General features: G+C 43.1%; 4 protein-coding genes across 5 annotated transcripts in view; 3 read left to right on the top strand and 1 right to left on the bottom strand.

The window, feature by feature from the left end:
* Positions 1 to 7,660: 7,660 nt before the first annotated feature.
* On the top strand, positions 7,661 to 27,797 carry jcada (junctional cadherin 5 associated a). Of its 2 annotated transcripts, none has more exons than XM_076761380.1 (5): positions 7,661 to 7,842; positions 16,572 to 17,110; positions 19,429 to 20,376; positions 21,034 to 24,632; positions 25,511 to 27,797. In XM_076761380.1, exons 2-5 carry the CDS (start codon positions 16,737 to 16,739, stop codon positions 25,543 to 25,545), a joined length of 4,956 nt encoding a protein of 1,651 aa, XP_076617495.1. In that variant the 5' UTR covers positions 7,661 to 7,842; positions 16,572 to 16,736; the 3' UTR covers positions 25,546 to 27,797. The 2 variants fall into 2 exon arrangements, with proteins under 2 accessions (XP_076617495.1, XP_076617496.1); XM_076761381.1 differs by having other exon boundaries at positions 7,800 to 8,177.
* A 5,985-nt stretch (positions 27,798 to 33,782) lies between these two features.
* aoc1 (amine oxidase copper containing 1) lies at positions 33,783 to 38,636 on the bottom strand. The gene is made up of 4 exons (XM_076721457.1): positions 37,100 to 38,636; positions 35,948 to 36,236; positions 35,155 to 35,287; positions 33,783 to 34,052 (listed from the first exon to the last, which is right to left on the bottom strand). Exons 1-4 carry the CDS (start codon positions 38,634 to 38,636, stop codon positions 33,783 to 33,785), a joined length of 2,229 nt encoding a protein of 742 aa, XP_076577572.1.
* A 4,237-nt stretch (positions 38,637 to 42,873) lies between these two features.
* sspo (SCO-spondin) lies at positions 42,874 to 113,851 on the top strand. Its single transcript, XM_076761450.1, has 117 exons — positions 42,874 to 42,926; positions 43,289 to 43,498; positions 44,150 to 44,232; positions 44,666 to 44,836; positions 45,076 to 45,299; positions 45,516 to 45,618; positions 46,019 to 46,177; positions 46,392 to 46,477; positions 46,773 to 46,898; positions 47,596 to 47,752; positions 48,018 to 48,270; positions 48,385 to 48,526; positions 48,629 to 48,770; positions 49,161 to 49,333; positions 49,523 to 49,741; positions 49,850 to 50,015; positions 50,395 to 50,644; positions 52,258 to 52,471; positions 54,119 to 54,213; positions 54,293 to 54,549; positions 54,675 to 54,809; positions 55,017 to 55,219; positions 55,365 to 55,492; positions 56,216 to 56,325; positions 56,469 to 56,618; positions 57,114 to 57,207; positions 57,316 to 57,525; positions 58,087 to 58,292; positions 58,388 to 58,502; positions 58,796 to 58,917; positions 59,058 to 59,220; positions 59,300 to 59,547; positions 59,690 to 59,812; positions 60,097 to 60,194; positions 60,671 to 60,902; positions 61,009 to 61,161; positions 61,977 to 62,117; positions 62,211 to 62,393; positions 63,052 to 63,202; positions 63,381 to 63,540; positions 63,816 to 63,864; positions 64,120 to 64,224; positions 64,366 to 64,493; positions 65,299 to 65,419; positions 65,565 to 65,692; positions 65,797 to 65,938; positions 66,146 to 66,277; positions 66,487 to 66,667; positions 66,884 to 66,959; positions 67,379 to 67,400; positions 67,532 to 67,652; positions 67,810 to 68,023; positions 68,227 to 68,368; positions 68,560 to 68,736; positions 68,837 to 69,031; positions 69,157 to 69,234; positions 69,344 to 69,499; positions 69,706 to 69,864; positions 69,944 to 70,108; positions 70,206 to 70,397; positions 70,563 to 70,685; positions 71,006 to 71,135; positions 71,599 to 71,724; positions 72,060 to 72,151; positions 72,276 to 72,473; positions 72,599 to 72,769; positions 72,956 to 73,211; positions 73,376 to 73,422; positions 73,569 to 73,739; positions 73,896 to 74,030; positions 74,476 to 74,612; positions 74,684 to 74,778; positions 74,888 to 74,937; positions 75,309 to 75,479; positions 75,642 to 75,812; positions 75,914 to 75,993; positions 76,120 to 76,289; positions 76,390 to 76,436; positions 76,672 to 76,872; positions 77,207 to 77,377; positions 78,249 to 78,449; positions 78,540 to 78,651; positions 78,803 to 79,023; positions 79,240 to 79,392; positions 79,542 to 79,708; positions 79,867 to 80,012; positions 80,145 to 80,365; positions 80,665 to 80,700; positions 80,951 to 81,115; positions 82,890 to 83,102; positions 83,944 to 84,111; positions 84,358 to 84,492; positions 85,652 to 85,889; positions 86,050 to 86,202; positions 86,332 to 86,378; positions 86,505 to 86,675; positions 86,844 to 87,020; positions 88,077 to 88,232; positions 88,423 to 88,547; positions 89,992 to 90,131; positions 90,320 to 90,366; positions 90,458 to 90,700; positions 92,705 to 92,866; positions 93,069 to 93,185; positions 93,295 to 93,433; positions 93,700 to 93,896; positions 94,017 to 94,187; positions 94,341 to 94,468; positions 94,583 to 94,737; positions 96,863 to 96,909; positions 98,061 to 98,225; positions 101,149 to 101,357; positions 102,537 to 102,632; positions 107,260 to 107,320; positions 107,989 to 108,119; positions 111,035 to 111,185; positions 113,327 to 113,851. The coding sequence occupies exons 1-117, from the start codon at positions 42,874 to 42,876 to the stop codon at positions 113,347 to 113,349; spliced, it is 17,220 nt and encodes a 5,739-aa protein (XP_076617565.1). The 3' UTR covers positions 113,350 to 113,851.
* Positions 113,852 to 116,738: 2,887 nt separating this feature from the next.
* Positions 116,739 to 144,179, top strand: part of kcnh2b (potassium voltage-gated channel, subfamily H (eag-related), member 2b) — a 232,308-nt gene continuing 204,867 nt past the window's right edge. Inside the window, exon 1 of the mRNA XM_076761316.1 lies at positions 116,739 to 117,467. Coding sequence (XP_076617431.1) covers positions 117,392 to 117,467 — 76 coding nt within the window. The 5' untranslated portion in view covers positions 116,739 to 117,391. The remainder of the gene's footprint in view (positions 117,468 to 144,179) is intronic.

Consider the following 144,179-nt stretch of genomic DNA (forward strand, 5'->3'; position numbering starts at 1 on the left):
CATCAACTTTACAGCAGTTGGTTGGTCTTTTGTTTTCTTCTGATTTTACCTCATCTTGCAAAGATGTTTTGTTAAGTAATATCAGAAAAAAACTGATTCATGCAGTGGTATTTGTAATAATGCACATGATTAAAAATTCGGCCCTCGAACATAGCCTTGCTGAACACCACACAACTCAGTATGTCATGTGGTTGCAGCTTACCAGCCTTTGCCAAAGAGTTTCTCCCCACAAGCCAGAAGATCTAGGGGTTAGATGTTACCAGCTATACAGAGATGAGTTAAGTGGTCTTGGCTTGTCCTGACATGCCACCAATAGCAGGACAGAGAGGGCCAAACAGTGTAGATGCTTTTAGATATAACAGATGAGACTTGCAAAAGTTGGATAAGATTAGAAGAGAGGATATGTGGATATCACGGACATGGTAGAAACCAACAGTCATGATGATATAGACTCCACGCTACGTCAGTAAAACTGAATTGGAGCTAATGCTCATCTATTAATCATCCTTCAAACTTTACTAAAATCATGAAGGGTTCAATTTTTCTTCATGCAAGTGCTACATTAGGCAATATAGTGGTAAACCCCAGGAACATGCTTAAGTTTTTCCGAAAGACAGAAGAAAGAAAACCTTCAACACATGGTGTTAGCATCAGCTAGCCTGGGTGACATCAGGAGTTTAGCTGTCTAAATAAAAAGTGAAAGGAATTTGGTTTGTAGTGCTTAAAGCATGGAAATTTTACATTAAAAAAAATTCCAAAAAAATGTCTCGGTTAATCTGGAACACACACACAAACTTTCTGTGGTAGATAATGGTAATACAAACTGCTGACAATGTGGTCAGTGAATAAATCCAGAGTGGCAGTCTCTGGAAAGACACATTGCTCTTGACTGTGCTAAACAACAATAATACAAAATAACAAAACAAATGTTATCTGCGTGTCAAGATACAACAAGAGTTAAGTGAAATAATTACGGGGATTTTTTGTAATGTGGGTGAACAAACCATTTAAATACTCTACACTCACCTTTGTGTCATTCACCACTTAGCCCTGAAACGATGCACTTTCCCTGCATTGTCAGACGGGTAATTAGGCTAGCAGTGGTGTAATTACACATTACTGCAAACTTGCAAAAACTTTTTGCAGATTGGAAACACTGGGCTGTCTACACGATAAGCCTGTATTTTCCCTCTGGCACTCTTCCATCCTTCTTCCCTCACTTTTCCATGTCTGGCTCACTGGGGCTGTCTGAGTGTCTGCTGCACTCCAGTCAGATCCCACGAGAAATCGGGGACAGCCTGTATTGCTCTGACTGTGTGTGTGTGTGTGTGTGTGTGTGTGTGTGTGTGTGCGCGTGTGTGTGTGTTACTGGGATTGTGTGTTTTGCCATGTAACAGCCCAGTGATACTGAGAAGAGCAAGGAGGAGTGCAAACAACACACTGGGATGGCAAAATACACACAGTGATTCACCGAGATGTCTGGTGAGCATTTTCCAAAAGAGTGATCCATTCAAGTGCACGTACTCTATCATCCAAATGATACGTGTGGTAAAATGAATTAAACATAATGATTTATGAAGGACTGTTTTGTGCAGGGGGATTCGGAATCCTGGCTGCAAATGGTATATGTGAATTGAATCACCATGACTCTGCTATTACCCCCTTATATTTCATCTTTAAAAGCACAGAGGATGACAGCCATCAGTCACACCAACTTTCTCATGTGGCGTCCCTCTGCGAAGTGTACTGATGTCATCTCTGGCATTAGCAGCCCTGATGTGGACATATCAAATTAGCCATGATGTCTGCATGAAAGCACTTATCATGACTTATGTACCAGACAGGGGTCAAATGTCTCCCCCACACACACCTCATGTCCTGGCTTCACAAAACATCCATATCTTATCTAATTCATTCTTTTGCGTTCAAACAGTGTGACATGTCACAGAGAGAACAGCAGGCTAGTGCCCTGTGCTTTATCAGGTCTCTGTAGATTACAAGTTAGATCTCATTCTATTGTGCCTTTCAGTGAAAACACCAAATTGCTGATCACCCTGAGCCTCAGATGAGACGTTTTCTCCAGGTGGGGTCCTGTGACCTTCCAGGCTCCTTAAGGAGATCTCAGGCTCGCAACAGCAGAATGAGGGGTGGATTAATTCCATTTAACAATTAGGGCGAAGAGAGAATGGGTGTATCATTACTTCACTGGTTACACTCCCACCAATTACTTCACCACTTTTAAACAAGCAGCTTAAACCAGATTAAATGAAATTTTAGTAAAGCAGGGAGGAGAGGCTGATGAGGTCCACAGCCAGATGGCTCACTATTTTGCAGTGCTTGGCTAAATATCTGAGATCCACTGAAACAAGCAATTAACTACAAGGATTGTATTGATGCAAACTGCTTCCTTAGCGCACTGCAGTCTCTTTTCCCAAGCCATTCTCAAAGGTCCGTCCATTAACAGTAAGCTGCTTGATTGAGTTTCTTCAAACTATACATTGTAACACATGTTAAAATCAGCTTTGGTGATATACTTTACCTGCATTCTTAACATAACACTATCTCCTCCAACAGAAGCGGAAATTTGACCATGGTGCAATATGGCTGCAGACCATGCTACATTCACTTTTTTTTTTTTTTTTTTCCAGATAGAAAATACTTCACTTTACTGTAAATGGAAAATGTATATATCTCTTCTTTAGAGCAGTGGTCCCCAAACTTTTTTGTCTGGTGTACTCCCACAAATACTTCTCCAGTGATGCCATCTGTCATGTTACAAATGCATTCTCTTGACTTCATTTAAAACTGGATGTTATATGAAACTATTAATTGTACACATAAAAGTGGAGATTGTTACAAGTGTTTCTTCATTCAAGGTATAGTGATCCAGCAGTTCTTCGAGTTTAGGCTTGATACTACTGCACCTTGGAAGTACAGACGCTGTGCATTTCAGCCATTAGTCCATTACCTTTAAATCTCTACTTCAGCTTCTCTACTCACAATCTACTGTAACTAGTTTTCATACAGACACTCAAATGCAGCACGAGGTGTTGAGGTGTTGGTTAGAGGTGTGTCCTTTGCAGTTAGCCTATTGTAGCTTATTTGATTTACTGATTTGTACACACTAAAAATCAAAGACAGATATTTTAGTTGATAACATGCTTGACTTGGTGCATATTCATAAAAAAAAAAAACAATTTAATTAACTTATAACCAACTAAGTTAAGGAAGACTGTGGTCTCAGCAGGGGCCCATACCTCACTTCTTGCCCCATGGCCCTGCAGCGGGTTTATTCAGCCCTGGAGGAAAAATATTTCTCTGAGGCAGGTTGGTAGGTACATAATAAACACAGGTAGATGAACATGCAATTTCCAAAATCAACTCCGCTACACAATATGAACACAGTTGTCTTCATGATACCGGATCAAGGTGGATCAAAGTGAATCTCTGCATCAACACGAGGCAGCTGTTCACACCATGGGTTCAGAGGTGAGGGGGCTTTACATGATCCTCATGTGTTGAGAGTGGCCTGCGTGCCCTCCTCCCCACAGATCTTTTACCTTATAACAATAACCACAATCCATGGCTGGACCAAAACACAGAAAAACCCTCCCTGGTCGGTCCCTCAGATCTCCTGAGCAGATGCCTGTGGGTGGTGTGATACCACTAGGGAGGCTCAGACCTCTTACAGTCAGGCCCCTCCACATCTGTCCTGAGTTATGGTAGGCACTTTACGCCGGCAAAACCCAGCTGTTTAGGGATTTGCTTTGTTGGTGTAGAGCTGGTTTTATCACGTCTGTGTTACGTGGGAAGAGGCCTTCAAATCATATTTGAGAAGATTCACTGCTTCTGTGTGTGTGTGAGCATGGGACTGCATGTGTTTGCTAATGCCTTGAATATCAGTGCTTTCCCCCCAAATTTTTTCTCTGCTGTTTCAGCTAGTTGCTGACCAGTTGTTGTGGGATTACGTCCTAAAAAAATAAAAGCTTTCCGCAGGAAGAAACTGAGCTGATTAGATAACCAGTGTTGGGATATGATGTAATGACCTCACTCCTCAACGTATTTGAAAAGTAATCGTGTCATAGCATGTGAATAACGCGTTTTGTCTTCAAATGAGATTCGCATTCAGACATTTTGTTTCAGACAGACAACAGTGAACAGGGAGCACATGTTCATAATCACTGCCCCACAATTCTCCAGAAGTTGACAATGGTTTCCTGCTGTTGATTCACAGTTTCATTCGAGGCGGTGGTGACAGATAGAAGAATGTAACACAGAATCAGTTTTGTGTTTACGTTACACTGTGGTCCAATTGTTTGGGTTCAGGGCAGCTCCCGCGGCTCTGTGAGATAGATTCAGATGATGCAGTGACCACTGGATACTCTGGCGTTCCTAAAATAATCCTAATTATAGGTCTGCAGATGGATTCTGATGGGAAATGGACAATTTCGGTCCACAAGGCCCACAAATGTGCAGTTATTATAGCAGAGCCAAGTTTAGCACATTCTTTCTGTACGAAAAAGCATCCAGCTTTTGAAATCAGCTCGATAGAGTAGAAGCAGCATAAAATCATTCTTTGGCATTCTCTTTGAGAGAGAGCCATCAAGGTGATGTTAAATAAAATCCATCTGGAAATTGTTTCACAACCCCTGAATCTTTCAAATGACCTGGCAAGTCTTTTTGTTGCTGTTGTCAAGAAGAAAATTCAAATCATCATCAGTTATTTGTCAGAAGAGAACTCAAAACAAATGCTGAGACAAGAGCCTGCAAGCCAGCTCCTTAGTGACCGGTAGCCGTAAATTAGACCGATCACAGAGAGGATCGTGTTTGCCAGATGGCACCGCAGCACCCTGACGGTAATCTGTCTGGCCCATGCCAAGCTCTAAAAGGTGGCCACTCGCTACATTAGGCTTGCTACAATTACAGCTTTCCAAAGCCCATTACGTGCTGATCTATTTAAAGCTACTGTAGCAAACCTCTTTCCATAGCCACCTTTGATGTGAGCCTCACCTCAGTAGGGATAACCTACACAATACACACTGACAGGACATTATGATAGAGGGATGTAGTTTTCTCAAACATGGCTGTCGTTGCAGTTGAGGACTTCAGGTTCTCTCTTTTCCTTTTTATCTGGGAATTTTAGCTACCTGCAGTTTGAGTTTACATTCTAAAATTCTGCTTTTAAAGGTTCCCTCCAGTATTTTTTATACTCAATGTCTCAAGTTCTGAAGCGCTTAAGTTCCCTACCATGGAGTAGGCAATACAATATAGAGACAATATAATATTAGAGCTGAATTAAGTTTAATGCACACAAAATCTAAATGAACTGAATATTTTTCAAGTATCAACACAATCCTGGCTTCTGACAATAAACTGATTATGTAAATCTGTCAACTAAAGAGTAGTTCGACATTTTTGGAAATGCTCTCAATTGCTTACTTGCCAGGAGTTGAGAATGATTGAGAAGATTGCTACTAGCTAAGCTAAATAGGAAACTGAATCTTGGGCATGGTTCACTGACTTTGGCATAATGACTGGAAAAAGCTAGCCTGCCTCTGTCTGAAGGGAACAAAATTTAACACTAATTAGCACCTTTAACACTAATTAATATGCTGCCTGGACAAAAAAAAAAAGTGTTCACCTCTTGCATTTGAACAGGGTAACTAGTAATACGTAGCCTGCTATGTTTCAAAAGGAACCTTCCCGACTCTGGCTGTTAGATGGAGTTTTTTACCTTCGGACTGAGCCGGGCTAGCTGCTTCCCTGTCTCCAGGCTGTATGCTAAACTATACTAACTGTCTACTGGCTGTGGCTTCAGATTTAACAGACAGATACCAGAGTGGTAGCAGTCCTCTCATCTAACTTTCAGGAAGAAAGCAAATAAGTGTATTTCCCCAAAAGTATTCCTTTTAATGTGTACCAATCACAAAGGAGGATATATACTTAAACTAATGCAGAGGAGTTACATGATGATTTTCAAGCTTTGAAACAATTTAGATGCGGTTTGTGCAAAATGGATGGCAACTCTATCAAGATGTTCCAGATATTTTAGTTTCCATGCATTCAAAATGTAGCTAAATATAAAAATTGCCCTAGTTCAGCTTCTGTAATTTACTTCTTTCTTAGGATAGTATATAGTTTCACTCTTAAAATTCATGAATTCATGTTAGAGACTTTTCCCAGGTTGGTATTGCTCACTAACTAAAGGAGCAGGGAGATATCCACATAAACCCCCCACACCTACAGAGTCGAGACGTTAGACCAGAGTTCTGGGGAGCGGCAACAGCAGCAGCCCACAGCGGGCAGTGCTGCTCACCAAGCTCACAAACGCTCAAACTCAAAACCACAACTGGCAAATGGAGCGGTGACATCAGCCTCTCTGCACCACATTTCAGTGCATTGCATATGAGCTGCATATGTACGGCACAATTGAAACCAGATACAGTCAGATTGCTGGGTGCAGTGCAGCACAGGCAGCGTGCACTCTATGAACACAGGGAGCAGCAGAAGTGTCGACCCTCAGTGATACTGAGCAGATGCCCGTGAGTCACAGGTCACATTAAATGATAGACCTTCTCCAAACTACCGTAACTCAGCAGTTGCAGTATCTCATATCACTCCCATTGTTCTTGTCAGTTTTTTTTCCTCTCATTTCTCTCAGTTTCTCCTTTCGTTTGTCTAAATGCTTCATTCCGTAGGACAAGCGCCTCAGGGAACTACAACACCACCACCTCTTTGACTCTATTAAGCCATTATGGATGTTTTTATCCAGAAACTAGTGGCCACAGGATATGTAAAGTCAACAGCTGGAACAATGGCTAGCTTTACAGGAAAGGAGATAATGATCGAGTAGGAAATTCAAAGTTAAGCTGACTTAATGTAAACATGATCATTATTGTTCCAGCTACAGCCATGGGGACACATTAACAGCCGTAATCAGGCAAAGTGGACAGACCAAGCAGCTGTTACAAATGAATTATGGGATGTATTTCAATTGTCAGATACTGCAGCCCACTGAAGAGATTTCCACTGAGGGCTGACAGAAGCCTGCCAGCCTCCCAGCCTCCCTTAGCTTCAGGGGAATTCAGTTATATGCAACATCTGTGTCAATATTATGGAGGTTTCAGAGTCCTCTGTTCTTTTTAAAAGGTGGGAAGGATGTACAACTTTCAGCTCTGAAGGGCTGGAGCCAGACAGGCATAAATATGGTATCGGCAAACTTAACAGGTTAACCAAAAAAAATGAAAAAAAAACCCCAAACAAAACAGTGGACCAAAGTTTGATCAACCTCTGTAAATAACATTTTCTAATTACAATGTTATTTCAAAAAGTCATTTTTAGAAGATACATGTGTAGAGTTCGTTTTCCACTTTCATCATTTCATTAATGTACTGATTATTTTTTTCCAATTAAAATTGTTTGCTCAATAAAACATCAGAAAACAGAGAATATGGATCATGTATATTCTTCTAGGCAAAGAGCACAGCCTGCACACAGGCTGTGCCATACAGTACACTAGGTGAAGACACATATAATTAGGAATGTATAGTGGCCAGCTTACACACTTTTTTTATTTGCATCCTTCATAGCTGACATCAATCATTCTGATCAGTATAGTGATTACAGTGTGTTAATGATGGAAGAATTCCATCTGTGTGTGAAGTGACCTTATCGCTGAGCGGCATCCAGCTGCCTCCCCGCTGGAGAAGAGGGATGTTTCCTCAGCGCCGTGCTGTAGTGTAGAGGGGCTGTTCCCTCAGCAGATCCCAGCTCAGTCCGTCCAGAGCAGCGGCGGGGATGAGCGCAGGGGACTCGGCGGTAACGCGACGACGCATTTCACAGGTAAGAGCGGCTCCGCGTGCAGCGACACACCGCCTGTCAAGCCGGGCATTCGGCGGAGTTCTGTTTTTTTGTTTTTTTTTTTTTTTTTGGTTTTGGTTTGTTCACATTTCACGACACATGCGGGCGGCAGAGGAGGCTGAGAGCAGCTGCCGTGAGGAGCAGACAGAGGTGGAGAGGCGCATCTGCTCTGCGTTCAACATTTCCAGCGGTCCCTCAACTTGCAGCCAAGCCAGCAGCTACCTCGGCGCTCTCCTGTCCGGCTGTCCCTGCTTCCTCTGCCGGGATTAGAGGATTTAGGACAGCACCGTGGCACTTTCAGGAGCAGGCACTAGAAGGTGAAGGAGTGGGAGGATGGCGGTCCTTGTTTGTTCTTTTTTCTTTTTTTCTAACTTGAAGCATGTGCGGTGGCGACTGCCACTATTTGCGGACGCGCTCCCATCAGCTGAAGGTTAAAGATTGCTGATGGAGCTAGCCGGGCTAGCGTTAGCCCCGTTATGTATCCGTCTGGGCTGTGGAAGAGAGGCCAAACTCCGGCCAAATTACGCAGTTTTCTGTGTCCTAGCTTACGAGCAGAGATTTATATCGAGAGGAACACTAATTAAGGACTTAAGCGAAATACTGAGGCCATGGATTGTATTCGGTAGGCAGTCTGTGTCACCCCAAACTGCTATTACTTATATACAATTTTAAGTTGGAGAATTGCTTTGCCTTCTGTTTCCTCAGTGGTATCCCATCCACAATGTCCACTGATAGGTGATAGTTGCAGCTGGAGTTAAAAAACAGACATATCATGTGAATACAGTCTGTACTGTGGGTCATCCATCCGCCGAATTTAACCAAGGACCTCGACCGATCCGTTTAATGTCTTAAATCTTCAGTCAGGTATGCATCTGTTCCTTACTCTGACGAAACCTTAAACAGACAGATGTTTGAACGGAATTTGGCGTGCTTTCTCCTTGTGTCTGTGAACTGCGCGCATTGGGGCTAGGCTAGTATGCTACGGCAGCAACCTGCAACGGAACCAGCGGGGCTAGCATCATGCCAAGCCTGTCAATCATTTCATAACGACATGGTGACAACACGGGGGTCCAGTGCTGTGCAGCTCTCGGTCCCGGTCGGATGCTCAGGAACACCAAATGGCGATAGAAATGAGCTGCAAATAGTCCTTGGCAAATGGTATGCCAAGTTTAGGCTGCTTTGATGTTTGCATGCTGTCACTTTGTCACACCTGCTGGTTGCATGATGATGGCTGCTGCTTGACCTCGCTTCTCCTTCCCCAGTGCAGCCTCCTGCACGCACTGACTCGTAACCTTGCATGACGATCCTGTCTCAGCAGCCATCCTGCTGTCAGTCTGCCGAAACTGGTGAATAATGTTATGTGCTTAAGATTTATGTTATAATATTGGACGCTGGACTTTGAAAGCTTTTACAGCGTAGTAATTTTTAATAGCATGCAAGACTGGCTTGATAAAACACTGCTGCTCTGCTCTTTACTCACACCTCTAATTATGTCACAGTGTTAGCAGTTGCCTAATGGCTTTAATTTTAGAAGGTCTTGCACATAAATTGTCACTGTCACTTAGGGACCTCTAGAGGCCAAATTGCCAAAGCCAAGACTTCACCTGATCTGTGAAAGTTCAAGATTATGCTGTCACTTATCATATATTATTAGGGTTATCACAATGTTGCTGCAGTGAACAAATGGGAGCACCATCATCTCAGCTGTGGGTGCTTGTGCAGTTTTTTTTATCCCACAAGATTTGATCAGCGTAGTCTTATTTGGACTGGTCTGTCATACCCTCAGGCCTGATTATTTTACTGGCATTGCTTATTATGGAAGTATTATTAACGTTGCCCAGGAGTGATCTGTTCCATCTCACCAAGACCTTTCATAGCTCAGTGTGCCTGCATGTGAAGCCGTTAGTAAATGTCAGTTAAGAAGCATTTTCTTGACAGTGTGCAGTGGATTTGTAGATAAGAGACGAGTCAAAATACTGAAATACTGCAAAAACATAGCCTAGACCAGCACCAGCTACTGTGCATTTCACAGGAAAAGGTAAGAAGAATCCTAAGTGTGTATGCGTGGGCGCATGTGTGTTCTGTGGTAGGTCTTTCACACATCCTTGAGACTGGGATGGTGTGTGAACGCAAGGCCCTGCTAGATGCCCTGAGGGGGGGTTGAGGAATGGTGGGACGGGGAGCGTATTAAGAAGGGAAGCAGCTCATTAATTCCTTCCAGCAGCGGAGGAAAGGGTTGGTCAGCGAAACTGGAGGGGCCCTCCATGGCCATGAGATGAGTCATAGCAGTTCAACTTTCAGGAGCGGTCCAAGCAGCCAGCGATAAGTGTGGGCTGGGATGGCTTCCTGGTGTTGCAGGCAGTCTGGTTATCCCAGGGCTAGACTTTCCCTTTCCAGTAATCGCCTGTGTGCACTAGTTATTTTAGCATGCCTTCCTCTGTGTGTCCACTGTCTGTCTTCAGCCTCATTTCTAGGCCATGTGCATCAAGAAAGAGAGTTTTCCTGCCATTGGGTAGCTTTAGCCGAAGCCTTTGAAAGTCATCTGATGTTTGCCCGGCTACAGGGATCCCCTCGGAGGTCTTGCCTGATGTCACATGTGATGTCAGAGCAGAGGTGACGCAGGCAGGAGGAAGGAGGCTGGTGGATGAAGCCAGCCAGAAACGTGTGAAAGCTACTGACATCTGCCAGTGTGCCTCTCATAGCAAGAAGCCAGGGCAGTGAATCTGAGGCCTGGAATGCATGTCTGTCTTATATATTGTTGGATCCTAGCTGGATGCTAGCCGGTGGACGCTCATATGTGTGGTAGATGCTTGGGCCGCCTGCTTTGTGATTTCTGTGTGTCACTTCATGCCAGTGCTCTGATGAAGCTCTTGAGATAACCCATTTTCATGTGTTTACATAGCAGTTTTTTACAGATTCATCAGCCATCCATCATGACAACACTCAAGTTACATTGTGTGGGAGAGCCTTTTTATCCCACCTGTAATCTGCATCACAATCATCTGTCACAATAATTCTGATGTTGCCACATCCTGTCAGCTGTCTTCTATCATATCTCTGTTCTATATTTGATGTGCTCAAGCTTTCTTGATGAGGCATAGTCTTGGATTTTGTCTTGGTATGTTAATGTTGGATTGTACCTTTCCTTCTGTAATGCTGTGCAAGAGGCATGCAGAGTCCATCTGATTAGCAGGAAGCCAGAGCGTGCTAACCCTTTGATCACTGTGTTTCTGGCTGATAAACCATGCCACTGTCATCTCTAGCAAACCCTGGACCTTGACAGACACTAATTACCATGAAGCCAGTTTGGCGTGCTCAGAAACAGCATGGGTTGAGAGTAGTTCAGTGCAGGTGAAGCCCACTGTGTTTCAGAACAGTGCCTCAGTGGATTAGCGTGCCTAATAACCTCTCCTTTATGTTTTCCTTTCCTCATACGAAATGATAATTTTCAAATGCTGGCACGAGATGTGGTGTTTCGGAGCAAATGCGGTGCCCTGAATCTTCCTCCATGCGAGTTGGATGCATTCAGTTGAAGGAAATCACATGACGTCAAATCGCTACATTTCAGATGAACTGAGCTAAGCCTGCTATACAATGGAAAATGAGTCCACTGATATAATTACCCTCACATCGTCAGTGTCTTACTGGTTGCTGCACAGCTTTGCCTTGTGCATTAATGAGCTATACCATTCTTGTGCGTAAGCCAGCTGTTACTGAGAATTTTCTTTGGATTGAAACACTGATACTGCATTGGACAAATGTTTGGCTGGACTACTTTTTGACAGTCTGAAATGAATCAGAACCAGACCATACTGTTTCAGACTGTGATGTGTTGGAATACGGAGGAATAAAAACAACCCCCCAACCACCACCACCACCACCAACCCCCACCCTCCCACCCCTCATCCCATCCTGCCTTTGATTTTGCTGCCAGTGGAGTCTGACTGTAATAAGTTTTGGACTGAGGCAATGCAGTGGGAATATCTTAGCAGCCCACATGCTATTGTCTGTGAGCTGCCATTCACAAAAGCAAAACAACTGTTGCCATGGGATATGCTCAACAAAATAACGTAAGTGGGTGTTTTTTGGCTAAACCTTTCCGAATGAGCTAATTGACTCACAATGCATGGGCCCTGCCTGTTGCTAGTCTCTCTACCAGGAGGGCGTGGATGCTGGAGAAAACACATGGTTTGCAACGTGGTGATGAGCTCTCTTTTGTAATGGTCAGTGAAATCTTTTTATTCCTCACTCGATAGTTTACAAACTTGAGTTCAAGACTTAATTTTTCACTGTTGAACTACGTCACGATAGCCTTTAATCATAGGTGCATGGCTCCTGAGTCCAGTGGGATTTTTCTGATGGATGGCAAGTGTCAAGAGGGCAGATAGCTCCCCAGAGAATATGCCTACACTTTATGTTGCTGACTTACAGTCTACCTGAAGTGGAGAACATTGTGCTTTCTAGAGGTCAGTGTGCGGTAAAATACGGCCTGAGGTTGTTTGGCTGTTTATTCCTCTGGCCCCAGTCAAGAACAGGCCTCCAACTTCTTTCCCCGGGACAAACAGGAGCCTGCAGAGGGCCTGATTGGAAACATTTGCGACACCGTCGGCTCTCCTCTGTCCCCACAACGACGCACTTCCTCAGGAAGAGAGACGGCCCCTGTGCTGGACACGGTGATGTCACATAGATAAACAATCTGCGGACTGTTGCTGTTTGCTGAATGTGATGGGCTGTCATCCCTGAGAAACCCCTGTGCGTGCACTGTCCTAACAGATGCAGGCCATAGACTAGCCAAGTGCACGCCCACTCGGGTCAGTTGTTACAGATCCAAGGAGACTGGGAACAATGTGGTGGAGAGGTGTGGCTCTTATGGAATATTTTAGGAAGCAGGCTAATCGTCTCTTTGGTTCCAGGCTCTGGTGTATGAGATTTCTTTTGTTGTGGTGGTTTTATGCTGCAGCCAGTTAAATCCAGATTTGTTTTTGTCTTCACTTTTAGGAGGGATGTGCTATTTTAACACATCTCTGTGTCTTCTTCAAGACAACATTAATTACTGTTACTCAGTTTGTTTGACCACAGGGCAGAAAATCTGTTTTTCTACTTTATGCTTATTATACAGTATATTTTCATAGATGTAATAGACTTTCATGACTGCTCACTATCTATAAAAATGTATTGACTGCAATCCATGCCTGCAATCTGGGCTATTTACTAGGAGAGACACTCTTAAACTCTGCAGTTCTGTCCTCCCCGAGGCCTGATCTAGGTCTCTGTCCTGCATTGTCTGCCACCCATTCTGTCCCTCTGCTTCCCTTTCTCCCCACCTCCCCACTATGCCCTCATCTCAGTTGGGCCATGAATAAGGAGATGACACCAAACTGTCAACCTGCAAGCCGTCATGCCCCTGCAGCCTGCCGCTGGTGTAGCCACCAGTGAGGACGCAGGCCCCCCTCATACAGCTAAAAAAATGCTTGTGTCTGTTTTTAATAAACAAGCCTTGACAAAAGTTCACTTGACCTCAAAAGTGGCGGCCTTGCATGTTTCACAGCATAGTAAATGTAAATGCTCTTACAGTAGTAGTGTACAGTGACTGATTAGAGAAAACGTGGAGGCTGGTGTGAGGGTCGTCTGTAGGGAAATGCCAGCCCTCATGGGGTTCTATTTATTTTTAGCTTACTTTGCAGCATATGTTATCCATAAACTCTATCATTAATTTTTCTCTTTGAGTGAGCTGTGCCATTAAAATGCAGCAGATCTGCACTTTTTTTCTCCACTTGCCAAATTCAAGAGTCTGTAATGCCAGTCTTTTTCACACAAGAAGGCATTGTACTGAAACACAATGTTGTTGTGTTTAGGGGGATGAAAGCCGGCCATTGTTGCATACCGTTGCTTGAATCCAAGGTTTTATTTGATATAAAATGGGTAATTCCATTGCATAACAGCATTAGCAGTATTTAAACCAAGCTTGTCATGGGAAGGAAGGAGTGGGGGTGGGGTATTGTTGGGGGACTCAATGAGGGCAGGTCACTTCACAGGAGGAAATCCTCACTTTTACTGATGATGAAGATAATCCTCATTTAGTGATGACACCAAGAGCAATTGCCTGAGATTAAGGGTTTAGCTAGATAAGACAGCAGCATATGGATGTGCAGTTAAGACAGGTTAATGTGCAGTATCATAACAAAAGTGAATTATCATATTAATAAACAAAGCCCTTGACCTTAGGCTCACTTAATTAAGCCTTTGCCTGGCTGGAGGGAGAGGCTTCATCTGCAGGAAGGGAAGGGTAGTGATACCAATCTGACTCTGATCTTGAATCTGATACGGCTCTCTCTCCAGCACTGTAGTGAGACCTGATGTTGGTTCTTAATTTAAAGTACAGAACAAAAATGTTTACATTTTAGAGAAAAATCTGAATAATCTGTCATGATGGCCACAAATGTGACAGTACTGTACTCCATTTTGCTGGTATTTACAGTATTTCAGAGACACTCTGTGACATATTTAACATAGTCACTGGCCTGCTGCCCAGCACAGGTTCAAGTACAGTTCACGAACAGTCATTGAAAAATTGTGTATGTTCCAGGTCCACATGCTCATCTGGAAGCAAATGAAGCAAACCAAAATCCACTTTTTGCATCGATGTTTGTCAGAAGACGCTCCCTACCAAACTCACAACTAGCCTCTCCTTGAGGAGATTACTCAAAACGCAAATGGAAACAGTTAAACTCAACAAAAGTATTAACTGGGTAAGCGCCAAGAGTCAATCCTCCAAAACTAACAGGTTTAAGGTTTTAAATGAAAAAGATAATCGTATTAGAGAGCCAGACATACAAAGAGAGCGGCATTTCACAGTCTTGGATCCTGTTAATCACCTAGTAGGCTATCCTAGGGTTCAGGTACAAGGAGGAGGGAGGACGGGAGGGAGCAGGAGGAAGTAGAGTGGAGTAGTGATTCTGCCCTCTGAGTCAGGCCTCCTTTCATACAGGGATTTTTTTTCATCTCTATGGGACTATCATGGCTAAACAAATGCTAAGAAGCAAAACAAATGCTAATCTGTTTGCTGCTGAATACATTTTGGTGAAGCTGTGTCGGCCGTCTGTTTTTTAGAACCGAAAACAAGCAATTTGGCTCTGCCATTAAACAATCATAGTGTGATTGGCTTTTAAACTGTCTGAACACTATTTGATTCTGGCAATGAGTCCCACACTGCTGTTCCTGAATGCCATTTCTTATTAAGGACAGCCAGGTTGTTGGCAGTCTGTTCCAGTGGAGAGTATTGAATGAGTGGGCTGCAGCAGCATCTGTCCTGTTGACAAGGCAGCAAGCATGACTTCATCAAGGGCATTACATCATGAGCAGTTGCACCCGGGGTATCATCAATTCGATTCCTCATCAGTCCTTGATGCTGATAGTCATTCGTTATTTTTGGGACAGAAAGTAAAAGTCTTAATGCTATGCTACCTTTAAAATCTCTCTGTCCAATACAGGGTTGGCTCAGTGTTATTGCAATGTCAATTGCAGCAATTATTTCTTTCTCAAGCTTAGTTAAAACACTTGCAGCACTGGTGCTTGCTAGGAAAACACATATAGGGCTGCAACTGATTATTATTTTAATTATCAATTAGTTTGTCACTTGTTTTCTTGATTAATTGAATAAGTGTGTAGTCTATAAAATGTGAGATTTGTTACCCAGAGCCCAAAGTGACTTCTATACATTGCATGTTTTGTCCAACCAACAGTCAAAGCCAAAATATATGCAATTTACCATTGTAGAGGACTAAGGAAATCCACAGTTCAGGAGCACAAACAACAGAAATTTTGACCAATTCATTTTCTGCTAATTGATTAATTAGCTAATCATTGTGTGGAGGAGCCACAGCTCTGCTAATCAGCTTTACACACAGACACACCATTAACTATTAGTTCAGTTGCTTTTGATTCTGATATTCTATACGTTTTATATTGATTCCAATTCTATGATTCTCTCAATGAAAAAATAAAGGAAGAAATTTTGCAATACACAAACCCTTATTCAAGGCTGATTTTTTTAGGGCATATAACTGAAAAAATCTTATCATACTTATTGACTATAACCAGAAAATACTGATGAAATGAGGGAAAGCAACATCTTTCCCTCATCTGAGAGAGAATGTGGAGGTGAGCAGGGAGGAATACAATCCCCCAGCCTCATTGATGCAAAATATGAGCAATAGCTGGCTGCTAACAGCTACCTTACAGCCACTGTATGGAAGTCTGCAGGGAGCCCACTGTAAACAGTGTCATTTCACTGCAGCACCAGCAGCTTTCTGAAACTCTTGTCACCACTGATCATCATGCTATTGAGGGTTGTTTTTTCAGGGTGTTTTGTTTACCTCCCGTCCTCCTCAGTTCTGGTCATGGACGGGTTTGGTGTGGGTGATATCCGAGTGAGATGGAAAGAGGGTTGTTGCTAGGAGGACTGGAAAAGAGAGGAGGGAGGGACAGGCTGCTGGGAAGGCGGGTGATCTCGGTTTTGTCGTGGCGGCTTAGAATTTGGGTTCGGGGGGTGTTTTTTTTTTTTGTTTCGTCCTCTCAACTATTTATATGGGTTGGGACCCTTGACAAAAACTGGACACGGGTAGCGGGGATAATGGTTTTACCATCACCTCCTTTTCTCTGTCTCTCTTCTTGTCTCTTCATGTCGTCCCCTCTTCCCTTTTTTTTACCAGTGATGGCCTCAGCTGCGCAGCTGTGCCGGTGATCCTGCCGCTGCACGTTGGGAAGAAGCAGAGACGCCTTGACAACCGACCTACCTTCCTCTCTCTCTCCAAAAAAAAAAAAAGATAGGCAGAGAAAGGAAAAAAGAAAACACACCAGCATAAACAAATGCGACCATGTACAGCGTGGAGGACCTCCTCATCTCTCATGGATACAAGCTGCCCAAGCATACCACCTCCTCCTCCACCCCTACCCCAGCCCCTGCATCCTCGTCCCGCCAGGCTCCCTCGTCCTCACCGCCGTCCTACAGCAAACACCATGAAATCCTGGAGAACATGCCCGGTCCTAGGACAGTGAACGGCTATGAAAGAGGGCCTGGGGTGCCCTATGGGAACGGTGGTGGAACCAGACAGCCCCAAGCGTATGGCAGCGGCTGTCCCAACAACAACAACAATGAACCCAGGGACAGGGGCCCGTCCAGGCGGGAGGGTGAGAGCCGTAGCCAAATTGACACCCACTCGTTGGGAGAGTCACTGACCTCAGACAGCGGGTAAGACATATTCTGTGCTGTACCTTTAGACCAGTGACCAGTGCTCCATCCTGATTATGCTAGTCCTCACCCTTAATTGATAAATGACACAATCATTCATTGTGCTTGTGCTTTGATGGAGCAGATTCATGAAATTAAATAACTCATCAAGGAGTTTTGCGATGGGATTTTGCATTGCATTTTAAATGGAACTACCAAACACTGCTGCTCAGTCCCTCTTGTCATCTCTCTCTTTCCCTTGTGTATAACCTCCTCTCATTTCATTGCTATATCCCTCTATCCTGCTCTTCCCAATCAAGCCTTGGGTAAGGGAGGAGGGATAATGTGTGCTGGAGTCTTAATCTGCCACATGGGACCTTGGACTTGTAATCAAAACAGTTTTTTAGCAAACCGATGTGCCCCATTTGAGCATGCCCAGTCTTACACACACAGGTTGCCAGGTTTGTCAGGATTCCCCCGTCAGCCCTAACTGGATTCCACTGTTTCACAAGCATTATACCTACTTATATAATGCATAGCCCATCAATAATACACGATTCATATAGGGTTTATTTAAATATGTATATGGAGGATAGGCTATATTTAGCCTAGTCTCCAGTTACGCAATTGAAACCCTCTCGGGTACGGATTGTTAGAACACATGATATTTTCAGAGATATTGCCAGGCAGCAACCAATCTGATTTTTCCCCAAAAATAGGATTGTTTAGTTTGCTTATTTGCACCAGTTCAGGGGGTTAGTGTGCTGTAACTGAGACAAAGTCAATACAGCTGTTCCGTTGTCCACACAATTAGGCAGGCTTGTCAGATTTTTTTCTCCCTTTTTCCTTACATTTTGTTTGGCTGACTTTCTTTTTTTTTTCTCCTAATCCCTTTTGCCACCAGCCACTGACAGAGCATCTGAAAATAGTCAAATGACCTTGAATAATGTCACTGGTTGTGTTAGTGTTTTTTCACTTTTCGGTTTTATTCTTTGAGACCAGTAATCCGCATTTTCATGTCGCTGCTCTGCCAGTGCTATCAGAGCATTCTGTTGGGAATGTGGGAATTGCTAAGACATATGTTCTGCGATTTCAGTCTGTTGTTTGTTCATCCCTCTTTTTTTCCTCTCATCCAAATCCTTTTTGCCTGGCAGCTTTGGTTTAGATAAGGAACAGGCCTATCTTGGCACTCCCATTAGACAGTGCTACTTAGACCCAATTAGACTAATGATGGTAACTCATCTTACATGAGATGCCCTCAAATTTAACAGATTGGCATGGCTAGCCCCCCTTCCCCCAGCAAACATCTCTGGCCAGTGATGATCATGGATGGAAATGTCAAGGACAATCAGTGGCCTCGGCCTTGAGGGGGTGTGCACATGTGCATGCGTCTTGTTTGTGTTGTCAGTCAGTCAGTCAGTCACTCCACAAATAGTCTAAAATGATCAGGCTGAATGCAGAGACCCATTGCATCTTGTTGTAGCCCATCAGGTCTGCCATCACATATCTTTTCTGAGATATAGACAAGCTTTCTTTGCTCTGGTTTAGTGAAATTCTGCTCATTTTCTCAGATTAGAAGCTCAAGAACGGGGCAAAAGAGAGACTGTCAATGAAATGTCCTCTAAATAGAAGATCTGTCTTGAAGGACATCCGGGACTAACAGCCACAGTGTGTCATTGTGTAATGTGTTCATTATGTCCCATAGAAAATCACAATTACCAGACATAGCACTGCTATTCATGGTCATCTGTCTCCATCTAGTGGGAGATGCTTTCCTTTTATTTAATCAGCCCACATTGTAGACTGTCAGTGATTATTTTGCCTATTATCCTTTGGATGCTTCCTATTGTCAGCATTTAATGGGCCGTGGTATTTCAGTGTTTTGATGCTTTAATGTTTCAAAGTACTTAGCTATATGTTGTATCTTACCACAGTGCATTGGCTCGTCATTAAATCTGCAAAAAAACATAGAATTTTAAAGGTAGAGTTATGATCAAAGCAAACTACTTTGTACAAAACATAGTCTGACCATGTCTGCGGGCAAAAGTATTTACACGGCTATACTACATTTTGGGGAGGTTTTCATAGAATGAATTCATTGTGCTGAATACAAAGATGGACAGACATAACAGAATTTTAAAAAGCAACCTCTGCACACTGGGTCAGTCTCTGTATAAAAAGGGCTTGCTTATCAGATTGTCCGCTTTGGACAGGTACGAAAACCTAGTTCTGATGTCAGAAAGGTGTAGGGGAAGGGAGTTTTACACCCAATTTGACCATTCAACAAGCACATCAATTCAAGCATACCGATGCCTTTATTTGTTTGCGTTTCCCTCCAGGTTCTGTGATGGAACCAGAGGTCCCCAGTCCAAGGACGTGTCCTACTGGAGGAGGAGAGGCCAGGACTTCACTGTGCTGCTGGACTATGCTGACCTCAGAGAGCCCCATGGAGGAGGGCAGGGAGGTTATGGCAGGCTGGAGGGGTCTCAACAAGCAAGAGGCCAAGAGTTGTCTGCAGAGGAACGTCAGAGGGCAGCTCAGGAGAGGCAGCGCTGGGCAGCCCAGGCCCAGGCTCAGGTGCAGGCTCAAGCCCAGGCTCAAGCCCAGGTCCAGGCACAGGCACGTTCTAGAGAGAGAGAAGCTGCTCTGCATCAATGGAGGATGGTGACTGAGAGGAAGTGCCAGAGCCTGGGGACAGATGAGTGGCGTCCAGCTGTGAGCTTTGGCCGCCAGCTGTCGCAGAATGAGGGTGAGCGCTGGGCACAGGAGCAGCAGCGGCTACATGCCAGGACACCAGAGGGCATGGTAGTCCACCCCAGGACCAAAGCCAAATCCCAGTCCCTGCCCAGGATGCTGCAGCCTGAGAGCCTCCAATATGTGGACATAGCCTTGTCCGGTCAGGAACTGTACAGGCGGGTCAATGGCCACCCACTGTCACACCATGACCTTTATAGGGCACCCCGCTGGCCGGAAAATGGCAGGCCGGCGAGTGCCAATCAACTCTCAATGACACCAAAGCCCCGCTTCACCCGACCCCCCAGACCTCCCTCCTATGAGATGCACCAGCAGATCAGGGGAAGCTGTGAGGTTTTGTCTGGGAGAGAGTCAGTGATTCCCCAGGCCAGGGACAGGACGCCACTTCCCATATCAAGGACAGGTGACCCCCAACTGGACTTTTTTGCACAGGACTCTGGACCTCCAGGATACATCCCTCCTCCATCATATAAAAGAGCTCCTATAATGGGAGGGGGACGCCGGGGATATGGTGAAATTGCTGTTGACTACAGGTAAATTGCTGTTTTTTCTTTTTCTCAAATTAATAATGTCAAGACAGTAACATTAACTTCAGTACTGAGTGTGTAAGCCAAACCTTTATTTAAAAAATGAAAAAGAAATGTATAGGTCAGGGAGTTGCAAAGAACACTGATCATCCACATATACTGAAGATGTCTGGACATTTTTAGAAAATTACTTGTCAGAATTGAAAGAAATATGTGAGAGTGTGAGCATTCAAATTATATTTTACTTGCAGGCAAGTTCATGAAGCACAACTTGAGATTACCAACTCTATCTCTTTTATGTGTAAGGCCAAAGCCAGATTGTAATAGATCCTTCCAAATGGATTTTATATTATAAAGTAACACTAGAGATGCTCCAGTCATCTAAAGATCATTTTCTGTTCTATGTTCTCTTAAGATGTTTGTTGATATTTATAAACATGTCTGTCACGTGCAATGAAGGTATACTCTATGTTACATTCTGAAATTGAGTTCCATTTCACTGGAGTCGACATTTGCAAAGTAGTTCTTATCTCGCTAAACAGGTACTGGAATAGAGCAATATAATTTTGTTGGCTACCATCACTTTATTGTTTTAAGCCCTCACCCTGTGTTGTCTTGTTGAAGTCATTGTTGCTTAGTTAAAGTGCAACTGTGTTGTTGTAGGTACAGAGGGGATGTGTACCAGCAGATACAAGTGACTCCAGATGGATCTCACTGGTTCACCAGACATCCAGTTGGCTCCTGGCCTGATCCCCAGAGAGAAAGGAGCATGTCTAGCCAGAAACATCTTTACCCTGTGTATACAACCCAGGAGCGCCCCGGTGGAGGGATCCAATATATCCCCTTTAATGACCCACGCATCCGCCATATTTCCTCAGCCCTGGGTGGCAACTCTTTGACGGACGCTGACAAGATCCGCCACATCCGCAACGAGCTTCCCAGCGTCACCGTGTCGGAACCTGCATCCGACGACAGTGCCTTTTTGCCCCCGCCATTGGGGCCTTTCATCGCTGCCAAACTGGCCGATGATGCTAACCAGACGTCTTCTAGCGACTTCGACAATGACAATAGCAGGTGGCACAGTGATTTGCACAAAGAGACTGTCGATAACTTCCCAGCAACTGACCAAAACTGCAACAACAGATATCCCAAAAACCAACGTCCACCTCCATCTCCCTCTTCAGCCTTCCAGGCCCCATTAACAAGGACTTCTTCTCACCAGGGGTCCAGCACAGATCAGGTTTTTGCAGAAACCATCACTCAAGTGAAGAAAATTGCCCCAGATTCAGGGCTAGAGAACAACAGGAACACCAAGAGAAGAGTGAGTGAGACCATCTTCTGCCTTGTGTCTGTCCCTGTTCACACACCAACTAACATTAACAAAGACTTAGCGGCAGATCAGAACAATAATGAGACAATACCAAACCTGACTGTCACCAACACAGACACTTTCGCTGTGGGCCTCAAAGAGAGCCTGAATGTGCGGAGCAAGTCAGTGAATGAGATGCCCATCACACCTCACTACTCTCACTTTCACACCAGCAGCACATCCTCAATGAAGAACTACAAGAGGGCTCCTCTAAGGAAGGAGATAATAGATGCCTGGGCACTTCAAGCCAATGAAGACAAAGAGTTGTGTTATGCTGGATCCTGGCCTGGAAACCAGTACCGGAACCAGGAAACCCAGACTGGCTCACCTTTGACAGTGGTGAAAAGTCCTGAACCCCAGAGTCCTCCTGGGGGAAAAGAGCCTGTTCAGTCTGTCTCAGACACAACCACAGACAGCGGTCTGGGGACAGACAGTAGCTCCTCATATGGTTACCCCATGGCAGGCCAGAAAAACCTTCATCTCTCTAGCAACAGCGCCTTCTCCCGTCTCAGCCTCAGCCCAACTCAGCTGTCATCAGTTCAACCCTCACAACAAGACTCATCATCCCCATCAAAAACCTGGGATCAGGGTTACCAGCAGCCATTGTCTCCCAGGAAGAGCAACTCCAGTCCCCCAGACAGTGCAGAACAAGTGGCCTTTGGTCAGTTTCTGTTAAAGCCAGTGAACCGACGACCCTGTGATGCCATTGGTGAACTGGAGAGCATTAATAAGGAGATGGAAGACACGATCAGCAAGAGACCCAATGTTGGTCAGTACACTGACGATCTAGATGAGGTGAATAAGAGATTACGCCAGTTTAAATCAGGAGCACATTTCACTGCTGGTCCAGAACCAGGCAGGGAAGCAATCAGTCTTCCTCCAATGCATGTTGAAAAGCCCACCAATATAAAAGTCAGATCAAAGTCCTTGGCTTCGACTGCTGATCTAGACTCCATGGACATGAAGAGTACTTTCTTCAGGCCACAGGAAAACAATACACCACCAACAAATGAGCTATCCATACTCCTCAAGCCAGGCCCCAGAGGCAGTTGCCTCCTGCCCTCACTACCCCCAAACAATGAGTCAAACCGGCTCTACAGACAGGATATCCCAGTCCCTCAAGAGTCCTTGCTGAGGGATGTGGGGTTAACAGTCTACACAGAGACTCCTGGTGGTCTTGGGGAGCCAATGCATCGCTCGCTCTCAGTCCCATCTCCACTCGATCATAAGGAGCCTAGTCAGTCGGTGCAGCTGTTGTGGGAGAGCAGGACAGCACTCGTTAGAAATAGTGGTAGCCCTGAGCACAATTCAAATAAGGAGCTTCAAGCTGAGATAGAGACCGAGAGAAAGGCTAGATCAGCCAATGTTCCACCATTCAGGGGTGAGGTGAATTTAAGCATCTGTAGAAGCAGGAGTGAAAGCTGCAGATCACCTCAGAAGGAAGGTTCAGCACATATCACTAGGTTGACCAGGGAGGCCTCTTTTGTGTTTGAGAATGATGATGGTAATGAGAGGTACGCCATCTCTGATTCTCTGACCTATAAGAATGAATCAACCATAGCAGATAAGCACCTGGAAAACTTATTGATTCAGGAGAAAGCCAATTCTTTACCTGCAGAGGACCTCAGCAACCTGTATGAGGTCAAATGTGCAAAAGGTATCCCTGAAAATGAGTCCATTGAGCAGAGGGCTGCCAGAATCCTTGGAATATCCGTCCCAGTGGAAGCCCTGGGTGTGGCTGACAAACAGCCAGAGGACAACCATGATGATAAGGACACCACGTCAAGTGAGAAACTACAAAATCAAGGCGAAGAGACACAGCAGGTGAGAGGAGAGCATGAGCAAGTCAAAGAAGAGACCCTGATTGTTCAGGGAGCAGAGACAGAGGAGGTCAAGGAGACAGGATCAGGAGTGGACCACGAAGAAGGGGCCAGACAAAAGCACAGCAGCAACCACAGTGATGGTGAAGACAATGAGGATACTGAGAGTCAGTCCCTGGCAGTACTGGACCTGCCCGAGTTCCCACCCAGTAAGCTTCCCCTATCCCTGCCTGTCACCCCTGATGAGAAGCTAGCACTTAGCATGTGCAGTGTGGAGAAGAGGGGGCGAGGTGGAGCAAGCAAACTGATTGAATCCCTGCAAGATAAGTTAAACTCTACCGCTTCTTCATCTGTCACATCTATGGGCAGGTCAACCACAGACAGAATGGCCCGTCTGAAAGAGCTGGACTCAGTGTCTCGAATAAGACACCTCAGTCTCAAAGGTTTAGAGTCTGAGGAGTGGGGTGGAGACAGAGATGAGTCTGAAGTTCAGGAAGAGACAAAGCAAGAAGTTGTAGAGCAACAAGAACAGGAAGAGGATGATAAACTAGAGAAAAAAGGAGGGAAGGAGGAAGAAAACCCAGATGAATGTGAGAATGCACATAAAACACACAACCAGTTGGGAGATGCTGATGAAGCTTGTAAACTTCAACAAGAACCAAATGAAGAGATACGTGAAGAAGAGCAAAGAGACGAAGAGGAGGTAGACGAGATGAATGCTGAGATTGCACTAAAAGCAGAAAATGAAGGGAGTAAAGAAGTAGATGTTGAATTAAAAACAGAAGAGCCAGAAGGAGAGGTGGAGCTGAAAATTGTGGAGCATGACAAAGAAAAGCCTGTGGAGAAGGTGAGAGATGGACAGAATGCAGCAGAGGCCGGTAGAGCTGAGGCAACACAAGGCACTGAGGAAGAAACCTTGCCCAAACCAAAGCGGCGCACAAGGCTCCAGAAGCCTCCTCTGCTTCCTAAACCTCGCAGTGTTCCTAAGAGAGAAATAACGTTGCCACTCAGCTTCAGCACTGGGACCTGTGGCCCCTCAAACATGGAGGATGAGGAGATGCTCTCTGTCTCAGGTGGGTATGAAGGGAGCCATCATTTTTGCTTCTTTCTGAGTGTGAGTTGACAAAATTGATATCAGTGTCATGTTTGTGCATTAGTGCTAAACTTGAGTGGGTCAATGGTTTGTCTAGCTGTGCATGAACAGAGTATAAAAAAGACAGTTAGTGGGTTTAGGTTGGTAATGTGCTGGCACTATTCCTTAACATACTTGTGCAGCACCCCTGGCTTTATCATTGGTATTCAGATTTGATTGATTGGCACAGATTTTGTCTCTGCCAGTGGTACCAAACCTGTGAATCTCACGATGACAACTTTTGTTGAATGCTGAGACGTAGTTCCAGCGCATAACTCCTAAAACCACAAACTGCAGTTTTTCATATTTCTGTGTATATTCTCCACCTGTTAAAAAACAGGCTCCTTGGTAAAGTTTGGAGGTTTTTAGTCAGTTGCACTTCAGACTGAGCTGTTTCCCCCTGCTTCCCCGCTAAGCTAGACTAACCATTTCCTGACTCCAGCTCAGTACGTATTGCACAGACATAGGTTTGATATCAATCCTCTCATCTCTTTCTCAAAGAATTTGAAAAAAAAAACAAAAAAAAAACAACAACAAATTAGCCTACTTCCCAAAATGTTCATCTATTCCTGGAGCCCTGTGGAGTTTCTTGTAAACAAAGTTACTGTTAACATTCAGTGTTACTCACCAACAGGTATTGTGTGAATGCTTGATGTACAACAAACGTTTCCTTCCTCATGAAACATTTGCATTGCCAATATTATATTAATATATGCCACAGGTCACCTTAAATTTCCACCTTTTAAGGGCAAATTAATATTGTTCTGACTTGTTATTAATTGTGTTGTCTCATCTTTTCTCTCTCGCTTTTCTCATCAGACTCCTATGACCCCAGTCGAGTGGAGAGAGTGTAACATCTGACACTGCCTTCACCACTGTGGAAATCTGTCTTTCTCAAGTTAACAGCTTTTTCCAACAACAAAAGCTTTCATCTCACCTCACGGCCCAGTCAGCTGTGACCCCCTCCAATATTGCTACACATCACTTCTCTCAGAACTGACTGTCCTGGTGCTGCGAGAGCATTTTACAGCCAAATAAAGGCGCCGCTGGTGCCAATTCTCCAGGCCTTTTCAACCTCGGCATCCTTGACCTTCCATTCTCTCCACCTCTCAAAAAGTTAATTTGCTAAAGCAAGCGGACTTCCTCCTTTTGAAGTTGTCTCATTTTGCTTTTGGAAAAATGCATGTCATTATTCCTGTCTACACTTGGGCTTCTTCTCGGGCTTGGGTGTTGAAATATGAATGTAAAAGTGCTTCTGCTCAACAAACAAAAGAAATGTAACAGAAAAAAAAAAAAAAAAAAACAAGAAGGCAACAGTATTGCATTACAATCAGTATTAACCTACACCAAATGTAAATAAGAAAGAGTTATAAGATTTTATTAAGAATATAAAAAATCAATTTAAGACAATTAATTGCTGAAGAAATGTATATTTTCTTATCTATGTTAAGAAAAGACTAGATTTTTGGAAGTGTAGTCTTTGGGTGTATTACTAATGAAACCCTGTGCTCTTTATTCTTATACTTGTGTGATAGAGAATGTACTCAGAGAGCCTGGATTGCAATGAGAAACACTGTGGTCCTTGAATAGTTTCACTCAAGAGCAATATAGTCGTCGTATACGAGATGTTTGTGACATGATTTGAGTAGTAATTCTCCATTTAAAGGAGCTGATCACATTTAAACGTCTGCTTTAAAGCTCTACCTTTTGGTACAAGTGTTAGATTTGCACTGCTGAGATTATTGGCTTTATGTTACCAGTGAGCACCTGATAATCTCTTCAAATACTCAGAGATTACTGTAGGAGGAATTCGTATTCGCGTCCTCCCTGTTCTCCGGTGCCGTCAGTCTTAGCATCAGCGTCTAATTTAAGTGTTATTTTGTTAATCCTCATACTGTTAAAGAGGAAAATCTATATTTTGTGGCATTAACAGAAGTCTATATTTAACTGTGGAGTTTTTCTTTGTTCACATCTTAGTTTATGTGTGATTTCAGAAGTGCTTTTTTGCAGGAGATGATAGATGTAGCTATACTGATCGCAGTGTGCCTTGTACACACTGTTTCTGTGGAGAACTTCATTTCCGTGTAACACATCCAGTATTGTCGGTTTACGTATCCTGATTTAAACTGGACATCAATAATTCATTTTATTTTGATGAAAACAGAAACATTTGGAGTTGTTTTGGCAATAACAATAAAGTTTAGCTTGAAGAAGCTTACTATTGATGCTGTACAGAACATTGCCGTTGAGATACTAAAAGCAGTATCTGAACCTGTTCAATAATTTAATGTTGACATATCAGTGCTTTATAAGTTGTTGGCATAACTGGCAATTGGTTTACACTCACTGCACGTATGGGGTAGCAATACAAGAAATTAAAAAACATACCAAACCAAACTTTATGCTATGCATTGGACATCTACATTTACTGGGTTTAGTACCAAAATTCAAAGCTAAAACTGTAACTTCTGGTTTGCTTGTTTGACCCTGTCACTCTTTGATCCAGCTGTATTTGATGTTGACCCTGTTGGATCTGGTTGGAGACTTGCATGGAAGTGGCTCTGACTGAAGTTCATCAGTGGAGGCTCGGTGCGAGGTTTTGTCTTTGTCCTGTTACCAGCCCAGTATCCATACCTCTGTGTTCCAGGTAATGTGTTATCTGGTCATTCTCGTAGGTCTTTTTGTACTGCAAGTTCTTTGTAACATGATATAGACTATTGGTGCACATCTTGCTTTGATATTTTCTATTTTCATACAGAAGTATGTACAGCTTCTTTTGTATGCGCGGCATCTTTTTTTTCTCATTTTTTTGTGCATGAAATGCGTAAGAAGTCACAGAGAGAAGGTGTATTTGCATATAATTGCATTTGGTACTATATAGTCTATCCAGTTATATTTCATATAATGTATATTTTATTTTCAAAAAGTTATGCTACATATTTAAAACAGAACAAGGTATTTTTAGATTATTGTGAAAAGGGAACTGTTTGTGAAGGCACAATATTTGTCTATATTTGAAGTGATCATTAAGAATGATCAGAAATAGAGACAAGTGTGTGTTATTGTACAGTACTGCAGAGTATTCATAAATAAAAGTCTTTGCATGAATTATTTTTTCTCTAAGTTTGTTACATCCATAAATATTCTATAGTATTTGATGGAAAGAGAACGTTTTGACACTTATGCATACATATATTTCATAATAATAACTGAAAACTAAGGTTCTACATGCTGTATTTGATTTTTGTTCATGCCACATTTACATGCCGAGGGTCCCAGGCAATGTTGGGCCACACCTACCACAGTTTGTGCACTGAATACCCTGTTGCCTCCAAGTACAATTCACACAGAAGACCACTTGTCGCAGTTTCATTCCTTCTATATAAAACCAGAGGTCTATGAAAACTCCTGTGCTCGAGTAATACTACCTCGCTCCAAGGTTACTGTGAGAGATGACTTCATTTAAGATTATCCACTATGTGAGCACAATTCACACACACACACACACACACACACACACACACACACAAAGAGAGGTCCATTTGAACTTGAAAGTTCATTCTTGACCTCAGCAACAGAGGTTTGACAAAAACATTTTCTTGACCCTTAAAGCAGCTAGAATCATTTTTTTTTTAACTCTTGTAAGTGAGTTTCAGCCAGCTGTCAGGGAAGAAAACTCTAAAAACCCACTGTACACTACCTGCTCAGCAGCAAACAGACACAGAGGCTGGCTGGTGAACGTAGTGGATCATTTACTGCCAGGGAACCAGATATTTCCCTCAGGAGTTGGTAGACACCCAAAACAGAGCTCAAAGAGAGTGAATATTGGACTGACATTCAGCAGACGAACAGAAATATGACTCCAAACAAATGCTAATGTTGCTCTGTGTCCTCTGGATGTGCAAATAAGCAAATAATAATAAAGGACCCACTTCTGTGGATATTGTACAGTATTTAAGTGGTTTAAAATTCCCTGATGCTAAATGTACTGCAATTGAATTACCACAGCATTTTGAGGCCCCTGTGGTACTGGGCCCCAGGGGCATTTACCCAGTTTGTTTGGCTGGTAATGCGGTCATGCCTGTGACTAGTGCCAATAGCAGATAAAAAAAGTGAACAGGTGTTCAAACTGTGAGCAGCCCTGTGTTAAAAATGATGCTGCTGCCTTGTCTTTCTCTGTCTCAGGTCAGTTTTAGAACTGCTTTATCTGGCCGGTGTATTAGCCGTGTTTCAAACAGAAGCTGAGCAGGTTGTTTGCAGTCAGGTGACGTTAAATTCAGACGGAGGGCCAGAAGTGAAAACTGCAATGGATGAGATGAAGGGAAGTTCTTACTGGACTAGTTTAGATGAAATTATGAGAGAAAGGTACAAACAGAAAATCAGAACACATGTTGGATGTGACCCTTACGTTATGAAGAAGAGAGATTTGTCAATTTGACTGAAAGAACTGCTGCTGCTCAGTAGCAGCAGATATAACCAACTACCCGCTCATTCAGATGTTCCACTCTAGAAAACAAATGAAGCATATGGAGGCAAACAACTTTCTTGTAGGGGCTGGGTCCACGGCCTCTGTACCAAGGTACTTATGTGAAACCGATGACGCTGATTAAACAAGTGCTAGTTGTGTTGCTTATTATATTATAGTGTTTCCCATGCAGAAACTCACTTCCGGCCCTCCATCTGCAGTTCATGCCACAACAAACCAGTGACGTGACGTCATCTGCAAACAGGAGTTCTTCTGCCTCCTAGTGACCGGAAATCAATGAATGCAGCTTTAACCGATTTATTTATCTATGTGTCTTTTTCACATGTACTATTTCATGATATTTTCATCGAACATTAAATTGTCATGAGATAACACATTATAGGACTCTACGCCTGGTAGTAACTTTGTCATGTCAGCACCATTTGTTACCTTGTAGTTGTGACACATAAATACCTACTGCTATCCTGTGCAGTCTTTCTGGTGTCTAGTTAGCATTTAAATACATTTATCAGTTCCTTACACTGGATTTTCGGTGTCATTTCGTTGAGTTTTGTATATGTGTCTTTTATGTATGTTTTCTTTTATGTGTCACCTGCTTTAAGGGAAGTTACATTGAGATTTGAACTCAAATTATTGGATTCAAAGTTCAGAGTATGAACCATTACACAATGGAACCGCTACACAACTATAATAAATATGATGATATGACCATGCATGTTATACAGACCATATGACAGAGCTAGTATACAACCAGTGATACACTCGCTTATTTTATGACACAGGTAAATGGAACTAGTTACTTAACATTTTCTGAGTGTGTAGCCTGGAGGGGGCTACATTTGCATTTCATTGTGCAAGAAAAAACCTTTAAAATCTTCATTTGATGCTAAATGACAGTGCATAAAAAAATACTATACTTCACCTTACTGCTATCATGCAAACACACACTGTAACTTGTCCTGTTAAACTTAGATTATGAGACAAAAAGATTTTACTTTACAATGACACACAATACCACCATGTAACAAGGAAACATGAAAAATGTAGCTGTAACACTGATCATTTTCAGGACAGTAAACTGACGTCTGGAGCCACTCGTCCTCACTGAAAATGGACGGACGGACAAGGTGCAATAACAGTTGCTAACCTCATCAACCCAACAAATGGAGTATTCAGCAATATATGAACTCTGATACCAGCATGACATAAATGTATATTTGCCTTTTTAAATGAGTGGTTTCACAGTGCATGCTGGATCATTGTGTCTCCACTTGTCTGGACAAATGACAGATAAGAGTGAATAACAGTTACTAATTTCATCAAAACTGTGTCAAAAGAAGAACTATTGATCAGTACAGAAATTCTGCAATATATATTTACCATTTTTGAGAAGAGGGTTCACAGTGCATGTTCAAACGTTTCTTTGGTGGAGACTGTCTGCAGCTGTCTTCCTCTGCATCCTTCCTCTTCCCCTGCACTGGAGTCACTGTATAACTTGCCGACTGTCAGACAAACTGACAGAGGACTGACATGAGAAGGTGACCGTCTGTACTGTCGTCGGTCACTCTCCAGCAGTTGGTCAGTTCTGTGCTTTCAGGGCGGTACACAGTGGAGATGATGAATTTCCATCCATCCATCCATCCATTTTCATCCGCTTTATCCGGGGCCGGGTCGCGGGGGCAGCAGTCTGAGCAGGGACGCCCAAACTTCCCTCTCCCTGAACACTTCCTCCAGCTCATCCAGGGGGATTCCAAGGCGTCCCCAGGCCAGCCAAGTGACATAGTCACTCTAGTGTGTCCTGGGTCCACAAATATAACAAAACAAGCTTCTAAACTAAATATTTCTTGCTATAACTTTAACCCTTTCTCAGACTTGACGAACCCTCTCCAGAGCCACAGAAGATATTATGCAGTACATGTATAGCTGTTGTCGGAGCCAGATTAGGGCTGACCATTATTAATAAAGTTATCATCACGAGTGTCCCTTTGCCTGGAATCATTTCTATTAGTTCCTGTCCGTGTCTACTGTATGGTCCAACATAGTCTTTTGCCATCTGTGTCATGGCCCTGTCACAGTCCTGTGTTTCCCTCCTGTGCTCCTTTCCAGCCTGCTGTTCCACCCTTTCATTCACCTCATCCTCCTCACCTGAGCTCCTCTACTCCAACCACCCACCTGCTCCTGTGTCTCTCTTGTGTCTCTGTAATGTTATTTCCAATAAGAGGTCAGCTTTTGATCCTGTCTGCCTGCTGTCTCACAAATGTGAGCATTATGGTTGAAACATGCATTGTAGTTTTACTACCTAAATGAAGACTAATCATACAATCTTTCAAAGCACAATCATGGAATGTGTCCACCACAGCAAGGCTATTGGATATGCAGCAACTGATGATCCGAACAGGCCAAACAATTATTCAGGAAACCACTAGGTGGCAACAAGTCACCAACTAAGTTCCCTGGCTTTATATTTAGGCCTGGCAATAGTTTGACATCCTTTAAACTTCTAGAAATATTTGTTTTATTAACGCAGATATTTCCACAAGGTGTTTTGCACATTGTTTATCTTCTTTTGCAGATTACCTTTTGTAATTATCTTTGTATATTTAAGTTCAGACCCTATATTTATTATCACAATGCTATAGGATAAGATCCACTGCTGAACGTGTATAGAAATATGATATATGTTATGCTGTCTTGTAAAACTTTTAAGGACTGTATGCAAATGTAAACCTGTTTTATTTGATAGTATTTAATTTGAATGCACATATCAGTATGTCTTCATCAATTTCAGACTGCCCAGGAAGTTATAAAAGAACCAAGACTGAAGCTGAATAATTTAAGGGCATTGCAGCATTCATGAAATAGAATTTCACACTGTTATTTGGAAGATCTTGTACATAAAACTATGACATGCCAGTTTAGAATGAAAAAACTGTTTACTGCTGCTGCTGCTTTCTTAAAGTTTGTCTGTGACGTCAAGACTCTCATTTCCATGGGAATAGCTATAGGAATGCTTGTTGCACAATTGACATTGTTTTTTGTCCTTTCCTCTCACACCGTTCATTCATTCATGCATGTGTGGCTTTCATATTATTCCTCTTTTACTATGCAAACTGTAAAACATCAGCACACACTTATAAAACAAAAAAAAAAAAAAAAAAAACGTTTTCAGATTGTGAAAATCCTGACAGCAGTTGTTGGCCAGATTCCTTTTCCCCACTCCAAAAACACTCATTATTTACCCTTCACACAAACCAACTTTGCCACGACAAAATCCCCCTTTCTCCTCAACAGTTATATTTTGCATCCTGGCTAACACAGACCTGAGTGTAGTCACTGTTGTTTAATACAGAAATGGCTTATCAAAATCTAATCCAAAACATACAGTATGATCAGTAGTTTGATTTATTTGGTGCCTCAGTAAATCTTTTGATTGAGAAATATAAAGTGACATTGGTATGTTGGGAATGTTTACATTAAGGACAAAGCTGTTACATGTGCTGTTGATATTCAGTACATTGTGTCACATTGTATGTAAAGTTAGGTTTCCAGGGGTGATGCCACAGCCAGATGGTATCCTGGACTGTTTGCGGGGAAGGATCCGGAATCAGGCTGTTTGCTCTGTAAGGATTGTTGTCTTTCCAGTAAAAACATTCCCACAGTGGAGGCAAGCAGAGCATGCTGAGGGCCCGCAGTTTACCACAAGCAGGGCGGATGCAGAGCATCCTGCATCCTGGATGCTCGCTGTCACTAAACCTCAGCCATGGAGACCCAACATGGGATTACAGGAGATCTCAAAGCCCCCTATGCCCCACACTGCCTCCCCTCCTCCCTGCCAGGTTACATGTGTGGTTTGATTTAGAGTGGTACATTAACTCTGACATTAAGATTAACATTGCATGTGTACAATCTGAGTAATAAATCCATGTTTTTCTTCAATTGATGCAACAATGAGTCTAAATGTAAGATTTCAGTGTATATATGAGCAGCTATGACAGGCATCATTTATGAAAAACTTTTACCTTTTTAAGATGTACTTATTTTCCACATAAATCTAAACAAAACTTAAATTTTACAAATAATTCTCTCTCAAGGTTGTCACATTGTTAGACATTACTGAAAATAAACTTGACTATATGTACTTGTGATTTTAAAGATCAAATGGTTTTAATCTGAGGTCCCCATTGTGCTTTTACTTTAGAATCTGGTGTGTAGGAATTCAGTGGGATCTATTGGCAGAAATGATGTGTTTTCAGCAATGTACAACTTCTTGAAACTAATTATTTTCTTTGCTAGCTTTGAATGAGGCTTGAAATTAGTTGAGAATAGGTCCTCTCCTGCCGAGTCTGCCATGTTGCGGTGCCATGTTTCTGCAGTAACCCAGAACAGACAAACCAAACACTGGCTCTATGCAGAGCCCTTTGCTTTTTTTTTTTGTGTTAACATTACCTGAAGGCCATCTACATACTTGGAAAGGGAGGGGTTCAGCTGTTTTGCAATCTGCAACCTTACCACTAGATGCCACTAAATCCTACACACTGGCTGTTTAAATTAAGTAAAAATTTTATATGTGTGAAAAAACTTTTTGGGAAACCATGAAAAACACCTCTAGACTCCTGCATAAGTGCCATTGTAATGGAATGGCTTGTCTGTCACACAGTGACCGACGACTTCAGGTGTCCATCTCTGGACCTTGAGCTTGCCATCCTTCTCTGGTCGGATGATGACGGTGCTTCTGGCTGCCAGTGAAGGGTCTTCATCAAAGAAGTTGAAGGGTCGGAGGAAGAAGCCCACTGCGTTGCCTGGTGTTGCCGTGTTGGGGATGTCTTCTGAGTGAGGCACATGCAGGAAGCCCACTGTCACCCAGGCCACCAGGTCCTGCACAAAGGGGAGCAAACATTATATTAGAATTTTTACAATACAACACATAACAGGTCGGTTTTATCTACTTGAAAGTGTAATGGAAAAGTATTACCTGTGTTTTATTAAGGGTTTCAAATATAATTTCATAATTACTATGAAAGCATTTCCATTTTCCAACTGTGTTGTGTCCTGATGTAACCCAGAGCAACATGCCCAAAAATAATGTGACCTCTCTGTGATACTACCCAAAAGTTAGGAGTTTATTTAGAAGTTGGCAAAAACATCATTCAAACGTATCTTGTTGTGTAATACAAATTTGGCCAGAGAGGGGAGTATCTAGGAGGGGAACAGAGGGTGTTGCATTACTATATGAGCCATTATGTACTTTGTGATATTCAATTTTGTAGTCTGCAGAGACAAACTCAGGTCTTTTGCATTAATAAAAGATCTTTAAAAGGCAGTATTTTCTTCTCCAGGTGGTTATTTCCACTACAAAAGTGCAAGCAGACGGAAATGTCAGCATTTGTGAGTTTCCATGATGGTGAGTGACCAGAACTAATGAACAGATTATTTTAGGAACAGCAAACTAAAACCACTGACGTAACTTCTCAGACAAACACCCTCATGCTGGAATGTAAACCACATTTCTAAGAATCCATTTGAAACCTCACAAAGGATGCTGTTAATTTGTGAACTGTGACTTCTTGCACCAGTTAAAAATGGACTTGCAGATAATTTTGCTTTAACCATCGCTCACCTGTCAAATATCAAAATCCATGTGACAAAAATGCTTGAAGTGTTACTGCTGGTGATGATCACAGGAAGTTATTGCACGAACCACTAAGGGTTTGGATACATTTTTCCTTTCTAATTTACAAGTTATTGGTACTTCTTGCGAGTGTTCATTAACATAAGGGTGAAAGGCTTGAAAAAAACATCAATTTACTTTCTTTTTATGAGAACAAGAAAATGGATATCGATCTAATGGCCTTCATGTAAATTGTGGACAAAACTACTGTCCCCTGACTTTTATTCTCTTAGCATATTTTGATAATGTGTGACATACATGAATAGGGAATGTAAAATAATGAGTCTAGTTTGATATTCTCGACTGTACCTGGTTGACTATGTCTTCATTGTTGCGGATGTAGTCCTCAAATGACACAACAGGTTTCCAGGGGTCATTCTGGGTGTAAATGCTGCTGCTGGTGGCTTCACTATCTTTATGACGAGTCACAGCCAGAGGATACCTGCAGAGACACAGTTTTTCATCCTAACTCTGACTGCACAATGATTCATTCAGACTTCTCAATCTGTCAATTAGTTATTTCAAAAGTAGGCCTTTGTCATTTTAATTCTATCCATCATTATTGTGGTCGGTCAAAAAGATGTTATTCAACCATTTGACATAGTCATTTCCCTTTGGGTGTTAAGGAGCACAGCAGCTTTCCTGAATCAAGTGCACTTCACTTGGATAGCCCAACACTAGTAGCTCACTATTAGGTGAAAAAGACAATACTCTACAAAGTGTTTGCTGTGCCTCTGTTTACTCCCAAACCATAACTCTGCATTGATTTTATTTCTAACCAGAATCTCAGTCCAGAGATTAACCTCCTTAACCCCAGTGATCCTTCATTGGGTTAATCATTGCAAACTTTGTAATCACCATAAGTATGTGTCCAAACTTTCTTAAAATGCACAGAACTTAAATTTTAAAAATCAGATCCTAATGTATCCATAGATACAATATATGACAACATTTTTATACAGATAATGGCCAGGACATCTGTTATGGTGGCTCCCAGAAAAAAAATGGCATCTTGCGTTTAAATATTTTACCCAAGTTATACCTACAACACATGTGTTTTCTTGCAACATATGAGGAAAAGTTTTTTTTTTTTTTTTTTTACCTTGACCAACTGATGCCATTTTCCTCTCTCCAGCCTCTTGGAAGGACACTGTAGGCATGTGAGTTAAACTGAATACGGTAACTCTTCTGGTGCCCCCATTTATTTTTCTCATTGGGGTTGTTAAAGTGCACATAGCGGGGGAACTTTTTGCCAAAGCGGAAAGCAGCAGATCGCTCGGTCTTGTGCTCTGTCCTGTGTAGTTTGGACTGGACAACAAAATTCTTCGGGCTCCAGGGATTTGTGAAGTTGACAAATTTCAGATCCATCGTCTCAAAGCTGTTCTCTCGACCTGTGTCACAATGACAGCAAAGAGGGAAAAGTCAGATGTCAAGGCATAAGCAGTCTGCTGAGACACTTTTCACTTTTGCATCAGACACCTCCATTGCAGTTTTTTCCCCATAGTTAGGTTGAATGTACTTTATAGGTGGTAAAAGTGATAGACAGGTTGTACAAGATTAAGTTATTGACTCATGCATGGCACATAGCCTACATCACAGATAGCCTTGATCACACTCTTCAACGGAACGGTTGCACAAAATTGATAGGCCAAGTCTGTCTCCTTTATGACAGGGAAAAGTCCAGATTTTATCGGGACTGGCATCAATAAAAGACTTAGTCAAAGCTAAGTTCTTTGTGCCTTTTCTTTTCTCTCATTCCAGTGCTCTCACACCTTCAGATTCAATTCAAAGCACTTTGAATTTCTTTGTTGTAGAAAGGTGCTATACAAATACACTTGCATGGCCTTGCCTTTACTGTCCTTGCCTTCAAAATACACAATATAAGCAAACTATATTAGGACTGGTGTAAAGAAAATGATGTCACCACTTTTCTTTAAAGACCACAGTGGTGGGTATGTGTGTAACCCATTGTTTTCTAATGTCAGCATTGGAAGATTGTGCTAAACGTTGGATTATATTTAATTAAAAGCAAATTAACAGGATATGAGCTCCGACCTCTCACATGAGAGTTTGACCCATTATACCCTTACTTTGCACCTTGCTAGATTAATCATAAGTTGCAGAATCATCAAATATGGCCATAATTTATTGGATAGTGGGGTTTCCACTGATCTTGTCAAAGAAGGAAGTCAGTGGTCAATAAAGAGTTACGGCTTTAAAACCTCAAACTAGGTTATTGTACCATAAAACTCACCAGCAATATCCAGGTCCACTTTATAATGGATGAGGTGTGTGTGCAGGTTACCCAGCACATAGTTGTACACCTTGCTACCATAGTGAAGTCCATTAGGTGTAAAGAAAGTAGCATGGATGTACCCAGTAGCACTGACCTTCACCTCCACCACCCCATTCTGGTAGAAGAGGAAGTCCCAAATGTAATCATAGTTGTAAACTGTTGATGTCGTCCGCAACACCAGCACAGTGTTTTCCAGCCCTCCATAGAAGTTGTAACTCCCCTCAAAGTCGGGGTCGAAATGTCTTCTCAGAGGGAGAGCAGTGGTCATCTCAAAAATACAGAGTGCATTTTTGTAGCGCACAGGTTTGTCTGTATCAAAGTAGTGGTAGAGGTCAACAAAAGTGGCAATTTCTGGACAGTCGATTCCAGGCGCCAGCTCGAAGTTTGAGGTGCCCATTGCCCAGCCAGCATCAATGTATTTTGTGTGCATGGCCGCAGGAGTATCACCTGCATAGAAAGCAATAGCTTCTTGGAGGCTGATCTCATAGGCAATCCTTTCTCCATTGAAGCGGAGGTCAAAGACTTGAAGACCAGCCGATGAGCGGACTCGATAGGCAAAAGACCATCCAGCATATTCGACAAAATTGCGATCAAGATGATAGCGATGCCCCTGGGGCTCCACAAGCTTCGGCCCATGGATATTAGTGGGGGTGTTGCTCTGACCACGGGGGATATAAGTGGAGAAGAAGTCATTGTCATCATGATCTGGCAGTTTGACCTTCTCCACACTTCCTGATTCATATTTTTCTGCCAGTTCCTCAACACTGTCGAAGTACATGCTGTTGTACCAGACCTTCTCCACAGTCCACTTTTCTGGATCCAGGTCCCGGTGGTTGATCAATATCTCAAACCCAACTGGGTGGAGGAAATAACCCTCCACAAACTTCTGCAACATGATCCAGGTCCTCCTCTCACCTGGACCCTCCCCACGGGGGCCTATGTCTGAATATGTCAGGCAGCGGTCAGTGCAGTTAGTGAAGGAAAACCCTCCTGTGGTCTCAAACAGGAGCTTGTGAACTTTAGTTGTGATCTTCTCGAGGATGTCAGTAATAAAGGAGTACTCTACAGCAGTAATAGGCCTCGACTCAAACTGGATAGGCCTATCCCCCTTGAATGTCTTGACTCTGTGGGACTTTGGGGATGGCAGAGGACTCACAATGTACTCAGTGATGTTGGGCTTGATCTGGTTTCCGAACTGGATGACCACACGGGCTTCACGTGGGGGTTTGGCCTGTCCACGGTCCAGAGCTCTCAAGGCTTCATGCTTCCTTGGCAGATGGAGTTCTATGAGAAGGATGTTGTTCTTCTTCATAGTCTTGCTACGAGCATCAGTGAGCCCCATCTCTGGAATACCATGCAGGTAGGCCCGGACGGCTTTCATCTCACGCACTGTGAGGTCGGCAAACATGGGGGCACCATGATGAGCCCACTCTCTCGATCTGGAAGCACTGCAACCAGCCAAGCAGAGCAGCTGCAGCAGACAGAGAAGCTTCATGGCTGTAATAAAATGGAAAAAATATTGAGCTTGAATTTAGGTAATGAAGAAGAAGAAACTGGATATGTACAGAGAATTCATTTCGTAATTTTTTTCTTGAGAATAATGAAAATCTCAGACATCTTGTAATTAGCAATTTGATTAAGGGACTTTTAGAAAGAAGAACTCTGTTTCTACAAATTTCATTCAGACTTTTTTATCCAAAATATTTTACAGCCTGTTTCTTAGAAATACTCTCTTATAAACTACCAAATCAACAAGTGTCTCTTCTTGGCTCACCTTCCTGTTCTTCTCTTCACAGCTTGATGAGCAATTCTTCCTGGTTCCCTTTACTTGGCCGCTTCTGTTAGTCTCTCCTCTCTCTTCTCCACAGGAACACAAATGGTACACATAAGCTTCTGCTATGAAGCACTCACAGTATACATTGCCTTTCTCTGTGCTATATCTTCCTGCTGCACACGGCCAAGGTAAACTGGTATGTCAGTTACAAAATGGTCAAGTTCAACTTAATTAGATTTTCTAACATACTTATTTAATAACATTTATGGAATAATGTTATGATACATAATGCACTAACTTTGGAATAGTTCCATGCTTCCTTGAGAAACACTTTAGGCTGTGTATCAGGAACAAAGAAACAGACACAGTACTTTACCTGTAGTTGTTCTCCTGCTTCAGTAATTGAAGAAAACTCTTATGGAAACAAGGATCAGCAGACTGCTGCTTATGTTTAACCTGCTGTGACAGAGGCTGATTGGCCAACAGTGGGTTGTAAATATGATGAAATAACAGGTGCTGTTTTTAGATAATCCTGCAGAAGGCAAGGAAACGTACTTGTGTTGCACCTTTCAAGTGAGTGCAATTTGAGGGGCTTTGCATAAGAAATAAAGCCAACATAAAACGACAATATAAAAAGACATGCATATGATTTAAAAAGAGTAAAATAAAGCTAAGATAGAATAAGACAGAGAATAAAATCACAGCGTAGCTACAGTTCAATACAAGATGTGAACTGAGAGTTGGTGCAGACATCTGAATTTCTGGCAGTTTGTTCCAGATATGTGGTGCAAAAAAACTGAATGCTGCCTCTCCATGTTTACAACTGACTCTGGGAACAGTATAGCAGAACTGCAGAGCAGCAGTCTTTTGTATTTTGGCCTTAAACCTCTCAGCGCTTTATAAGTCAACAGTAGTATTTTGAAGTCACCTCCAAATCTGCTCTCCTGGTCTTAGTGAGAACTCTAATAGTAGCATTCTGAATCAGCTGCGGCCATCTGATAGACTTTTTAGAGAGACCTGTTCAGACACCACCACAGCAGCTGAGTCTACTTAAGATAAAAGCAAAGATAACCTATTTTTAAATTAAAAGACAGCACAAACACAGCTCTTTTAATTTTATACGTATGCCTAAGGCCAGAGAAGGCTGATTTTGTAAGTGTCTATTTTTGGGGTTTAAAATGTAGCTCTGAATCCATGACTACACCAGGATTTGTGACTTGGTTTGTGGTCTTTAACCTTAGCAACTGGAGCTGTTTATGGTCAAGCAGTTGCATGTAGAATAAGGATTTAGTAAGTGCTTTATAATGTCTAATAAAGAGTCAGTCTGCTACTATATGCATGCAAACAATTAACTAGTTAATGGCAAATTTACACTATGTCCCTTATATAAGGTGTTACCTCTTAAGGCTCTTTTCCAAGTTTTCCAAGTTCCTCTTCCATCTTGGACTTATTGATAATAGGGTATTGTATATGTGGAATATTGACTTTCATTTGCTTGAAAATCAACTTTGATTTGTTGATTGTGCCTCAGTCTCAGAACCTTCTATCTGTTTTTGTATGTGAACACCTGACTTGTCGATGACGGAAGTTGTTATTTTCCAGTCTGTAGTTCTTCTGTAGCTGTGTGAAGGAAGAAAACAACGGACAACTTACAACGGACCCCTATTCCACCCCACATAGAGAATATTCCATCCAGACCCTCAGAGCAAAGGCGGGGTTCTTGGGAATGGGTACTACTAGGGATATAAGATTAAAGGGTTTAAGATTAAAATTAGACTTGATTTGTTTCCAATTTGTATCCAAATTAAGTTTTATTTAACAGGTAGTTGGATTGCGCATATGGGGTACAGATAGAAGTCTTCCTGCTCCATCTTTAGCAAGGAAGGGGATTGTTTGGGGATTTATTGGGACATTTATTGAGACAAGGATGAATTTTGTTCTTTCATTTACTGTAAGTGATCACTGTATGAAACAAGTGAAAGCCACAAATCTAAGTCAATATTAAAAGCTTATAAACTGAGATGAAATTTTAGAAATTTTTGAACAACTGAATTGAACTACTTATTAAAAGCAATCTGCAGTACGGTCTATTGTTATTATTTTTTTTTACCATAGTCCAGCCTTATATTGTTTATTCCATCATTTGCATGTTTTTCACTGGGCTTGCTACTAATGGCCTCTGTCTGAAATTTAAATAAGTTCTTGTACAGATGTCTGTGTTTGTTTGATTTATCTTCTTACTACAATTACAGTGCAGATAGCAAATTTGCATACACATTTGGATGGAAAAGGACTTCAGTATGTGTTTAGCCATGGCTAAGGATGGTGTGTACCACTTCAGTCCAAGTATCTGAAGGACTATTGGATGGATTGCCGTGAAATTTTGTACAGTCCCCAGAGGATGACTCCCACTGACCATGGTAATTCCCTGACTTTTTGTCTTAGGACAAAAGTAGAGTAGAAGCTTAACTTTTCCACTGAAATAGCTAAACATTTACTAGATGGATTGACGTCTGTCAATCATTGTCCTCAAAGGATGAATCCCACTGCCTTTGCAGATCCTCTGACTTTTCCTTTTTGATTTTTCATGAAACATTTCCACAACTGTTTTGGAATTGATTGCCGTGAAATTTTGGTGCACACATTCATGCACAACACGCTTGTGATAACTGGTGATTCTCTGACTTTTCATCTAACACTACCATCAGGTCAAATTTTTAATTTATCCAATTCTGTAGTTTAGGAACAAATACCTTCAAAACTAATGGCATTCCCATCAGCCTCACCTGCACTCAGTGTTTGGTGCCAATTCACTTATGCTAACATGCAGAACTAAAATGGTGAACATGGAAGACATAAGCACTTACACCTGTTAAACATAAGCACTGCACCTGTCATTGTGACCGGGTTAGCATGCCGACATTCGCATTAGCACTGAGTTCACTGCCATGGCTGTTGACTTTAAATCTTGATTCTTGTTGTCTGAATGTGAGGTTACTATAAACTCCAAACACCTTCTGGTTCTTTATCCACATTCTTCTTACCCATCTTCCCAAAAATGATGATGAAGCAGTGAACGTTTTGATATAACATTAAATCAAGCCCTTATGACATCAATATCATTTTCTTCCTCTTCCCCAGGCTCAAGCTAAGGTGTACTGTGGTGACAGCTGTGTTTGAGCCTCCTCACTCCAGGGTCATGAGGTCAGACTTGGGATATTGGTGAGTCTCAAAGCCTTCAGTCCCCATGTCTGTTGACATGCTTCATTGAATAAATGCCCCATCATCCTTCCCGAAACGACTCTCTTTACAGGATTAGGCTCTGACAAACATCTCTTTATTCTGTGGCTGAGGCTACACCACCCCCGCCATCACCTACCGTGTCCTGCAATGTTTGATGGGGTGAGGTCAGAGGATGTGTCCGTCACAGGTCCAGACACCAATGGCTGCCCTCCCAGCTGTGACTTTACCACTAATATCCAATGGCAGCAGGTTCAGATGCTACTGTACATCCCATGAGTCACCCCCCACATTTAAAAGCCTGCATGTGGGGCTCTGCTCCCCCTATAAGGCAAAGTATCACTTCACTGAGGACTGTATCATTTATGTATCATAAAAATAGTGACTGAACCTTCAAAAACATAAATATTGATAAACAAGCCAAGGACTTATTAAGAGTTCCCAAAAGCACTTGAAAGGTAAGTGTACCTTTTGTTACTTGTCATCAGGCTGTAAACCTGCCCTGCTTTTATTATTAAATGTGAGGAAGAATTTGTTTCACTGCCAAAAAAAAAAAAAAAAAAAAAAAAAAAAAAAGCTTTCTACTCTTTAATCTTCAAACCAGTGTTGAGAATTTAAAACTAATATTATGATGTTTAGGAAATTCTGAATATAAAAAGAATTGAAAGCAAAGGTTTTTTTTAATAGGAATTTTAAGCACAAACATTGAGGGAGGACCATGGAGACACTGCTTCTGACTCTGTTTGGACTGCAGACAGTGATGGGTTTTGGGTGAGTATGATTCAGCCCAGTCAAAGCAGCATTAAGCACATTTTGTAGACACTATACATAAGTGCAGGGATGAGGAAGGTGGGAAAGAGAGAATGAAAATATTTCAACAGTCATCGAGTCTGAGTACTGCAGAGACCACACCATTGAAACAGCACAATAACCCTGGTAACACCACAGTAAATTCATGTGAAAATGATGTTTCTCCAAACAAAAAGTGCTTATTGATTTCACTAACCCACTGACCACCTTGGTTGAATTAGAAATGCTTGCTACAGTGGATGTTTAAACTTACATCAGAGTTTCTATTAAATGAACACTAAGTTATATATTATATGAAATTAAATCTATGCGTTGTGTTTCAGACACTGGTGTGAACACACGGTGGAGGAAAGAGTGGAGCGAGTTCTGTCCCCACGTCTGCAGTTTGAAGTGAGCTGTTCGGAGGTGTATCAGTATAATACCCAGGGTTGGAGGCTAGATGTGGACAGGATGCGCATCAAGCATGGGGGTGATGATGGCATCGCATTATACTACAAACAACAGGGTCCCAGAGCATCCTGTTTCATGTACAAGTAAGTGAAAAGTTGAGTAATTGTCAGTCTGTTGGCCTGTCTTGTATTCTCTGAGGTTTCAGGAGTTTCTGGTGAACCATTCGGTGGCTCAGAGGGAGAAGGGAAGAACACTTGTTCTCAGTTCTTTTTAAGGGTTTTTCTTAAGTTTAAAATCATTACAACAGTATTGCCAGTGTTGAGCAAATGAAAAAGCCACCTTGAAATGTTTGCACCGAACACATTTCCATTAATGCATTGTGGTGGGAATGTGGTGAGGGATCGTGTCTTTGTCACTCCGACAGTGACCCCTGTTGGTTGATAAGGGCACCTGTGTGGAGGTGGGCATGATCAAGGGTGGATAGTAGAAATATATGTGCATGTTACAACCTGCTGATGAAATAAATTGACAAGAATTGTCATGCAGGAGTTACAGATTATATCAAAGTAAGACATGTCTGAAAGCGATGCCTTATGCAACAATGTTTTAAATATATGTTTGGTCACCTGGCTTACGTATTGTGCTTTTGAAGGTACAGCAGTATCAAGTTGTATCTGTATATGTACCCAAAAGGATGAGAATGTAAAGGAAATACCCTTAGTTCTCCTGTGGCCAATGGTGAATACATACAGTATTGTGAATATATTGACTTTTCACCTGTCTATTGATCTCAGACCCCCAGAGATGGAGAGCCAGATGGTGAACAAGACAGTGAGGGCATGCTGTGAAGGCTGGAGCGGACCGCGCTGCTCTGAGGGTGAGGACGAGGACATCAGTTCCATGCACTGTGTGCATTGTTCGTCCTTATTTTATATGTGTAAAAATACTGTAACTAACACGATGTTATTATCTACCAATCAGTAAATAAACAAAAAATTATAAACCTTTGTGTAGTGTGTGGCATGCCCAAAGTTCAGGCTTACAATATTTTCATGCTTATGAGAAATGTAAGGACGTAATCAACGTAAACTGCTTTACATTAACCATGACAAAACCTAACAAGATTAGAAATATAATAATAAAAAATATTACATTTATTTCAAGTATCTAAAGACATTGACAATGAGATTTTCTTGTGAAATCCCATTTTCTTCTCTCATTTTTAAATTTTCCATCACTCTAACCCTTTTCCTCTCCATTTCCTTCCTTCATTCTTTTTTACCATTATCTCTCTGTCCTCTTCCTCACAGGTGTGGGTATGCGAGGCCAGTGCTACTCTACGTGGAGCTGTGAGGAGTTCCCTGGAGTTCATAACTCCTCTTTGATGCAGATGGAGCAGTGCTGCAGCAGCCTGTGGGGGCTGAGTTGGAAGAATGCCTCCGACCAGACCTGCTTGTCTTGCACCTACACTCTCCTTCCTGGTCAGAGAACATGCACGCACATATGCATACACATGCACATGCAGATAGTGGACCTACATACCAGTTTTGGATGTTGTACAAGCAGTAATATGGGATTTCTACAGACAACTTTCTCAAAAGCCATCTATATCTTTCTTTTAAAAATGTTTTTTAAATGCTAACTGCATAGATTTCATACGTCAGCACATGAGAGATAAATCATACATACTACCTCTCCTTCCTCTCTCCCTCCTCTCCAGACTCCCAGTCCTCCCCTCTGGTGCGTGGTGGTCTGCTGGGTAGCGTCAGGGTGCCTCAGAGCTCAGCCACCTGCATGTCCTGGGGTGGAGCCCACTACCGCACTTTCGACAGGAAGCACTTCCACTTCCAGGGCAGCTGCACTTACCTGCTGGCCTCATCTACTGATGGCACCTGGGCAGTCTACATCAGTACAGTCTGTGATGGGAGAGGACACTGCAGTAAGGTGTGAAATATGGCTGATTCCCCCACTGATGGATTTGATGAAGTGATATTATTGGTGGCATATTCTGGTACTTTGCAAGGTTTTTTCTAGCCATAGCCATAATGTAAATGGTAATGGTAATTGTGAAGCTTTGCTCAGCAGTGATTGATATGTCTGCTTTTAACTTCTTTATGTGGGTACATCCATGTTCATGCATCTGTGGCTCTCTGTTTTCAGGCTCTGAGGTTGATGCTGGGTCTAGATTTGGTTTCAATTCATCACAGGAACTTAACACTGAACAATCTGCCTGTTCCAAACAGAGAGCCACGCTTCCAAAATGGTAAATTATTTTCAGCTGTCTGTCTTAGCTACACTTTTTGTCTCGTATTGTTAACTGGGCAGTGTGATGATACTGTTTCGACACATCTTATAGGAAGGTTGGCCAGTAGGTCCAGGTCTGCGTATGTGTTGCATCTATTGAGCAATTAATACAGAATCTTCTGATAAATCTCATCTTATAAATATCTTACAGATAACAAACAAAACAAAAAAATCGTCATTTATTCAAGAGCACAGTGAAAGGATCAATGGACATTTATACTGAATGATAGCTTTCTTTGCCTCGACTAGAAATACCATTCACCAACCTTATAAAAATGAGATGTTGTTGATCAATAATATTGAGCAGCAAAGTCGAACCCTGCAGCAGAAAAGAACATGTTTTTCTTTGCTTCTTGCAGGAGTGAGTGTTCATTGGCTCGGGGACTTTGTGTTTGTGGAGAGCGGCCTAGGAGTAAGACTGAAGTTTGACCTGGCCAACACTGTCTACCTAACAGTCACCACCGAGCACCTGGCAGCCACCAGGGGGCTCTGCGGGGTCTACAACAATAACGCTGATGGTTAGGAAAATGCAATAGATACACAAATACATACTGTACATACAGACACATGTATTCAGCTACTGTTTTTTTTTTTTTTGTTTACTGTGTATGACCCAGCATTATTTGTTCTTCATTTTCTCTTGATATAACTCAGCTCACTAACTCTTTCACATTTTAATGTTCACACACCTTTGCTATGCATCAGTAACTTGCTTTTGTCTTGGTGCCATAGATGATTTCACCACAATGGCGGGAACTGTGTCCCAGTATGCTGCCAGCTTTGGCAACTCATGGAAAGTTCCTGACCAGCAGAATGAAGTACTGGACTAAATATACTGAATGAGTATTTCACTTTTTTGCTATCTGTGCACTCTGAATACACACTAAAGGCAACCACATCATTTTGATGCTTCTAATAAGATCCAAAAAGTCTCCTGCCAATATAAAAAAAAGCAACAACCCATTTGATTGTAGGAGATGCGTAGTTTAAGCCACTTTTGGTGTGAATTCAGAGTTCTGTGATACTTCTACTGTATTTGAAATAAATGCCAAGGTGCACTTATGAGCTGCACTCTCTGTAATTGAATGTCTCCATGTTCCACGCTTCCCTCAGGACTGCAGCGATGCGGCTGAGCTCGGCCACAGCTGTGATGTCTCAGGAGACAATGCTCTACGCAGGCAGGCAGAGTCAGTGTGTCACCGACTGCTGGAAAACCCGTTCAAACACTGCCACCTCCGGGTCAGACACCTCTGATTTCCAATCACGTAGTATTACCAATGTTTACTAACTTTGCTTTGGAGGATATAAAGAGATGTTGCAGTATATTTTATAGGGCAAGTCTGTGATGAGCTGTAAATGAAATTGCTCCTTACAATAAATCATTTACCAGGTATCAGTTGGTAGAGCAATTCCAACAAATGGGTCAGGTTGATGTCCTGGATAGTAAGAACTACATGGTAAACACGAAGTGAAAGCCTAGTGTCAGTGGCAGAGTTACTAGCTTTAGTTCAACCTACATTTGGCATGGCCTGAAAATTATTTGGAAATCTTGCCAGCATCTTATCTATGCCTGAAATGACTGCATGAGTGCGACAAAATTCTGGATAATGATTGACAAATTCAGATTTGGCTCTATATGATATCATATTGTAGTGAATAAATTAATGTTTGATGTTGTTCATTCATTTTGCAATGCTTTTTGTTATTACCTGAGCCTGTTTTGTTTCTCTTTGCATCCAAAAGTTAATGCCTCTCAGTAAGCCTGCATAATCAATACTGTGCATCTCTGTTGATTAAAGCCACCATGCACTGGTTTTGTATAGTTCTGACTTTGAAGACTCCTAATAGTTCTAGCAAAATTCTTGCACGTTTTTTTGATGCAGGTTTACTGTTACCTAACCCAGAAGTGACAAGTCTGTGTCTTTGTGTCTTTCAGTTGGACCCAGCGGCATACGTAGACACCTGTCTTTACCTGTATTGTAGCCTGCCACCCAAAGAGAGGGATTTAGCGGTGTGTGACACCCTGGCTAGCTATGCCCGAGAGTGTGCCCAGCAACATGTCATCATAATGTGGAGGACAGCTGCTCTATGTGGTAATGAAATATAACAATTTTTGTATCCTGTTGACTAAGTGAGCGAAGTGTTCCTGACCTGTGATGCTGTGATTTTCAATCAGACACATGACATTTCTGTCCCTCCCTCAGAAACAAGCCTGCAGGATAATACTGAAATATGGTGTAACAGAAACTAAAGTAGAGAACAGAAACCGCAGTGTAAAGTACACGTGATGCTAAAACATGCAAAAGCCCCAGTGTGGTCCTTTAACAGTGTTTCCTCTTCATTTCTCTGTCTGTCCAGGTCGTGTCTGTCCTAGAGGTCAGGTGTTTTCAGACTGTGTGTCCTCCTGTCCCCCCAGCTGCGCGTCTCCTCAGCCCCCTGGGCTTGCTGCAGCCATGGGACAGTGTAGGGAGGAGTGTGTGGGGGGCTGTGAGTGTCCGCCAGGCCTCTACCTTCACCAGGGGCTCTGCCTGAAAAGAGATAATTGTCCTTGTTTCCATCGCAGACGCACCTACCAATCAGGGGACAGGATACAGCAGAGATGTAACACCTGGTATGAAGAAACTGTTTGTGTGTGTTCTCTTTTTCCTCTATATTCACCCATTCCCATTTTTCTCTTCCTAATTCTTTATTTTTCTTTTTACTTTTTCACTCTCAAACCTCCCAGTGTGTGCAGAGCAGGCCAGTGGCAGTGCACTGGGGAGAAGTGTGCAGCCCAGTGCAGCCTGATGGGGGCCCTACAGGTGACCACCTTTGACAAAAAGAGGTATTCACTACAGGGAGGAGACTGTGCCTTCACTGCTGTGGAGGTGAGATACATAAAATGCAACCATGCATGTGGTCACATACACTATGAGAAATGTTTTGTGTGTGTCGCTACTTGTCCTTTGTGCTGATGTGTGTGTGTTCAGGACTTCATTGACAGGAAGCTGGTGGTGAGTGTGCGCTGTGGAGAGTGTAAAGCAGGAGGAGGAGGAGGAGGAGGAGGCCTGGGCTGTCTAAGGGAGATGTCAGTCACAGCACTTCGTACCACAGTCACCATCACAGACACTGGTGAGTTAGTTAAACACTCTGACCTGAACACTTATGCCTGTTGGTACCACAGAGTTATCATTTCACACTTTGACACAGTAAGGACAGTGAACATGACTAAAATTAAAGCTCAGGTGGACACAAACATGCCTCCAGATGAACGTTGCTGTGTTTGTGGGATGTGTAAATGAGCAACTGTTTGCTCACCGACAACTTCAATAGATCCAGATATTACGTCAGTGTTGTTTCCAACTTGTTCTACTTTTCCCGAGTAAAATTAAAGCTTTTTTTACTTTTTTACTACCTTCTGAAAGAATGATGGTTGTGAGAATTCTTAATTTTGAATGTGTTCACTGCCCTCTGATTGCTTACAGTTGTTGTTGTTGTTGTTGTTGTTGTTGTTACCTCCAGGCACAGTGACATTGAATGGCCAGAGGGAGACGTTACCTGTGGTGACAGGGGACCTAGTTGTGCATAGGGCCTCCTCTTCATTTCTCTTCATCCAGGCTTTTGGAGCCCAGCTGCTCTGGCACCTACATGGACCCTTGGCCTTCATCACCCTGCAACCTGGCTTTGCAAACAAGGTGACCCTCATGCCTCATATGGCTCTTTCACTTGTGCCCTTTTTATTCCCAAAGTGGTTCAAATCAAATTTTAAGTATGGAACTTGCAATTGTGGCATTTTGAGCTTCCAAACAATGCAATCCAATTCCTCTACCAGTGCCTGGAATTGTTCTGCTGTTTGAACTAGAAAGTGTAAATGTTGCATCAAGGTGCGCGGCCTGTGTGGAACGCTGACCTGGAACCAGCATGATGACTTTACCACCCCGGACGGAGACGTGGAGAACAGTGTGTCATCCTTTGCAGGGAAATTCACAACAGAGCACTGTAGTCTACCTAGAGGAGCTCCACCTGACCCGTGCACCACCTTCACCCAGAGGAGACAGTATGCGGAGACGGTGTGCTCCGTCATACACAGCTCCGTCTTTCAGGTAGCTTCCATGGAGTGTGTTATCTCTGCTGCTATCTCAGGAGGGAGTTCATCTCTGTCTGCCTCCCCCTTTTAATTCACACCTGCACCTCTGTCTCTGATTTCATAGGTGTGTCATGACGTAGTGGAGAGGGAGCCATATTTCCGTCTGTGTTTGTCAGAGGTTTGTGGCTGCGTTCCACAGAAGGCCTGTCACTGCACCATCCTCACTGCCTACACCCGACAGTGTGCTCAGGAGGGCGTGTCCGTCCATTGGCGCAATCAGACCTTCTGCCGTAAGTGGGGAGGCCATTGTTTCAGTGGTGTTTCAGGATGTTGGCCTATTTGATGTCCAACAGTGAATTGATCTCCCAGATATGTGGAGGAAAGGAGGCTTAAAGATAATGGAGGTGTCTGTGTTGTTTAGCTGTTTTAGCAATGTTGGCAGCAGTACTTTGATGCTAAAAAGTTTGGAATTGGTGCCCATGTAAATACTCTCATGTGGGGATTGCAAAGCATATGCCCGACAATGGAAACATTTTACTTTGGAAAAATCTGAGAAACCCTCAATAGAATTTAGTGGCATTTAGGCTTCAAACTTTAAAGCAATTATCACAAACTGTATCATGCTATTTTGTATATTTCAGAGCCTTTCCTCTTGTCCTGTCTTCTCAGCGGTCCAGTGTTCTGGCGGTCAGGTGTACCAGGAATGTGGTCGTGCCTGTGGGGGTTCCTGTTCAGAGGGCTGGAACTGTGATGATGGTGGTGGAATGGGTCTTAGGATGTGTGTTCCAGGTTGCCAGTGCCCACCAGGACTCGTACAGGACCACCAGGGCCAGTGTGTTCCCATCACTATGTGCCCCTGTGTGCAAGGAGACAAGACATACAAGCCAGGGGTTGTTATTCAGAACAACTGTAATACCTGGTATGTACGAGGGAAGAATTTGAGGCTGGGAGTTCACAAATTTGTTCAAATCATGTTACACAAGCAGGATAACAGGGCAACAAGAGGGTGGACTCAAATGCAGACTTCAGATACAGAGCTGGTGCAGTTAAATGATTTATCATAGAAAAGCTACAAATCTTATAGTGAGGCAGGCATGGCTCAAAACAGGTAAGGCATGCCAAACAGGCAGACAGATCCAACAGCGAGCAAGTAAGAATCAAAATCCATCCAACAGGTGACTGTGTAGCTGAGAGAGAGTGAGAAAGAGAGAGCAGAATATTAGATGTATTATATTATATTATATTATATTAGATCACAAAGCAATCACAAGGGCAGGAAAGAGACAAGACGTGACACATGTGCAGTGAACTTTCAAAATAAAACAGGAAACTGGTGACAAGCAAACCAGCAGAACCAAACCACAACTGAATATTTACTAAATGCTACTCAGATGAGCTCACTTCAAAGAACCTGCTTTGACTCTGAATGGCAGAATTTCACTTAGATTAAATATGAACATCACTGGACAGACACAGTATTCTTGCAACAAGGACAGCGGACATATCAACCCTGTCAAGAGGAAACGTCACGATACGAGATTAATTCAGTACAAGCTCTTACAGCCCCAATTCAGTTCTTTATTTTTACAGCACATCATAAAAACAACCCTTTTCTCTTTTATGACTATGTGTGTGCTGCTTTTATCATGCGGCAGTTGTGATAAAATATCAGAGACTGTAAACATGTTTTCTCCAATGTCAGGGAGCGTGGCTCGGATATGTTTGACCCAGCTGTGGTCTGACTAAAAAAAGTCTGCACTTGGCCGAACTTTCCGCCTTGCAATGAGTGTAATGTATCTTTGAATGACTGAAATTGCAAACTGTACATGTTTATTAGAGCATGTTATCCCCAGTGAGTGTCTGGTGGTGCAAGAGCTCTGATGAAATCACCCTATGTTCCTGCTTCTTTATACAGGATAGGTTGATTTCATTGCATCTCTTCACTGCATAACCACAGTGATCATCACTCCATGGGTCTGAATATTCTGTTGATGACTGAGTCAGAGCAGTCACACAAATGATTTTTATTATATGTGTGTGTCTGTGCATTGTCCGTTTTTATATGCGTCTCATTTTCATTGTGTTGTAGCTGCTGAGATGTGTCTCTGTACTGACCACTGACCTGATTAGTTGCTAGGAGGCAAGGTGAAATGTGGATATAAAATATGATGTACAGCACAACAACCCTTGGCTGTTGATTCCAGTGAACTGATTTTCATCACACTTCACAGCGCATGTTATTGCTTCTTTATATTTTACAGCTACCGTTTAGAGTCTAGTAAATTTAGTGAATCTGATTCATAGTTAACTATCTTGAACCAGCAGAAATGTTCAAGGGCACTTTTGTACAATAGAGCTGTGGATTTCTATAACTGCTTGACCAACTCGCTTGACTGTGTTATTTACTGCTTTAAATAAACAGCCTATCCTTGCCCTTGACAGTCTAAACTAATTCATGTAGGTGTTGATTAAATTACTCCCTGTTAGTGGATGTCAGTTCTGATTCTGCTTGCACTCCTCTTGCCTTCACAGTGTGTGTGAGCAGGGACAGTTTAACTGCACTCAGGAGCGCTGTGAGGAGGTGACCCAGTGTCCAGGCTCTCTAGTCTACTCTCCACGCTCCTGCCTCCTCACCTGCTCCAGCCTGGACCCCCCTGGCCAGCAACAGCAAGGGTCCAGTGTCGCACAGTCGAGCTGCAGAGAGCCCCTGTCTGGCTGTGTCTGTCCCCAGGGAACTGTGCTACTTGTGGGTGAAAATTCAGTTTTCTGAGTGGATACAGGACAAATGATATATTTTTGAAATGTGAACTGTTAAGACTATACAGCTTTTTCACAGCAGACATTTTGGCTTGTCATTGCAGGCAGAGCACAGGCATAGTTAGTATCATTAACAATGACTCTGTCTCTGTTCCATATCAGTGTTTTGCACAATGCCAGGACCCTGCAGCTGGTAAAGCTTAATAGAATGCAGCCATTATTTATGGTTATAATGCATCTTCCATGAAAAATTCAGTTGCTCATTAAACCTACATTAATTGTAGGTTTGTTTAGTTTATTTGTTTGTTTCTTTGTTCGTTTGTTTGTTTGTTTTTTTTTTATTTATTTTTTTTGGCCACTTGGGGCAGCAGAAAGACTGGGAAGACAGCAATGACATAGGCTACTATCACATACATACATACATACAGCTCTTACATGTAATTTATCTGAGTTTGAAAACAGCTGCCTTTCTTACTGTTACTGCTGCTGGAAACAAAACAAGTTGCAGCAACAGCAAAAAGACTGTCTCTAGTACTCACGACACATTGAGTTGGGATGCCGTACCCACAAGTGTGCTGCAATTATTTTTTTCCTAGGATGGCAAAGGCATAACCCACCTTACTCTGCCTCTGATTGGCTACTACTTGTTGTTGCCTTCGTTGGTTGGTTGGATAAGAATATCAGGGTAAACCAATGAGAGGCAGAGTAGGGCGGGTCATACGTTGCCAATGCCATCATAAATTAATGTCGTTTGTTGTTGACCTGGTTGCTCTGCTGGCTAATAAAGTCAATAATTAAATTAATGACGGAAAGAAGGAAAAGAAGGAAACATGAAGCGAACAACTCAAACAACAATCTGCTTTCAGACAAAACGACCTTGCCATGCTACGTCGCTGCTGTTATCCAGCAGCTCAGCTAACTATGGTGATGCTAACATTACATCGATGCTAGCCAGCAGTTCAGCTAACTCTAGCTCAGTTCCCACTCATGGATCTGTTACTGGTTTGTCCTTCTGTGGCTAATGTTAATTTCATAATGACTCTTACTCCCTGAAGTCAAGCAACAGAAGTGACAATGTGCAAGTACTAATGGCAATTTTTGGGTGAACTAAATATGCAAAAGTACTTTTACATGTCAGTGTTAATAACACCGGGCGTTTGTCGTTTGCTGGACATGTCGCCTAAAAAAAAAAAAAAAAAAAAAAAAGGAATAAATAAAGAGTAGACCCACTTCTTCAGGCACCAGTACACTGCTCCTACATGTCTAATTATTTAGCAAGCATAGTCCACCATTATTCAGTGACCCAGAATTAGTCTAGTAGTCTGTTGTTTATGTTACATATTAAGTTACAGAAAATACAAGTATTCTACCTTTAGTTTCAATGGTACCTTTATAATATCACATTATATCCATTTGATCATTCTAAAATTTTTTAAAAATATTTTCACAATCAGACACATTTATAGGGAATGAAATTTGTCTTCATGCAAGTCCTCATCTTACGTAATGGGGACTTCAACAGATATGAAATTAAAAGGGTTGACGTGTCTGGTTAATCAAGTGGAAACACAGATGATGTCATGACCATATGGTTGAGTTTTGACTACTGTATGTCATGTCTTGTGGTTTACCTCAGGGTGATCGCTGCGTTCTGCCAGATGAGTGTCCTTGCCACCACAATGGTCAACTTTACTACAGCAACGACACCATCATTAAAGACTGCAACACATGGTAATGTATGCACTTGTCTCATTGCATCGCATCTCTTTAGCATTTAAGTAGCTCAACTATTCTTCATTCATCCCTGCAGCGTGTGTAAGGAACGCCGCTGGCACTGCAGCCAGTCCGCCTGTGCTGGTGTGTGCGTGGCGACTGGTGATCCACACTATGTGACATTCGATGGTCGCTGTTACTCTTTCCTGGGCGACTGCCAGTACGTGCTGGCGAGGGAAACCAGCGGTTTGTTTAGTGTCATGGCAGAGAATGTGCCGTGCGGCAGTACTGGAGTCACCTGTACCAAGTCAGTCACCCTGAGCCTGGGAAATACCGTCATACATCTGCTGAGAGGTAGGAGAGTCTGCATTATGGGGGAAGCAGAGGCTGATGATGGGAAGTCGGGGTTCATAGGCATAGGCAGACTATGTTTTAGGAAACAGCTGTTTGAGGTAAGCTGTCTTCTGTCTGTCCTGTAGGTAAAGCTGTGACAGTCAATGGGATGCCGGTTAGTCTACCAAAGTCTTACAGTGGCAGTGGTCTGACTTTGGAACGAGTTGGCCTGTTTGTCTCCCTGTCCTCCCGGCTGGGGGTCACTCTGCTATGGGATGGAGGTAGAGCACATGCACATAAACTTCTGCAACCTGAACAGTAATTCATTATTATATTAGTGAAGCGCTTTTCTAGTGCCAAAGCATCAAGTTACAGTGATACAAAACAGTACGGACACTGACACAAAAACAAAAATGTTGAGCATAAAAGCACATAACACCAGGAACAGACAGTGGAAACGTGGTTGTCATTCCACATGTTGTCTCCAGGTATGCGTGTGTATGTGCGTCTGGCTGCAAACCTGCGGGGTCGGGTCGGGGGCCTGTGTGGTAACTTTGATGGGGACACGGAGAATGACTTTACGACACGGCAGGGCATCGTGGAGTCTACGCCCGAGCTGTTTGGAAACTCCTGGAAGGTCAGCCCCTCCTGCCCTGACGTGGCAGACCAGGACCTCCGAGACCCCTGTGCTGTGAGTCCACCATAGACACATGCACATTTACACACACTCGCAGGAACCTTAGACTTAGACGTACATGCTGGGACATTGTTGCAAATCCAGTTTTGATGATAAACTGTCTTCTGTCTCTCATACAAACTGTCTTTGTCTTGTTCAGCTGAACCCCCACAGGGTGACTTGGGCCAGGAAAAGGTGTGCAGTGCTGACTCAGGAGCTCTTCTCTCAGTGCCACCATGAGGTGCCCTTCCAGCAGTATTATGACTGGTGTGTCTTTGATGCTTGTGGGTGAGTGACAGCACTAATGTATGCTTAATATCTTAAAATTATCTATTAAAAATGTGGAATCTAAAAATGCTTTAGTGGCAAGAAATGGCTGTTACTTTCTAGGAGTTTCTTTACACTGATTTTAGAGAATACAGAATAGTGCACGTTTTTTCCATTCATGGTTTTAAACACACAAGTAAGACTGTCCATTGATGAACAATAATTTGGTACGGTTGTTTTGTGCACCAGGCCACCTTTACTCACTGATTTACATCCAGCCGGTCTCACCAAATTAAACTGTATACACGCTTCCCTATTAAAACACATTCTGCATGCATTCTTACCTCAGACAACACTTGCAAAGCCTTTGTTGAATGTATTGAAACCTACATTGTTAAGTTCCAAACTCTTTTATTGGTATATTGGTACCACTTCTGGTATATTGCTGCCACCTTCTGGGAATATGCATCACTGCCCTTCAATCAGCAGCAGTGTGTCTTTCTACATTCTCATACAGGAGGCGTGTGTGCTTCATTGCATGGGTTCTGGTACACAAACACCATCAAAATATTGCAACTAGTGGTAAATAAAATACTAAAAGAAAGGGTCTTAGGATATTGTCCATGGTTAAAGTATTCTAGGCATAATCGTCTCTGTTCATGTTTTCCATAATATTATTCATCTTTACATTGTGTACTTACTTGTGAACAGTTCATACTATTTCGTTGTTTGCGTGTGTTTTAGCTGTGACTCGGGCGGGGACTGTGAGTGTCTCTGCACAGCCATTGCTGCCTATGCTGAGGAGTGTAACCGCCGAGGGGTTTACGTCCGCTGGAGGTCCCAGGAGCTGTGTCGTATGTCAAAGTCACGCGATGCATACACACACACACCCTCACATAGTCACACTCCTGTCTTAGTATCTCTCTGTAACTTTTATTTTGTGTCTCGCTCTTGCTGTCTTTCTTTACTTATTCTCTGCTTCCCTCATTCCCTGCAGCTCTGCAGTGTGAGAATGGGCTGGTGTATAATCCTTGTGGTCCAGCTTGCTCTCCCTCATGTCCTAATGTTCAGCAGAGTCCACACTCCCAGTGTGGTGCTCTCTCCTGTGTGGAGGGCTGCTTCTGCCCTGCTGGCATGGTCCTACATGGTAAGACAGATTTACCAAAGTAATCCTGAGCCACAGAGGGTGATATGTATGTATTTTAAATGCATTTATGGGTATATTTCTGTCATTTATGGATAGAAAAGATACTCGTCAATACTTGGTGTGTATATTCATACTCCCCAGATGATGATTTATCATGCTTTAGTGACCAAAGTGGTCTGTACTTATGTAGCTTCTCAGTCAGATAGAAGGCTGTCCTTGACAAACACTTGGACCATGATTAGGCAAAAATATCAGAGTATAATGGGCACATTGCACTGAAATGTACTGAGCAAGTTCATGCTTTCCGGTAGATTAACCCTTTGTGCTTGAGACACATTGTGAGCCAAATTTGCAAGATGGTCCAAGAAGAAAGTCTCTTGATTTTAATGACCCATGTTCTTTTGTCTTGCGCCACCCTCAGGACAAACTGTCTGATCTTAGAACTGGCAAAAATCTAAGAATATCAGAATTGTCAGTATGTTTTCTGTTATACAGGGGAGAGCTGTGTAGATCCTACTCAGTGTCCATGTGAGTGGGAGGGCTCCATTTTTCCACCTGGAACTATCATCACTCAACACTGTCAGAACTGGTCAGTCAATCTAAATTCATGTGAAAGTATGTTCTAATGTTCCTATACTCTTTTATTCTATAACAATCAAAACTGAGTTGAATGGTTTCTTTGCGTTTGTGTGTCCAGTTCCTGTGCGGATGGTGTGTGGCAATGTGACGGTGTGGCTTGTCCTCCTCCCTCCCCTCCCTGTCTGGAATCTGAATTTACCTGTGCAGGAGGGCGCTGCATACCCTCCCACTGGGTGTGTGACAATGAGAACGACTGTGGTGATGGTTCGGATGAGCTCTGCCCATCCACCTGCTCTCCAGACCAGTTCCGCTGTGCCAGCATGCCAAGGTGAATCCAAACTCATTGGGGTTGAGCGATATGCTAAAATCGTCCACTGCCACTGTCAGTAACTGCTGATTGCCAATTACATGTGTAGAAAATATTCTTACACCTATTTTACATATTAAACAGAAAAATACAACTGTACACCTTCTGAATTCCAACCGTGGAGTTGGAATGTTATAGCAAGATGTTAAATGTTGAAAACAGTCTTTTATGTCAACAAGCTAAAATGCTACATGTGCCATGTGCTAATTATGTGTATAGTTAGCATGTTAAAGCGGCAGTATAAGTGGTTTTTTTTTATATATATATTTTTTTTTGTTTGTTTGAAATATGCCCCAAAGCATAATGTTCTCTGAATGTGGAGGTCTGTTCTCAAAGCCCTCACCCCACTCGTGGTGAGGATGTAACAACTGCAAATCTGTATCCCCATTGTTCGTTCATCCAACAGTTTTTGAAGAGTTTTACAGGATTGCTGACATGGCTTTAGACTTTTTATGAGTTTTTTATATTTGAAAGAGTCAGTCTTTCTGAAGTGAATTAAGTTAATTGACCCCAACCCTGCAGTGGACCATGTTTGAACCTGGCTCTGCGTTGTGATGGCCACCCAGACTGTGCTGACCAATCAGATGAGGAGTTCTGTGGACCTGTCACCCCTGTGCCCCTGTGCCCACCGGGAGAATTTCAGTGTGCCAGTGGAAAGTGCCTGCCAGCCACCCGTGTGTGTGATGGACGGCTGGACTGTGGTTTTGCTGATGGGTCTGATGAACAAGGTAATCTATCATTCTATCCAGCATTATACTCCATACGCAAAATCAGCTCTAGACAGCATGTATCTATGTAATGAACTGTACTTTTGTTGATCCAGACTGTGGCGTGGTGTGTGATGAAGGGGAATTCCTGTGTGCTGGAGGGCGTTGCATTCTGTACCTTCACCGCTGTGACGGACATGATGACTGTGGGGACCTCAGTGATGAGAGGGGGTGTGTTCTCAGTTCTGTTGAATTTTGGTATTTGACATTGTCAACAGTTAAATGCTTGGAGTCAATAAAAAAATTTGACACTTAATTCATCAGAGTCTAGTTAACAGTATCTGAATGCCAGCAATATCAGACCATCAACAATACTTTTGCAAAGTTACATCAGATAATGAGAATTATTTTGAAAATAATCTTCAACTCATCTCTGTTTACGATGTGCAGATTGTACTTACTTTTTGTGTTGGGAAGTACGCCACATGATGTCATCATTATTTAAACGTTGTCGCTGTGTTTAGGTGTGTGTGTGCAGCAGGGGAGTTTCAGTGCCCTGGGGATCAGTGTGTCCCTGCAGACAGAGTTTGTGACGGCCATAGGGACTGCCCCTCTGGAGCAGACGAAGCTGTCTGTCCAAGTAAAGGTACAAATAATAATACAGCATTGGCTGTTTCATAACTCACATTCAGTTAATAGACAGTTATATCAGGTAAAAGTGATTTTTTGCCCAAACCATCCTGCATTGAATCAATAATCAGATTTCACCCTCTCTGTGTGTGGCAGTGACCTGTGCTCCAGACCAGTTTGCCTGTAGCGACGGCACATGTGTTGCCAGAGCTAAGTTGTGTGATGGAACAACAGACTGTCCGGGTGGAGAGGACGAGAACAAAACCAACTGCCACACTGTTTTTGTAACTCTGTCACCCACACCTGTCACCCTGACTACGTCCACCTCAGGTAATAAGAGTCATGATTTCAAGATTTAGGGGTGATTTTATTCAGTATTCAGTGTTTCTTTTACACAGCCCTGTTTCTCCAGCTTGTAGATCCTATGAGTTTAGCTGTGCCACTGGCGGACAGTGTGTGCCTCAAGCCTGGCGCTGTGATGGGGAAACAGACTGCATGGATGGTAGTGATGAGCAGCAGTGTGCCACCCCCTGTGGACCTGGCCAGGTGCCTTGCCTCAGTGGGGACCAGTGTGTGGACTACCAGCACCTCTGTGACGGGACCCCACACTGCAGGGATGCCTCAGACGAGAGTATTGACAACTGTGGTAAGTTCCTGTAAATACAAATGTCTAGGCACAAAATGGCCAAAATACAGGTTTTGCACATCAGGGAGTTCTAATTTATACTGTATCATCAGGCCACAAAACTTGTTTATTAAGACTGACAATAATTCTCTCTGTCATCCAGGCTCAACTCGGATACCTCCTTGTCCAGGCAGCTTCTCATGTGACAACCGCACGTGTGTCAACATGTCGCAAGTGTGCAATGGCATTCCAGACTGTCCACGAGGCGACGATGAGTTGGTGTGTGGTGAGTTCTCACGGGATAGGGAGAAGGGGTAAGAAGAGATGGAGCAAGGGACTGCAGAAGACCTGAAAAAATGTTTACAAATGGGTAGGAATAGAAAGAGATGTATAGATAAATGGAAATTAAAAAAGGAAGCAAAGAAGAAATGAAGGACAGGAAACACAGAGAGAGAAAGAAAAAAGGGAAGGAAACTTAAAGGCAGTGTACATCGAAGTCTCCCATGTTCCCAAATTTCATGGTAATGGATGTGACCTCTTGTAAGTTTGATAACATCTTGTTCTGTTCAGATAAAACTGTCTCACCAGCGCCCCCTGGCGGTAGGAACACCACTGTCACCTGCCCTGAATTCACCTGTATGGATGGATCCTGTGTCCCCTTTAACATGGTAAGTCTATCACTGACAAAACAAACAAAACACTAGCACTCACAGATAGTCTTCTTATTTATTGTGGGAAAAAAAATTTCCATCATCAGCATAACCAGCAGAAATAGGAATTTATAAAGGTTCACATAATGACTGAATACAAAAGGAAAACATCAGCAATAAATTTCATAACTAGTGCAGGGAAATACAAGATAACATGATACAGCACAAATGTGCAAGTGTGCAAAATGTGACCAGGGTAAAGCTCCAGAAAAGAGAGATTTTTCTAAGGAAAAAGGTTTATGTCCTAGTTAACTGTCATCTCGGTTAGCCATCAACAGTGTGTCATATAAAATGTTAAGAAATTAACGTTTGGAAAAATGTAAGAAATGTGTGCGTTTTCTCACTTGAAAAATGATTAAAAGCAGCAAAAATGTGTTTATCCCCCATAATTACATACAACTCATCTTGTCCACCAACCCTGCTCTATTGCTTAGGTGTGTAATGGTGTGGTAGATTGCCCAGACTCCTTACTAGCACCACTTGGAAGCCCTTCTGATGAGCAGGGCTGTAGAAGCTGGAGCTCTTGGGGTCCATGGAGTCCCTGCAGCACCTCCTGTGGTACAGGCTCCATGAGCCGACAGAGAACCTGCCCTCCAGGAGACCCACTGCGCCACTGTCAGGGACAGGACATCCAGAGGCAACAATGCTTCAACACCACCTGCCCTTGTAAGGAGAAAAAATATGCTTCAGGATAAACACTCTCAAAGTATGAATGCATAGTTTAAAATCAAACATGTATTCGTAAATGTGATGCTCTCTCCTCCCCCTCCAGTGGATGGTCAGTGGCTGCCATGGGTGAGCTGGTCCAACTGTTCCAGCAGTTGTGGTGGAGTGCAGGTCAGACACAGAGGTTGCATCCCTCCTCGCTATGGAGGCCGAGACTGTTCCCAGCTCCCTGGACCATCCAACCTAGCCATGGAAATCAGTAAGAGCTGTCTGTAAACTAAGGTTGAACTGAAATGTCTCACTCTTGCACAGTAATTGAGATAAGGAAAGTTAGACTTTATTGATAAAGCACCTTCCAGTTGTGGGAGCCACAGCTGCAAAAGCTTAAGCTCCTTTGGTTTTATGCATAGATTTCGGGACAGCCAAAGACCGTGGTCAGGACACCTCAGTGAACGCACCGTGGAGTGCACAATAATTCAGGAATATAAAGTGGGGCTGGCCTGCTAAATGCTTAAATAATTATTTCAGCATTCTATGGATAACTACTGTTGAATGGTGATCACTGGTGTAATGTGGGGCCTATGCTGTGCATTAGTTAAAAGTCTAGTGGCGGCATTCTGGACCAGCTGGATCAAGACAGGAGGAGACAAAAATTAACAAAAAACTCTATTGTTACTGACTGTGTCAAGGTTTGGTAGCTGAGTAATTGCATGTTTAAAATAATCAGGCACACGGCCAGTGTTAAGAGAGCTATGCACAATGGAGAGCATGCATGGTCCTGAGGAACAAGAAACATCTTTAGAAAGAGAGGTTGGAACAATGTCAAGAGGACTAGAGGAGGAGAGCATTTGTGTGGCAGTAGCTGTGAGTTGGCTCAATGAAGGCAGAAATCTCCCAGATGGAAATCCTAAAATCTGGACAAATAAAACCATAATTGTCTGAATGACTTGATACCATTAGAGGTAAGAAAGAAAATGTGCGTCTGTAATTTCAGTCTGTTCATGGTGCCTAGTGAGAACAGATGTTCTTAGACCACAGTAAATGTCCCTCCTTTTCTTCCCTGTCCCGCTCTAGAGCCTTGTCCTGATGATGGGTGTGCCAACGCCAGCTGTCCCACTGGCCTGGTGAGACACAGCTGTGCCCCTTGCCCAGTGTCCTGTGCCCACATCAACAGTGATACAACCTGTGATCCACCAGCAGCGCCCTGCTCTCCAGGTCAGGAGGATTCTGTAATATCTCCTGCTCTAAAATAAATTGTTTGTTGTTTCTTGCCATTTTGTGAAATTTTACATTTCTCTGTTGCTTCAGGTTGCTGGTGCCCGGATGGCCAGGTGATGAGCCACATGCAACAGTGTGTGTCACCAGAGGAGTGTGTGTGTGAGGTGGCAGGTGTACGCTACTGGCCAGGCCAGCAGATGAAGGTGGACTGTGAGATTTGTGTTTGTGAGAGAGGACGGCCTCAGAGGTGCCAGCCTAATCCAGACTGCTCAGGTGAGTCTGTCAAATATATATGTTTCATTTCAAGATTAAAGTCAGATCCACGGTTGATTAGGCACGTAACCATATATCGAATCTCACAATCTAATGACAGTAATATGGCCATCGTAGGACTGTGACGCACAGTGATAGCAGCTCTGTACCAACAGACCAAAGCTTAAGAGATACAGAGCCTCAATGAAGCAGAGTGCATCTTTATAACCAACCCACAGACGGGTAGACTTCACCAGCTACTCAGAGCTGCCTCACAGTCGCAGCTCATGTTAGGACCAGCGAATGAATAAATGAAAAGTTTTGTCTGACAGACATTCCAATCACGCACTCGTTACATACAATGCAGGGAATATGGATGCAGCAGTGAGAGAGGCCGGACTGTCCCCACATCAAGTGCTTTTCACACACTTTAAACCTCACTTCACAAGCGACTTTGAACGGAGGCTGCAGCAGCTGCCTGCTCGGTCGAGTTCAACTGCAACAACTGAGTTGAGCACCAGATAGACCTGTTACACCTGCCAAGACATAAAGTGATCATGGATGTGGTCACCTGATGGAAGAGCTTTGTTAATTATTAAGGAACTACGACTGACTGACACTTCACGCCAATTGCTTCTCGAGCTTAAGTCATGCTACAGTCAGCTTTGTCACACTGCAGTGCACTGTGGCTGGTCATCATGGTCTGAGTGGGGGGAGTGTTTGGGACCCTGTGGTGTTCAGAGCGTGCAGTGGTCGTTCCGCAGCCCGAACAATCCAACCAAGCACGGAGACGGGAGAACGTGCAGAGGAATTTACAGGAAAGCCCGTCGGTATGTTGTCCTCTTCTCATGGGACTGTTAACAACTTGAAGTTAAGTAGACAGTCTGTATCCTCAAGCATCAAAGAAACTGATTTTTGTCACCAACACCAAGCACTTACGAGCAAACACACATGCATTCCATTACCCCTGCGTGCATTTTCCATGTCTGTGATTGCGTGTGTGTGCAGGTGCCAGACAGATCCCTGTGATGAGTGCGAGTACCAGGGTCAGTCCCATGCTGTGGGAGACAGATGGAGGTCAGACCACTGCCAGTTATGTCACTGTCTGCCCAACCTCACAGTGCAGTGTTCCCTGTACTGTCCATACGCTGTCAGTGGATGCCCGCTGGTAAGAATAAGAATTGGGTGTGTGCATCATGCATTTATGCAATTATGTATGTGTTGCTTGAAGATGTGCCCATGTTTTATGGAACTGTGACTGAGTACATTTGTACATGTGTTTGATTATGTGACTGTGTGTGCTTATCCACACTCTCCCTGTCATAGTAGCTACAGCTCCACTTCCTCTGCATCCTTTGCTTTTCGTCTGCGTAGTTTTGTCCCCTGGCAACTCTATCACATGAGGGACCGAGTCAGATGTTGAATGTTGGTTTGTTTGTGCAGGGTCAAAGTCTGGTGCCTGGAGAGGGAGACAGGTGTTGTTACTGCCAAGGTAAAATCACAGCTGTTGTTCTACTACCTATGCTGACTAAATGTCTGCCTGTTTAATGGATAATAAACTGACTTGCATTCATGTATATTCGTGAAGATAAGTGAAAGAAAAGCTATATTAAGATCCTACGAAGGATCAGTACCCCTTCAACAAAGTTGTGGCACTGTAACTATAAGGTCCGGCTCATTGTTGCAAACTTTGCAATAAGTGAGTACTCTCCAACATTAATTCTTCTATTCTGTAATACCCCTGTAGGAGGAAATGACACCAATCTTGTGACAGTCAGCCCCGTCACTGTGACCTCCCAGCCAGCAGAGGGCACTACACCTCCGCTTCCCACATATCCACTTCCTCCTGGAGGTTTGTGTCTTGTTCATGTGATCAGTTGTTCATGCAGTCTAGCATGTAGAGCATTTTAGCTAAATGATTATTGTCCAAGGGTTTATCTGTTTTCACTCAGTAGTTTTCATTGTATCTCACCTCGTCTCCTCTCCTGTTCAGATGAGTGTTGGTCTCCTCTGGGTGTTCAGACTCTCCCGACTTCCAGTTTCAGTGCTTCATCACAGCAGACTGGTCATCCTCCTGAGGGAGGTCGCCTCCATGCGTGGGACCCCCACAGGGACCTCCAGGTACACCATGTCTAATGATATATTTACATAATACGACCAGATGTTGTATTGTTCACCCTGTTGAAATGGCTTTCCCCATCAGCTCTGAGCCTGCTGTTCCGTAGCTGACACTGACCTTTAAAGAAATGATTTCCCCAACAGGGATGAGTCAGATTAATTTTAGTAATATCACTATGATATTATGACCACTGGTACCATTAGCCCCAGAGCCTGAATGTTCTTGCTTAAGTGATAGTTATCAGTACATTTCACAATGCTGCTTTGGTTTCCAGTCACTTTTATGCGGGTTATAAAGTGAGTTACCTGTTTTTCTCATGCTAGTGGCGTGGCATTAGGTATGGCAGTGTTGATCCCTCCACCATATTAGTCCAGGATGAAGTTTTTCCCCAGTTGTTGGATGTGTTGCCATGCATTTGGCCCACACATTCGAGGTCTCGTGGGAATGAATCTGACTGTCTTTGGTGATTTACCTCTAGTGTCACCAGCCATATGCTTTTAGTGTGTAATGTCTTGGCAAGTGTAAAATGTATTGGCATGAACGTTGGTGCAGACATTCATCTTCCCCTTGAAATGAATTGTAATGTCGTTTCCTCTAGCGCCATCATCAGGTTAAATTTTTAATTGCAAAAATGTTGTCCTGCTAACATTCCAAACTAAGATGGTATATAGCTACATTGCCTGCTAATATTACCTTTACCTCTGTATCATTAGCATTGTCATTGTGAGCATGTTTGTAGATCACATTTTAGTTCAACGCTGCTGCAACATGATCACAAGGTGTAATCTGTAATACTTTCCTCTGCAGGGCTGGAGTCCAGAACCTGAGGAGTACGAGGACCTACCACAGCGGAGCCCTGAGGGACACACCAGGAACACACAGACCCCCTATCTACAAATAGACCTGCTGAAACCGTACAACATCACAGGTAAACACTAATGTAGATGCCTTAGATCAAGTACAAATTGAAATGCTGGTTTACTGAAGTACTTTGGACTAAAAGTGAATTTCAATGTGAGATTATGTGCTGTATATCAGTAGAATGCACACTTTCTATCTCTAACATTCTGTAGGTGTGCTGACCCAGGGTGGTGGTGTATTTGGCACCTTTGTGTCCAGCTTTTACCTCCAGTTCAGCCAGGATGGCAAACAGTGGTTCACTTACAAAGAGCTTGTCACTGAAGCCCGGCCCAGAGCCAAGGTTAGACATCAAACCACGTCCACGCAGCTTTACATCATATACATAGAACGCCACTTGCCATTTGTTTTTTTCTTGAAATGGATGGATTACCATTCTCCTTTCAGGTTTTTCATGGTAACCAAGATGATCGAGGGGTGGCAGAGAGCCGGCTGGACAGGATGGTGTCAGCTCAGTTTGTCCGCCTGCTGCCACATGACTTCCAGAATGGCATCTACCTTCGACTTGAGATCATGGGCTGTGGAGATGGTTAGTAGTTTAATGTCATAGCTAGTTACAGGTTAAGTTGAAGAGATAAATATTTAGTGTGTGTGTGTGTGTGTGTGTGTGTGTGTGTGTGTGCGCTTATTTATTTATTTATCTATCTATCTTCTATCTATTTGTTTCTTTATTTAAAAACGCTCTCCTCTCCTCCAGGTTACCACTGGTTGACTACCCCAACTCCTCCCTCCCCAGTGTCCCCAGTAGGTGGGTGCAGAGAGAAGGAGTTCCAGTGTGAAAATGGTCGCTGTGTGCCAGCAGGTCCACTGGGAGTTGTCTGTGATGGTGTCAATGACTGTGGGGATGGATCGGATGAGATGCACTGTGGTGAGCTCTCCAAACAAACACACCTGAGTTTCATTTATTGTAGAAGAACCATGCTTTTAATTTGTGTTTTTATCTTCCGGGATGTGCTGGAAAGGAAACCTGTTAGCCATCGTTTGTCTAGCATGTGATCCCAGTCCTTCTTAGTTTTCTCATGGGCTTTGTAAGTCACACATATCAAATTTCTTTGTCTGACCATCCCCCACATACAGGCACGCAGCCATCTCCTACAGCCACCAGTCCACGCAGCTGCCCTGCCGGTCAGTTCTCCTGCCCCCCACCAGGGGGCTGCATTGAAGCATGGCTGCGTTGTGATGGGATCCCTCACTGTCCCAAAGGAGAGGATGAAACCAGCTGCCATCCCCATGACAACATCACTACCCAGTCAGACAGGTGGGGGCATCATTAGGAGCTGTAACAGTGGTAATGGTTGTTCTAACTGAAGTATTTGATAAATCAGGTTGTTATTAATCCACTCCTCCACTCTGCTCTTGCTTTTTGTCTCATCTCTGTCTATCCAGCTCTGCTATCATTCTCACTTGGTTCTTATAAAGTAACAAAAAGAACTTTAAATATTTCTCCTCTTCATTGTTGTGTGCTAATTCACAGACCACACTCACCCACTCCTGCTCCACTCAGGACTCCATCCATGGCTGCTGTCACTCACCCTGCAGTAACACCAACAGTAAGAAAACACTTCAGTTAATCTTCCATTCCTGCAACTTCTGTGTTTCTGTACCACTGGTGTTGATGCCTCGATATCTCCTTATTTCCACTTCTTTTCTTTCTAATATAATTCTAGTGTGGATTAGCTCTATTGTATATGATACATGTGAGTCAAACTGGGTTCATTTAATGTTGGTACCTGCAAATACAAGAACATACTGATCATAATATAAAAGGGAAACAAGCGTAGTTTTTGAGAAAGATTTATCGTTGTTCACTGCATCATGAGAAGCATGTCATCATCATTTGTTTAAAGCATTTTTAACCTCTCTTTGCACTAGTAATAGAACTGCTTGCAGACAGAATTAGCCAAGATTACGGGTGTCAGTATGGGTACATATCAATATACACCTCATTTATTTTCTAATGTGCTTACAGGGTGGTGGCCCAGGATATCGTGGTGAGTGCAATTTAGATGGATTTATTTTCTGTGTACATCATTTGAAGTGGACATCATTTGAAGTGTTTTTTTTTGTTTTTTTTGCCAAACTGGCTCTGTTGAGTGATATTATAAGTCATCATATTCTGCAGGCATCTGCTCCTCTCCCCTTGGACTGGAGGATGGACAAGTCCGATATGGTCAGCTGACCTCATCCTCACATCGTGAGAACAACCCTGCTGATGCTGGACGACTAAACATAGTCCCTAACGTGTGAGTGATCTGGTTATTCTATGGTTTTTGCCCCTAGTGCATATATCAGCCTGAACATTTGATCACAGTGGTTTTCTGCATGCACCTAAAAGGCCTTTAGATGTGTTGCAGTTCATTTTTTAAGTATAAAGCTTTCAAAAAGATAACTTCTGTGCAGTCAGGTCATGGAGCCTGGATGGAGCCCCCTGCCTACAGATCCCCAGCCGTATTTTCAGGTGGACTTCCTGGAGCCAACATGGGTATCAGGAGTGGTGACCCAGGGCAGTGAACGCATGTGGGGTTACCTCACTAAGTATCGCCTGGCCTTCGCTCTGCACAGCAGCCTCTTCACAGACTATACTGAGGATGGGAAGCCTGGTGGCCCTGCTAAGGTATTTGTAGCTGTTTGGACATTTAAAGTCATGTATAACAAGTGTTTTCTGTAGTTACATACTATTCTGACAGGATGAAATGTTTCATGAATGAAGAAAAAGAAAAATGCGACACATTATGCGGTACAGCACAACCAAAGTCCGACGCCCCTGCTTGTCATTACATGTGCTCATGTCAAAGTGGCCTCTTTGTTGTGTGGCAGGTGTTCGAAGTGCGGATGGTGGGCAGGACCCCTGTGACCCGCTGGCTCGGTCGGCTGGTCAGAGCTCGCTATCTGCGCATCATCCCTGTTGAGTTTAGGCACACCTTCTACCTGCGTGTGGAGATCCTCGGCTGCAGAGGAGGTGAGGAGTTGAACTGAATACACAACTAAATGATGACAGTCGAACTTCTCAGCACCCAATTCCCCTTGTACACCAGCTCATCTATAAGTTCTTTGTTTTACAGAACTAGTGCTTGACAGTAGAACCTACTTTACATCAGTATTGTGTACGCGTTCAGTAATATGAAATGACTTCTCCTCATGCTTTTGTAGATGAGCTGGTGACCCCCAGCAGTGTGACCACGTCTCCCTCTGGTGGTAGGAAAGTGACTGTGCAGAGATGTAAGCCAGGCCAGTTTGCATGTCAGCACAGTGAAGAGTGCGTTGCTGTCTCCGTGCTTTGTGATGGTCGACCGGACTGCAAGGACCACTCTGATGAGATCAACTGTGGTGAGAGTTTAGCGATATATGATTGAAAGCTATTTACACTCCCTTGTGTCCCATTTTCATATATCCGTGTCTGTCTCTTTCTCCTCATCCTCTTCTTCAGGCACGGCTGTTACCAGAGGCCCTCCAGGACTGCAGAACCAGACCAGCCCAACAGGGAGACCAGGTTTCCATGGTGACAGTACAACAGGTGCCCCAGGCCTCCATACCACCAGGTCCCAAGATGGCTTTCCTGGCATGGCTAGCCCAGGGGTCACAGGTCAACCTGGACTTCAGAGGACAACAACCTCAAGTACAGGCTTAATCAGCTGCTGATCAAATTTTCACTTATTGGGTTTTTACCAGAAAATTACATTTTTTCCCCCTTCTTTGGGTATTATACACAATCAGGTCATTGGACCACCAGACCATCACTCTACCCAGGGGTCTCCACAGGTCAACCTGGACTACATCTCACCACAACCCTCCATTCTGGAAAACCTGGGTTGCAAACCACAAAAGGTGAGAGACACAGTATCCTTGCTAGTCATCCTGAAACCAGACAGGACCCGTGGATTAACATTTTATGCAATATACATATTTGTAACCTCTATTTTATTTCTATTTACAGCACCATGGATCGCTACCACCCCCCATGATGGTGGCCTTCCCAGAGTGCTTTGTGTGGAGGGCCAGTTTGCATGCCGGTCATTTGGCTGTGTCGACTCAGCGCAGGTGTGTGACGGCAGACTGGACTGTTTGGACGGGTCAGATGAAGAACGCTGTGGTATGCATCAACAAGCTGTCAGGGGGAAGACTAGTGGAAGTAGTTCAATTTAACAAAAACTGTCAATGTCAGGAAGTTGGTGTTGCTGATATTGATACCGTATTGAAAATACATAGTTTCATCATGGAACTCAAACTCATACAAAATATCCTCATAAGTAAGTTGTATAAAGTTCTGTTATCGTATCGTATCCCATGTCTTATCAGGCACCACATCCAGACCAGCTGTGACTCCACAGGGCCCACCGGTGCCCAGCCCCTGCTCCACCAAGCAGTTCTCTTGTGGCAGTGGGGAGTGTGTTCACCTGGACCGCAGATGTGACCTGCAGAAGGACTGTCTGGATGGATCGGATGAGAAAGACTGTGGTAAGATACATGCCCACCCATCTCAAAAGACAACAGCCATCCTTTTTCCTGACCTCTTCTCTCCTCTCCTCGCCTGTAGTGGACTGCATCATGTCTCCGTGGACAGCATGGAGTGCGTGCAGTGTGTCCTGTGGTCTGGGCTCTTTGTTCCGGCAGAGGGACATACTGCGGGAAGCCCTGCCAGGAGGGGCCTGTGGTGGAGCTCAGTTTGACAGTCGGGCCTGCTTCCCTCGAGCATGTCCAGGTCTGTTCTTCTAAGCTGATGCCAAACAGGATGCATCTTTCACAGTGTCTGATGTGTTGATTATCTCAAACTCATTCTCCCCTGTCTCCACTTGTAGTTGATGGTCACTGGTCAGAGTGGACGGAGTGGTCAGAGTGTGACGCTCAGTGTGGAGGTGGTGTGAGGCAGAGGAACAGAACCTGCTCAGCTCCTCCTCCCAAGAATGGTGGGCGGGAGTGTGAGGGCATGACCCTGCAGAGCCAGAGCTGCAACAGCCAGCCCTGCAGCAAAGACATCGGCACGCAGACAGGTGACTCGTTCTCTGTCAAACAGTCAATTCTGTTGTTAGTATTTAAAGTCGTTAGTTGTTTTCTTCTAGTCTGAGTACAGTAGTCCAATATTCTTGCCTTGACTACCTTGGTTATTGCATCGCTACATGAAAAAGTCTGTAAACTGTCCTTGATTGGTTCTTCAGGCTGTGTCAACAGCATGGTGCTGGTGACTGAGGCGGACTGCCAGGCTGGGAGGGTGGAGCCCTGTCCTCCAACCTGCTCACACCTCAGCTCAACCAGCAACTGCACCGCAGCATGCATACTGGGTAGGACACACACTTAAATATGCATTTGGGTGTTTTGGGTAGGAGGTGCCAATATCACACAGATCTCCTGCTGTTCCACTGACATTGAGTTGAAGAAATATGAGCAGTACATAATTTGCATTGTCATTTAATTGATTCTTTTCTATGCTTTAGTAGGTTGCGAGTTTCATACACTCTCTAAGTAATCAGACAAATAAAGCAAAAATATTTTTGATATCTACAAACTGTATTGGAACAATGCCTGGATATTTATTCTTGAATTATAGGAGCTCTCTAAGGCTCATTTCCTGGTAGTAAGACATTAAATGTGTCTTCTCCAGGTTGTCGCTGTCCTGATGGTCTGTACCTTCAGGGTGGGCAGTGTGTGAATGCCAGCCAATGTGTTTGTCTCTGGGACGGTCAAACACTGCAACCAGGACAGATGGTCAGCAGGGACGAGTGTACCACTTGGTAAGAGACACAGAGTCATTCATTTGCTATTTTCCACTTTGAAAGGGAGCCTGCTTTTTATCACTGATGGCACTTCTGAAATGCAACCTAATTAAAATTCTAATTTCTAAACATATCAGTCAAATTTTCAGATGTGCTAAATTATATTTAGTTTATTTTTCATGTCATAAAACTGTTTGGTTTGAGAGGGAGTAATGTTTTTCAGTTGATGGAGAGCTTATTTTTAGTTCTTCCCAGCAGTCTTTTGGACCACTGGATTGTTTTATGTGCTGTATTTGTTATTTAGTGATTTTTGCAAATGCAAATTAGCTGCGAGCTAATGGTGGTGCAGTTACTTTTAACTTTGCGCTGTCCATGCAAAAACAGCAAAATAAAATAAAACAATAAATGGCTGTTTTATTGCGCGCTGCTGTTGATATATGTAAAAAAAAGAAAAGGCTGTTTCATAGTTTTGTCCCATCAGTGTGTGCAGAGATGGACAAATGAACTGTGACACCTCCAGTTGTGTGGCGACCTGTCACTGGTCAGCCTGGTCGTCGTGGTCGCCGTGTGATGTAACGTGTGGTCTGGGGCTCCAGCAACGCTACAGGTGAGCCAGTTTTATTCAATAGATTTGGAAAGCACCATACACTCAAACAGCTATCAAAGGCCTTATCTCAGCCTTGTTTCACTTTTCCACAACAACAGCCCTCTGCACTACAGAAGTATGATTAAATTGAATTTAATCAGTAATTCTTTACTTATTTTGTACTTACCTCTATTTGCTGGCTTACGCACTTCAATAGCAATGTATAATACAATATGAACTGTTCACATTATATATATATTCAAATTTTCAAATTCAGCCTTGTTTTTTCTTTACTGCTCCCACACCACCTTTAAATTTTGGTCAGCAGTCTTTATGCCTTGACTTTGTCTTTGCAGGTCTCCAGTGGAACCAGCTGGAGCAGTCAGCATCCATCCCTGTCCAGGAGACTCCTCGGAGGCCCGCCGCTGCTCCAGCCCCTGCCTCCCTGGTATACCAACTTATACTCTGTATTTAATTGTTTTGTTGTCTCAGGCCATTCTCCCAGTTTTGAAAATCACTTACATATTCATTACCTGTGGGTGACATGATGACTTTGTCCTCCTCTTGTGCAGTGCTTCCAGATGGAGTCTGGAGTAAATGGACCAGCTGGTCAGAGTGCAGTAAGACATGTTTCAACCATGTAGATGATGTTGGAATCAGACGCCGATTCCGCAGCTGTAGCCACACGCTCTTCAACCAGTCACACTCGGACTCTGCCTGCGATGGAGACAGCGAGGAGCAAGAGCCTTGTAACACTGTACAATGTCCAGGTATTACAGATACAGACACACACAGAAACCACAATGTCCACAATTCTGTTTCCTCCGCTCTCCACAAGTGATACGTTATGCTCATGCAGATGACTGAAACACTGACTTAAGTTGTATACTTCCAGTGAATGGCGGCTGGTCAGCGTGGTCAGCGTGGTCTCAGTGTTCATCAGAGTGTGACTCTGGCGTCCAAACAAGAGAGCGATTCTGCAATTCACCATCCCCACAGCACGGGGGCAGCAGCTGCCCCGGGCCACACATACAGACAGGAGACTGCAACTCCCACCCCTGCTCAGGTACTGCATGATGTTTTTATTACTTGAGCTAAAGAGGGCCATGGAATAATATGTGTGAATAATATTACTCTGTTTGTGGTGTTTTTGTATTTGCATTATCTTTTTGGTTTATCCTGTTATTTCATGCACCTCATTCTGTTTCTGTCTCTGAAAATTCATTCCTTATTTCCTCTCGTCTGCTCTCAGGTGTGTGTCCAGAGGGCATGGTGTACATGACAGCAGCAGAGTGTGAGGCTCACGGTGGTGCGTGTCCGCGAGTGTGTTTGGACATGACCTCCACAGAGGTGCAGTGTGCCACCGCCTGTTACGATGGCTGTTACTGTGCCCTGGGCTTCTACCTGCTCAATGGCAGCTGTGTGCCTCTGGCACGATGCCCGTGTTACCACCAGGGGGAGCTGTACCCAGCCGGTGCCACCCTGCCCGTTGATGCCTGCAATAACTGGTACTGTCGGCCTCTCTCCACAATTACTGCAATGGACACTTCCATGGATAAATGGATGATTTAATTTTCCTTAAAAGATTTTATTAATTAGTGAATGTTTTTTTGAATATTGTGTCCTTTTCTTAAATCAAATGTCACGTTTTTACATTGTGTGTCTCACACAGTACTTGCACTAATGGAGAAATGGAGTGTGGAACAGCTCCATGCCCTGGTGAGTGGCTTTCCTAGTAGCAACTTTGAATGTACATTGACTGGTCTCCCTCCATGTGTCTTGCTGTCTTTAAGTCTTTTCTTCTCTTCTCATTTGTCTCCCATTCTTTCTGTCTTTCTCTGTCTTTTATCCTGTGTGTCTTGCAGTGAACTGTGGCTGGAGCAGCTGGACCCAGTGGAGCGCTTGCAGTCGAACATGTGATGTTGGTGTGAGACGGCGGTATCGTTCTGGGACCAATCCTCCCCCAGCTTCTGGGGGTCATCCCTGCAAAGGAGACAGAGTTGGGATTGATACTTGCAGCATTGAACCCTGCTTTGGTCAGTACTCGGTTGCTAATGTTACCACATACAGAATCCACGTTTTGAAATGTAAAAGATGAGTTGTCTGTTTTATTTATTTGCTTCTGTGTGCATTCAACAGCGAACAATAGATTCAAAACTAAAGAACTTAATCTGGTTATGATGTATCTTAAGGTGTAAAGGAGCCATGGAGTGCGTGGTCCAAGTGCTCAGTGACGTGTGGAGGAGGTTACAGGACCCGAACCCGCGGACCCATTCGAATCCACGGGACTGCTCAGCAGTTCAGTGCCTGTAACCTGCAGCCCTGTGGTACAGCAACACCTACACCCTCATCAAAAAATATTGTCATGTTTTATGTAGAATATATAGAATTGTGTAAATGGGTGCTTTTCAAGAAGGCAGCAGTGTGTAGTATACAAGGTAACATATTTATTGCATTAAATTATGCTTTAACACCAGAAAACAACAATAAGAAGCCAGTGAAGGAATCACTTCAAGGTCCTGAAAGAGGTTGAACAGCATTACAGAAAATCATGGACAATTCACTAAAATTTAATTCAATGTTGCCATAGGAACTACAAAAATGGTAGTTTTTATTCTAATGTATCACATCCTACTCCAAGAAGCATGTATAAAATGCAGAAAAGGGACAGAAGAGAAGAGACTGATTTCATTGCCATATTAATGGATGATACTCTTGATTACACTGAGAGGCTTCTCTCTGATCTCTGCTTGGATTCTGTTGCTGTGTCAGGAGATGGCAGGGTGTGTCCTCCAGGCCAGGAGTGGAAGCAGTGTGTGAGGGGAGCAGTGTCCTGTACAGACCTCACAATGGACCTTAGCAGGAACTGCACACCAGGCTGCCAGTGTCCACATGGGACTGTCCAACAGGTGGGTGGGTTGACAAAAACACACACACATACAGTAATCACAGTCGTATTGTTGATGGTCTGTCTTTTCAGGATGGTGTGTGTGTGCGGGAGTCTGACTGTCGCTGTGATGTGGACGGAGAGCAGTACAAACCAGGAGACACTGTGCCCACAGACTGCAACAACTGGTAAAACCGACTTTGTCCTTTAGTTGTCGTACATTCCTTAATTGATTTAACTCCGGCATGTGCTTCTGTTCATTTGTGTTTTGTGTGTCCTTTTGTGTTTTTATTTCAGTACATGTGAAATGGGGAGGCTGGTAAACTGCTCTCAAGTCAGCTGCAGTGGTAGGCAAAAAGTCATTGAATTTATCTTTAATAACGCCCTTGTTGTTTTTTCTGTGCTTTCTTTCCGTTGTTGTCCTATCATTATTTAAGTTTGCAAACCAGGAACAGCAATAGTATGCCAGTAATCTCTAATTCAAAACCCGTCAGCACTTATTTGTCTTTAAGACTTCACTTTTCAAGCTTGATGAATTAACTGTCGTCAGAGCCAATGCAAAGAAGCCTTATGACTGACCAATAAGTTGCAGTGATGCAAAACAACATGAAAAAGTAACAAGAATAACACAAGTTTTCCTGCTGTCCCACTGACCTGCATTGTTCCACACTGTATCTTTCTTGTACTGTTCCTCCACATACAAACACACACTCTCCAGCTGATGGCCAGTGGTCAGTGTGGACTCCCTGGGGTCAGTGTTCTGTGTCATGTGGAGTGGGTCTCCAGTCTCGGTACCGGTTCTGTTCCGGCCCCCAACGCTCTGGCAGTGGCCTCCCATGTCTCGGCCCTCACAGAGAGGACCAAGTCTGCATCTCCACTCCATGTGACCGTGAGTTTATTTTGGAAAGGAATGCCACTTCCTGGGCGATTCATGCATTTACCAGCTACCATTAAAATGAACAGAAATACTGTATACAATTGATTAATCTTTATTTGCTGGAAAGTTTTGTTTGTTTTCACAATGTTATCATGATGTTTTGGCTCTTTCCAGGTGATGGTGGCTGGGGACAGTGGAGCAATTGGACGGATTGTACCAAGTCATGTGGTGGGGGGGTTCGAAGCCGGAGGAGAGAGTGTGACAGTCCCACTCCAGAGGGGGAGGGGAGCTACTGTGAGGGCCTGGGAACTGAGGTCATAGCCTGCAACACCGACCACTGTCCAGGTACATTTACAGAGTGTGTAGGATGTAGATGAAGCTGTGAGTGTGCGCGGTCTACACATTCTATGTCAGTGTTTTGACTGTGCATGATGTGTGTGTTTCAGTGGCACCATGCTCGCAGGTCCCAGGCACAGTGTTCAGTAGCTGTGGTCCCTCCTGCCCTCGCTCCTGTGAGGACCTGGCTGTACGTATCACAGTGAACATGACTCTTGTTTCCACCCATTACCACCAGTTTAACAGTAAGTCATGCTTTTTGGATAAAAATGATGAATTTTGGTGATGAGAGGGGAATTTTCTTCTTGTCCCCCAGCACTGTGAGTGGCAATGTGAGCCAGGGTGCTACTGCACAGAGGGGAAGGTCCTGTCTGCTAATGGGACAGTCTGTGTAGAGAGAGAGGACTGTCCCTGCCTGGACCTCAGCACTGGACACAGGCTGGAACCAGGGGAGACCACTGAATCCCCTGATGGATGTAACAACTGGTCAGAATAATACACACACTAGGAGCGCACACTGCTCATGCATCCGTGCAGGAAAAAGGGACAGGAAAATAATTATGCTGGTATTTCCTCTTTGCTTCAGCACCTGTGAGGCTGGGAGGCTCAACTGCTCCAGATCCCCCTGTCCAGGTAAGTAAGAGCAGCTGTGAGTTTCTGTGTGTGTTATATACTATATGTCATATATCAAAGTTGTTTTTTTTTAACTTGCTTGTTTGCAGTCTTTCTTTCTTTGACAAACGTTCAGACTCACTCAAAAACAACAAGAATATGTACTGTCTATTTCTGATTAATGAGTAAAAGAAAATCTGCATGTCGATAGGCATGGATATAAATCTAGATTTTGCATCCTCCTGTGTGTTACCAGTGTCAGGTGGCTGGTGTGAGTGGTCAGAGTGGACTCCGTGCTCCAGGACTTGCGGGGCGGAGTCAGTGACCCGCTATAGGAGCTGTGGCTGTCCCGAGCCCAAAGCTGGAGGAACGGCCTGCTCCGGAGAACAGGAAATGCACAATGGGGTCGGAGTTCAAATCCAGAGACAGCCCTGCCCTGTCATCACCCCCTGCCCAGGTAAGTGCCGTCTTACCCATCATCACTATAAATGGTGCATAATGACAGAACCTCTGCAGTAACATCCATGTCTGAGTCATTGTAGTCGACCACACGCTCATTGGTTCTGCTGATATTGAGCTTCAGGTGATTGTCATTGCACCATGTGATGAAGCTGTCCATCAGTCGTCTTTCATTATATTCAAAGTCTTCACTATGTAACTGTAACTTACTCACTGATTGGCGGAGGCATACAACCACGAGGCAGTAATTGTAGTTATTTTTTGATGTCCTTCTCTACAGGTAGGTAAAATGAACTTCTCTTTTCTGTTTCTTTCACTCACCCTCGCTCTAGTCCATGGTTCGTGGAGTCCCTGGTCAGCGTGGTCAGAGTGTGATGGGTGCGCCGGGTCAGCTACTCGCACCAGGCAGTGTAACAGCCCTCCGACCAGGTTTGGTGGCCTGCCCTGTCTGGGAGAGAGCAGGCAGAGGCGCGGTTGCCATGACAACATCACCATCTGCTCAGGTCGGTGTGACGAGGGATTGTACTTTAATAGGCGGTTTATGTTGACAGTCACACTCCTCTTCAAAGGGAGGTTACTGGATGGAAACGAGGAAATAAAGAGTGAAATTTGACCTCGGGTGAGGATGTGCGAAGAAGCTGAAAGAGGCCTTACAAGAAACAAGGTGGCACCCATTAGTATTTCTATATCTGTGCCTGGAAATTAAACCTGGGAGAGTGAAAAGAGGCTGCTTGAGTTGATTAAAAAAGCAAAAGGCAAGGAAAAATGAATTAACTCTCTACTTTGGTTGAACTCCCACTGCCCCGACTGTTAACAGGAGTTACTGATAAACAGCACGGTGACAGGCTGCTGCACAGCACTTCATCAATCATCCATTTTGGGTATATATTTCATTTATTAACACACAATCAAGAAGTTTCTTAGTTTTTCATTCCAGCTTTGATAACTTTTAATTTCTAGACGGCACTCGTTTCATTGGGCTGACAAACATAGCTGTAACCTCAGCCAAACAGAGGATTTCATTCTCTCCTGCTGTGGCTAGCCCTAAATTTGCTTTTGTGTTGCCTCAAACTCTGTAAAAGCATACTACAACCCTGACTCCAAAAAAGTTGGGACACTGTGTCAAAGGTAAATAAAAACAGAGTGCAATCATTTGCAAATGAACTGTGTTTACCAACTGTTTTATTGAAGTGTTCCTGAGCCCATGTAGCAATATCCTTTATACATTCATGTGTTCACAAAGTGGTGAACCTCACTCCATCCTTCCCTGTGAATGACTGAGCCTTTCAAATTATCACCCAACTCCTTTGAATTGGGTTTGTAGAACACATTACCCCATTCTGTGCTAACAATGCTTCCCCCTGCATTCTGCAGACTGTGGTGGAGGCCAGGAAGAATGGCCGTGTGGGAAGCCCTGTCCTCGCTCCTGTTCAGATCTCCATGGTGACACAGAGTGCTTGGACTCCCCCGGGTGCAGACAGACCTGTGGTTGTCCGGGCGACACGGTTCTGCAGGATGGAGTGTGTGTGGCTAGGGAGGAGTGTCGCTGCAAATACCACAACAGCTCTGCTCCTGGTTAGATCCACAATCTGTTTATGTAACATTTGCATCGCGTTGGACTAAGCAGAGATTGGTCTAATAAATATATTTTTGTCTCTGGTGTAGTAATGCCATTCAGCAGGCCAGATTCCAGTAATGCATCATGGGTATGGCCTGGTGGATCTGATTGGCAGTTTGCAAATCCTGGAGACAGCATCATCAGTGACTGCAAAAACTGGTACAACACACCTGGATAGCTCCACAACATTTTGATATTTATGTGTGTATTTTCGTGTGTGTGTGTGTGTGTGTGTGTGTGTGTATGTATGTACGTATGTGTGTCTATTATATATATGACTTTATTTTCCTTTATTATTATTTTTTCTCAGTTCATGCGAGGCCGGGGTTCTGCAGTGTCAGTCAGTACCTGGTTGCCATGTTGACGGTGGCTGGAGCCAATGGGGGGCCTGGACTGAGTGCTCACTTCCTTGTGGAGGAGGAGTGATGTTCAGGAGACGCCAGTGTGATAACCCGTCCCCTCAGAGCGGTGGGAGAGGCTGCTTGGGAGTCGGTGAACAGCGGAAAGACTGCAACATGCACCTGTGCACAGGTAGTGCCATGCCCAAATTTGGAGCATGAGTTTGTAGACTCAAACACAACTTGGAAAAAGGTCTCTCAGCTTTACTGAAATCTAATGGAGCGATTGATTTCTCGTGTTAACCTTTGAAAAGAAAATATTCTCCCATCCCTGTTGCTAATGTGAACTATAAAGTCCTTGTCTGGTGTGCAGTTGTGTCTTTACATCTCACTATGTTTTTGCTTCCAGACTCAGTGGGCCCATGGCTCCCCTGGTCTCAGTGGTCTGCGTGTTCGGTCAGTTGTGGTGGAGGACAGCAGTCTCGCTCTCGCCTCTGCAGCTCACCACCCTGCAGTGGCCTCAGCCGCCAGAGCAAGACCTGTAACACCCAGGTCTGCCTCGGTGAGTCCCTGTAGAATACTTGCAGCTCCAGCATCAAAGTTATTTGAATTGTTAGATCGAGTCTAACCTTATACACAAGCCCCCATTTTCAGACCAATTTTGAGTATCTTTAATCTGTGTCTCAATGCTGACGTCATGCTGTCGTGCAGAAGTGGGCTGCCCTCCTGGCAGGTTGTACAGGGAGTGTGAACGAGGCGAAGGATGTCCGTTCAGCTGCGCTCAGGTCAGCGGCAGGGAGGGCTGCTATTCGGATGGCTGTGAGGAAGGCTGCCACTGCCCCCCGCGCACCTACCAACACCACGGAGACTGCCTGCAGGTCAGTTCCCTGTCATCTGAGCAACTTAGTACAACTTACTGCAAGTTCTCAGCACTGATGTCCTAACATGAATGTACCGCTGAAGCTGTTGCTGCTGAAACGTATGTTTCAAATTGAACAAAAGTTTTTCCATCTAACATGACTTTAATGTGTTTCAGGAGTGTCCGTGTCTGGTGGACAAAGAGTTTCTGGCCTCTCTTCAGAGTGTTTCTGTCTCATCAGTCTCATCTCTGCTCTCCCACAACATCTCTGAGGGAGTAGAACTTCAGTCTGGAGACAAACTGGTCCATGACTGCAGCACCTGGTGAGCAGAAAATCTTGGGCATATTTACAGAAATGCTATATTTCATACAGTGAAACACTACACTACTACACTACACTACAAACTCTTCAGACCACTCTCACCACACCTCACACCTCCCCCTCTTCCCTGTAGTGGTTGTGAACATGGCAGGTGGAACTGTACCTTGGAGCATTGCCCAGTTGATGGCGGCCTGTCGCCGTGGGGCTCCTGGAGCTCCTGCTCACTGTCCTGCGGAGGTCTGGGACTGAAGACTCGCACCAGGGGCTGTACACAGCCTACCCCGGCCCATGGAGGGAGAGACTGCCAGGGACCACGCCAGGAAACCACCTACTGCCAGGCCCCTGACTGCCCAGGTACAGTAGAGTAGGTGCTTTAGGTAATGAGTGCAGGGATGGAGGAAAAGAATGACATTTTGTTACAATGACCAGCAGTCATAGTGAGGGGAGTTGGTTTGGTAAGGTGGGAATGAGTCTGCATACATTTTATTTAATCACAAATTTGATTTAATTAGAAGGGGCTATTCTGTATCCTTCATTTGCAGCCATCATAAATAGTCGTAACGCAGACAGTATACACTGCCAAATGCTTGTTCGTGCACAATACTAAATGGTGGAGCTTGTACTTCAATTGATTTTTTGTTTGCTGTTGGCAGTTACTGTTGGTCCGACAGAAGAACCAGTTTTACCAGGTAAATCATTCCTTCATGCAAAGTCTGATCCCAGCTCGAGTCGTCTTCATTGTTCATTTACTGTATTTTTTACTGATTTACATTTTTCCTCTTTTTCTGTGTATTTGTTTCTGTCTCCCCCACTGGTCTTGGCAATGTATTTGTCTGTATGGTTCGTGGGATTGTCACTTTTATTTTATACTACCATCCTTTCCGTCATGACACAAACTTTTTAATGACTTCTACCATATTTCTCCTTCGCCCTCTTTAGATGAGGATGCTGGCTTCTTTCCTTGGTCCATATGGAGTCCCTGCACTAAGACCTGCACTAACGCTCTCAGCCCGGCCATGAAGTCCCGTCATCGGCAGTGTATCAAACCTCCATGCTCTGGAAGCTCTCGCCAAGAGAAGGCCTGTAACCTGCCCCAGTGTCCAGGTACAGTCACACACATATGTCTCCTTGCTGCTGTCAGAGTCTATGGTTCCTACCATAAACTGTGTAAAATGTATGCGTGGTCTGCTTGACATCAGTCATATGTTTCTGATGAACCATTGTGAAGCTCATTGTGGCGGCTTCAGCTGACCTTCGCAATCCAAAAATAATCAGAGATGGAGCGTTGGTGGAGCTTCAGCAGGTGAATAAAGCCTGGTTGCTGAATCACGCTCAGCTAGCTCGCAGCTACCAAGCTAGCTGCAACAACCTTGGCTAAGAAGCGAGGCTGTATGCTATGTTCCTTTGCACAATTCCTCCTGAAGTGCATGCATCCAGTTATTTGTCAACATTTTAGCCTGCAGCTGATCACAGTCAGTCAGTTTCTGGAGTGTATTGATATTAAAATGCCCATTCTAGTAATAAACACACTAATAGAGACTGGGTTCATAGGCCATCAAATTTTCCATCACCATCTAGCCTCAATAACCAACTCCACTCAACCAACATATTGCAACATCGAGGTGAATGTTACTTTTGTAACTATACTGAAATGTGACATTCATATTTTTAGGTTACACACCTTATTGTAACTGCTCAGTTTGCCACTTTTTAATCAACCTAGCTAGGAAACCTAATGTTAAGTTAATGTTACATTGCCTGGACTGCAAGTTAAATGTTAACACTGCATGGTGTCTGCTAATGTGGTGGACCTTTGTTTTCAAGTCTCACCGAGACGTCTTTTGTTGAAAAGTATTATCACCCTAAAATACAACATCCTATTCCCAGGGGTTGCCACTTGGTTAGAGCCAAATCTTCTATTCCTTGTACCAGTTAAACATAAATTTTACAAGCCACCTCGTTGCTTGTATTGGAAGCCTTTTCCATTTTACTGCCTTCTAGCGTATCCAGCTATATCCAGCTTCCTTGGTTGTGAATGAATGGCTGTGTAAGTATTAAGTACGGCACTGCAGTCTTTCCAATAAGATGAAAACTGCCATTCTAATAACTTACATCAAACACAAAGGATTCATTATTCAGGTATCAGAGCCCGTGTGTGAGAGCAGCACATGATCTACTTAATGATCAGTGTTCCAAACTGAGATCTATAGCATCTGTTGGTTTGATGTTTTGGATTTGTGTTGTGGCTTGGTTTTGTAATTTTACACCATGCTTATCTCAGAGACGACAGAACATATTTTTGCAGCGGACTTGCTGTTTTATTTACTGATCAGCACAGGCATCACAGGAGATTAGTGCGGGCAAGCTTTATTATTTAGCCACTTTGTTTGAGAATATGGTGATGTTTTATGTGTAAACAGGAGGTAGGCAGCTGACTGTTTTTATTGAAAGGTTTTATTCCAGCAGGGGTATAGTATGCACAAACAAACAGCAATACCACCCAGAGAAAATGATTATAGCATGTTTGTGTGTGTGTGTGTGTGTGATGGAGGATAACTAGAATGGTAGAGACCGGGGAGACAATGTAAGCTATGAATAAAATTCTCATTCCCATGATTCAGCCATTATTCTGGCTTCAGACAAACTTAATGAACTGCTCATTTGTTGCGTCTCCTCCTCAGTGTACGGTTTCCATTTTAATGAATAAATATTGCAACATTACTGTGAATGCCGTAAACAAATGTTTTACTCTAATTATAGTAAACTGTAATGACAGGAGCAGGAAATAGGAAAGGAGGTGCAATATCAGCAAATGGACCAAAGCATCGCAATTAATTAGACTAAGCTACACAGCTATGTCTTTGTCACATGTTCTCAGATGGAAGTGAGGTATGCGTAGGGGCCGACTGTGCGCACAGGAACTGCTCGTGGACAGAGTGGGGGGAGTGGACGTCCTGTTCGCGGTCCTGCGGAGTGGGTCAGCAGCAGAGGATCCGAACCTTCCTCAGCCCCGGGACCAACGGCTCGTGGTGCGAAGACATCTTGGGAGGAAACCTGGAGCATCACTTCTGTAACATCAGGCCCTGCAGAGGTCAGCCAGCTCATCAGCATCTAGAGTCAATCTGTAATTTCCAATTCAGCCCGTTCAGAAAATGTATTGCACAATGTAATGGCAGTGGAATAATGACACCATTTGCGTTCACACTGGTTCCCTGTAAGCCTCGCTTTCATGACGCAGTTTTGTCTGCCATGGGTACGATCTCCAGGGAAGATGAAGGCTGACTGGTGATGATGCTCGCACAGTTTCTATCTGTTTCCATGTCTCCATTATAGACTAAATGAATGAATAATCTTGCACTTTTTCTCCTAATGTTTTATTCTACCTCCATCTCTGCGCCGATGCCAACCCCTGCGGTAGTTACTTGTTTTCGTGAAACAGTACTCAAACTTTGTTCTACTCGATATAAAAGTACTTTTACTGCTTCAGTGTACATGCTTCTTTCGTCCCTCTTATGTCCAAAGTGGTGATGATGGTTTCTTCACAGAAATTTGGAACCAAAGGCAGTGTGTCCTGTGTCGCTGGTAGTTACAATCTGAGGAAACTGAAAAGTGATCTGCTTGTCTTTGCAGCAGAAGCTCCAACAGTAATACCACATGGACATGCTGGGGGGGGGGGGGCGGGCAAAGTTGAACATTTGGTAGTGTTGTATAGACTTCCATCCTCCTGTAACATGTTTATGCTGTATGCATCTGCATTATGATTATGATTTTAATGGAATGACGGAAACCAGTGGCTTCAAAATTCGGTTTATATAGCATCCATAAAGTCATTTGCTGAAAACAATTACTTTGGTGAGTACATTGTTTTTCAGCCAGTAGAAACAGCCAAAATTCTGAAAAGATTTATGTTTGTTTGTGTGTTGATGCTGCAGTGGATGGCGGCTGGTCTCGCTGGAGTCCCTGGTCCCGCTGTGATAAGCGCTGTGGTGGCGGGCGCTCCATACGCACCCGCTCCTGTTCCAGCCCTCCCCCCAAGAACGGTGGGAAGAAGTGTGAAGGAGAGAAGAACCAGGTCAAACCCTGCAACACCAAACCCTGCGGTGAGACAGACCCAGCATGTTCACACACGCTTGTTAAGCTTAGATTGCTGTGACCCCAAGCATAGATCATCCTGTGCAAAGACGGCTTCTCATTAATTCAGCATATGGCCATTTTTCTCTGTAAGTCTTTGTGTTCCAAAAGTCAGCACAGCCTGTGATCAGCATTCTTGGTGAGGCACGTTATGTGAAAACAAATGTCTGCAGCATCATGGGAAAATTCATGACCTTCTGTTTGTGTATTGTCAGACGAGAAAGGGTGCCCACCGGGCCAGGAGTTCGTGTCGTGTGCCAACCAGTGTCCACAGCGGTGCTCAGACCTCCAGCAGGGCATAGAGTGCCAGGGCAACATCGAATGTCAGCCTGGCTGTCGCTGCCCCAAAGGCACTGAGGATACTATCATTTTATTAACAGATAAGCCTGTGTGTGTGTGTGTGTGTGTGTGTGTGTGTTTGTTTGTGTGTTTGTCTGTTTATCTGAGTGATTCTTCCCTAAAGGTTCTGTGCCTGCTGGTATTCAGAAGATAAGCACCATATAGCAGATGTGTGTGCATGCACGCACAAGCTGTATCTGAATGAGCCTGGGTGTTAAACCAAAGTTAGAAATGACCGCTGTCACTATTACATCAGCTAAAGCTGGATTTCCAAACATTTCTAAGTGTTAAGATCGGCTTCAAATAACCCTTTTCAAGGGTGAGTTCACCAAAATCACCAAACTATTTGCAGTAGTATCGAGCTGTGCAGATGGTTTTCGTCTTAGTTGTCCAGGTTATGAGATGTCTGTCTCTGACATGGCACAGGACTGAATGCTTGTACCAGGAAAATGTCCTGATGAGTCACTGTGAATAGTTTCTGCTAAAAGCAGAGCTGTAGCTACCTTTAACGACTTTGACGTCATTTCTGCTGTCATTTTTTAAGGCGTTTGGGGCTTACAGCTTCAAATTATTTTGCAGCTTTAAAAATGTACACATGGCTGGGATGTTACAGGCCGACTCAGTTTTTAAACTCAGCGTGTCCCAATTTGTCAACTTTGTCGGCCAATACATAAATAGGATTCAGTATATGTCCTCCATTAAGGAAGCATTCAGACGTTCATGTAGGCAATTGAAATGTCCAGAACATATGGCTGAAGAGTTAACTGAAAAGCTGAAAACTGAATAAATCAGAATTTAGAGAGTTTATTTTCTCGTCTTTGGGTGACGTAAAAAATAGTCTCCATCTGCAGATTACCCTGAGACATGACATTTAATTCACTTCACCACTGTATTGTGTTGGAGGCAGAAATCTCTGGCAGACAGAAATAAAACCAAAACAATCTGCCTGGATAAGTAAAGCTGGGGACAACTGACAAAATGTGTCTTTTGCTATTTTGGTGAGATGACCCTTTTATTTTTTTGTGGATGAAGAACCAATTGTATTTGAAGTATGTATGCATGCATGTGTTGTTTAAGGTGGTATTTCAGTGGTAGTTATGGCCCTAAATCATTATGTCTGTCCATTAACAGAGCACATAGTCTAAATAACTAGTGTATGTGTGTGTCCAGGCCAGTTGCAGCAGGACGGGGTGTGTGTGCAGCTGTGGCAGTGTGACTGTGTGGACTCCCTGGGACAGATTTGGGCAGCTGGCAGCTGGCATCAGGTGGACTGTAACAACTGTAGCTGCTCTGATGGACAGCTCCTCTGCACCAATCAGAGCTGCCAGGCCTCCTGTGTTTGGAGCTCTTGGTCCAGTTGGGCATCATGCAGCACTTCCTGTGGCCAGGGCCAGAGAACAAGATACAGGTGAGGGAAGGAAAGTCACAAATCCCTGTTTGTGCTTATTATAACACCTTCATTATGACACTGCTGTTCATTAGTTGTAATTTATAATTTCCTTCTCAGGGAAAAGCTTTTTGTAACTAGAAATATTCAGCCCAGTAAACCATAAACTCTGTTGTGTCAGGTCTCTGATCCCAGAGACTGAAGGAACAGATTGCCAGTTCGAGGAAGTCCAGCATAAATCCTGCAACCCGGGACCCTGCCCACCTCTCTGTCTCCATGACGACCAGGAGCTCAGTGTGGGAGACACCTGGCTGCAGGGCGAGTGTAAACAATGGTGAGATGGATGTTCACAAACACAGAGGAAAAGAAGATTTTGCTGATAAAGGGTGTACGCTGAAAAGGTAACGAGAATTTAAGGGAATCCACCTTTTGATTAAAACACCCATTTGTTTTTGCCTTCTAGCACATGTACTCCAGAGGGAGATTACTGCCAAGACATTGACTGCAGAGGTGGGTCACTGCAACTATCTTACAGACAGAGAGAAAATTCAGGAGGCCTAAATCTCTATTTGACCTGTGACAGGGTCACTTTGAAAGATAAGTGTCAAATGACCAAATCCTGTGCGTTGTTTCCAGTGGATGGCGGCTGGACCCCATGGTCAGTGTGGTCGGACTGCTCAGTGACCTGTGGTCAGGGCACACAGGTTCGAACCCACGCCTGCATCAACCCCCCGCCACGTAATAATGGGTCTTACTGCAGTGGGCCGGAGAAAGAAACACAGGACTGTCACAGCCCTCCCTGTCTGGGTTTGTTCAGATCATCGCAATCATATTCATTCATTCACTCTTAGCTATCTGTCTATTACTGAACTAAAGATATTCATTTCCACTTGTAATATTTTGATACGCACTGTATGAACTGTGTGTATAATCATGGAATCCCTGCGCTGATCATATTGACTCTCTTGTCTACAGATGACCTTTGCCCCTGGTCACCATGGTCACCATGTTCCCGAAGCTGTGGTGCAGGTTCTGTGTCACGGCGCAGAGTGTGCGTGTGTGAGGAGGGAGGAGACGCAGCGTGTCCTGCTGAGGTCGAGGCTGAGAGGGGCAGAGAGGAGACCCAGCTGTGTTACAAACAGCCCTGTCCAGGTACGTCCTGACACAACTCAAACAGTGTTAGATTGTGGGCAGCTTGGTGAACTAACGCTGGTCACACTCAAACAGCAGGTAAAGTAAATGTCTTCATTTTCAACATGCGATTAAGAAGGCTCATATACAGTATTGACTTCAATTGATTCAGCCGAGGTGTGAATCCCAGGTCAAGCCCTTTGCTCAGTGAACATGCACAGGTCAAATCATTTACAATTGCACACCTGAGATTTGCTCGTAATTGTATGTAGTAAATCATCTTTTTGGGTGCATCAATTAAAATGAGATAAAATGAGGCAAAAGAACAGAGTCACAGACAAAATTAAAGATTGTTATTGAATTTAAATGTTTGGGAAGCAGGTTTAGGTTGTATGTACTTTAAGGCTGGATAATATGGCCTAAAATCTACAGTATGTCAGTAAATTCTCATATTTACTGTACCTCCAGAACAACAAATGTAATAACTTAAATGACCTAAATACATTAGTGCACCATCTTGTCTTGTGTATGCTCACTTGTTTGTCCTGATTAATTCATGAGTGCTTGCTTTGAATTATGGGTAGGAAGCTGTAACTGCCTTAAGTGAATTTATGTGAACTAGATATCATATGTTTATTGAAGACTGTGATAGGTTAATGTCATTTGGATTGATATTCAATAATCCAATAAAAGCAGCCTGCCCTGTCCTCAGCTAAATTTGGAAGTTGATCAGTGCAATGATTGATTTGATGTTATTGGACTATTTGTTGTCATTAATGTCAGGTCATCATGGTTGCTAATTGAATTTTTGTTTCTGCTTTAACTGTACTTTAGCTGTTGATGTCAGTAAGACAGATTTGTATTGATTGTAAAAGAGGATAACCTAATGCTTGGTGTATAAATAGATCCATTATTTGCTGATTAATTCAACAATAATTCTCTTCCTTTTAACTTCGCAACAGACTCACGAGGACCAAAACTGGGTCACATGGGTACACGTCCGAGTGATTCACAGACAACATCACGACGTGATTGTATAAACCTGCACCAGATTGATTGATCTGTTGTCTCCTGCAGGCTGTCCCATGTCGGAGTGGAGTGTCTGGTCTCACTGCTCCTGTGCGTCTCAGAGGCAGCAGCGCTATCGCGTAGCTCTCTCCCCAGCCACCAGGGGGCAACAGTGCACTCCTGTTGAATCACAGAGCAGGACATGCAGTCTCAGCCAGTGTGACGGTACGTTTCCAACCACGGTGAACTGTATGTATTTGTATGAATCTGTATGAACACAGAGGTCTGTTTGTGATCCTGTGATTGTTCTTATTCTGAAGGTGCACTTGAATAGTCCATGCATGTGATGGTGTGTAGGCGTGCGTGCTTGATTTTATGCATGTTGATAATGTTTTTTTTTTTCTCATGTTTGTAGATTGTGAAGCCCCATTTGTGTACTCAGCATGCGGTGCACCCTGTGAGAAGCACTGTGCACTGCAGGGCCATGGAGATCTGTGTTTAGGTGTCAGGGAGTGTACACCTGGCTGCTACTGCCCACAGGTGAAAATTTCATTATCCCTCGTCTGTTTTATGCTCAATGCGGGATCAGAGATTTTCAAATCAACGCTCACAGTCTGTTACAAACCTAGATTTGGTCATTCTAATGTCAGTGTCAGACCCCGCAAGATATATTCACTGTTTGCAATTATGTTTTCTGAAAATGAACATGGCAGGTGAGACTAATCTCGATGTAGGTTGCTGGTTGCTGGTCATTGAAGACAAATGTGAATCAGAGAATTGAATCAACTCAGTGTAATGCAAAACATGCTGCTATTTGTGATATGTTCTATTTTCAACATGTTTCACACTTCATGGTTGCAAACACACATTCTATATTTAGATCTTAATTCTATACTTGATGTAGAAAAGAGAGCAATCAAAAAAAGTGTTGTCGGATCACAAAGTTCTGCTCCAACTCCTAACAGTTATTACAAACTCTATGTTTGAAGTGTGGACCTTTAAAATGTAGTCCCAGATAACAAATGACATTTTGAAACATAGTGCTGACAGTATTGCAGGCTGCATGTAAGAATAGTTGCATACTGCTAGACTAGTGTATATGTATGAGGCCAGAATATACAGGCTTGAATTTAAAAAGTGAAATATGCTGTGCTGCATATTGTTGTATATGCATCACTTTGATAGGAGTTGCAATGACAATTTCATAATGTAGTCTGGCCCAGTTTGGGAGCCTCCAGCATTGATATATTGCAAAAACCTGAAAAATCCTCTTTGATAGACTGATGATGTGCCCATACAGCAGCAGGGAGGGGAGATAATGAAATATAGAACAGAAAGCACATCACCAGAGGCGTATAACACGGCAGTTACCATAAATCATTTAACAGCTATGGATTACTTTTATGTTTCATTGAATATTTTAATTTGCTTTAACTGATTTTTTTGGTCACTTGGGGTCATCAAAAGCAGTGGTTGCACAGTTGGTTTATCACATCTTCTTCGCTAAGAACAGCCGCCCGCTGTCGCCAACAACAACACTATGAGAGGGGTGAACCAAAATAGTAAAGTTAGCTGGACAGCTAAACATTGAGCTGACACTCACTGTAAAGCTCTGTGATGGTGAGAGGAGATGCAGATTCAGCTGATGTTTCTCTGTAGCCTCATCACTTTTACATTGGTATTTGATGGCATTACACATTAGTATTATAAGAACATTGATTATATCTTCTTTAAATGTTCAAATAATTATTAGCAGGACCCTATATGTGTTGTATTTTACCTATTTAGGCTAATTAGGCTATTTTGCCTTGTGAATACAGTTAGCAACATACTTATATAGTATGTATTCATGGAGCACTGAACTGTAGATACAGGGGAAGTTTAATTAAGATCTTTTTGACCTCCATGTTAAAAGCAACTGAACCAAAACAAGAACACTACCAGCAGCAGCTCTTTTTTATGAATTGTGTGTTTTCTCTTCCAGGGCCTGCTGCAGCAGAACGGTAGCTGTGTTCCCCCAGAGGCGTGTGGCTGCGTCCACCTGCAGCACCAAGCTTCAGGACAGCCACCCACACCTGTCACTGTCCCTCCAGGGGCCACGGTCACCATAGGCTGCAGTACCTGGTGAGACCCTGGCTGTTAAAGACACACAGACCACTGCATTTGTGCCTCTATGCTGCATCTTAATCACTCTCTGCTATTTCTCTTTTCATCCACTTCCTGTTTGCTCTTTGCTTGCTTGTTTGTCCGGGATCAATGACTCAGTTTGACATATTGCTTTTTTCATCTTTCATGGCTGCTCTGTCTTCCAGCCTCTGCCATGATGGAGCTTTGCAGTGTGACATGAGAGAGTGTGAAGGTAAGAAAGCAGAGTAATGCGAGTATTGCAAAGAGTTCCTGTTTGAAGAATGCGATTCTTCTGTTACCCTGCTTTTCTCACCTTCTTTCAGTGATCCTCAGCGAGTGGTCAGAGTGGACTCCGTGTTCTCCCTGTGTACCCTCTGCCTCCGTGCAGCACAGCACCTCCCAGGCAGGAGTTTCCAGTGGCAGTAAGATGGTCTCAATTCAGAGGCGTTTCCGTGCCTGCTTGGACCTGGATTCTGGTCTTCCAGTCTCCAGAGAGGAGGAGGAGAGCCAATGTCCAGGACCACTGGTAGAGGAGAGGCTATGTCCAGATGTGAACATGTGCAGAGGTAACGGTGTTTATTCAAGAGGACACAAAGAGGTTCACTCTGCACTGAATGAGTCCTTTATCTCAGACCAGAAATGCAGTCAGTTCCTCAGTCTGCCTCTGTCAAGCTCCAGTTGCTCCTTTAACTTCTCAGTGAGGGAAAGTAATGAATGGGACATTTTGCTCCAGCTGAGTTCCCCTCAGCATGCTGCAGCACTTTGATACTTTGCCCCCCACCATAAGATTGTATGCAGACAATGCAGTGAACTAGTCAGAGCTAGACAAGCATGGCACCATAGAGAAAATGAATCACAGATTGGGTCAGAGAGTGACTGTGGTGATGAAATGACTCTAGCATGGCTTTCACTGGGGAGGAGAGGGAAATACTTACATGCCAAAATATGGGTGGTATACATGCAGGGCAAATTTATGTGTGCTACACGGTCCAACAGCAAGGAAGTGCTTTATATAATACATATAAGGCATTAGGTTGTATAGGAGACACAAGAAAATATAAAATGACACATCTGAAATGGATTTCATAGAATAAAATTAAGAAAAAATATAAGCTAAAACTGAATAAAACAGAAAGAGTTAGTTACAGTAACAGTACAGTGAGAGAATGAATAAATAGCTTGGAATTGAATTCTTTGGACCATAACATGAAGTGTGTGTGATTAGCCTTGTTAAAGACTCCACTTAATAGTATCAACAAAGAGGGCTGAAGTATGGTTTCAGGCTTCTTCTTCCTACAGTTGAATGTTTGAGCTTCACTGTGCAGAATGATGTATGGGCAGAGTTTGACGCCAGAGGGCTGTTTTCATCTGCTGAAAGTGGAAAGTTTCTCTTTGCTCACTGAAGAGGCAGTGCTGCGAACATGGTTTGTGACATCACAAATAGTTTGGAATCCAATCCTGGTCCAGTATTCAGCTTAGACAAGTGTGATGTGGGACCTTGAAGTCTCCATTTTTGGCACACACAGCTTTCCAGAAGAAACAAACTCAAATACATTCAAGGAATACTATAAAAACAAACAAGGAAAATATCAAAGCAGAGCATTGAAGAGGAATATATCAGTGTATATGTTCCCTGTCTGTCATGCTAGCTAGATGATCACTGAAAATGTCCTGGAAAAGTGAGGGAAAGAAAATGGAACCTTCCTAGAATGGAACCCTGGGGAACTCCAGGTCACTCAAATGTGTAATTGACACTCAGTAGTCTCAACGACTCAAGGACATTCAGACCAGATTAGGAAAGAGTGCCAGAAATTCACTCCCAGCTTTCTAATTCTCCAGTATCATTGAATCACAATAACTTTTAATGCATGGTAAGTGTAGTACCAGCTTTTTATTGGTATTTGTGTGAATATGTGTTGTGTGTCAGACACTGCTGCTAGTTCAAATTCATTGTTACCACCAGTAGATCGTGTTAGAGCTTCAATCGGTATCCACTGTGAAAAATGGTATTTTGCATCCCCACTGCCCCGTTCTAGTTATTCCCCAAAGGAGTGAGAATAGAAAAGGTATTTGAAGATAGGAAGACTTAGAAGTCCACGTGTCTGTGGGGATACATCCAGTTGATTGCATTTGGAATGATTCATCATGAATGCACCAATATCAACCCCCCGTTCTTCTGTGGCCCTTCCCCTGTGGTCCTGAAAGGGAATGTCTATGAATTATGACCATGCCTAATGGACCATAGGTTTGATTTGCACATCAAATACTTGAAGTCTTTTACTTCATCATACTTAGTCCAGATATCTAAAAACTGCTCAGGGAGGGTAAACAGCCTTTATTTACTATGAATAAATAGGACAAACTCTCATCTCTAAAACACAAATCACTCATCTCACCAGCTCATGCTTATATATAGTCCATAAACAATAAATACGCTTTTGTTATCACTGATGATGATGAGTATAACAGCAATTACAGCTATTGCAGCAGTCATCATGATAATTACAGTCATTATAATTAGCATGAGAGCAGAGCTGATGGTGGCTATGATAATCATTCATCCCATCCAGATTTGTGTCAGTGGAGTGTGTGGAGCGCGTGGACAGCCTGTGCAGAGCCATGCAGTGGTGGAGTCAGGCAGCGCTACAGGCGGCCCCTGGCTTCATCTCCAGGACCCCGCTGTAAGAGCCAGCAGACACAGAGCCAGAGCTGCAACACAGGACTCTGCCCAGGTACAACTATTCCTTAGTTTAAAGCTCACCAGACTTAGATATTTACATACCGACGCAAACACAAAGACAGTTTACAGAAAGGTAAGAGGTGACATCAGTCAGCAGTTTGTGGGTTACAGCCCCTTCCTGCAGCACATGCAACAAACTTTGCTTATCTCTGTACACATAAAGAGGGGAGAGATTGATTTTCCTTGTTTCCAAGGTGAGCGCTGTGAGGATAGGGGGCGGACCTACCAAGAGAGCTGTGCCAATCAGTGCCCTCGCAGCTGCACTGATTTATGGGAGCATGTGCAGTGTCTCCAAGGTGCCTGTCACCCAGGTAATCTTTGACATCTCGCATAAACACAAGCTTCAAGTGCTCTTTGATTACTGAATCAGCTAAAAAAAAAAGAAAAAATCTCTTTCATTTTTCTTCTTTCATTTCTCAGGCTGTCGGTGTCCAGAGGGACACTTGCTGCAGGATGGCCACTGTGTGCCGGTGACAGAGTGTCGCTGTGGCATCCCATCAGGCAACGGGACGCTGGAGTTCATCCCTAAAGAGAAGCTTTCCATGGACTGTAACACCTGGTAAGAAAAGCTTGGTTTTAGTTTGAGCTTGCAGAAAAGATGGTTCAAATTGGTCTGAGGCTGATGCTGAGAAATGAGAAGCTGAACCAAGGTGGTAACTCATGCAACCAGTAACCCTCTGGATCACCTGCCGCCTCAGTTGGCCATTGGTTTTGTGAAGCTGGTAGCTAGCATGCTGGTCATATTCTTCTTTTGTACTTCATTGGTGGATTGGAGCCAAATGACAAGCTTTTATGTCACTTCTCCAAACACTCCACCATCTGCAGTGTGTGTGAGAATGGCACGCTGGTGTGCACCAAGCTTCCCTGCCCGGTGTATGAGCCCTGGAGCCCGTGGAGCTCCTGCTCAGCCTCGTGTGGACGTGGCCAGAGGACAAGGACACGCCTCTGCCAGGACACAGAGGGCGGTCCATCCTGTGCCGACACCAAGCAGACGGAGAGCTGTGATATGCCATCATGTCCAGGTCAGACATGAAACAAGTGCTCACATGCACAATTGAGAATGTCCCAAAATACAAATTCAACATAGTATTAAAAGGACATGTATGACTTACTGTTCATCTGTGTCCTCTGTCTCTCTCCAGTGGGATGTGTGTTGAGCGAGTGGTCACCCTGGAGTGAGTGCAGCACCACATGTGGTGGCGGATTGTCAATGCGGAACAAGACAGTCCTCAGAGAGCCAGAGCCAGGTGGGACGGCTTGTGTTGGACCACTGGAACAGCACACTGTCTGTAACACCAACAGCTGCCTGCCAGGTAACACAAACACACACACACACACACACATACACACACTGAAGGCATAGATTGTAAAGTATGCACAGACAAAACACACTGTGTCTGTGTATTGAAATATATATGAGACATGATCTGATTCATTGTATGTTCATTTGTCTATGTGTGATGCAGAGTGTCCCAGCGGGCAGGTGTTTAGTGACTGTTCGGGTTCTTGTCCATATACTTGTGAGGACCTTTGGCCACACACTCAGTGTTTACCTGGACCCTGCACCCCTGGGTGCACTTGCCCTCCTGGACAGGTCTGTACACCTCAGTTTGCGTGCTTATGTGTGTGTGATTGGATAGCTGTCACAAAATTAGATTTTACCCCTGATGAGATCTGACTCTTCCTAGCCTCGCCGTGTCCCTCATAGGTGTTGCACAAAGGCTCCTGTGTGTCCCATGCTGACTGTCCCTGTTCGCCGCTGTCCCTGCCAGCCGGTTACCACAGCTGGAATGTCAGCACTGAGGAGATCACAGAAGTTCTGCTGCCACTTGGAACGGCCATTCAGCACCTCTGCAACACATGGTGATTCACAACACTCAGTTTCATCATTCATTCACTGATTGAACCATTTCTCAAGCCAGAAGGGTCATGTTGTCAACAGCCAGACAACATGACCAGGCTGAACTTTGTATTGAACAATCTGGATCCGGCCTACTTAAGCAGCTTTGAGTGTCCTAGCTCAGAGACTAGTGCCAGGCTGAGCCTTTGCCTAGTCCTAGAATGTGAGTCTAGCCTCACACTGACAAATAGTGTTTATGCATGTTGATGGTCAATTTGTCAACCTTTATGACCATGTTTCCTTTAAATTGCAGAATTAAAAAAAAAACCTGCAGGGTGTCTGTTCCATCATCACCCAGTTCCACTTAAATACACAGTGGACGTATGGTTAATATTAAATCTACGCATAAAACTTCCATTTCGATGTAATTCACAACATATTCAGGCTGGAACCAACATCAGACAGTTGAGTTTCTTCCTGGTTTCCATTTTTTACACATCGGCCTACATCAAGCAACAAGCTGATCAGAGACCACCAGGGTGCAAACACCTGGTAAATATGACAAGGTCACATAATTTTTCCCAACTTAATGAGATGAGGAAACAATAAACAACCGGCCATTGCACAGTAGAGTGGATGATACTGATGGACTCTGCATGTGTCCTTAAGCCTAATACGCTTCTTCTTGGTTGCATTTGGAATAACCTTTTTAATAAATTGTATACGGACTTGAGAAAATACAGCCTCTGAATTGGTGCACAGTAACCGAGTCTCAGAGTAGGCCTCTCATCTTTTTATGCATTCAGGAGGGGAGAGCACGAACAGGAGGAGATATGATAAGCATGTTTGACCATGCGTACTGCGGGATTTGGTAAAGTTCATGCAATATGCGAGTGTCAGTTTTGTCTAAAAAATTCTCTGGCTCTGAAGAGAAGCTGGTAACAGTGCAAAGAGGGCAGAGAAAGAAGGTTTTGACAGGGAAGAGACACTGATATTAAATTCGACTCCATAAATATCTTACTGGCAGCAGACAACTGTGAGGACAACATAAACACCATTAACACCACACAAAGTGGATGGAGAGTTATGGATGCATGAGCTTGAACTTGACTTTTACTGAGTGACCAGTGAACTATGATGATTGTAGATTTGTTTCATCTGGACATTTACACTGAGATGGCTTAAATTGTTTTTCATCAGCGTTGTTATTTTTTATGTCCTTATCTGTTTGTCTCTTTTTGCCTCTGAATCAATTCATTGTATTCATTTGTCCTTTCCTCTAAAGAACGCTGTGAATCATTTGCGACAGCGGCTGTGCTTCTCATTCATCTACATGCCCCAGTCGCCCAATTCTCTATTTACAACGTTATTATTACGTTATTGTTCTCCACATGAAACAGACAGTCATTTTTCTTAGAAATAATTTCTTAAGTATGTAGTAAAATCCATAGTCTGGCATGCAGCAAGCGCATTCCCCCCTGCAGTCATTCATTTAGAATTTCATCACTTCATACTGGGACCACGCAGCATCACTCGGGTCTGAACCTCTTACAGTAACATAAAAAAACAATTTAAAAAACATTTTTATGAAACAAATTCTCAGTAATATATCCTATTTGTCTCACTTTCATTTCTAATACCTTGGGACAGTATGCAACTATATAGTTTATTTATTTTTTTCCTTTATGAAATACCAATTGTTTAGCTCATTTGGCTTCATTATATGAATGAATTGCTGAATTGCTAATATTTTTATGAATATACGCAGTCTCTGATTCTTCCAGTCAGTGGAAAACACTTTAAGTCTCATGTCTAGCATTTTAATATCAGGAAAGAATGTTATCATAATCATAGTTGTTAAGACTTTTCTGTCATTTGTACATTATGTATGATCGAAGTCAGTCAGCAACAATCCAGTTTGGTACTATGATATCTACTGTAACAGATAGTCTGGCATTCTGCAGACATGCCGTAAGTCATTTCATCTCCCTCACGGTGGTTTTGATACTCACTTAATATAGTCTGATGTCCACAGTTGTGTGACATGAAGGTATTGCTTTGGTGTCTCAGTGTTCAATAATATCAGCTAATACTGATTTGTCCCTCATATTACTTCCCTCACCTGATTCTCCTTCTAACTTTCTCCAGCGTGTGCCAGGGAGGAGTGTTCAACTGTACCTCCGAGCTCTGTGACGGTGAGTGATGCTCTGTCACAGCTGTTCTTACCCAACGCGTTTCTTGCACTTTATAGGGCCTCTCTGTTTTCGCAATGAAAACACCAGTAACAATAATCTTTGGTTGTCCTGTCAGGACCATGACAGATATGTCAAGCTATCTATAGTTAGTAACAGCTGCTGCAACAGTTGGCTCAAATAACTGAGCGACAGCCACATCAATCACAGCCTACAAAGGCCATTACTGGGTTTTTGTTTCGTAAACACACGATACCATCTTGAACTAGCAGGGTGAGAACGAGCGGGGAGATAATGAGGAGTCAATTGTCAGAAAGTGCAAACCCTCATGTCCTCATAAGAGACTTGGATGTGCGAATAGCTCTGTGATTTGACCCAGGTTTTTATCTGTCGTCGTCTGATCAGCAGTGCCTTTTATCCTCCTCTCTGCTAAGAACAGTGTTGATTGGAGTGTTCAAGGAGTGTTGCCTCCCACAGCTTTCAATAGAACTTCAGTTTAACAGAAGTCGTGTTGTCAGAACAAATAAACAAAGCGCCCGTGGTCGTGAAGGCGCAGTCAGTCTGTAAAAATAGTATCAAGGATCTTTTATTAACACTGTTCAGAGCAGTTAACACCGATAAGAGAAGAGCTTGTGCATTCCTTCATGATGGGACACAGGTGTCTTAAACAGGTTTGACTTCTGACAGTCAATATTGTAAATGTAGAAGAATTTGACAAATACATATGAAATTATCACACAAACACGTTTAGTCCCTTTTCTTGCCTTCTCCTTTTCACTCTCCCTGTCTTCATCTCTCCTCATGGTTGTCTATCTCTCCTTCCTGTTGGTGCTCTATTTTCTCAAAGACAGGCCTCCGAAATCAGACCTAAAACTGTAATAAGAGTCTTTGGTGAGAATTTATTGGGGTTTTGGGCTTCTGGGTTTTGTTCTGTTGCCCATCTCAACATTATTTCAGGCAGGTGTTGCAGTTAACAAATGGCTTTAATAAAAAGGCATAATACCTGTCATTGTAGTTTTATTTGAAAGAGCTTAAGAACAGTGCCCAAAGGAGAGTTATTCTCTATCCGCTGCCTTACTGCTGCAGGTAAATGAAGGTAAGATGAACCCTGACATCACATGTTTATAGTCTTCTCCCATCCTCTCCTCCTGCAGTGGACTGTGAGTGGTCCGGCTGGTCCCAGTGGAGTCCGTGCTCAGCAAGCTGTGGTACGGGACAGCAGAGCTCCACCAGAATCATCCTGCAGTCCAGCCAGTATGGAGGGGCCCCGTGCAACGGCCCTGACCACCGCACCAAGACCTGCACGGCCCCTGACTGTGGTGAGTGAGGAGAGGGGAACTGATCATCATAAAGGATGATATTAACAATGACATCAGCATTTATGGGAAGCCTCTTGTAAAAGTCCCTGTTAGAAACCGTTCTTGCACGGCACATACAGTGATAACAGTGGAGCAATGGGCCCGTGATCTCAGACACAGGTCAACAAACATAGGAGTCTCTTTTCTAACCAGTGACTATCGATGTTGTCAGCTGACAATTGTTGCTGGGAGATGTTTTTATATGTTTTTATAGCGAGCTAATTAAGCTAATTTTAGCTTCATGAGTTGGTTGAAAATATTGTCCCCGCCTGACTTGTTATATGAATGTTTCCAATGGACTTGTTTTAAAATGAGAATCCTGTAAAGGGGTCATAAACATGCAGATGATGCACATGCATGGCACATACTGTACGCGGTAAAATCCTACAAGACTGTGGCTAAAACTGCACATCCCAGGCAAAAAGTCAACATCTGTCTCCATGATCCATATAGAACTTTAGTACATACAGAGTGTTTTCACCTTCATGTTACTAGAGGACAGACTTTTAGGATGAAGACTAACTGATGTGTTTGGAAAATGAAGCGATATCTTGGGTAACACTGGCCAGGAGCTGCTGGATGTAAACCTTCCCAAATCCAATACACAGAAGGACAGAGCTGCTAATTTTAGCCTCAACTCTGACAGCACCCTGGTCTTCCACACAGCAGGGAAATACTCCCCAGTGGATGTGCTCCTTATGAACAGAGATTTTTTTTTTCTTTAACCCCACAAATAATCAAATCAAATCAAATTTATTTCTAAACCACATTTAAAACAACAGCTGTTGACCAAATTGCTGGACAATTTTCAACATAAAAGCAGCATAATATAAAAGCAACATACGACAAGAAACAGACAGAGATAAAACTCCCACACTGAGTTAAAAGCCGAAGAATAAAAATGTGTTTTAAGACGTGATTTTAAAATGTGATTTTGGACTAACTGTAAGCGTGAGAGAGAACTCTGGCTAACACCAACATAAAGGGCATTGCTGTAGTCAAGACAGGACAAAATATATGGCATGGATGGCTCTTTCAAAATCATTAAAAGACAGGCAGGACTTGACCTTAGATAAAAGCCTCAGCTGGAAGAAGCTGGATTTCACCACTGAATTAATTTGTTTGTCCAATTTAAAATCACCGTCCATAATCACCCCAAGATTTTTTACAGTGGATTTTATGTATGGACTCAGTGAGCTCAGGTCCATATGGGGGCCAGCACGCACATTAGTCCAAATAACAGAACTTCTGTTTTATTTTCGTTAAAATTTGAAAAATTGAAGGCCATCCATGCTTTAATGTCCTTCGGGCAGTCCAACAGTGGCTGTAAGGAGCCATTTTGTTTCAGGGGCAGATAAATTTGTGTGTCGTCTGCATGAAAATGGAAAGCTATGTCATGCTTTCTTAAAATGGACCCCAGGGGGAGCATATAAAGGGAAAAGAGGATAGGCCCGAGAATGGACCCCTGAGGCACTCCACAACGTAAAGGCGCTGAGGACGACACACAATCACCAAGACATATAAGACCTGAACCACTCCGGAGCTGTTCCTTTAAGACCCACATGGTGCTCCAGGCGAGATATGAGGATACTGTGATCCACTGTACTAAAGGCGAGAGGTCTAAAAGCATAAGAATAGCAGAATTCCCTGAATCAATGGCTAATAAAAGATCATTTAAAACTTTAAAAGTGCAGATTCAGAGCTGTGAAATGCTTTAAAACCAGACTGGAATAACTCAATAACACCATTAAAAAGAAGTGCAGTTGACAGAGCACAACTTTTTCCAGGATTTTTGATAAAAAAGGAAGTTTAAAAATGGGCCTAAAGTTTGAGAGGACTGAGGTGTCCAGGTCAGGTTTTTTGATCAGTGGTTCAACAACTGCATGTTTAAAAGTAGTTGGAACAACCCCCGAGGCCAAACTGCTGTTTATAATTGATTGGATACAAGGTTCAATAGTCTCACAGATCTCCTTGAAAAAGTGAGAGGGAACAACATCAGTGGGACAGGCAGAGGGGTTTCATGTGACCAATAACCTCCATTAACTGGGAAAGAGACACAGGCTCAAACTGCTTAAAGACAACAGAGGAAGTGACAGTAACGGAGGGGTCATAGGAAGGGGGTAAGATGTCTGCTCTGATGGTCATCGAATGGTCATCGTCACCTTATCGTTAAAGAAGTGGAGGAATTTTTCACAGAAATGAACGGAAGTGGAAGAGTTAAATTTATGACAGCGGCGCGCAGTAGAGGATGGATTAACAATATGACCAGGAAGAGAAACCTCAAGTAGAACAGGCATGTGATCAGAAAAGACAGCATCGCGCACTTCAGTATTAAAGACAGGTAGACCACACGACAACACTAGATCTAGTGTATGGCCATGCTCTTGAGTAGGACCTGTCACAGATTGAAGAAGTTGAAGAGATTGAACAAGGTAAAAATATTATACTTAGCTGATGATGCAGTTCTACAATGCACTGCAGCACGGGGCCTGGGAAAAGCCGTATTGTCACCACTAGTTGGCAGTGCAAGTGGGAGACTGGGTGAAGTTTTACACTCTTATTATCGCCCCACCCAGATGAGACTGGAGAGAAATCCAAAGCTTGACAGGCCTGCTGTTTCTGCTTATGCGTACTGTTCAGGAGAGGGTTTAGTGAATGGGAAATTGGCATTGCGTGTAATTTGCTAAATATCATGTTTATGTCACAGCAAGGAGGAGAAACAGAAAAAATAATTTGAAGTGTCATGTTGATTAATGCTGCACCTTCATTGTCCATTTTGATTCTCTCCACTTTTTTCCTCTGCTTTTTCACATTTTTTCACTTATTTCACTCCTTTGCCTTTCCTCCTCCTCCTCCTCCTCCTCCTCCTCCTCCTCCTCTGCAGCATGTCCTGTTGGGGAGCAGTGGAGGAGGAGTGTATCTGAGGAGGTCCCGCTGTGCGAGAGGAGCTGCCAGGACATTTACTCCTCTCCAGTCAACTGCAGCCACTCCGCTGAGGGCTGCGTGTGTCGGGAGGGGCTTTACCGAAACACAGAGGGCGTGTGTGTCATCCCTGCCCTCTGCCCCTGCCATGACCAGGGCATCCTGCGGGAGGTACACACACACACACACACACACACACACACACACACACACACACACACACACACACACACACACTGGCTTACACCCAAAGTAAACAGACATCTGCTGCCCAGCTAACTTGGCGGCTTGTACCCATTGTGCCTGCCTCATAATGGCGTTTGTCTGAACCTTACCGTTCACATGTTGTTTACGTTCCCTCCTATTCATCCCCATTGTGTTATTTACTCATAAAGAAGGGCCTATTAGAAAATGAGTGACATGCCCTGCAGGCCACATTACACCACAATGCCTCTCCAGCCCTCAGCCTCATCAATTATGTAGGAAGTGCCGTAGAAAGCCGGCACTCGGACCGCAACTTGGCAAGCCTGCCAGGAATTATTTATGATGAGGGGGATATTATAGGATTATAAGAATTAATCATTCACTGACATGTGGTCAGATTCCCCCTTTTGATCTCTCTTCTTCAGGCCTTTCTCTTTCATTCCCTCTTTGTTTCTTTCTTTATCCTCTCATACCTCCGCTTTATCTCTCACTAGTCCCTCTTCTGGTTTCTTTGCAGGATCCGTGAATGATCTCCCACTTTCTCCATCCCTCTTCTCTTCATCCCCTCGTTATCTTTCTTTCTCTCCCTTCATCAACCCCTCTCAGTCTTGTTCCTATGTGTCTCTTTCTTTCTTTCTTCCTGTCTGCTGTGTTTCTCCCTCTGTGTGTCTGTCAGCTGATAATGACTAATGTCCATTTAAAGACCCTCTATGGTTTTCTAATCAACTACCTCATGAATATTGCGCCAAATGGCTCAGTGTGAGCCACAAAGGAACTCCCTAATGGGTGCTTTTGTATGGATAAAAACTGAGCTCTGTTAATGACTCCCATAGCTAACACACACACATAAAATATATAATGGAGTCTGTATTATGTGTTGTTATAATTACAGCATCATAATGGGCTCCCATAACCTAAATTATGCACAAGGGTGCAGCTCAAGCTTTAGTGGATTCACTGAAGTCGATGCTGAGATATGACCGGTTGCATTTAATCAAACCTGTGCTGACTGAGACAGTAGTGTGAGTGTGTGTCAAGGAAAGACTAACAGGCTGTTATCATTGGCATTATCACCAGCTTTTCAAAAGTCTAGTGAGTGAATGTCGATATTTTGTGTGTTTGCGTGTGTGTGTGTGTGTGAGCCAGGCAGGATCGGAGTGGGAGGAGGGCTGCCTGTCATGCCGCTGTGTGAACGGGAAGAAACTGTGCCAGTCAAGATGTCCGCCTCTCCACTGCGATGAGGTGAGACACACACGCTGATGTTAAGCACTAACTCCATGTCTGTCTGATTGTGTATTTGTACTTTCTCTACAGAATTTGACATTTATTGATCACGTTTAGGCACAATTATTCTGTTTGGTTCTAAAGACTTTTCTCAAAGATCCTACATTCAGAGGAGCTACAAGTGGGTGGTCTGACCAAAATCACTCAATGTGTCATTTTATATTGCAATAGTAATGATTATCATAATGACATTTTTCTGGAAAATCACTTGAAAAACTGTTTATAGATTCAATAACTACATGGGAATGTGATTTTTTGGATAATCCCAAATACCAGAATCAAAGCAGATACCCTGCAAATATTGCTTCTTTCTTGCATCATTGCTCTCAAAGGTCTCGTACATCCAGATATATTAGAGGGATATCTGCCTCAGTAGAAACAGTAGAAACAAAACGTCTACCAGCCGACAAATCTCTGTTCATTCAAAGTGTGTATCCTCATTTTGCAATATGTTGATGCTTTCTAGATATCAGTAATGACCATCCGACCTTAAAAAGTACTGACTAACCTTCTTTGCTATGTGCTGAGTTTTGTCTGTTGTCTGTGCCTTGTCTGCAAGCCACATGCAGTCATTTACGAGTGGAGGAGCATATGAACGACACTGTCTCCGTGTCTCTTTGCAAGGTTGATTCCTCTCACAGTCAGCCTGTACGGTGCAGCTGTTGCACAGAGAGTTTTGGTCTGTCCTTGCACCAGACATCTTTCAAACCACAGATGCTGGCCTTTGTGGCAAATGAGGCCAGTGGATCCCAACTCTTTTTTGCTTCTAACCACTTCATACCTCCAAGTCTTGATTACAGAGCGACGTGCACGAGTTGGAGACAGTTCAATCAAAGATTAGAGAGAATTTTTTTTAATTTTGTATCCTGTCATAATTATCCTGGTATCCCTTAAATTTATTTGTGTGCAGGTTTGAACCAGTAAACTGGGCCAACAGCTGTGTTGTAAATTATAATAGTAACAGCCCATTTTGTGGAATTATGATAAATCAAAGGTGAAATGACACAGGTGTATGTTCTATCAGACACCTGCACAAAGCACAATGCAGAACCCCAGACTTCACCATTTTTTCTAAGTTCTGAGAAAGGCATGTAGAAAGCTGTTTGCTCTTCTGCAGTTGTGTGTGTGTGTGCGCGCGCACCTACTGCATCCAAGTACAGATAACTGGAGATGAAGGTTCACATACAGATGCACCATCAGTCTCTCAGACAAACACATCAGTCCATTCAACTGCCACTGCTGCCCCGGGTCGGTACAGTTCACGCAGCGTCTCTGCCGGTCACAAACGTCTCAATTATTCCGAGCGAGGGAGAAAAGGCTCTGCTCTTTTCAGAATATGTGGGCTGTTCTCTGCAAGGCGCTGGCTGAGGTAGATCAATACCTGACTGTCCGAACCTCCCACCAGCCTGCACTTTTTCCTTTACCATGCCCCTCCACCTCCCGTGAAACACTGTAGCCTAGTTTCCTCTTTAAGCATAATTGAGTTTATCCATTATTTGTTAAAGCTGAGATCTCTTCTGCGAAATGAATGGCACCGTGTACAATATGTAAAACACAAGTTTAGTCACGGCTGAAAATTTGAGTCGGTTTTACGGGCATTACATGTCCAGTGTAGTACCGTTTGTAGATTTGAAATATTCAACAATCAATTTTTGCAGCAAAATTTTGCTTATGGTTTGGGTAAATCATGCATGAGGGATTATGTGTATCAGTGCGTGCTTGTCATTACTTGTGACAGCCCCTTCACAGAAAAAAACAGTCTGCCTTCAACTCGCAGACAATGCTCAGTCATCTGCCGGTGAGTTGTTAACAGCTCATCTCGCAGGGGACGGCGAGCTGCGTGTCAATTATGCATGCACTCTGTACGACTAGAGGCAGATGAAGAAAAAAATAAACTCCATGAAATATGAATACATTTTTATAGTCCTTGAGACAGGTGGAACTTTTGGTACCACACAAATACAGACCCTGTCCAGTTAGACAGAAACAGAGGAGAAGGGTACGACGGTGTTGAATAGGCATCGTTTGAGGCTGCCCTCGTGTTGACTTTGGAAAAAAAATTAAACTTTTTTTACCCAAACGTCCTTTTGCAAAGCCTCTTCTCTCCTTGTTCCCTGCCTGTAACTCTGTCCCATGCTTAAAGGGCCAGTTCACTCAAGTTTCAAGCCCTGCAGGTAGATTTGGTCTTGGCTCCTCTCGTCTCAAATTCTGGATAAATAAAAGTGCAACTATCTGCATGGCTCCATGCTTCAAGGTCAAAAATATTTTTGTGTGTACTTTTGGTGTACAAATCTTCTAAATAAAAAGCTTCGCACTAATGAAGACTTCATTTATTAAAAAAAAAGGAAACATCTTATCTCCATGGTGATGAAGTGGAGAAAAGTCTCAGTAGAAAAGTCTGTCTCATCCTTGACACAGTAAGCTGAATTTATATCTTTAGCACACCAGCGCTGTATAAAGGCCAGGGTAAAAATACATTCTGCTGACATCCAGAACTTTAAAGGAGAGGTTGATTACACAGTGAGTTCCACAAAGTAGACAGTCTACTAAGTGTTTCACTTGTGGTGTACCCAGGTCTTTACGCCGGTGCCCCATGTCTCTGGAGGGGCTTGTGTGACTATTTCTGCTTGCATTCTCAAATCCCCCCCCCACCCCCGGCTGCACTGAGTTATGCGGCTGTGAAAGCAGTCCTTATTCTGGCCAATATGAAAAGGTCATTTAATGCACTGTGTTCCCGCTCCAGACAGGCTGAGAATTGGTTACTGTCAGCGTGCTCTGTTATTTAGGAGTCGGCCTACAGTTAAGCACATTGCCTTTTTAAAGATGAAATCTGTTAGCGTGCCTCCACCTCTCTGCTGGGAGCACCTTTCCAAGGTTATGTATTAAAGGTTTTGTTATTATATCTGGTGATAAACTCTATCAGGATGTTTTCCTCCCGAACACTTTTTTTCTGTACCAGACACATTAGCATGACTCTGATTTCTGTCTCACAGCCTGTAGGCAACACAAATTCCATTTACTGTATGTACTCTCAATGCCAAGTGTCCTCGCCTTTGAAATAACCACTTTCCTGTTGTACCAGCTATACATGAGCCCTCTCTAAACAATCCATCGAAGCTAGTTTGACCCTAAAGCTGCGTCAGTGTCTTTTCTTAATGCAGTGTTGTTGTTTCTCGTGCCCGGTCGTCGTTGAACACTGCGATAGTGAAGAGCTGACGGCTAAAAATAGCTAACAAACGACGACAGAAGGAGTCAGACTAGGACAAAGCATTGTGATCAGGTGATAAAATGGAACCTTCATCTACAGCAGTGGTGAGCCCATCAACAACACAGGGAAATATAATGGTACACTATTACTGGCAGACGAAATTGTAATGTTATAAAAAACGCAATGATAGCCTGTACTGGCAAACCGGTAGAAATAACTGTTAGTTAGAAAGTTCATTAACACTATATATGTGCTTGCCAGCACTATAATGTTAAAGTCTCATGTCAGATTTAGTCAAGCTGCCAGCTTTGCCAGCACTGTCATAGAGTAATGCTATATCACAGAAAATGTGTTGAAGGTGCAAAGCAGCCATCCTCTGAGTTATCCCACCTTTGAAAACAATGCTCTGTGCCAGCCACTATTGTACAGAGGACTTCACACGTACTTAAGACTAGGTGTAAGACTGAAGTTAGAACTTATCTACGGTGGAACTGTTGGAGCTGGTGCAACCTTTTGACATGTTAATAGCCTGTAAACCTAGTCCTCAAGTTAGAAATTACATTCAAACAAGGCTACGAATGAACTTATGCAGGAAGCCACATTTCACATGGTATCTGCCCCCTGCCACATCACACACACAAACACAGGTGCAAACATACAGACTCTGAACTCGAAGGACTTAAAATGGTCCTCTTTGTGATCTCCCACCCTTTAAGTTAGTGGACTCCTTCCCTCCCTGAGGGAAGGCTGGCAGCAGTGCAGAGTGGGAGGAGAAGTCTTTGGGGTGAACAGCAGAGAGACGTGTGTAGAGAAAGGGTATAGCAGGGTGCCGTTTCAGGGCTGAGCAGAGGCTGGTGTTGGTGTTGAAGCCTGCTGTCAGACTCTGTGTGTGTGTGTGTGACTCTGCATGCTCACAGAAGCTATTCTCAGACAGGGACACCACAGGACACCCTGCTTCTCTCTGGACTGTTCTGGATCTCTCTCCCTCAGTGGCTTTGCTCCCTCTGTCTACGTCTGTTGTGTCCTGATGTCACTGTCTTGCTCTCTGGCTATTTTTGGTCTTTACGTCTCACGTTTTGCCTTTTTAATTCCTGTTCCTCTTCCCATCTTTAAGGTGGTGTGATGTTCTGTCTCTCTGCCTTTCCTCTCCTCTGCTTACGTCTGTGCTGGATCTCAGCCCTGGTCCTCATGACCCAAGGTGTCCCAGGTCAAAAGTTGCAAAAGAGGCTCAAAACATAACCACCCAGTAAATTGACTGAGTGTTGACAGGGTGCTGGAGATTATTTTTGATCACGTGTTGCGTTGTGCACCTGTGTTGTTTTCATTGAGACTGATCATAGATTGTTAAAAAGACAACTAATTGTATCTCTCTCTCAGGGGGAGGTCAAGGTGGAGGAACCAGGCAGCTGCTGTCCAGTCTGCAGGAAGCAGTTTCCAGGTTAGTACGACACACAGTATGCACAAATCAACTTACAGACTGTGTTCAGAAATCAGACATATAACACAGTATTTTCGAGGTCTGAAAAGTAGACATTGTTCCCTGAAAAAACAAATGAACCTGAGAGAACTAACATGCACCAACTTATGTGTCAGAAAGGAAGAGACAGACAAATGAGTTGAAGCATGTGATTAACACAAAGACACACAGAAGCTCCACTTTTTCATCGTTGATTGTGTAATAGAAATGGAGCAATAAAAACACAAATCTCAAACATGCAAAATCACTATGGATCCTTTTACTCCGTGTCACGACTTTCATTTGAATGTTCTATAGTTAATTTTATAGCGGGCTAAAAAGCAAGCGCTGCAGTCCACAATTAGTGAGAGATTACATTACTTAACCTACATTGGGGCTTTAATCTGTCTCCCAGTGGAGGAAATGTCACATGCTGCGAGGGAGCATGGCAATGTCACCGTGCTCTCTGGCTCTGTCTCCTCCTTTGTCTTTCTCCTCCTGCTTTTTCATGCATACACAAAAAAAACCCTCTCTCCATTTTTTAGCTTCTGGTTTCTCATAATCTGCTTTTCCATGCCTTCTGTGTTTCCCATTTACTGCGTCCCGTCTCATTTCCTCCCTCCTCGTCCTCCCCACTGCGTGTCCGTCAGGCGAGCCTGTGCCAGAGTGTCGTCGCTATGTGCAGGTCAGGAACATCACCAAGGGAGACTGTCGGCTTGACAACGTGGAGGTCAGCTTCTGCAGGGGACGCTGCCTGTCGAGGACTGATGTCATCCTGGAGGTACGCGGAAGAGACATCTACACACACGCACACACTCACAGGAGATGCTACTATCTGAACATGAGGCATCATTGACAAGCGTTGACCTCAACATCAACTGGTAGCACCGTAAAGAACCAGCAAAGTGGACTAAAAGGGACCAGAACTGGAAGAGAAAAAGCTGTTGGCTGCTATTGTTTGCAAATTGCCCATCAGGGCTGCACAGTCAATTGCCTTTAATCAAGTAGTGCCGTTTCAGCCTGTGCACTTTGGAGTTTCTGCAGTTTTCATTTAATTAGGAATGTCTGCCGACCTTAAATAAGAAACATGGTGGATACAAAGTGCCAGAAAAGCAGTAAAACACTGTTATTAATAATATTGTTCACAGTGAGCTTGAAAATAATTCGCATTATTGCCTCAGCTGTCACTGTGCAGCCAAATTGCCCATCTGTTTCCCTCCTGAAGCACGACCTGGCATCAGGGCGTTAAGAGAGTTTTTGCACAACAGAATGAAGTCGAACATGCGGCCCCGTTCAGCCGCTCACACCTGCCGTAATCTCACGTCTTCACAGACGAACAGGGGACAGCTAACAGTGCCCGGCAGCCTCCGCCTTCTGCCAGCCGCAGTTAGTTACACACACAGCTCACACAGATGACACGAAGGCAGGTAAACAAAAATACATAATTCAATAGTCGAGTCACCGCCAGCAATCTAAATATAGATGTTTTGAACAGCGGTCACGTGGTTCTATCAGCTCTTCTTCACCTGTTTTCTTTGCAGCCTTCACTTGTTGTCTTTTTTTATCTCGCAACTCAGCGGGCTCATCACTTCATCACCATGGTGACTTTGTTCTTCCTTGGCGTCCATACATCTCCGCTGTAAAAATAGAGTCAGTCAGATCAGTAAAAATAAACATCAGCTCAGCCAAATGTGTCATTACCTTCTGTTACTGTGGCAACCGGGGATGGTAACCAGTGACCGGGCAGCGCAGGGAAGTTCCCTTTTCATTGATCAGCGGGACTGGAAGAAGCGGGGATGCGTTCACAGGAGTCACATGCTCGTTCCCGCCACCACTAAACGCATGCAAGCAGACACACATGCCCAAACACACACACGCACACACTGTTTCAAAGTGTGTGAAGCACCAGTAGCTGCTGCTTCAAAGCTGAAGTTGCTTTCAGTTTTGGATCCTGGACTCCATCCCTCCTGTCCTCTGCCTCTCCCCCTATTATCTATCATTGTGTGCTCCCATCCATTGTACTTTTCCACAGCCTCTCTGCTGCTTGGGACTCCGCCTGCACTAATTGGACACATGAGTACACCTTTCAAGGAGCTGCCTTCTATCATGCAAAACAGGAGGGTTTTTGTATTCAGGAGTTCCAAAAACTGCTGAATTATTATCCAATTCCCAACTTTGTGTTTGGATTGTGTTTTAGCTCTCTTGTTTTTTTTTTTTTTTTTTTTTTTTTTTACTAGTTTGACATGTAAACTGTCTCTCTGTCTATCTGAGCGATGAACCAACAGATAATTATTAACTGAGTCTGCAGTTCCCCTCGTCTCTATGAAGCATTTTAGCATCTTTCAGCTCACTGTTTTGCGTTTGCGAGCTGCAGCATTAATGTTCTGGTTCGCTCTCAGTGTTTCCAGCTGCGGCTGACGTTTTAGTGAATAAGTGCATGTAAACCCTCTGAAGGCTAACTGCCCAGCACCAAGCAGCAGACTGACCAAATGTGCAGATATTTCCCTCGGGAATCACTGGAGACCAAACCAGAGCGAGAAGAAGAGTGATTATTGGATTCAGATTCATCAGGTGGACATAGATTGTATGCTGATGTTGCTCTGCGGACACTAGATGTGGAAATAAGATAGCACCTTTGCCATAACCACTTTACAACAGGTCAGTGCTGTGTTTACAGCCTTTTTCTTTGCCACCAATTGGCCGAGAATGTTCTATTTAACAGTGCTTTAGGTGAACTGATTGTATTATCATGTCTTTCATAGTTGCATTAATCCATTTTTTTGCCACCTCAGGGCAGAAGAACAACCTGAAAAACATGTTAGAAAAGTGCAGAGCAACATTAGCATTCATTTGGAGTTCGTCTCTCTGTCCACCTGATGAATAATTCTCATATTCACCGTCCTTTCAGGTTTGCTTTGGTCTCAACCAACTCCCAACAAAAACATGTGGCTCCTTTTCTGCTAATTGCTGGACTATATTTAGCTGCCAGTGACTAAGTGTCTGCCTGCTGTTTGGTTATTGGCAGTGTACAGAGGGCTTATCAGAGCTTGTTTGCTCCATACAGCTGCCTGGAAAGACATGTATGAGACCAGAGTTTGCTGGACAATGAAAACAATTAGCTGAGCCCACACTGATGAAGCCACGGAGAGTTATCACCAGCTATGAGTGACCGCTTTCACATTAGATGTTATCATTTGACTCATTGTTGAAATGGAGAGTATTTCTAGTTTTACACTAGTGTTTGATGTGATTTGGTATTTTCAGATGCAGCAAAGGAAATGCTCTTAAGTTCGCTCCATAAATATCATATACTGTCATTCATACTGTCTCATCTTGTCATTTAATATAATGTTTGAGGGCTCTAATTTCTCCACCTGCCTCCTCTCTCCTCTATCAGTCCTGCTGGTGCCCTTTCACCTCCTTTAAACTTACCCTCCTCTCTTCCTTGGCTACATTTTCCTCCTCTTTCAGGCATCATCTCTCTGTTCTCTGCGATCCCTTTTTCTCTCCCTCTATCCCATCCTCTGAAATTCTCTCTGAACCTCCTTCTCCTCTAAACCCTTCTCACTGTCCTCCTATTCCAGTCTCCTAATTGGCTCGCTCCACCTTATCCCCCTTTCACCTCCTCTCCTCCTTTTTCTTCGCTCATCCTCATCCATCATTTCATTGTATCTTCTCCTCCCTCCTCCCCTGCAGGAGCCCTACCTCCAGTCAGTTTGCGAGTGCTGTAGTTACCGTTTGGACCCTGACAACCCAGTCCGTTTCCTCAGCCTGCAGTGTGAGAGCGGAGAGAGCGAGCCGGTCGTCCTGCCCGTCATACACAGCTGCGAATGCACCAGCTGCCAAGGTGGGGAATGATGGATGTGGCCGAGTGAGAACCGAGCGTTTCATATCATGGAAAAATGCTTTCATGTGACATGTTTACATATTCACTTTCCCAGCAGTCACAAAGGAATGACTGATTATGAATTTGATTAAGAAACAGACATATCCCGAAGCGTATCGTGTTTCAGTGATGGTGAAATATAATAGAAAAAGGCTAAACCATGCAGGATGCATGCCGCTCTGCGCCTGTTCCTCAAATGTGGCCTCATTAATATAGGCTAACATGAAGCCTATGTTAATGAAGATGAAGATTCCCAGTTAAATCAAATTAAAGGCAATCAATCTTACTTAAATAATTGACCTATGAATTGCCGAACTCATTTACTTCCACTTTGGATTTGCTCTTTTTTTTTATCCTATAGCCTTTTTACCTTGTATGTGGGTTTATAAAATTATGATAATTACACCAACAGATCTTGATACATTAATTCTCAGTAACTGAACTATCTAAATGTTGATTATATCAATGTTTTTCCAGTGCTGCCTCTCATGAATTATTCTTCGCCGACAATGAATTTATCAGTGGGCTTTACTTTGCAAAGTGTGAATAAGCCAGCAGTTTTTCAGTTTTGGCTTGAGGCGTTGATGTTCTGGCAGCAGATACTGTTAAACATTAATGCAGCTTTGAGGAGCAGAACAATCACTGACCTGTTGTCATATCAACAGTTGAATCAAGTTCAGCCTCAAGCCTTAATCGTATTTCTGTGTTTATCTTCCTTCTAAACACAAATATGTGGACTTTTTTAAGTCAAATTTTTTTGTGTTTTGAAATTAGTTGAGCTGCTCCACAACCTTCCAGGTCCCTCCTTAAACCTGCAGAAATACCCTGCAGGTGCACATCCTCATCACAGCATTAGCTGATGATCAAACAGCTGCAGATCAGGTGGCGGATGCTGTAGTAACACTTATTGTTACGGCCAAGTTAGGCTGAATGCAACCCATGCATCCCCTTTTGACGGCTTTAAAGAATTGACTTTGGCCTCTCCATTTGGATTCAGCAATGACAAGTCATGTGAAACGTACAGCACGTGAGGCTCTCTGTTATTCACTGCTCTTTGAGGGGAACCTTGTACGTTGTTTACTGAGCAGACGCACAGGAAACAGCATGTGCTGTTTTATGTCCCAATCTGAAATGGAATGAATACCATGTCCACACACTGGCACTGTGCTGGGCAGTTTTTGGAATGCAGCCATGAAAAAATACCTGCTGTAACGTGAACGTGTGGCCAGTATTGCAACCAATTTGAAGGTTTCCCCCATAGGCAGCTCAGTAAGTGGCTGTAACCTCCCAACCATCATGTCTGTCTCCTCCTCTCTCTGTGCAACTTCTCAGTCACTTTCAATTAACACTAGGCTGACACACAACATACGCACGCAAACACACACACACACATGATCAGTGACTTACATGCATTTACACAGATTCACGCACGTGCATGCACTCTAATCCGAGGGAAACATACGTTTGCCTTTGCCCACCATGAATAATTCAATCAGGGATCCCACCTCTGAAGCAATTATGTGCTAATCCATTCATCAACATGGCTGATTGCGTTAGTTAATTGGATGCAGCCACATACGACACAGAACACCCCCCAGCTCATATTCCCCTCCCAGATCTACACTCCCCTGGACATCACATCTGACGGATTTGGTCGCCACAGCAATCAATCTTTGATAATGTGTGGACGCTTTCACACACACTTACACATATTAACTGCCACTATAGGTTTTTCCATTTCTTATCCACCGTTCGCTCTCATTACAGACACAAGACCGGAGACGACTTACATGGATACATTTTTCAACTTCTGTCAGGATTTTTTTTTATAAATGTACTTTGGTTGATGCATTCCATATTATAAATGCATTTCAAATAATATGCTTTGCGTTTGCATTTAACAGATTTTTTTAATGCTTTTCAAATATGGAAACTCTCAGAGTATCCCAGAATATATCAAGCCACGCTGTTCACACATTACCAAATGAAGATACGATGCTTTAGAGACTCTCTATCTGTTATCCTGCAGAGGAATTCAATTATTAGAGAAAGTAACGGTGACGTTATGATTCCATCAGTCTCGCTGTTTCTCCTCTTCACAGGAGGTGACCTGTCCAGACGCTGAGTGAGTATGGTGAGCGCGTGTGTGTGTGAGTGTGAATGTGTGTATTCCCGAAATAGAGCGGGAGCAGGACGACTATGGACGCCAAGTCAAGTGAGAGCGCCCCGCTGAAAGCCAGCTGGGTGATGGACGGAGAGTTTTGGGATGGACAGATCACCAGATGGATGGACGAGTGGAAAAATGAAGTCCTGAGACCCTTTTGATGTACACATTGTTCTGTAGTACTTAGTCATCATATGACTGGATGCTGCTGCTGATCATCGAGTTCCTGTTCTTCAGCCTGTACAGCCTTTTACTACTGTATTTTTATAGTAATATTAAAGGACCTATGATACAATTCAAGAAAGACCTATTATACATTAAAATGTTTCATTTGTATGATTAAAGAAAATTTATCAGCAGTCTGCTTTAAGTTGCCGTTTACTGCAACTGGCTAGATACTTTGCATTGTTGCAGTTCACGCTGTAGTTCCAGTGGACTCGTCAATAAACATTTTGTCCACATCGAGAATACTGTCGGCTGTCTGTTTTTTTAATATTCTTCCTGCTATTAGTTGTTTTAAAAACATTGATGCCTTTTTGTATCATGTATCTTTGTACAGCCCCTGCAGAATGTGGCAAAACTCCCCGTCCCTTACATTTACATGTAGACAATAAGAGCCTATCTTTGCCCCATTGTAAGGTGTAGCATTACAGTTATATTCAAGCATGACTCAGCGTGTCATTCCCAAGATCATTATCATCACTGTGTTTTAAATGAAGATGAAATGACTCCACATTTTTCCCCATAAACACTCATTTTGCCTCTCAGAGTGTTATTTTGTCCAGTCTCATACAGTGTGCCAACTGTGTTTGGCTTATCACTATTTTCCATCTCAGAACAGTGAATAACTCTGTTTGTCATGCATTCATATCTATAAATGGATACGCTTTTGTTGTTGAATTAAGATCTGGAGGGAAAAGAACATCTGAGGTTCTAAGGAAATATTAATAATCCAAAAAAAAAAATAAAAAAAAATATTTTAACATGTTAAACAAATATGAGTACTGCCACTTGTGCCATTCAGTTGTAGTCAAGCATCCACCACTTAGTTTGAATGTTTATTTCTGCTCTTCACATAAGCTTCCCACCTTTAGACCCGACGTCCAAACAAAGCCTCAGCTCTTTGCTTTCAGTAGAACCAAATAAAACCCAATTAGAAACTAAAGATGTGCATTTTTTTGTGATATTAAAGTTCCAAAAATGAACGTGTGGCCCTTTACTAGGCTTAACTTTGTGCACAATTCAAATATACTTGGAGAAAAATAATATTTCTTTGGAGACATTATACTTATTAGATGAAGTAATGCTTGTGATGACAGTTAAATTTGCGGCTGAACTGTTTATTCATTATAAGAACATGTAGCTTTTAATGGACGTGTCAAAGTGAAGACTGGAGCTTTTCCACTTCACTTATTCATTTTTGTGCCAGGTAAAATACATTAAGAACTCCTGAAGCAACCAGTCATCTTTCTTGCTGTCTATCCTGTGCGTGCGTGCGTCTCTGTGTGTGCGCGTGTGTGTCTATACTGGCAATACAAAAAGAGTTTGACAGGCTGGGATCTGTCTCATCCATGACAAGAAGCTGTCTGCTTTTTTCTGTCCCCCCTTGCCTTCCCCTCTCCCCCTCTCCCCCTCCTCCCCCTCCTCCCTTGCTCTTTTCCTGACTAAATAAGGGAGTTGAGAGAGGGAGGCTGACCAGCACGCCTTCTCTAGCTTTCAGCTGCTGTAGTAAACACGGCTTTTCTTTTTTTTTTTTTTTTTTCTTTGTGCATTTTTAATTCATACCAAAATGTCACATTTTGATGGATAGTTCCTCCGTCCTCGTCCAACTGCAAGGCTGCAATTCATCACGTCCAAACAATCATTAAAACACTGATCGCTGAAGAAAAAAATAAATAAATAAAAATCGCGCTGCTGTGCAGGTCATTTTGATAAATGCATGGAGCGAGCAGCAGTGCTGCTTCAGGCCTGTGTCTGACGGAACGAAAAACAAGGGAATTTCACTCAGTCAGGGCCTGTTACATCTCTGAGACGGATGGAAAAATCTTGTTATCGTGGGTTTGAAGGGGCTCTGAGAAAGCGTGAGGTTGTTGGACATGCAGGGGGAGAGCTTAGCCCGCTGCTGCCTTCAAGTGCAGTCAGAAAAAGAAACTTCTTCCCGTAGCACACGTCCTTTCAAACTCAGCAACTTCTGGATTCAGATAAAGTGGAAGAGCTCCCACAGGCTGTTTTATACAGTATCTGGGCTGTTCATTTGCCAAATGAAGCATCAAAAAACTGCCTTTGGTACAGTCTTTTCTTGTGTTTCCAATCAGACAGAAGCCTTTTATGAAATTAACCTCGTGGATTTGCAAGACATTTGATGATGTGTCAGTATTTTGTGTTAATGTAAGGTCATTTCGTCTATAATATAGGCCTATTCATCTTGGTTGATTCACGTGTATGTATGTAATTTCTTGTCATTTGGACGACTATATTTTAAAATTTCAGTTGCAGACACCAAGTGCTTTTCCCCTGGCTAACTGCAGACTACAAGACAGTCCTTGGATTCAGCGTTTCACACACTCAGTATGGAGACTTCAGCGTGCGCTTCAGCTTGAAGCACAATATCCGACACTTCGTGAAGGCATCATCCCCTCTATGACGGAAGGGGGGAACCCCGGCGGTATGACGTAGCAGAGCAGCCTGAGAGGTGAATCCCCATCCAACCCTGACACACAATAAAGCAGCATCACAACCGCCTTTTCTGAGCATATTCACGTGAAATTCGCTGATTCCGGAGCAGCCGCAGAGACGCTCACTTCAGCGCAGGTTCATGGAACATGGGAGCACACAGCATGACGTGCGTGCGTCTCAAATGAATCCCTCCCATTCAGGAAGACAGGTAACGAAGCCCAAAGCTGAACACCTGTTGGCAGCAGCCGTTCGGCCGCAGCCTTTCAGAGCAGGTGTGTGATGAAAAACACAAAGCGTCGCTCTGTTATCTGAACTGCACCACAGACGCTTCGTAACTGACTGGGAAGGCTTCATTTTTAGACCAGTTGTAACAAATCATGAATGTTAGCCAGATAAATAACTTTCAATAAGTCCGTTATTGATTCTGGGGTTTTGTAGCGGCCAAGAATCCCCAGGTCCCCGCTTTGGGAAGCTCAATTGTAATTTAACGTGTTCTCCTCGCTGATGAGGAGAATTTGGGTAGATAAGAGCGCATCCACCTCGACTTCATCTACATCACCCGCTCCTGATGAGCAAAGGGTTAAAAGAGGCGCAGCTAGACGCCGGTGGAGCTGAAGTCATCTGTGCAGAGCGCACAGCGAGGAGGAGGAGAGATACAGAGAACACCTCCAAAAACACCCATCTAGGACGATTCGAGCTGCGGATCTGCGCTCTGCTGTTTTCTTTTAATCACCAGTGTTCTTCCTCTCCCCAGTTAAGCACAAAGACATTCAGAGGCAGAGAGAGGAGGTGGAATGAGAAACAGATAAAAAAAAACAAAAAAAAAAAACAAAAAACCGCGCAGTTCAGCGCCTCAACTATGGCTCCAACGACGCTCGTCGGAAAGCTCGCCCAGTCCGCGAAGCAGGAGCGGGCTGCAGTGCAGGATGAGAGGTCTGCCGTGCTCCACCGAGTGTGAGACCAGGAAGAAATATCACCTGACAGGCGGCCCTCCCCCCGGGGGACAGAAACAGACACCCTCGTTCCTCTCAACCTGGAAACTGGAGGCTGGAAACGGCTCAGTACTGCCGTGCGTACAGTGCACCTCCTTTCCACAACTCCCCTCTCCTCACTTTCTCCTGAGATCCGCCACGAGCCTGTCGTCTCTCTGAGCAACTTGGGAAAACTTTGGCCCCCGGATTACTGCCTCCTGAACCTGTCAGCGTTGAGTCTCCATGCGGGGAGCGCAGTGAGCATCGTGCGCTCGGCTGTGAGGACTGGAAACAAGCTGTGATATTATTAAGACTCCTGCCAAGTCTCTCGAAGTCCAGGGGCCACCGCAGCGAAGATGCCCGTCCGGAGGGGCCATGTGGCCCCGCAGAACACCTTCCTGGACACCATCATCAGGAAATTCGACAGTCAAAGTAAGACCTCTGTTTGCTAACCTTCTATGAGATCATTTAAATAACAGCGCAGCCTTTTTCTTTCCTCTTTTAATGACGGCTCACTTGCACTAATTGATTTGTTGACTGTAAAGCTGTTTGAACATGGCATTCTAATGATGTGGGCTTCCAGCTGACATTTTGCTTTCCAGAATTAGCCTCAATAATGATGTTTGCTGATGCATGCTCAGCGCTGAAAAGTCACACAGTGCAGCAGTGACGCTCCAGCAGCTGAGGCGAGAAAACGCGTGATAACTGAAGAAAGTGGAAGACAGAAATCAAATAAAACCTCGAAATAAACGCACGAGTTTTTCTTTCAAAGGTCACATCATGTTCACCTGCAGCAGTGTGACTTTAGAGGGGTTTACTCTACACCTCGTTCATCTCTGATCGCAACATGAGCAGCTGGATTTGAGCTGCTGAAGTCTGTTATTTATGGATCTGAAGCCTGCAGCTGCAACTGACATCTGTCATTCAGGATTCTTACTTGTGGGAAGTCAGAAGAGTGTTCCAAAGCAAAAAAAAAAAAAAAAAAAAAAAAAATCAGATTAGTTTTGTTTCTGCGGATCCTCTCCTAATTTAATGTCAGCCTGACTGTCTTATGTTGCTGCTGTCTTGACTGATTTTGTCAGAAAAAAAAAAAACTGCAAACAAACAAACAAATAAAAAAACAATCTGCAAACAATGGCACACGTAGGTCCTTGAGGTGGGATGGGCTCTATTATCTCTGGCTCAGTTGGTGTTGATGAGTAAAATAGTTTTTATACACAAACTATTGGACGCCTTGAACCTATTCCAGTTTACATACGCTTTTCAGACATAAAGCCATTATATGTGTGTTTTGTTTACTTTGAAAGAAAAAATGTATGTCCTCTCAATTACTCTGCAGTCAGTTATAAGATACAAAAACAATCTGAGCTACTAAATCTTTCATAGAGCCCAGCGGCGTGAAATGTGAAGCTTCCTATATTTCAAAATACACAGGCTTCATCCATCCCCTGCTTGCCTGTGGCGGCGTTATCTTTGATGCAGCTCATTCATGATTTTTTTTCCATCTCTGAACGTGTGACTTCAAACGTGCCTCGGCGGCCACAGCGGCGTGTTTCCTGGGGAAACTCACCTTTGAGCTGGTGAAGAGGATGGCGACGATGGCAGTTGTGGTGTGAGGGGAAAAATGGAGGACATGTATGACTCACGTTGACTGACACTTATTGTACATTTAAATGGAGTTTTGAAGGAATCCAAATGTCACATTCTGCCCTCAGGATCAGATAAGATGAAGCTGTAGATGTGAGCTGAAGTGAAATATACCTGGGAACACAACTCTTTCCCAAAGTTCCTCTTGAGGTAACCCTTTCTAGATGTTGAAAAGTACGCCGTCTGCCTTCCGCCATCCGCCGTATTCTCTTGGTCGAGCAGCTCACGTGGCTGCGTTGGATCTGCAAGTGATGTTTTGCTGCATCTGTAACAGCCAAGAGTCACAGCAGCAGCAGCAGGCCTTCGTACGAAGTGTTATAGGGTGGATTTGGTGCAAAAACACCCCGTTTCCTGACTCAGAGGTGCTGAAAAGCGACTCCACACAAGTGCAGTCAAGTTGAATAATTGACGTTGGAGTTGGGTAATTGACATTAATCCTGCAGTACTTATTTTCCCTCCCTGATAAGCATGGATGGCCCTGCAAAGGTGAACATATTCTGCTGCTCGCTGGAACGCTGCCGACTCATTCCGCTGTGTTCATCTCTTCAGCGTATCTTCAGAGCAGATTTGCATTGGTTCTGCGTGTGGCGGCGTGGTGGAAGATTGTTTCTGAGAGGGGCACTTCAGCATTAAAGGGGAACATAACCTGCAACCGAGAGGCACGGCAGCTCACATCAGTGCTCTCCAAATGTTTTCCCAGTGACTCATATCTTCAGAATCATTTTCTGTTCATTGTTGCAGGCTTTTGGCCAGGCTAACCAAGCATGCTGATGCAGATGATGATGATGATGATGATGACATGGTGTCTAATGGCTGTGGGTAATGAACTGCTGGACATGGAGGAGGAGTGTCAGAGAGCGCTAGCAGCTGTTTAGCCATCCTTTCTAATTCCAGAGTTATTGACGTAAGCGGCACAGCAAAGCCGAACTTTAAACTGCAAGATGTGCCAACCCTGCAGAGTATTTCTTGCAGAATAACTCAAAGGCCTTATTTCGATCTTCCATTGCTTCCTCTCAGTCCACTCTGACCCCAGTGCTGTGCATCACTGAAACGTGAGCCCACTCCTTTCATGATATCCACAGCTTAGTGAACTAGTGTTTGTGAAAGGCAGAGCCCGCTGTGAGCTTCCACGCAGACCTACGCTGCACTTCTTAATAGTAATGGAGGCTGGATGAATTTAGTCTGAACAACAATCGAGCAACCTGTCCTGCTTATTCAGCTATGCAGTTGGTGATGGAACCATCTCAGGGTGCAGGGATGTAAGGAGCAGCCTTCATGGTAGAGTACCCATCATTTTTTTTTTTCCCAGAATGGGATTGCTTTTAAAGTAATGTGCTGAGATCACAAGCTCAGGATACTTGATGCTTAGCCTTGGAGGAGATGATTAAGGAGCAAACTGTGGGCATCTGTTGTCACCACACACCACATGGAGACGGTTTCCATCTGGCATATTGTGTGACAGGACAGAGAAATCCTGTTGTAAATGTTCTTGCAACACAGTGACAATTTAATCAAGCAGCTCTGGGACTTCATTTATGAAATGATCTTACAGAAGAAATAGCTGTTTCTCCTGCGCTGAATTTCATTTAAAAAAAAAAAAGGACTGCAGTGTGTTTCTTTCCACTAAATAAATTGAGGAAAAAGGCAGCACTCACAAAAAAAAACAGCACCTCATGTTTTGACCATTTTGGTGACATTTATGTTGTATATAGAGCATGCAGCACGCTCACTGCTGTCATCATATGCTGTGATGAAGGCCTCTTGCTGCAGTGTGTCAGCAGATTGCTTAGGTCATTACCTGAAAATATAAGAAGTCATAAGTGGATTCTTTAGAGTTTTTATTCGGCCAAAAGGCGGGCCACCTTTTTCCTGAATGTTCTTCCAGGGAAATAAACATATTGCAGTTTTTCAGTCAGTTTTACTGACTTACACACAAGAAACCTACAAAAAAGTGGTTTATTTATAAAGCCTTACTTTGACAGTTTGGCAGATTTTCAATTAGTGAGCATTCAGACTGAAAAAGCAGTCTGGCAAAACGAGTTCCAGTAACTCGATGAAATAGGATCCAGGAAGGGCAGTTTGAGGAATGTATCTATGAGTCTGAAGCCTTATCAGATGCCGAAACATTGCTCTATAAGGCTCTGAGGCAGGATGTTATAACTCTGGAAAGCGATCATAGTGACTTTTTTTAATCTGTTATTGCGATAAATTGAAATGCAGTGTTCATGTTACAAAGTAATCTACCGGGCATGTGTGCTTGTATGTATTTGACTGGTCACCACAGCTCCCTGCTGGATTACACTGCATTGCATTGTGGCAACAGTTGAGCCAGGATCAGCTTTTTTTTTGGTGTTTTTGCTGGACCCCTCTGTGTTGGTACCTATTTGGCTGCCCCACTCTTAAAAAAAACATCTGTCCACACAAGCACTGTTTTAAAAAAGTCACTGCCCATTTGAAAATGCATGCTAGCCAATCACAAACCTGAACAAAATCTACGTTTTGGCACCGGTTGTGTAGGTTTCAAAGTTGGAGTCCATTCGCTTTTACTCTGTCAGAAGTCTGTCAGAGAATGAACTGCCCATTTCGTTCTTGTTAGATTCTTGTTATCTCGTCCTTTTCACTTCCTGTTTGATTTAACTCTCCCTGTGTTGACTCCTTGTGCCATTTCTCCCTTCTCTTTTCAATTTCTCTTTCTTCAGCTGCATCCCAGTTATCAAAGTGGTCATATTCTTCGAGTAGGTTAAAAGAAATGTTGAAGTCGCTCATTGTTGCAATTAGTTCGCTTCCTGCAATAAATTGTAAGCGGAGGCTTCGACTGTGCCCCTGTTGCTATGGCTTCTCGTTTTAGCTGCACATTAATTCAGAATGTTGAACAGACATTTAGTCTTAATAGGTAGTCATTCTCAGGAATTAATGAACACTCTGCAGCCAATCAGGATCAAGTTTTCACCCAAATCATCAAATCGAACGTCATGCGTAGTGTCAGATAAAGTGCTGTATATAGACATGCATGCGGCCTCATTCAACAGCCACTATAAAGCGCATTGATCCAACCAAGGGATGTATACAAATCAGAGAGGTAACCAGCAGCCTGGACAGTAACGTGCAGTGGCTCTTAGAAATTGATTTCTATGATACAACTGTTTATTGGATTCTTAGACCGAAATGAACAAGAGGTCAGTGCTGATTTGCATAGAGATTATTGGTGTGTCCACCACAGGAAATTCAATAAGGAGAGTGATCTGTGCTGACATGGACAATTGACCAATCTTAGTTGGAGGGCCTTATTAAATCAATACAAAGACTTGTGTAAACACCATGATTTTAACTAAATACTGCTCACACACACAAACACACACACAAACACACACACACACACACACACACACACACACACACACACACACACACATCTATCTATCTTTCTATCTATCTATCTATCTATCTATCTATCTATCTATCTATCTATCTATCTGTATATGTATGTGTGTGTGTGTGTGTGTGTATGTGTGTGTACAGTAATATGACACACATTCATTTATATATTTGACTAATGGGCTTTTAGACCTTTAATCCTCCTTATGCTGGGTTCACACTACATGATGTCAGCCTGAAAATGGCCGTCAGATGTGATGATTGATCATTAATCATTATCATCTTAGCAACACAACCAACGCTGCAGCTGAGACGCCTCACAATGTCCTGGCCCCGACAAAAAGACAAGTGTGTCGTGTCTCTCAGTCAAGTCACAGGAAGAATTTATTGCTCTGTAATCTCCTAATCTGACACAGTGATCATTTTTAACAGACAAAATATCATGTCGACTGAACCAGACTTTGTCACGTCTCTCCTCTCTTCAGAGTTGGCAGTGATTGGCTCCAGGCCTTCTGCTTCTTACCCAAAATATCGTCTACTCCACTGATCAGATTTTGATTAAATTTCAGGAATAATCTGTGTTATTGCTCCATTGTGACACATTCCAAATAACGCGTACAATATTAGATAATCAGATTTCCACAAAATTGCTTCTCATTTCTCCATGCTGCCACATTCTGAAACTGCACTGATTGGCCAAAGGGTGTGTTATTTGTTTTGCAGACACATTCATTTGCAAGTGGCCTTGACAGGGAATGCATAATTCTTGGGGACATGTTCACTCTTGCCTCCTTTTCCATTTGCTCTGAATACATCTATATGGACCAAAAAATATAAATCTAATTACATTTCACCCATTTGAAACAAAAACTAATGAGATCCGTAGAAGCAGCATGCATGGGAACCACGTCTCAAACATGTGTGGAAGGTATTTCATGTGCTGTTATCCCCTGACTTCAGACTTTCTCTGCTTACTGTACACGGATCCCCTGTGTGTGTATTCCTCTCTGTTTATTGTACTGTGTCCTCCATGTTTGCTCACCATGCTCCTCCACACAGATTACGCTGCGCGGACAGGTTGTGTGCCTCCTTGACAACAACCGACACCATATTTGGCCTCAATATGAGGTCACAGCAACCTTTTGGGTCATGTGCTGTTGTCTGTTTGGCACTCCTTAGAGAAGACTTTGCCCAATTACAAGCCTCAAAGCCACTGTCCTCCAGGGAGGATGTTACCATTCTCCAGCTGAAGTACAAACACCTCATCGCCATGGCAACTGCCCCCCTGACTCCCGCACCCACACACCCACCCACCCTCAAACACACACACACACACACACACACACACACACACACACACACACACACACACACACACAGCAGGAACTGGTACAGTACTATCCATCTCCAGGTCATTTTCCATTTTCCACCTTTTAAAAATCCTTTTAAATATATTATACAGATTATTAAATGTTAACTGTTACAATACACTGTAAGTGTTTACCCCAGGTGCAGCTAATTTTGATCATTCAGAGAACGCTGACAGGTGATTGGCTCTGGTTTTAGGCCAGTTCGAGTGAACCAGGCGGGAGCTGCCTTTTGAACTTTAAATATAGAGAGCTGAGACATTTCTCAAAGTGTTAGAGGCAGGACTTCTGAGATGAAGTGATGAATGTAGAGGAGGAGCAGATCCTACAAACAAGTATTGTGTATGTATCCAAAGCCTCACCAATACACCAAAAGTGTAATAATTCTCAGCTAAAAGTGGTTCCACACAAATGCACTATTATCTCCTGAATGAACACACTGCCTAGCTGTTCTACTGCAGGAATATAGACAAATGTAGAATATATACTTTTGACCTTAAGACTTTTGTCTTACTTGGAACAAATGGGTTTGGAGCTGCCACAGACAGGGGTCTTAGTGCTTCTGGAATTGACAGATAGTAATAATTGGTCAACACATGCATAAACCATAACCAGATTTGAGAAAGTGTCGTTTCAGTTATCAGGTGTGTACCCCCAGTCAAGGTTTATGTATGACAAAATCACTAGTTCTCCTCATGTAACATGTCACCCTCTATCATTATACTGTTTTTCTGACGAAGGTAAAGGTCCAACTGGAAAACAGCCCAGTGGAATTCACCCACGTGTCAGTGGCGTACTTGCAGGATTAGCTGGTGAGCTAACTAACACACTAGCTGGGCTGTACTGAGCTAGTGCTAGTATAGTTCATAACAGCTCTCCTTGTTTTGTTCAAGAGTTGTCAAAGAGGGGATAAAGCTGACCGAGCAAAATGAAAAACAAAAAAAGAAGAAGCAATTTTCAGTTTGCTTGGTCATTAAAGGCACAATGCATTCACAGTTTATTGAAAAGATCTATTTGCACCACGACTGCAACTGTCTGCAAACTCTGCCTTATTTGTGGAGCAGTTTATACTCTGCAGCAAATAAAAGTTGATGGAGCAACACAGATAATAGGCCATTGCTTCATTCCATCCATTTTGGACTCTATAGCTTTCCCGTTCATTAAATTTACAAGTCAGGGTTCACCGAACGTCGATGTAAATGATTTTATTTTGCCATGAAATGCTGACATGACTGTGCATTAACAAGAGCTTTTGAGGAAACGTCAGGAAGAGTAACAGAGGGGAGTCTCTGCTTCAGGACAGACAGAAATGTACTAGGTACCACATAGATATAAACAATGACAATGTAGAGGCGGAAATATAAATAACTGCAAAATAGAAATGCTGAAAAGTTCTAGGAGTACAGAACAACATTATGTAGGGTTATAGATTTACAGTAAACCACCACCAATTATGGCATTTATTTGCAAAATGTGGCATGTATGCAATTATAAAGTGCTTCTATTTGCTCCAGCATTCCATAATTTCCCTCCCCAGCTCATGTCAGTCAAACAGGCCTGTTTGCCTACAACAGCATGTCGTCCACCTTAACGTTTAGAGCTCTGTGCCTCCTCTTGCTTTGATGAGCTCGGCTCAGAGTTGCATAAGGCGCAGAGCCTTGATGTTCCCAGTCTAGGGAGGAAGAGATGCCTTCTGTGCTTCTGTGAAAGGACATTAAGTGCTGCTGAGTGCATGCAAATGTTCCGCACAGCAACATATGGCTTGCATACATGGATTCGGCTGCGAGGAGACATTTGAGGGTTGCATCTGCAGGCTTGCTTGTTGGATTTGTCTAATTTTACTCAAGTTGAATTTTACTCAAGTCAAGAACACATGTAGCCATCGATTAGCTTTTTCCCTACTGTGTATTTCTAAAGCTCCATAGTCGTTAAACGGTTTCAAAATTCTTCTGCATAAATTCTGCCACAGTTGCTATGCTGTGCAGGACAGGATGCATAGAGGACTGAGGGTCTTCTCCGGTGGTTAGCTTTATTTCTCTGCTCCATCTGTTTCACTGGGAGGGTGTAAACACAGCAACACTGCTACACTGGTGCTGAGGTCAGGAGTGAGTCAGTGCCTCATGATTGCACTTTATTGGTGTGAAATCACTTGTCTCTCACACACACTGTCTCCCTCTCTGTCTCTTCTCCTGTCTTCTTCCCTTTCTGTCGCACACCCACACGTTACCAAGTGGGCATACAAAAGCACACACATAGAGACATGAGCGCACACGCAAACTTGTAAACTCTCGGAGCTTGTAAACACTCTTCTCTCTCGCTGCTCTCCGTCTCCACCTCACTCCTTTCTTCCGTCTGCTCTTTGTCTCATTTGACAACCTGTTTTCTCTCTCTCCGTCCCTCCTGCCCCCTCTCCATCTCTCCGGTGCCCACCAGATGCCCACTGTGCTGCCATGCCTAACTGCCTTCTGATCTCAAATGGGCACGTATCCAACCGGGCAACATGGCACCTGCTGAGGGGTGCTGTGAGGGAAGAAGTTGTGTGTGTGGTATATGGAGAGCTTATGTGTGTGTGCTTTTGAGTTCAAGCTTTCCATTTCCAAGCCCAAAACAAAAAGATCCCCCTTAACAAACATGCAAGATATTCTTGTAATCTAGAGAAATGGGATCAGTACAAACAAAATCTGTGAAGATTGTCGTTCCTCCAGTTCATGGTATTTTCTTTAAACTAACATAAAAATCAGGCCATTACAAAACACTGTGCCCGTAAAACTAGTATGAAAGAGTTAAGATAAATAATGAGACTCAAAACATTCAAGATAAATGAGCTTGAAACTAGATTATTTGGTGTTTATTCTACTTGATTAGAAGTTAAGGTGACACAAGACATCAATTATTCTCCTTCGTCAGACCTGATAATGAGCACCGTCACCTGGAGCACAATACCTGAGCCTGCTCATCACTCAGGTACCCAGGTCTCAATCGCAGCAGTCAAATTACAGTCAAATTTGACTGCAATTGGAATGTTTACTTTCATTCATCCTTAAAGCTGCAGTGCGGGACTTTGACATATAAATGAACATCCTTTACACTGGAGCCCTTGTCAAACGAGTGCACCGATTAAGCCAGCACCAGGTAAACCTCTCTGCAGTTTTTAAATCTGGCATCAGTGGACACATTTCCACACTGATGCGCTGGCAGTGATGCACTTTATGAAGAGCAATCATAGCGACGGAGTAGGCTATATCAACTCATGAGTATGGCGGAGTCTCTGGCGTCATTGGCGATTGTGTTTGTGTTATTACTGTCACTGCAGGAAGGGGAGACCATAGTTCTGTCCTGCAGGTTTCAAGGGTGGCAGTCATGGTGAGCAGGAGGTGTGCAGTGGAGATGACTGTTAGATTTGTCCTGATTCCAGAGTCCTGATTCGGAGAAAAGACAAGCAGCCAGTCACACCTCTTTCATTCCCCACATACTTTCTCCATAGCTGCTATACCCCTGAAGTGTAGTCACATTTTCAGGCAGTGCATGATTTTGTAGTGTTTGTTATGATGCAGAGCTTCAGCAACTACACATGTTGACTCCATAGCTACAATATGACCTCTTAACATACCGTTATAATATACTGTACCTTAAAATTAACCTCATTTAACTTTTTTAAAGAATTTCGAGATTCAAGTGGGAGAATATATGATTTTAACACCTTCCTTTTCTTACCAATTAAAAGTTGAATTTGTTAGCAATAAAACCTCCTTTCTCTGTTCTGCAGACTCAATCTATGGCCTAATCAGTATCTCCTGGTGGCTAATGTTGCCAAATTGTATTGCTTTTCATCTTAAACTAAGTACTGTAGGTGTACCACTAAATGTACTAAGATAAAAGTGAGTAAACAACATGGTCCTGCTCTGACATTTCCAATCAAGTTTCCAATACAACTGGGAGCTGCCCAGTACAACTAGCCTTTATAATGGAGCAGTTAGAGGTTTGATGCTTTGCTCAAGAGCACACATGCATGCCAGTAGTTGTTAAAGAAGGGGACAGTGTGCTTCATTCACTGTGACAACCCTCATCACTCCACCTGCTTCCCAGATTGAACCAGTGATCCTCCAGTCAAGAAAACCTCATTCATAGACACATAAACCTGGGCAATAATTCTGAATTTATTGCTTTATTTTGGTGGTGAACCGAGAGAGAACATTTAGTCCAAAACCTGAGACACTTTTCTCCGTAGGGGTTTTGGATTTTTATTCCGACTGTAAAAATAAGCACATATTCACACAGCAGTTTCATCTTCTTGCCCAGGATGCTGTGATAAGGATGCATGCTGTAGCTGTTGAGAGGATGAATCATGTGACCCTGGGATCGTCAGTCTTTCTTGACTACCCGGACAGTGGAGCGCAGTGATTCTTTACATATTAATAGTTAGATTAACATTAATATTACCATAGGAAGCATGTCCATAAAAGGCTGTTTGAATTGAGTCAAATTATATGTTCAGCTATGCAGACTATTCAAATTTGCTGTATTAACAATTTGCATATTGATTATTAGTTACTGGGAGCAAATCAGGTTCACATACAAGTTGCATGAAGCTCGTTTTGACATCAAATCGAATTTGATTAACTTTTTTTTTTCCGCAACAGTGTGCAATGTGATCAAATATCGAATATGAGCTCACAGCTGAAACGAGAATGAAAACAACAGTGCACAAGTATGCAGAATAGCTATAGGATGTATTTTATGCAATATTTAAAGATAATATTATATAATTATTAGTGGCGTGGTTGAAACTAAATATTCATGACTGTTTTTCTGGCAGACCATTCAAGGCATAACTCTTGCATGAGTTACTGACTTAATGCGTGGTGCCCCAGTTGGCACCCGGACTGAAGAAGCCATCATGAAGACAAATAACTGCCATAGTTTGAGGCCTGGAACTGAGTCACGTTTCATGTAAGTGGTATTTGGAAAGGGCAGCTTGTTAACCTTCAGCTGCATCTGACATTTTATATTTAGGGACGTTATTGTCCAGAAATATACCTAAAAGAATGCACAACACATGAGTTGAGGACGGAATATATTACGTGTAATATCAGGTTAATGTAATGTAACGTGATTGATTAAGATCAGATGAGGAAAACATTTGGCCATGCAGGGAAATGGACGCGGAGACCAAATGCTGGAGTCTTATGGGTTTTTTTTCTTTCCTTTGTTCGCTCTGCTGGATTGCATTCTGATTTCATCATGATCAAGTTTACCAGTTAATGCAGTTGAGTGTTCTCTGTATTCGATAAAGCCGAGAGCATGCTGGCCCCCCTGTGAGAAAGCTGAACTTATGAAAAGCTGCAGATGCCCCGAAACCAGCTTTTACAAAAACACTTCTGAAAAACTGTTTTCAAAGTCAGAATGAATGTTTGTGGCTGCACAGTGATTGAGAGAAAGATGAGCTTCCTCTCTGCTCTCTCAGATCACGCCACACGTTAGAAGCATCTCTCTGAGAGCCATAGCTCCCTCCACATCATCAGCTTCTAATTGGCTGTGTCTTTATAAAAATGCGTGCCCCAAAGACTAAAGCATCAAACACTCCATCTCTGCTGCAGTTTTTCTTGCTACACTGAAAAGATGAGACAAGCTTGAATGCATCAACAGCACCTTGTCAGGTAAAGCTCAAGGACTGCAAGGCAATCAGGATGTTTCTTCCATGCTTTGATGTACTGTAAAGGTGGAAAAAGGGCAGCATCTTTCCCGAAACCACATGCAAAGAAAATGATGAAAATGCATTAAACCTTTACTGTGAAAACGTATACTGATGGATACATTCATTTATTTATGGGAATAAAATGCAGTGAAAGTTATGGGGCTGTTTACTCATGTTGCCATGTGGAGTCGAGGGTGGTAGATGGGTGTTGCATCTGATGTGAAAGACCAGAGTTCATGTCCTCTTGCTGACCATTAAAAAACATCTCTAGCTGCACACACAATCTCCCTGTGATTTACCTGTCTTTAAATGTTTCAGTTGCCAAAACCAACCACAGCTGTAGTTAATTAGCCTTAACCATGATCTTACCATGAATCGTAAGGAGGCAGCCATGTGCAGATACTGTAGAGATAAATCAGTGTTTTAATGTAAAGCCAAAAAACAGCTGTTCCATACAGCAGATGTTTCCGGCTGATGCAGGTCTATAATAATGCAAACAGGGCTCGAGAGAAGACTTTCACTGCTGTCTCGAAACACATAGAAGTTCTGAAATACAGCGTACGAAGAACAATAACTGTCTTAATTATAATCTTACCCAGTTGAAATAAATGTATCATCTTTAAATATGGGTGTTGTGATCAGTACGCTCTAGTCCTTATGGCTCAGCAGTTAAAGTGTGTGGGAGTTCCTATTATCAGCTCCTGTCCTTTGCAATCCAACGTTGTGGGAGCTCCTCGTATTTTGCTGTCCTTCTCCTCTCAGCCCTTTGCCTGTACCTCTATTTGTCACTCCTTTATCTCCTGGCAGCTGCCCTTTCACTCTCGTCCTCCCATTCATCAAGTCTCCCTCCTCCCTCTTCTTCTAAAACTTGATCACACCTCTCAAATCCACTCTTTCTTTGTCTCCCTATCACCTGTTCCGACGCCCTCTCTCATTCACCGTGACTCCTCTGCCACCCCAAGAGCGGTGGTACAGAAAAGGCCAGCTAACCGACTTAAAGACCCCGGAGTCCCCAGCTTTCCAGGGATTAGACCTCATTTGCATAAATCTGCATAACCTCGTTAAGGCAGAGGAAGACGCTGTACACACTGTACCCTGAGACACTTCAGAGCGAAACAGCCCATTAAGGATTGCGGTGATTATGGGATTATCACTCTTAACGACTGTTGGGGGGACTGGACCAGTGTGTACTCTCTGAAAAGTGGCACATCGTATGACTGAATCCCAAACTGTGTGGAAGGAGGGAATCCAAGCTTTGAGTCAGGTGACCTTCAGATTGCATTTGCATAGGATTTGTTCCTCAACATGTTTTTAATTCCATTGAAATTATTTCAAGTAACCTACAGTAGAGACGCCCCGGGTGCATTAAACAGTGGATTAGGAATACAAACATGGTGGCCCATTTGTTCAGATGAAAGCTGCTCTGTCAGCACATTCAGTGAAAAACTTCTGCCCACTTCTTACCTGGCTCTTTGATACACACTGTGTATTGGAATGCATGTTTCAAGTAGTGATGCTTTAGAGTCGTTTTGAATGTCTGTGACACTCTTAATGTAAGAGTGTAATGTCACTTGCAATTCCAAATATGACCACTACACCAAAGTCATCACACAGCACTTTTCCAGATACCAGTAGGCTTTGTAAGGAGCATTTCTACTTGGCTAGAATTAGTGATGGCAAGATGAAGCTTCTTGAAGCCTTCCAGCCAAAAGGTTCACAAAAAGGTTCATTTCTCAAGGCTTCATGTGCACACAAACCACCTGCTGGCCAAAGACTGTTAAACAGCCAGATATATTATAGGTAGTGATTGGTGGTACTGCGCCGATGCTTCGGAGAGGACCCTATAAATTATAGCTAATTGTAATTGTAATTTTATCAATTTGCAATACACTCAAGACTGTCCTGCAGCAGTGCAGCCATGGGAATGACTGCCAAGTAAAAGAAATCAATTCATCTTAATAAATGCATTCATGTATCGTTCATGTATTCATTCATATAAATAAAATGTATATTTTTGTTTATCGTGGGTATGTAACATGACAATACATTGGAATCTAATATTACTTGTCAAATGTTTATCAATAAATAATTTTGTCAAAATCTGAGTAATTCATAATGACAGGCAATTGTTTTCAAAGTGTTGCAGTGTTTTAACAAGGTAAGGGGCAGTGGACGTGCTTGTGAACATGAAGAGAGCAGTGAATTTGATTGTGCTACTTAAGGACTTCATTCATTTTATTCAAAAACTGAATATGGGCTGGGTCCAGCACAAAAATGCCTCAGCATGGATGAGGTGTTGTTGTTGTACCCCAATTCTTTAGCACACGACAAACACTTCACCTTGGATTAAAAGAAAAGACAGTGAAAAATATAGTACACTGCACAACAAACATACAACACATGTAACAATGTTACTGAAAGTGTACTTACTTTATAGGGAGAAATCAGATCAAAATGTTTCCACAGGGAGCAAAACTTTCTCACAGGCTCCATGAAAATGCACCTCCATGTCACACACAAAGCAACAAATCAGCAACACTAACCCACGAAGTCTGAGCGGATCCATTGCGGTATAAATCGTGCCGATACTTGAACCAATTCCTGATCCAGATCTGAGGCTTCGAACGTCATCAGTGACGTCATTCGCCCTAAACAACACAGGCATCGATACGCGCTTCATTAAACACTTCCGGGATTTCTCAACACACTCTCTGAAGCGTCGGCACGGTACAACCCATCACAAGCTACAATAGCTACAGACATCTTTACCTTCAGATAGAGCGGAACAACACATTGCATAAACAAGCTCAATCATAACCTAGCTTCTAAGCCATGCTAGTTTTAAGAGAAACTGGTTAACATTCAAAACTACTGGTATGATTAGATTAAGCATTAGAACAGCTGAGCGAAAATACAAAATACTAATCAGATTCAAGTGCAACTATGATGGAAAACTAAAATCCTGACTCCTAGTGAGGTAAGCTGTGGAGTGTTTGTCACATTTGTCCTAATGGAGCCCTGTATTTCCTCATGTAATTGCCACAATATGTACGGTATCTCCCATGTCATGTGCTGACACAGAGGAAAATATGCCTGCAGGTATTTTTGTCAACACTTTCTGTTCAGTCAATAAAATGAATATGAAAAGCATATTGGTGGAAACACATTATTTTCATACACTGTTTGGAAGCTGCTGCAAAATGGAACTTTTTGTGGGCTGAAATGAATGCTTGGGCTGTCAAATATGACAGGACACCCCATCCTCCTGTCAGCTGTCTCACGCTGATGACATCAGCAATTCTCCAGCACTGTGCACTTCTGTTTCGCCAACAGAGTCTCCAGCCAGCATCTCTAATGGGACAGAAATACGAGTACATTTTGGAAAGGCATGTTGTGCTTTGGCAGCATTTTCATTTTGAGTAAATATGTTACCTTTATCTAATCAGGAAAGGCCATTGATAGTAATCTCTGGTTTGCAGTGACGTCCTGATAGCATCACAGATATGAAAATATCTAAAAATGAGAAAACATAAAAAATAGAGGCACAGGAAGGATACAGAAAATTAGCTTATAGCTTTGTCTGGTACAATATATATTGTGCACTGTCCCTGCTAAATAAAAAAATTTAATCTAATCAAATCAAAAAGTTGTACAGTAAACAGGCCAAAGTCTGTCAAAAGAGATTTAAATTGATTAAAAGGGATCAGATTGTCTAGTTTTAAGAGTTTCTGTAGGCTGTTCCAGTCATGTGGTGCTCAGTTTCTCAGTCTCAGCCCTGACATGGTGATCCTCGAGGACTGAATAGTCTGTGTGAACTGGATTTATAGTTAAGAGGACATGAGACATACTCAGGAAGTTTGCCAAGAAGTGTTTTATAGATAAACAGAATGCAGTGCCTTTCTCCTCTGACTGCTAATGACTGTCACCCAACTTCCCCATACAGTAAATATTACTCTAAAACAATTTCCAGTGATTAACCTAAGGGCAGAATGATAGACTGCATCTACGGCTTTAAGAGTGCATAAAAATGATATCACCGTAGTTTGACTGGACAATCAGCTCTCTGTGGTTTTGAAGTAGGTTTTGGTAAATTTAAATTCACATCTCTTTTCCCTAAAGACGTGGGAACAAACGTACATGCAGTGTGGGAATGTCCTGATGTGAAGGCTTTTTGCTCACTAATGGCAAATGTGTTTTCACATGTTATTAGAACTCATCACTGTTATACAAAAGGCTTTACTTTTTAAAGTGACTCATCACTTTCTCTCAGACGAGTTGTATTTTTTTTTAGATCTGATAGCTGCTAAGAAAACACTAGTATTGAGCTGGAAACACCCCCTTACAATTCATACAGTGTGACTCAATGGACTGTGTTATTTCTAGTCATGTTTCTCTGGAACCCTCCATAGCTCGGACCAATGGAGCAAGGTGGGGAAATGCGGCTTTACAACACTATATAATACAATCATATGCACTCATATTGAGACATAATGAGCTGATATGGGAGTTTGAAAGTTCATTTTGACCATGGGAATACTATTTTTAAAAACTTCCTTAATGAATGGAGTTACACCGAATTCTAGGCCAGTGGGTACAAGGAGTGGATGATGAGAATCCTGCCATGACTTAAGACCAGGACAGGCACTGCTAAATCAACAGGGACCACCAGAGGCATCCTAGTGAGAGTCCCTTATGTGCATGAACTGTCAGAGCAGCTAACCAGTGTTCATCAGAGTGTTCATGAGATCTTAAGGAGATCTCCTTAGATCTTAAGGCATTGAACGGAAGACTGGCGTGGCATCACAGGACTCTCAACAAGAACCAAGAGAGTATCTTTAAACAAAAATAGGGGGATTAGGGGACAACCTCTCCCACACATACTATGATGACTTGAGTTTCATACTTAATACCACTTGATGACAAATGAGCCAGAGGACTTCAGTTGCTGGTGAAGGCCGTGAGACACAGATGAAAAATATGGGGCGTCCTCGAAGCTGAATGGTTAAGGTCCAGACCCCAACTGCAGTGTCTATGGTTTGATTCTGACCTTTGTTGTATTTGTGCTCTTCTTTCCACACATTTCCTGCCTGACTCTATTTTATGAGCTTTCCAGTAAAGGCAAAAATGCAAAAAAAATACGAATCATCTTTAAATAAAGGTGATACAAATGTGCATATGTATGAATGTGTACACTTGAGGATGTTCTTGGCAGGCTACTGCGTACAATTCATTTGCTCTCAGGAAACAGAAATAAAACTTCACATCACAAAGAATTCTCTTCCTCATTCGTAATAAATGATTTGTTCATCCAACAGTCTGTTCAAATTTAGAATCTGGTTATTCAAACCAGATAATTTCACCTTGAATGAGCAATTTAAATAATAAAAACACGTACTGTATGTATGCTATAGATGCAAAGAAGCCGCAAGAGGGATCCACAGGCAAATCAACAAGGGCTTTTTGAGAGATTTATGATGAATTTTCTAGTTGAAACAGTCAGAGCTGCTGTGAACTATTGCTCACTCAATGCAAATTCTACAGTGGATCCTTATGCTCCAGTATATGTCAGTTATTAGTAATCCAGCATCCGTAGGCTGCTACTTATTTGTGATCATGACAGAAATCTGAGCATAACCAGTGTTCATATTTTTGCCATATTTTTGATATATGGGATGCTGTAGCATATAAAGGGTCTTACATGTAGTCTGAATTCATTGTGAGTGTCAGCTCTCTGGGTTTGAGAATTTAGCATGTGTCAAATCTTCAGTTTCCATGGCAATTGCACAGTTCGAAATGGGTAGAGACCAAAAAAAATCTCTTCAGCCTGTCAGAGTAACCCAACCAATCGCATACATCTGTTTCTCTGTTTTCCCCTTTTTCTCACAGCATTCCTCTCTTTCTCATCTTTTCTTCTTTCTTCTTTTTCCATTTGTCTCTCTCTCCTTTCTCCTTAATCTCACTCGCTCTTTCTTTAACTCTCTGAAGCTAGCAGGCACAGAGCTGCTGTGTTGACTTGTGCTTCGAACACATGGGCTTCCCTCCTTATCCGCCTACGCAGCGTACTCAAGGAGATTCCAAGCACATACACTCACTTACACAAACACACTCGCTCACACACACATACAAACATACCACATGCACACACACAAACTGGCAGACTGCAAAGCCCCCAAGGTCTGGTCTTAGTGAATTATTCAGTCTGCGTTGGTGGGTCTGTGTGAACGTGCATCGAAGCTCTTATATGTGTGTGTCTGTGTGTGTGTGTGTGTGTGTGTGTGTGTGTGTGCATGTCTCATGAATCTGTGTGTTTGTGCCTGTGGTTGTGTCAGCGGGAATATGAAATGGTGTTTTCCTTTTGAGCAGCAGCAGCTTGTCTTTAATCAGGCTCTTCATCAGCTCCCTCTTCTCCGGCTTCTAAAGCCCATTAGAGGGAAATTGCAGTGAGAGAGCAAGATGTGGTCAGTGATGTCAAGACAAGCAGATACTGTGTGTGTGTGTGTGGGGGGGTTAATGACCTGAAACATGACCACCGGACATTGTGGTGTGGGGCACATATTTCTAATGCTGGGCACATATTTCTAATGCTGCAATCCACTTTGCAATGGAGATAAAACTGATCGATTACGTAACATGATCATGAACAACGTGTATTATTTACTAAACGTGATATAATTAGATAGTGTTGGCATTGTTATATGGACAGGTATGACCAGGGGATCGTTGAAGGAAGCTGGAGCTCAGATAACGAAATGAATCAGCACTGACTGAAGAGTAGCCTACTAGAATCTTGCCCTCTGTTGGACTTTTTTCACCTCATCCTAATTAATTTTGACAAGGGGGAGATTTTCCACACCTGAAAAACTGCCCAGATGTTACGCTTGTATTGAATCATTTTACATCTCACAATTTATGTACAATTCAGTGGTGATATATGACGTAGTGTGTCCTTTTCATAGTGAAGACGAGGTGAGGATGTGGAAGGTGTCACAACAGCTGCTGTTTGGGTAGCTGTGACCACAATCTTTTCCTAAATTTAATACCATATGTCATATGCAGATGTTGTTGAAATATATAATGGAATATTAAATGTTTTATTTATTTATTTATTTATTTTAATTTTCTTGATTTTAGTGCATTAATCTGCTTCAAGATAGTGACACTTGTTTCCTTAAATTAAGGAACATGTGCTGGAAACAAGTGGGATTATCTGGCCCCTCTGGTATGGAGACCCAAAGAGTTCATTATTAACTGAATACATTTGACATTATAGAATAAATCAATTAAATAAATGGCTGTTCCTTTGGACCGAATGAGTGGACAGTCAGTGACTGGCTTTACCCAGTTTGTCTTTATGGACAGACAATTGACAAAGACTGTGAGAGAAAGGATTGGCATTGTTAAATAAAAGCAGAGTTTGTAAAACCAAAATGAAAAGTAAATAACCTAAATAAAAATGGCCTGTTGGTCTGGTTGTTGTAAAAAGAAGCAGGGTGACATTTGTCTGTATTAATTCAGGAGCATACTGACAGCTATGGCTGTTGAGCATTAGATAACAGCAGGTTACTGATAGAGGTCAACAGAAGTCAAAGAAGGGTAAATACTGCATCTGTGTCCATGAACTGATGTTATAAAGCACCTTCCAGAGAAGTGTGCTTAGAACAAAATGGAAATTCACTTTACTTGCTGTGAATAGCTGCCTACCGTTGCCCTTGTTTAATTTGAACACATTGCCCGCTGGCTCCAAATAATGCCAGCGATGCATTTTCCTCTCTGAATGCCTGCAGTGTAATAATACAGTACCTGACCCCCTGCCTGGTACAGTAATGCCAGATTTACCTCATGTCTGGCTGTGGCCTGAACACTGAGCAGCACAAACACAGATAACTGGTTTCCACACCATCACAGCTGCAGACTCTCCTCTCTCCTCTTTTACTGACGCCCCTTCAATGCTTGTTTTCCCTCATTTGTGAGTTCCCATTTTATTCCCCTAACTGTGTCTCATCCCATGGTTAAAATGCTGTCATCCAATATGTACCATATGTCCATCTGTATTGAGATTGTATATCGTCTTTATGTGTGCGTTTGTCTGAAGAACGACTGTATTTCTCCATATGTGCTTCGTCTTTTAAGATATTGTGCACTCTAAAGGACTAGGGCTCTTTGAAAGACTTAAACAGCTTGGAATAAACATCTCCTTGGTTCTTTTGGCCATTATCAAAGACCCAAAACCACTTACTCGAAGGCTGGAAAATGAAATGTACAACACACACACACACGAATGCACACACACACCTCTGCCTTTGTATTACCTAGTGCTCACTGCAGCCAGACAAACCCATCAAGCTTTATGAGGCTCTAAGGGCTGCCGCTGCCACTAATTCATAGAGGCAGGCTATCAAGCGCATCCACACAACCGATCTCCACTGTTTCTATGAATATCTGAACAGGCCCCTCCACCACTTTATGTGTCCCGTGAGAACAGCCTGTTGAATCCAAGATGTGCAGCCTTGATAGATGATATGTCTGTTTTATGAAGGAAAAGGGGAGAGAGTGTGATAATCATGTGCGTAACAGAGGGAGAAATGGACACTGGCATTTTCATTGTGTAGCACTGCATTGATGGATGTTCACTGTATGTTGGAAAACTGGCCAAAGTCAGATTGGAGTCTTATAGCATGACTTTGACTGATGGATGTTTAGGGGGAGAGAGAAGAAGAAATGGGAAAATTCTGATTTTGCTGATGAGCATTTGGTCTCTGTGACGCCTTTTGAGAGCATAACTGTGGTCAGAGGTCTACCAGTCAACTTGATCAATGTCATGTAGACATCAGTCAGTGTGTATGCTGTGGAAAACACATGGTAGGGGCAGTAAGTCATGGTTTTGGAGGCGTTGGAAGCTTTAAAGGAATATTATGGTTCGTTAGAATTTGGTTTTTGTTTTTATACCTTTCAGTTTTATCAGATATGATACCACTGTACTCGTCAAATTAATTCTGGAGTCTCAAAAAATGGCAACAAGGCTAAAAATGGGTCTAAATGGCCAAGAAACATGCATTAGATGATAATACAGTTTAGCCATTGTAGCCACTTCTTACTTAGAGAAAAGCTGTCAGTGTGTTAAATTATGGTAAGCAAAATAGATTGTCATCAATCTATTGTGTAAACTGTTCAAAATGGACAGCTTGGGTAATAATTTTACCATTAACCTTTGTTTGCAACCTGCCTGATTATCTGACTGCCTCCCCTTTCAAGCTCATAGCAACTATTAAGAGTGACGCAACCAATGTCCAGAGCTACAGAAACAAAACCCTTGTTGTAAAATGCTTTAGTTTCCCATCATTGAATGTGTATGTGCTGAGGTTCTTCTTGGTTTGATGGAGAAAAGTTCTTTGAAAAATGGGAGACTGTCCTCAACAGCATCAGCCAATTTAGCAAGTGCCCCAAATCGACGTTTGCCTTCAAGTGACTAACCCTCTAGGGGCTGTAGGAATTATGACAGTTTTCCACTGGGCACAAAGGACAAAGTGAGCCACAAAGTCTGTGGAGGGAGGAGGTTGGCGTGGATGGCGTGGTTCCCTGTCAACACTGTTTTTTTTTTTTTTTTTGTTTTTTTTTTAAATTATGACCACACTTGTTCCCTAATCTCAAACAAGAAGTCATTTTAACCCAAACCGTGGTATTTCCCTCACCTTAACCAAATTGTTTTTGTACCAACACATAATTGAACCTTGCAATAGTTTAGATTACTTTATTTGTGCAACAGTGATTGCAGAAGTTTTAGAAGTTAAAGAGTTTACAGTTTGAGAAAAGCACTGACATCCACTAAAACAGGCAACAAGTGAAGTGCTAAATCAACAAGTCAAGGTTCAACAAAGCAAAACTACTTGGTCTCACGTTGGTTGACCCAACGATCCACCCTGATGATGTCAGTCTGTCTCTCAGACATATATTTTTGAGGTAAACAAGATAAAAAACTAAAATGTCACTTTAACATACTGTATTTGTGTCTTGCGTTCAGCCTCTACGTGCCTATTTGTTCATCATTTTGATGATGTATACATATTGAGTTAGGCTTTTACATGAATGTAGGCCAGTCTGTACGTACTGAGCCTCACCAGCATGCTGGCTGAATGTATTTTGTCTGGTTTCCTTGACTTCTGTCTTGATTAAAAGCCTTTTGTTTATCAGCCAGTGAAGTACATGCTGTGTCTCTGATTTTTTAACACAGGGTCACACTGTGTTGTGTCTTGCTGTTTTCCCTCTTGTTCCATTTCCTCCTTTATTCTCTTTGCTCCAAGTCTGTGTTTGATGCATTATCATTTGTTCTTTTAGAAACTTCAAATGTGTGCATCCTGCTGAGAAAGTAAACACAAGAAGACCCTCTCTCTCTCTCACACAAACACACACAATAACCCGTACATCCATGTTATGGCTCAACAATTGATACAGGAAAAAAACCTTTCCAACATCCATAAATCATTTAGCGGCAGCCTCAAAAACTCATTCCAACAAAATAAAAACTGAAGTGGCGGAACGGTTCCTCCAGATGAATGTAGTGCACAAAGACACAAGAGAGTGAAATATCATCGGTCAATAGGTGATTTTGAAAATAAAAGAAGTGTGCAGAGATGCCCGAGTATTGCAGACTGGCGTCTTCTCAGTGTTTATGAAATGATTTATAAATCACTGGCTCAGAGGGGGACTCACTATGCTTCACCTCTGTGAACTGCTTCTGAGACATAATTTACAGGGAATAATGACTGTCTACCCTCTTCCTTGTTAAATGATAATTCCTGTTCAGGGGCCATTTCATAATCAAGTCTAATTAAGAACCCTTAGCAAGAAAAATTGCCTCAGTCTGCAGAGTTTGTTTTAATTTTCATCCATTCATTCATCATACAGTAAGGGCAATGGATGATGTATTACCTTCCCTAAAAATCTTGCCAATGAGTGAAGACCCAGGATGTGAATATATTCAGACATACTGAACCCTTGTACCCGTGTAGACAAAACCATCTTGACTCAAGGAAGACAGACCACATTCATTTAGGTGCATCTCAGCTGTGATCAAGAAGGGGTCGAAATATTTCAGGATTTTTGACTTGAAGTTCAATCATATTGAACTCTGTGCAAAGCAAAGGAGGCATGATCAATACCAAAAGCATGCATACCCACTTCTTTCTTCACTGAAACGACTGTAAAGCAAATTTTGATCTGACTGCTATTAAAACACTTAAGCTGTTATTCCAGAGAAGACGCTTCTCATGACAATAATAATCAAGTCTACTTAATTGACATAGGCAGAGGAGTGAGGTTGGAGAGGTTGAAAATGGTTCAGACTGGGGTCCAAAGATTTCTCTTGGGAGATAGTTAAGGTTATCCCTACAAAGTTTGCTTCAAAGGACAAAGCTTAAAGCACCTCCAGTATAATCGATATTTTAAAATAGCAATTGATCAAATGTGAAAACAATGAGACAATGGGAAAGGTGCTGTTGTTAGGACTGAACCTACAGAGAATCATCACCTAATCTGCAGCTCTCCTCGGCTTCATGGAGCTTTATTGTGAGTTTCATTGTTTGGCTGTCGGGCTCTCAACTTGTACTGTTTTGGTTCATTGTCGCTGCTCTCAGAAAGTTGCTTTCAGCTGCAACAGGCAGCTGTTTTCAGAGAAAAAGCTCTACAAATTCACAACACTACGTTCTCAGCACCCAAGAGCAGACAGAAACAGAGACTGGCTGGTGAACATAGTTGAGCATTTAACAGCTAAAACCAGAGATATTTCCCTCAGGAGTTGGCAGAGACCAAAAACAGAGCTAAAAGGGAGTGGATGTTGGACTTACATTACAAACACGACTCCAACACAAAGCCAATGTTGCTCCATTACTGATCACATCAGCTTAAAAGGTATTAATTCATCATTGCAGTGTTCCAAGTTGTTTCTGCTACCCCAAGAGGGCAAAACCATAATTGTAGGTGTAAGACATGTAGTCAAGGCAGTTTGTGAACTTGCAGTTTAGGTCTTTGCTAATCTGTGTCTAGCCTCGCTAATATCATCTTGAAAGAATATTAACAGTTTACATTTGGCTTAAAAGAAATGATGAGACAGAGACAGGGAATGATGCAACAAAGGTCCCCGGCATGCTCACTACCTTCTGCTAACAATCCTATAATGCAATGTGACATATTGTATAGATGGAAAAAATACAGTCATGCTCTTTTACACCTGTCAGTGATGATGAAGAATAATAATGTTGACCAAAATCCCAATTTACTGCTCATAATAGAGTAAACTTGAGGTTTCAGTGTATTTCATGATTTTAAAACATATTTTAACAGGTTTTGACACATGGTAGTGATTGGATTTTTAGTGAATCCAGCTTCCTGATCGATCCAGTTCAATCCTGCTCCTCCTATAGATTTATGATGGCACAGTCTGATGTATTACATAGTACTCATAGTACTCATTGGTACATTGGCTTTATTCAGTTGTCTCTGTTGTCAAGAGTTATTTCAAGTGTATTGATTATTGTTTTTTACTTGTCATGCTTTTTTTGTTGCTCCATCCAGCACACGTCTTCATGTATAGAATGAATGTGCTCAACACCATAGAAAATTTCAGAAATTAAAAAAGCAATTAAAATAGCCTTGATTTTTCAGATCAAGTTTAATTATATCAGCATTCTCATTTTCAGACTGTTTAGTCATTCCAGTGACACCTGGTTCATCCCTTGTTTTGCTGAGCCATTCTGAACAACACAAACATTTAAAAATGCAGTGATTATCCTTTAACTTTCACAAACATCTTAAATCTAGCTTCCCAGGAGCTGGAACTGTGCTTTAGGTACATTGTGATCTCGGTCTGATGCCTGACGTACTGAGCAAGAAGCAATTACAGGAACACATTCTCTCAGAGTTCACTGCAGCAATGAGTGCGCTTCCCTTTTCACAGCCTGAAGTCCTTGAGGAAGAGTTATCACCGGCAGCCTTTGTGAGGATCTCCCAACATGGAATGGAAATTACCAAAAGTGTCAGGCTGTTTTTTTTTTGAGAGCGGTGCACTCACATAGATTGTTCACTGCAACAATAATCTTCTGGCTGAGGTAAACATATTTATATCACTTAAAAAGTTTAATGGTCATGGCGTTGTCCTTTTATCCGAGCCTCTCGCAAAAAGTCCTCTGATGAACACCTCCCACATGCAATCTTCTGCTGACATATAGTTTTCTGTGTCTTCAAGACTTTGTTCTCATTATAATGGACATGTCTTCCTTGAAATGTGGCCTTGTTAGTGGCTTTCAAACGTGTTTCCAGACCATCTGAGTGACCATTATCTTTGTTGAAAACTTCAGCAGACAGAACCAGACAGAGTGCAGCTTCGAGCAGGAATCCTGAATCTCCCTAAATGCTCAAATCTGTCACGTTTACGACCCATCCTTTTCAAAACGGCGCATTAAATATTGTGTTATCGCTTCAGAGAGCATTGTTTTTGTCTTTATAAACCTATGACAACTATATGAGCGCTTTTGGATGCTTGCTGGAGGATGAGGTGCTGCTACATGCTGGATGGAGCTTTACATGTAACTGACCCTCAATACATGGTTAAGGTTTGTGTGCATTGCGTTAACAGTAAGGGAGGATTGTGGGTAATGCTCTGGTAGATTCATTGCTTGTTGGATGCTTTCACACCTAACATGTTTGGGCAGGACTTTCTGACTTTTCAGTTTGATTGATGCAAACCAAAATTACAGACCACATTCCGGACCAAGCAGGCCTTCGTCTGCTGAAAAGAGGTGATTCCAGATCAAATTGAACCATGGTTTTGTTCGGTTCTAGTTTGGAAACAATTTTTTGGATGGTTCGGCTTTTGGACCACTTACAGTAAGTTCCGGAAGGCTCTGGTCAACAACAATCAATCATTTTCCAAGGGGATGAGAGAGAGAGAGAGAGAGAGAGAGAGAGAGAGAGAGAGAGAGAGAGGAATTGAATTTAATTGACAAAACTCCAATCAATTTCAAGTATAGGGAGAAGCAGCTCACTTTGGTGATTATGATAGGCTTCGGTTTGTCATGTATAGTTCTTTAGTGCACTTGCAAAATTGTTTTGAATTGAACTGAACCGATTCACAGCCACAGAGCGAAATGTTCTGACATCAAAAAATGACTAGTTTTTCCACAACAGTCTCCAGTCCGTTTACTCGACGCAGCTGAATTACTGAGAAATGTGGTCGGATTCTTCCTGTGTCTTCCCTGGACAGATCACTTCTCAAATATCCACACTCCACCGTATCTTTTTCTCCAGAATCTCCCTCCATTCATTATCTTCTGTTTCACGTCTTCCCCATCTTCTATCCACCCCTTCTTCAATTTATCTCCTGTTCTGTCAATCTTCCTTCCTTCCCAAAGTCTTTCTGTGGAACCATCCCATTTCCATCTATTCTTCATGCAGCCCTCCTGCTGTTTCTCACCTCACCCACCCTTTTCTGTCACCAGCCATTCCTCCTTCCCTCTAACCATTTACATGACTATTTACGAGTGCAGTATTCCTCACAGTGGGGCCCAGCACTCAGTTGAAGTAACCGGGAACATTGGGCTCTTCAGTAGCTTAAAATCCTTTAGTGGGCGCTATCTATCACCCCGATACAGCACAAAGACAATAACACATCCACAGAGGCCTCATGCACATGCTCACATTTATGTTGTTTGTATGTGCTCCCACAAGACACATAAGAGATTCATCTTGTACACCCTGGAGACTTGTAGATTATTCACAAAGTATTGCAAGTAAAGAGTCAGTGTGTAGGGTAAGTGAGTTTGTGCAGATCTGTGTGTTTTCAGTCACAACAGCAGCTCTCTGAGTGCATTCAGATCATCCATTGACATTGAGCAGAGGCCATGGAGCTAAATGGCTCCTTCCACAGTAAGTGGTTTAGAGAGAGACACACATCAGAGCTTTGTGGGAGATGGAGCGACCAAGGTTGCAGCTGCAGTTTACACTTTTGACCACGATTATGAGCACACATATGCAAAACACACACACTTCAAGGTGAATTGCAGAAGACTT

The sequence above is a fragment of the Chaetodon auriga genome, chromosome 21 (assembly GCF_051107435.1).
Source record: "Chaetodon auriga isolate fChaAug3 chromosome 21, fChaAug3.hap1, whole genome shotgun sequence".
NCBI classification, from domain to species: Eukaryota; Metazoa; Chordata; class Actinopteri; order Chaetodontiformes; family Chaetodontidae; genus Chaetodon; species Chaetodon auriga.

Bases quoted from the DNA above. Each gene is read 5' to 3' on its own strand.
- sspo (XM_076761450.1), top strand. From the start codon at position 42,874: ATGGAGACACTGCTTCTGACTCTGTTTGGACTGCAGACAGTGATGGGT. The intron at 60,903-61,008 runs GTAAGGAGAAAA...CTCCCCCTCCAG, and splicing joins CTTCAACACCACCTGCCCTT to TGGATGGTCAGTGGCTGCCA. The intron at 108,120-111,034 runs GTACGCGGAAGA...CCTCCCCTGCAG, and splicing joins GGACTGATGTCATCCTGGAG to GAGCCCTACCTCCAGTCAGT.
- aoc1 (XM_076721457.1), bottom strand. From the start codon at position 38,636: ATGAAGCTTCTCTGTCTGCTGCAGCTGCTCTGCTTGGCTGGTTGCAGT. The intron at 36,237-37,099 runs GTGAGTTTTATG...ATTGTGACACAG, and splicing joins AGTGGACCTGGATATTGCTG to GTCGAGAGAACAGCTTTGAG. The intron at 35,288-35,947 runs GTAAAAAAAAAA...GTGTCTCTGCAG, and splicing joins AATGGCATCAGTTGGTCAAG to GTATCCTCTGGCTGTGACTC.
- jcada (XM_076761380.1), top strand. From the start codon at position 16,737: ATGTACAGCGTGGAGGACCTCCTCATCTCTCATGGATACAAGCTGCCC. The intron at 17,111-19,428 runs GTAAGACATATT...GTTTCCCTCCAG, and splicing joins TCACTGACCTCAGACAGCGG to GTTCTGTGATGGAACCAGAG. The intron at 24,633-25,510 runs GTGGGTATGAAG...TTTTCTCATCAG, and splicing joins GGAGATGCTCTCTGTCTCAG to ACTCCTATGACCCCAGTCGA.